We start from the raw sequence: 119,202 nt of genomic DNA on the forward strand, positions 1-119,202 counted from the left end.
GTCTTGAACTCCTGGCCTCAAGCAATCCTCCCGCCTCAGCCTCCCAAAGTGCTAAGATCACATGCATGGGCCACGGTGACCAGCCTGCCATTACCTTTGACGCACGGACAAGAGGTAGCCTCCCATGAGTAGCAGTAGCCACGATAATAGCAATCATTTCTCTTTGCACCCGATTCATTTAAGCACTGTCTGCTTATTTTTGATATTATTGTCCCTGTTTTACATTTGCAGAAACCGAGGCTTAACAAGGTTAAAGTCACCTGCCGGTAGCATGTGGTAGATTTGGCATTTGGACTCAGGGCTGCAGAAAATAAATAACCAGGTTGCCATGGGGTAAGTGCACTGCAGGAGAAGCTGCTTACAGGTGAGGTATCAATGTCCTGTGACTGCAATTATCACATTACCACAAACTGAGGTGCTTAAAACGACAGCAATGTGTTCTCTGTTCTAGAGTCTAAAAGCTTGAAATCAAAATGTCATCAGGACCACCTTCCCCTGGAGGATCTAAGGAGGGTCCTTTCTTGCTTCTTTCTGCTTCTGATGGCTCCAGGCATCCTGGGACAGGGGGCTGCATCACTCTGCACATGGCCTTTTTTTTTTTTTTTTTTTTTTTTTGAGACAAGCTCTCACTCTGTTGCCCAGGCTGGAGTGCAGTGGCGTGAACATAGCTCACTACAGCCACAACCTCCTGAGCTTAGGTGATCCTCAGCCTTCTAAGTAGCCAGGACTACAGGCACACACAACCATAGATGGCTAATTTTTTTGTATTTTTGGTAAAGAGGGGGTTTCACTACATTGCCCAGTCTGGTCGAAAATTCCTGGGCTCAAATGATTCACCCTCCTCAGCCTCCCAACGTGCTGGGATTACGGTGTGAGCCACGGTGCCCGGTCACCACATGGCGCCTTCTCTCCCGTGTGTCTGTAGCTTAAAGCTCCTTCTGTGTTTTTCTTAGGCAGACACCTGTCATTGGGTTTAGAACCCACCCTAAATCCAGGATGATCTCATCTCGAGATTCTTAACTTGATGACATCTGCAAAGACCGTATTTTCTTTCTTTTCTTTTTTTTTTTTTTTTGAGACAGAGTCTCGCTCTGTTGCCAGGCTGGAATGCAGTGGCACAGTCTCGGCTCACTGCAACCTTCGCCTCCCAGGTTCAAGCTATTCTCCTGCCTCAGCCTCCCGAGTAGCTGGGATTACAGGTGCGCGCCACAATGTCCGGCTAATTTTTTTGTATTTTTAGTAGAGACAGGGTTTCACCATGTTAACCAGGATGGTCTTGATCTCCTGACCTCGTGATCCACCCGCCTCGGCCTCCCAAAGTGCTGGGATTACAGGCGTCAGACACTGCGCCTGACCTGGCAAAGACCCTATTTCCAAATCAGATCAGCTTCACAAGTGCTGGGAGTTACGTCATTATCAAGTCACTACAGCTGTGGTGGGGAACAGGATTAGGCAATCTGCTGCCCACCCTCCCCCCCTCCATGCACTGAGAAAGGTGAGGACGATTGGCTCAACCCTGGAGAGAAGGTGAAGGAGGCACCGAGATGATGGGGACAGAGAGAGCTACCATACTCCACTCTCTGCTGGAAACCCTGTTGACAAAGGAGGAAGCAGCCCAGGGAAGCTCCCGCAGGTCCCAGCTCAGAACCAAACAACTACGCCTGACTCTGTGGGCCCAGAGCAGATCACTGCCAGCCGGCCCCTGCAGGCTCTCTGGCCTGGGCTCCCTGGCACGTGGGATCCCTTGGCCCCATCTGGAGGAAGCCCCACCGAGCCAGAGCCAGGGGAAGAGCTGCTGGCTGGACCCCAGGCCCAAGGCAGACACCACCCAGGCCCTTCTTTCGGTTCTGCAAACGCCACTGGCTCTGCTGGCTCTGAGAACAAAGAGTCCAGCCTCCGTGCACATGACTATGCGGTGCCCTCAGCCCCCGCATGGGTCAGAGTTTTCCGTGTGCAGCCTCCTCGTCCTTCTTCTGCTGAATGCCTGGAATTCCACAGGAATTTCCACAGAGGCCCACCCTGCTCCGAGCCCCCTAGTGAAGGAAACAAAGGCCAGCTCTGAGGCCCGGGGCTCGGAGGGCTGTGCTGGCGGCCACTCCAGAGATTTGCTGTTTTAGATAGAAAAGGATGGCCTGGGATCCTGCACCCCAGGGACCCTCTTGGAGGCCCTACTTTGGGGCCTGGGAAAGGAGGTCTCTCCAGCCCCCTCACCCCTGCATACACATAAGTGCATCCCCCAACACACATGCACACAGGAACCAGAGACATGCCTGGCCACACAGGCACACATCACACTGGAGGCAAGATGGGTAGACATGTTCCCAGGGGTGCACCCATCCACATGGACCTGGGGCAGCCCAGGGCCACCTGAACAGGGAAGTGGCACAGCCTGAGTATTGCCTTGGAGTAAGCTAGCCAGGGCTCCAAACTCAGCTCTGCAACCTCAGGCAAGTTACTCAACCTCTCTGTGCCCCCCTCACATCATTTGCAAATAGTAATGTCAGAGGGGTTTGAACCAGAGCAACTCCATCTTGAATAGGGGCTGGGTAAAATGACGCTGAAACCTACTGGGCTGCATTCCCAGACTGTTAGGCATTCTAAGTCACAGGATGAGATAGGAGGTCAGCACAAGATACAGATCTAAAGACCTTGCTGATAAAACAGGTTGCAGTAAAGAAGCCGGCTAAATCCCACCAAAACCAAGATGGCGACGAGGGTGAGCTCTGGTCTTCCTCACTGCTACACTCCCACCAGCGCCATGACAGTTTACAAATGCCATGGCAACGTCAGGAAGTTACCCTATATGGTCTAAAAAGGGGAGGCATGAATAATCCACCCCTCGTTCAGCATATAGTCAAGAAATAACCTTAAAAATGGGCAACCAGCAACCCTTGCATGGGGCTTCTCTGTCTGTGGAGTGGCCATTCTTTATTCCTTTTCTTTCCTAATAAACTTGCTTTCACTTTACAGACTTGCCCTGAATTCTTTCTTGCCCGAGACCCAGGAACCCTCCCTTGGAGTCTGGATCAGGACCCCTTTCTGGTAACAGTACGACCCACCTGAAAGGGTTGTAGTGAGGATTAACTGAATTGATGCATGGATAGCATCCAAACCCTGGAACACAGGAAGTGCTACGTATGTGTTTGCTGTGATTAGCGGCACCACACACACAGACATGTGTAAGGCCACTTAGCAATACACAGACACATGCAGAGGGACATGCGGAACCTCAACAACTCACACACAAATAGACACACAGACGTGGGACATAAGGAGCATTTCTGAGCCACGCTCCCAGTACCTACGTGCACAGACACAGGCACTTATACGCACATGCACACAGATGAGACCATCTTTGCAAAAATTATAACAGTGAGAAAATTGTGACAGTGAAGGGGATCTGATCTAACCGACCCCCATCTTGCCTTTCACCCCCAAACTGCTCCTCATCATTCCTGGGCTTGGGCCACACTAACTCTGGGGAACATTTAGTTTATAGTTTAAGTGATAACTTTTGTTTTTAGTCCATAGTTTAATGATAATGATTCCCTTCCTCCAAACACAACCGCCTTTGTGAAGCTAACAAAAGGCCACCAGGTTACGAAGCTAAGGAATAAGAGAAAGCTAAATTCTGCTAAGGTGTAGACATACATGATTACCAGCCATTATTCCAGAGGCCACAAGATTTGTAACTTTCCCTATTGCCCCTGCAGATAACATCACTATTGTAGAATCTAAGGTCAGCCTTTTGAAACGTCTTCTCAGGTTTTTGCATTTCTGACAATCCACTGAGGACTCGGTGCACATGAGGACCGTTTTCCACAACCCTATGATTGCATCCCCTGCCAATCAGCAGCACCCATTCCCTGGCCAGTCAAACCATCCTTGAAAAACCCTAGCCTCTGAATTTTCAGGGAGACTGACTTGAGTCATAAAACTCCAGTCTCAGTCAGGCACAGTGGCTCATGCCTGTAATCCTAGCAATTTGGGAGGCCAAGGTGGTGGATCACTTGAGGTCAGGAGTTCAGGACCAGCCTGGCCAACATGATGAAACCCCATCTCTACTAAAAATGCCAAAATTAGCCAGTCATGGTGGTGGGCGCCTATAATCCCAGCTACAGCTACTTGGGTGGCTGAGACAGGAGAATCGCTTGAACCTGGGAAGCAGAGGTTGCAGAGAGCTGAGATCACGCCATTGCACTCCAGCCTGGGTGTCACAGTGAGACACCATCTCAAAATAATAAAATAAAATAAAACTCCAGTCTCCCAGTCAGCCAGCTCTGTGTGAATTAAACTCTTTCTCCCTTGCAAATTCCCATCATGATAAATTGGCTCTATTTGGGCAGTGAGCAAAATGAATCCATTAGGTGGTTGCACAGATACACAAATGCATATTCAGAGCCTAAAGACAGATGCACCCACAGTGATCTGTCGCAAACACTTGCATAGACACACATGCATGCACGCATGCAGATACCAAGCAACGCTGGGGCAATGTCTGCAACCAGCGCTCCAGCCAGAGCCAACCCCTGCAGTGGTTCATGATGGTTCCCGTGCTTCCTCTCCCTCTCCCCTCCCTTACGCCCTCCACCCTGGCTCACCTTTGTCCAGGACACACCTGGGAGTGGCCATGGGGACAAGAAGACTTCCATGTCCCTCAACAGGCTCCTTTGTCACCTCTCGGGTTATAATACACCGGCTCACACACAGGCCAGTTTCTGTCTGCCTGACTGCAGATACCCCCAAAGCACCCACTTCAAGGAGGAAATGAAACCTGGGCTCCAGTAGCCTCTGACCCCATATCTGTCTCTCTGACCAAGGGGAAGAAAAATGCCCAAACTGCAACAGCTCCCACCTGTCTCCCCTCCTCTGGGCCAGCGTCCCCAGAGGGACCCTTTCTGTCATCAGCGCCTCAACCCAGACCACGTGGATTAAAAGCTTTCTTCTATGGGACATACGGAGCATGTCTGAGCCACGCTCCCAGTGCCTTTTTGACTCCTCCCAGACCTGTGTCGCAGGCGGCAGGGTTCCACACCCACACGGGCACATGGGGCCAGACTTGGGCTCTGGGTAGCACAAAGACACGGGGCATTTACAGGGGAGGTGGCTGGAGGGTTTGGAAGACACTCGGGCCATCACAGGCTGGGTTCTTTTTCCTCCCCAAGGCTCAGTCTGCTCATCTGTAAAAGGGGGTGAGAAGAACTGCCATCTGCATTGGGCATGAACATTGTGTGGGGCTACCCAGGCTCTGAGCTCCATCCCAAGCATGGAGAAATTTCCCTCCTTAGAAGGCTTGCAATTCTCCAGCCTCCTTGGAGCCAGGCTGAGGCAATCAGGTGTGCCTGCTCCAGATGGAATGGGTGCTAGTGAAGCAGCGTCGTTGTCTGACGTAAATACGCGAGATTTGTTGTCTCACAGCCAATGGAAAACTAGGACGCGGACACACCAGAGTGAGGTTAAGAGCAGAGGTTTAGCAGGCGAAAGAAAGAGCTCTCTGCGCAGACACAAGTCCCAGAGAAAATGGGTTGCTGCTTCCGCAGTGGAATGCAGGAGGTTTTATAGATGAGCTTGAGAAGGCGGAGTCTGATTTACATAGGGCACGAAGATTGGTCGAACCAGGTGTGCTATTTGCATAGTACGTGAAGAACTGGTTAGGACTAGGTGTGCCGTTTGCATAGTGCAAGAAGAAGCTGGCTGTCCCACCCTAATCTTTTATTATGCAGATGAGCTCTCTACCTGGCCAACGCCTATGTTGCCTGTTCCTTTACTGTACACACAGGGACGAAGAAAAGGGAAGATAGAGCCCCCGTTTTGAACGTACCTGGTCTTCAGGTAGCCCTTCCCTATTGGCACAGCTGCCGGCACTCACCTGTGCAAGCTTCCAGCTTGCTCAACTGTGTCTGCAGCTCGATTTTCCAGCCTGCTCTTTGTTAGAAAAGAAATTATTTGGGGGCTACTTTTTATTAAAAGGGAAATTCCACCAAGGACTCTGTTGCCCTTACTATCTGCCTAAATATATATTTTTTCTTTTTTTTTCTTTTGAGATGGAGTCTAGCTTTGTTGCCCAGACTGGAGTGCAGTAGCACAATTTTAGCTCAGTGCAGCCTCCGCCTCCCGGGTTCCAGTGATTCTCCTGCCTCAGCCTCCCGGGTAGCTGGGATTATGGGCACGCACCACCAGTGTGCTCATGTGTAAAAGTGAGCCCAGCTAATCTTTGTATTTTTAGTAGAGATGGGGGTTTCACCATGTTGGCCGGGCTGGTCTCGAACTCCTGATCTCAGGTGATTCACCCACCTCGTGCTATGATTATAGGCGTGGGCCACCGCGCCTGGTCTGCCTAAATAATTTCTATCTCCTGTATCACTAGCACCACAGAGAAGTGGAGAAGGGGCCTCGCAGTAGGTGGTAGGAACACCCACCTCTTGGGGCCAGTGTGGCTGCCATAGGTCCAGGACTGCAGCCTGGGAACAGAGCCCCAGTAGAGTGGTCCAGTTCCGGGCATTCATTGGCGGCTCACTCTCTATCCCATCTTCAGCGCTGGGGCAGAGCTACTCAGTCCTCTTTCTGTAAATTCTTCTTCTTACATCAGCCAAGTCTGTTTCTGCTGCTGGCAGCTGGGGACCAGGGCTCATCTATGGCCTCGTAAAACTGCCGTGAGGAGCAAATGAAACAATCCACCAAAGACTCAGCACAGTGCCTGCCCACGAGGGGCACTCAGCACGTGGACAAACCTGCTATTCACAACATAGGCCGCACGCAACGGCTCATGCCTGTAATCCCAGCACTTTGGGAGGCAGAGGCAGGCAGATCACGAGGTCAGGAGTTCAAGACCAGCCTGACCAAAATGATGAAACGCAGTCTCTACTAAAAATACAAAAATTAGCCGGGCTTGGTGATGCGTGCCTGTAGTCCCAGCTACTCAGGAGGCTGAGGCAGGAGAATCACTTGAACCCGGGAGGTGGAGGTTGCAGTGAGCTGAGATTGCGCCACTGCACTCCAGCCTTGGCCAACACGGCGAGACTCTGTCTCAAAAAAAAAAAATATATTCTGTATTTTCACTAACCTGCAATTACAATTTAGCATCTAACTGTAATTCCTACTTTTTTTTTTTTTTTGAGTCAGTGTCTCACTCTGTCGCCCAGGTTGGAGTGCAATGGCGCAATCTCTGGCTTAATACAACCGCCGCCTCCCAAGTTCAAGCAATTCTCCTGCCTCAGCCTCCCGAGTAGCTGGGATTACAGGCGCCCGCCACCACGCCCGGCTATTTTTGTGTTTTTAGTAGAGACAGGGTTTCACCATATTGGCCGGGCTGGTCTCAAACTCCTGACCTCGTGATCCGCCCTCCTGGGCCTCCCAAAGTGCTGGGATTACAGGCTTGAGCCACCACGCCCGGCCTCTAACTGTAATTCCTAATGGAGCAATTCTCGTGTTAGTATTAGCAAGATTCCAACAGGAATCACAGGTATTTTTAATCCCACAATCTCATTTTAGGTATACATACCCGGCTACCTTTGTAACCTGTGTATTTTTTTTTTTTTTTTTTTTTTTTGCATTGAAAAACTATTCTGGATAGTAAACTTTAGTTATTTAAATGCACAACAAAGCTGGGCGCGGTGGCTCACATTGTAATCGCAGCACTTTGGGAGGCCAAGGTGGGCGGATCACGAGGTCAGGAGATGGAGACCATCCTGGCCAACATGGTGAAACCCCATCTCTACTAAAAATACAAAAATTAGCTGGGCATAGGGGTGGGAGACTGAGCCAGGAGAATGGCTTGAACCCGGGAGGCGGAGGTTGCAGTGAGCCAAGATCGTGCCACTGCACTCCAGCCTGGTGACAGAGCAAGACTCTATCTCAAAATAGAAAAAAAAAAAAAAAAAAAAAAAAAAGATCATAACAAAGTGTTCAAGGAAATGGGTACTGACGTCAACAACTTATTGTGAAATACATCCAAAAAGTAAGATGTGTAGAGTGATGGATGGATAGATCGGTGAATGATTAGGTAGAGAGAGGGATGGATGGATGGATGGATGGATGGATGGATGGATGGATGGATAGATGGATGAATAAACAAATGGGTAGAGTTTAGAGGGATGGTTAGAGGGAGACAGGAATGGATGCATAGATGGTCAGAGGTAGGGATAGATGGATGAATAAATGGATGGGTAAATGGATGAATGGGTAGATGGATGAATGTTTAGAGGGAGAGAAGGATGGATGGGTAAATGGTTAGAGGGAGGGATGGATGGATAGATGATTAGAGGGAGGGATGGATGGATGGATAAATTGATGGATGGATGGGTGGTTAGAGGGAGGGAGGGATAGATGGGGCATGGATAGATGGGTAGATGGATGAATGATTAGAGGGAGGGAAGGATAAATGGGTGAGTGGTGGATGCATGGGTAGATGGATGGATGGATGGATGTTTAGAAGGAGTGAGGGATGGATGGGTGGGTGAGATGCATGCATGGATGGATGAATGGATGGATGGATGGGTGGTTAGAGGGAGGGAGGGATAGATGGGGCATAGACAGATGGGTAGATGGATGAATGATTAGAGGGAGGGAAGGATAAATGGGTGAGTGGTGGATGCATGGGTAGATGGATGGATGGATGGATGTTTAGAAGGAGTGAGGGATGGATGGGTGGGTGAGATGCATGCATGGATGGATGAATGGATGGACAAATAGGACAAAATATTATCTGGGTGATGTGTACATAGGTATTCACCATGCAGTTCTTTCAACTTTTCTTTATATTTGGACATTTTCACAACAAAACTTTGGAAGAAAGATTTAAAAAAGAAAAAAGAATGAAACAGAGAGAAAAGGACATTCAAAGTCTAGGCAAAGAAAAAAGATTCATCTTTAAAATAATCTTTATAGGCCACGTGTGGTGGCTCATGCCTGTAATCCCAGCACTTTGGGAGGCAGAGGAGGGTGGATTACTTGAGATCAGGAGTTCAAGACCTGCCTGGCCAACGTGGTGAAACCCCATCTCTACTAAAAACACAAAAATTAGCCGGAGCCTCTGCCTCCTGGCCTCAAGAGATCCTCCCCTCTCAGCCCCCCAAGTAGCTGGGAGTACAGGCGAGAGCCACCATGCCTGGTTAATTTTTGTATTTTTTGCAGAGATGTGGTTTCACCATGTTGCCCAGGCTGGTCTTGAACTCCTGAGCTCAAGTGATCCACCCGCCTTAGCCTCCCAAAGTACTGAGATTATAGGCGTAAGCCGCCGCACCCGGCAAATAATGTGTCGATGTAGATAACCTTGTATGTTGACTGTCCTCTCACTAGAAAGGGAGGTCCACTCTGCCAGGGATGGGTCCTTATTAGGCACTCATGGCTGGATCCGCAGGGCTGAGCACAGCATCCAGCACGTAGTAGCTGCTCAACATATGTGGGTGGCGTGATCGAGTGCGTAAGTCAGTGAATGGACAAACGAATGAAGGGGTTCTCGCCCTGATACTCGTTCTGCAGCCTGGGAAACTGAAGCTCAGAGACGAAGTGACTTCACTGAGGTCACATGGACAGTGGGCGGCAGAGCTGGAGCTACCTACGCGATTGGGATTACAAAATATTTCACAAGTGCCAAGAAGTGCATGTGACGCAGGGCTCCAGAAAGCTTCCTCTTCGATTTGCCGCAGTCCCTGCAGCAAAGAGGCAGCCCAAGGCTCTGCAGATCACTGCCTCTTCATCAGAGGTGCAGCCACCCTTGTGCAGGCCCCGGCTCGAGGTCTTCCCACTCAATGCTGGTATGGGGGTGATGATCATCCATCTGGCAGGTCACAAGGACAACCCTCGGGATGGGAAATCTGATCCTAACTGCTGAGTCACAGCTAAACGGCAGAATGACGTCATCTGTAACCATGGCATGCATTCCAAACTCAGCCCCAGCTTGTCTTCTCCTCAAGTCCGAGTGAGACACTCTCAATCTACACCACCCCTCCTCATGTTCGGCTGTTTTCAAGCCCACACACTGGCAAAGACGCTGCCAGGAAGGAAGGAAGCCAAGTCCAGGGAGAGGAGAGAGCTGGTTTGCTGTGGGTGGCCAGGAACAAGGTCCCGGGTGTGGAGGAGACAGAGCACAGTCATGATACCAGGCCGGGAGCAGTGGTTGACTCCCGTAATCTCAGCATTTGGGGAGGTTGAGGCAGGAGGATCGCTTGAGCCCAGGAGTTCAAGACCAGCCTGGCAAACATAAGGAAACCCATCTCCATTTAAAAAAAAATTAGCCACGCTTTGTGGAGCATACCTGTAGTACCTGCCACATGGGAGGCTGCGGCAGGAGGGTCGCTTGAGCCCAGGAGGTCGAGGCTGCTGTGAGCTGTGATTATGCCATTGCACTCCAGCCTGGGTGACGGAGAGGGACCCTGTCTCAGAGAAAGAAAGAAAAAGAAAGGGGACGGGGGGAAGGGTAAAGGCCCCATACTGGCATGTACAGCCTCCTGCCCAACCGCCATTTCCAGGAGCCCCTTTCAGAGAGTAAAGAGAGCTGGAACAAGGGCACAATGCTGTGGAAGGACAGACAGACAGATGGACAGACTGCGTGGAGGGCAGAAGGGCCCGCAGCCTCCAGAGGAACACGATAAGCAGGAGAAAGCAGGCCATGCACAAGTGATGTGGGTGCCAGAAGCAAGCTAGCAGATAGAGGAATTCCAATAACCGCACAGCGCTCAAGTGAGATTAACAACACCCTGACTTCTCAGCAGGCCAGCATGGCCCCCTAGAGGCCAAGGGCAGAATTTTATTTCTCTCTCTCTATTGTCTATTTTTGAGACAGAATCTCGCTTTGTCGCCCAGGATGGACTGCAGTGATATGATCTTGGCTCACTGCAACCTCCATCTCCAGGGTTCAAGTGATTCCCCTGCCTCAGCCTCCCAGGTAGCTGTAATTATAGGTATGAGCCATCACGGCCAGTTAATTTTTGTAGTTTTAGTAGAGACGGGGTTTTACCATGTTGGCCAGGCTGGTCTCTAACTCCTGGCCTCAAGGGATTACAGGCATGAGCCACTGCGCTGAGCCTGTTGAGGCAAAGCGCAACCCCAGATCTTCCTAGCCAATGGACCCCTCGCTTCTGAAACAGTTCCGGTGGTCAAGTTCTGGGCATGGCCTGGACTTCTTGGTTTTGTGGGGAGGAATCACTAGTTCTGGGTGTTGATAGACACCAAAGCTTTTCCGACTGTGCATGTCCAGGATACCTGACTTGCTGCGTTGGCTCAGTTTTATCTGCCAGGTAACATGACCTTCTGTTATCAACAGAGTAGGTCCAGTTTGGGCTGGTCTTGCAGTTATGTTTTCTCAAGGAACAGTTTGGGCTCACCCTGTCTTTCTAATCAGCTGAAACTGGAGCATCCCTCAGCCTCAGTTTCCCCAATATCCTGAACTCTGCTCCCTTCATCGTGCACAAAGGCCAGATTTCCTGTGAAACCATGTGGTGCAGGGTTAGGAAGAGACAGCCCTGGCCGGGCACAGTGGATCATACCTGTAACCCCTGCACTTTGGGAGGCTGAAGCAGGCAGAGCACCTGAGGTCAGGAGTTTGAGACCAGCCTGGCCAACATAGTGAAAGTCCTTCTCTACCAAAAATACCAAAAAAATTAGCCAGGTATGGTGGCCCATGTCTGCAATCCCAGCTGCTCTGGAGGCTGAGGCAGGAGAATCTCTTGAATCTAGGAGGCGGAGGCTGCAGTGAGCCAAGATCCCAGCACTGCACTCCAGCCTGGGCGATATAGGGAGACTCTGTCTCAAAAAAAAAAAAAAAAAAAAAAAAAAGACAAAGAAAAAAGAAAGAGACAGTCCTTCCATGCCCCCTGCCTGGGCAAATGACACCTCCACCCACATAGGCTCAAAGCTGGGGAGCAAGATATCCTCCTTACCACTGCCCTCTCCCACCCCCCACCTTTCCCAAACCCTCACAGGGCACAACACAGAGTACTCTGCACCCCAATATCCACTCTCCCCTTCTTCCAAAGCAATAGGACTTCCAAAACATAACTGGGCATAGCCACCCAGAAATAAGACCACATTTCCCAGCCTCCCTTGTATATAGGTGTGGCCAAGGGGTTAAATTCTGGCCAATAGGATGTGCGAAAAAGTGACCTGCGCAGCTCCCTGGATGTGTCATTAAGGGAAAGGGCAGGTCTACCTCCATCATTCCCTTCCCTTCTCCTTTCCCCTTCCTGGTAGTTGGCGTGCAGGAGAGGGTGATCATCTGATTTGGACAATAAGAGCAAAGACAATCGTTTAGGGATAATGGAGCAATAAGGTAGGAGGAGCCTGGGTCCCTGATGCCTTGGAAGAGCCAAACCAGAGCTGGGACACTTACTTACACCAAGACTGACTCAATGTTAAAGGGAAACAGAGGCCAGGTGTGGTGGCTCATGCCTGTAATCCCAGCACTTTGGGAGGCCTAGGAGGGCAGATCACTTGAGGCCAGGATTTCGAGACCAGCCTGGCCAACATGGTGAAACCCCGTCTCTACAAAAAATACAAAAATTAGCCAGGCGTGGTGGCGGGTGCCTGCAGTCTCAGCTCCTCAGGAGGCTGAGGCAGGAGAATCATTTGAGCCGAGGAGACTGAGGCTGCAGTGAGCTGTGATTGTGCCGCTGCACTCCAGCCTGGGCAATAGAGCAAGAATTTGTGTCAAAAAAAAATAAAGAAAGAAAGAAAAGAAAAGAAAGAAACAATCCTTTCATGTTTAAACCAGTTATTTTAAGTCTTCAAAATGGCAGCTGAACCAATATCCCAACTAATAAAGTCACCAAGTTCTGTGCATTTTGCCTCGTGCTGGTCACCTAAATTCATCTACTTCTTTTCTCCTTCTTTTTTTTTTTTTTTTTTTTGAGACAGAATTTCGCTCTTGTTGCCCAGGCTGGAGTGCAATGGCATGATCAGCTCACTGCAAACTCCGCCTCCTGGGTTCAAGCGCAATTCTCCTGACTCAGCCTCCGAAGTAGCTGGGATTACAGGCCTGTACCACCACACCTGGTTAATTTTGTATTTTTAGTAGAGACGGGGTTTCTCCATGTTGATCAGATTGGTCTCAAACTCCTGACCTCAGGTGATCCACCCGCCTCGGCCTCCCAAAGTGCTGGGATTACAGGTGTGAGCCACTGTGCCTGGCCATCTACTTCTTTTCATCTCCACTGACCCCAACCCAGGGAAAGACATGGTCCCCTCCATCCCTTCCCTCACTTCCTGAGCTGCAGCCTCACCAGCTTTCTGTCAAATGTATCAGGCTCACTCGGGCAGCAGAGCCTTCACACATGCTACTGCCTGCTTCTTCCTCTCTTCATCTAGTCACCTCCTATTTTTCCTTCAGATCTCAGCGTGACCACCAGCTCCTCTTCAAGAACAGCCTTCAGTGACTACCCTGATAGGGCAGAGCCCCTGTTATGAAATCCCAGAGCACCATGAACCTCCCCTGCATAATATGTATCATAGTTAGGATTTAAAATCCCCTGAGGGCAACTAGGAATCCACTCCCCAAATCACAGACACACAAGGTTTTTTATTGCGGCACTACTAGTGACAGCAAAACACCAGAAACTCAAACATCCACCAAGAAGGAACTGGTTGAATAATCTATGGCACAGCCACACAAAAGAGTACTATGCAGCAATATAAAGAAATGAGGCTAGGCGTGGTGGCTCACACCTGTAATCCCAGCACTTTGGGAGGCCGAGGCAGGCAGATCACGAGGTCAGGAGATCCAGACCATCCTGGCTAACACAGTAAAACCCTATCTGTACTATACAAAAAATTAGCCAGACGTGGTGGCACACACCTGTAGTCCCAGCTACTCAGGAGGCCGAGGCAGGAGACTCCTTTGAACACGGGAGGTGGAGCTTGCAATGAGCAGAGATCGTGCCATTGCACTCCGGCCTGGGCGACAACGGCAGAGACTCCGTCTCACAAAAAAGAAAGGAAGAAAGGAAGGAAGGAAGGAAGGAAGGAAGGAAGGAAGGAAGGAAGGAAGGAAGGAAGGAAGGAAGGAAGGAAGGAAGGAAGGGCGAGCCAGGCATGGTGATTCGCGCCTGTAATCCTAACACCTTGGGAGGCTGAGGCAGGCAGATAGATCACCTGAGGTCAGGAGTTCCAGACTAGCCTGGCCATCACAGCAAAACTCTGTCTCTACTAAAAATACAAAAATTAGCTGGGCGTGGATGCCTGTAATCCCAGCTGCTCAAGAGGCTGAAGCAGGAGAATTGCTTAAACCCAGGAGGCAGAGGTTGCTGTGAGCCAAGATCACGCCATTGCACTCAAGCCTGGGCAACACAGTGAGACTCCGTCTCAAAAAAAAAAAAAAAAGTTTCCTTATCCTACAATGCAGTGGTCTCCAGGATATATGGTTGAGCAAAAAATAAATAACTGGTCAGGTGTGTTGACTCACACCTGTAATCCCAGAACTTTGGGAGGCCGAAGCAGGTGGATCACCCGAGGTCAGGAGTTTGAGACCAGCCTGACCAACATGACAAAACCGCATCACTACTAAAAATACAAAAATTAGCTGAGCATGGTGGCGGGCGCCTGTAATTCCAGCTACACAGGAGGCTGAGGCAGGAGAATTACTTGAACCCTGGAGGCAGAGGTTGCAGTGAGCCGAGGTTGCAGCACTGCACTCTAGCCTGAGTGACAGAGTGAGACTCTGTCTCAAAAAAAATTTTAAATAAAATAAATAAATAAATAAATAAATAACAGTATCCAAGGATCAGAACTATGAATGCAAAGCATGCTACCTACCTTCTGAATATGCCTGTGGTTTGTATATGTTTGTTCATATTTTCTTTTTTTTTTTTTGAGACAGAGTCTCACTCTGTCGCCCAGGCTGGAGTGCAGTGGCATGATCTCAGCTCACTGCAAGCTCTGCCTCCCAGGTTCACGGCATTCTCCTGCCTCAGCCTCCCGAGTAGCTGGGACTACAGGCGCCCGCCACCATGCTGGGCTAATTTTTTGTATTTTTGGTAGAGACGGGGTTTCACTGAGTTAGCCAGGGTGGTCTCGATCTCCTGTTCTTGTTATCTGCCCGCCTGGGCCTCCCAAAGTGCTGGGATTGCAGGCCTGAGCCACCGTGCCTGGCCTGTTCATATTTTCAAAGAAAAACAACGAAATAATAAAGCCAACATGGGCATTTAGGGGCTAAGAGGAGGGAGACTGGTGATGGGGGGTGGAAGCCCAGCTTCTCTGAGTGTGTCATGTTTTACAGTTTCTATTTGGTAAATGTAAATATTTTACAAAATTACAAAGTCAAATCAAAGACTAAAAGACCAATCCCTTAAAATAAAAAAAATTAAAAGTAAAAAACCAGGAGTATATGCCAACTTGGCATAACCACACTAAGAAGCATTATTGGAAGTAACTTTTTTTCCCTTTTCTATTTTTTCAGACAGAGTCTCACTCTGTCACCCAGGCTGGAGTGCAGTGGCACAATCTTGGCTCACTGCAATCTCTGCCTGCTGTGTTCAAGCAATTCTCATGCCTCAGCCTCCCGACATAGCTGGGATCACGGGCATGCATCGCCACGCCCGGCAAATTTTTTTGTAATTTTAGTAGGGACAGGGTTTCACCATGTTGGCCAGGCTGGTCTCGAACTCCTGACCTCAGGTGATCTGCCCGCCTTGGCCTCCCAAAGTGCTGGGATTGCAGGTGTGAGCCACGGCATCCAGCCTCTTCTTCTTTTTTTTTTTTTAACTTTTACTTGAAGTTCAGGGGTACAAGTACAGGTTTGTTACATAGGTGGACCTGTGTCATGGGGGTTTGTTGCACAGATTATTTCACCACACAAGTATTAAGCCTAGTACCCAGTAGTTATTTTTCCTGATCCTCTCCCTCCTCCTACCCTCCACCCTCCAAAAGGCCCCAGTGTGTGTTGTTCTCCTCTATGTGTCCATGTGTTCTGTCATTGAGCTCCCAGGAAGTGACTTTAAAATAGCATTTTGAGGCTGTGCACGGTGGCTCATACCTGTAATCCCAGCACTTTGGGAAGCCAAAGCGGGCAGATCATGAGGTCATGAGTTTGAGACCAGCCTGGCCAATACGGTGAAACCCTGTCTCTACTAAAAATACAAAAATTAGCCAGGTGTGGTGGCGCATGCCTGTAATCCCAGCTACTCGGGAGGCTGAGGCAGAAGAATTGCTTGAATCCGGGAGGTGGAGGTTGCAGTGAGCAGAGATCGCACCACTGCACTCCAACCTGGGCGACAGAGCAAGACTCTGTCTCAAAAAACAAAAATAGCATTTTGAGCCAGGCACAGTGGCTCATGCCTATAATCCCAGCACTTTGTGAGGCCAGGAGTTTGAGACCAGCCTGGCCAACATGGTGAAACCTCATCTCTATCTACTACTAATAAAAATAAGCTGGGAGTGGTGGCACACAAATGTAATCCTAGCTACCCAGGAGGCTGACGCAGGAGAACTGCTTGAACCCAGGAGGCAGAGTTTGCAGTGAGCCGAGATTGTGCCACTGCACTGCAGCCTGAGTAACAGAGCGAAACTCTGTCTTAAAAAAAAAAAAAAAAAAAAAAAGCACTTCGATTGTATTATATCAGATATTATATATCTCTAGTGGGTTTTACCCTAAGGACAAAAGAACCACCATGAAAGAGAACCACAGTGAAATCCTCACCTGTACTCAGTTATCTTATAGGTAGTGATTATATTAGCATTGTGACATTGAAGCTGTCAGGTGTTTGCCATCTCTTGCTTCCGCTCTCACTATATGATCTCTGCACATGCCTGCTCCCTCTTTGCTGTCCACCATGAGTGGACACAGCCCAAGGCTCTCACCAAATCCAGCTGCCCAATCTTGAACTATTTTTTTTCCTTTTTTTTTTTTTTTTTTTTTTTTTGAGACGGAGTCTTGCTCTGTGCCCCAGGCTGGAGTGCAGCGGCACGATCTTGGCTCACTGCAACTTCTGCCTCCTGGGTTCAAGCAATTCTCCTGCCTCAGCGTCCTAGGTAGCTGGGATTGCAGGCGCCCACCACCACACTCAGCTAATTTTTTGTGTTTTTAATAGAGATGGGGTCTCACTATGTTGGCCAGGCTGGTTTCGAACTCCTGACCTCAAATGATCCACCTGCCTCGGCCTCCCAGAGGCGCTAGGATTACAGACATGAGCCACCACTCCTGGTCCCAATCTTGAAGTTTTAAGCCCCTTTTCTTTGTAAATTTTAAAAAAGAAATGATTATCTTTGTAATACAGGATAAAGAAAATAAGAAATTGGGGGAGCACGGTGGTTCACACCTGTAATCTCAGAACTTTGGGAGGCCAAGGTGGGTGGATCGTTTGAGCTCACGAGTCTGAGATCTTGTTAAACTGGAGGAACCTTGTCTCTATAAAGAAAATACAAAAACTAGCCAGGTTTGGTGGTGCATACCTATAGTCCCAGTTACTTAGGAGGCTGAGGTCTAAGGATGGCTTGAGCCCAGGAGATAGAGGTTGCAGTGAGCCAAGATTATGCCACTGCACTCCAGCCTGGGTGATACAACCAGATCTTGACTCAAAAGGAAAGAAAGAAAGATAAAGAAAGAAAGACAGAAAGACAGAAAGAAGGAAGAAGGAAGGAAGGAAGGAAGGAAGGAAGGAAGGAAGGAAGGAAGGAAAGAAGGAAAGAAGGAAAGAAAGGGAAATTGTGTTAATGCTGATAGAAACCCAGATTTTCTATGTTAGAAAAAAAGAGATATATGCCAGGCATGGTGGCTCACACCTGTAATTCCAGCACTTTGGGAGGCCAAGGTAGGCGGATCACCTGATGTTAGGAGTCTGAGACCAGCCTGGCCAATTTGGTGAAACCTCATCTCTACTAAAAAATACAAAAATTAGCTGAGCGTGGTGGTGTGCACCTGTAGCCTCAGCTACTCAGGAGGCTGAGACAAGAGAATCGCTTGAACCTGGGAGACAGAGGTTGCAGTGAGCTGAAATCATGCCACTGCACTCCAGCGTGGGTAACAGAGCAAAACTCTGTCTCAAAAAAAAAAAAAAAAAAAAAAAAAAAAAAAAAGGCCAGGCACAGTGGCTCACGTCTATAATCCCAACGCTTTGGGAGGCTGAGATGGGCGGATCACAAGGTCAGGAGTTCAAGACCAGCCTGACCAACATGGTGAAACCCCGTCTCTACTGAAATTACCAAAATTAGCTGGGCGTGGTGGTGCACGCCTGAAATCCCAGCTACTTAGGAGGCTGAGGCAGGAGAATCACTTAAACCCAGGAAGCGGAGGTTGCAGTGAGCCGAGATCATGCCACTGCACTCCAGCCTGGGCAACCAAGCGAGACTCAGTTTCGGAAGGAAGGAAGGAAGGGAGGAAGGGAGGGAGGGGAGGGGAGGGGAGGGGAGGGGAGGGGGGAGAAGGGGAGGGGAGGGAAGGGAGAAAGAAGAAAAAAGAAAAGGAAAGAAAACAAAACAAACTCTCAGAGACTACTGAGGTCCCATCAAAGGTAAAGGACATCATGCAAAGACGTTCCTGTACTGACTATGATTCTGAGTGCTTTACAAGTTTTTATTTATTTATTTATTTTATTTTTTGAGATAGCGTCTCATTCTGTTTCCTAGGCTGGAGTGCAGTGGCATGATCTCGGCTCACTGCAACCTCTGCCCCCCAGGTTCAAGTAATTCTCCTACCTCAACCTCTGAGTAGCCGGGATTACAGGTGCGCCACCACACCCAGCTAATTTTTGTATTTTTCATAGAGATAGGGTTTCACCATGTTGCCCAGGCTGGTCTTGAACTCCTGGCCTCAAGTGATCCATCCACCTCAGCCTCCCAAACTCCTGGGATTACAGGCATGAGTCATTGCACCTGGCCCTTTACAAGTATTAACTCACCCCTAGGAACATTATGCTTAACCTCATTTAATCCTCGTAATGTGCCTTCTAGGAGGGCGCGTGATTATGCTTCTTTTATACATGAGGAAACGGAGTTACAGGGAGATTACTAAAAAAACTGCCCAGGACCATGAAGCTGGTGGGTGGCTGAGCCAGTATTTACATTCGGGAAGTGTGACCCTAGAGTCCAAGGCCTTAACCATTTTCTGAGTTAACGTAGGTGATTTCACATTAAAGTAGAAAAGGAAAACAAAGGAGGCCAACTTTAGTAGCTCATGCTGGACATCCTAGTGCTTTGGGAGGCCAAGGTAGGAGGATCACTTGAGGACAGGAGCTTGTGACCAGCCTGGGCCACATAGCAAGATCCTGTCTCTATGGAAAAAAAAAAAAAATTTAACCTAGTCAGGTGTAGTGGGGCACACCTGTAGTCCCAGCTATTTGGGAGGCTGATGCGGGGAGGATTGCTTGAGCCCGCAAAGCTGAGGCTGCCGTGACCTGTGATCTCACTACTGCACTCTAGCCCGGGCAACAGAGTAAGACGCTGTCTCAAAAAAGATTTACAAATAAAAATTTAAAAGAAAAGGAAAATAAGCTGTGCACAGTGGCTTCATGCCTATAATCCCAGCACTTTGGGAGGCTGAGTTGGGCGGATTGCACGAGCTCAGGAGTTCGAGACCAGCCTGGGCAACATGGCGAAACCCCATCTCTACTAAAAATACAAAGATTATCCAGATGTGGTATGTGGTGGTGCACGCCTGTAGTCCTAGGCACTCGAGGGGCTGAGGCACTAGAATCGCTTGAACCTGCAAAGCGGAGGCCTTAGTGAGTCAAGATGGCCCCACTTTACTCCAGCCTGGGCAACAGAGTGAGATTCTGTCTCCAAAAAGAAAAAGAAAAAGAAAAAGAAAAGAAAAGAAAGGAAAGGTCCAGAGACTTGACAGAAACTGGGGAATGGGGGATGGTAAAGCGGTGGGGTTCAGAACCATGGACAGCACCCTCCCCTCCCCCCCCTCCCCCCCCCCGCCTCCCCCAACCCCGCCCCCATCTTACCCACTTGGTAGAACACAGTGCCTATAATCAAGGCTTTCAGAGGCTGACACCAATGGGATCAGAGGCCAGCTGGGATGTGCTCGGCCCCATATCTTTTTTTTTCCCCCCCCCCGAGACGGAATCTGGCTCTGTCGCCCAGGCTGGAATGCAGTGGTGCGATCTTGGTTCACTGCAACCTCCACCGGGTTCAAAGAATTCACCTGCCTCAGCCTCCCGAGTAGTTGGGATTACAGGCGCCCGCCACCACACCTGGCTAATTTTTGTGTTTTTAGTGGAGACGGGGTTTCACCATGCTGGCCAGGCTGGTCTGGAACTCCTGACCTCGGGTGATCCGCCCACCTCAGCCTCCCAAAGTGCTGGGATTACAGGCGTGAGCCACCACGCCCAGCCTCGGTCCCATATCTTGGTTAGTTGCTGACCAAGCTTCCATGACACCCAGCCTCTCTGCCAGTCACATCTCACCTCCTCCTGACCTGCCTGGGGCCACCTAGGCTCTCTTCCTCAAGGCCACCCCTTAATAATAGGGATCACCATTTAATTCCTGAAAATGCTCAGCCAGGTGAGAATGAGTATTCCCACTTCCCAGATGGGGAAACTGAGGCTCAGAGATGTATCCAACTGCCGAGTTTGTGCACCTGCGAAGCGGTTGCTTCTGGTACTGGGCCCTTGTGGCTCCCCATTGCCTCCCTCTTGTTGGCTCATGCTCCCCAGGAGGGTGAGCATGGTGTGCTGGTGGCCCTTGCTGAGAAGTGAGTCACCCTCATTTTGTGTGTGTGTCATCCCCACAGCTGCAGCTGGGAGCTGGGAGGAGGCATCTGAGCCGATAAATTAGGGGTAAGATGGCTGCTTCTCCCAGCGAGAAAGGACCCAGCTCTCACAGCACCTGACAATTCTACCTCCGGAAGATTCCTGGAACCTGTCCCTATTCCCTCCTCCCTGAAGCCCTAGGCCATCATCAGCTCTTGCCCACACTGTAAGGAGCCTCCTCCCCAGTCTTCCTGCCTCCTCCCTTGCCTCCCCAAATCTGCTTCCTGCAAGAGAGATGCAGACAGATTCCAGATACACTTTGAAAGTGGAATTGACAGGGCTTGTGACGAAATGGACAAATGAGTATATTTAGCTGCCACCAACAACAGTGTGACTCCCTTCTCTAACCAGGCCTAATTTTGTTTCTTTCAAGATAGTTACCCAATAAGGCGGGATCCTCAGGCTCACCACAGTCCCAGGCTGGAGGCCTTTCTGCTGGAGGCCATGTCAGGGGCAGCAAATCAATGATTATGAGTGAGGATTCCGTACTTTCTCTAACAATTAACGGGCTGGGAAATACAAAGGAGGGAATCATTATAGACCAAAGGGGCTCTAAGAGATGTAGCAACCAAATGTGACATTTGGACTTTGTCTCTTGCTTTGACCCAATGAACCGTAAAAATATATTTAGGAAACAACGGAGAGGAGATGGCATTTTTAGACAATATTGGTGAGTCATATCAAATGATACAATGCTGGAGACCTGAAATAGAATGATTCAGCAAGGGGCAGGTGAGGAAGTGGGTGAGGTAGAGCTGAAAAAAGGTTGTCCAGAGAAGGTTATACATTTCTCAAAAGACACACTTCAGGTCAGGCTCAGTGGCTCATGCCTGTAATCCCAGCACTGTGGGAGGCCAATGTGGGAGGATCACATATTCATTATAGTAGTTCATGCCTGTAATCCCAATCCTTTGGGAGGCTGAGGCAGGATTATCTCTTGACGCCAAGTTCAAGAACATCCTGGGCAACATAGTCTCTACAAAAAATAAAAATTAAAAAAATTAATTAACAAAAAGAAAAGATCACTCTGAAACCGTGTGCGGTGGTGTACACCCGTCGTCCTATCTACTTGGGAGGCTGAGGCAGGAGGATCACTGGAGCCCAGGAGTTTGAGGCTGCAGTGAGCCGTGATCTCACCACTGCAATCCAGCCTGGGCAACAGAGTAAGACTCTGTCACTAAAAGAAAAGAAAGAAAAATAAAATAAGATACACGTCCCATGATCACAGTAAATAGAATATGTCTGGAAACTGGGCCAGCCAGCAGCTCACCGGTGCGAGAATATGGGGGTGGTCCACCCCAGGGTGGTGTCACTTGTTGATTATTGTTTTTTTGTTTTTTTATGGAGTGCAGCAGAGTGTGGTCTTGGCTCACTGCAACCTTCACTTCCTGTGTTCAAGTGATTCTCCTGCCTCAGCCTCTCAAGTGGCCAGGATTACAGGCACCTGCCACCACGCCCAGCTAATTTTTGTATTTTTAGTAGAGACAGGGTTTCACCATGTTGGCCAGGCTGGTCTGGAACTCCTGACCTCAGGTGATCCGCCTGCCTCAGCCTCCCAAAGTGCTGGGATTACAGGCATGAGCCACCGGGCCAGGCCAAGAGTGAAGGTTTTAGAGCCAACCTGCTTGGTTCAAACCCTGCAGTGCGACCTGTGGCAACTCACGTTCCCACTGCGTGCCTCAGTTTCCCCATCTGTTAAATGGAGGGATAACAATCTCCGCCTGACAGGGTTGTGGTGAGGGTTCCAGGACTTGAAACTTAGAACAGGGCCCAGCATGTCAAAAGCACTAAAGAAATGTCAGTTCTGATTCTTGCTATTAGGAAATATTGGGGTGTTTTTACGATTTTTTTTTAAACTTTGTGTTCATCTGAACAGATTCAGACCCCCTCCCTTTCTGGGGGAAGATACAGGGAACCTGGGGGGCTCGCTTATTTATAACAGATTTATTTAGTTATAATTCACATAGAATTCACCCATGTAAAGCGTACACAGCAGTGGTTTTTAGTGTATCTGTGGAGTAGTGTAAACTGCGATTTTATTTTATTATTGAGACAAGGTTTCCCTTTGTCACCCAGGCTGGAGTGCAGTGGAGTGATGATAGCTCATTGCAACCTCGATCTCCTTGGCTCAAGTTAGCCTCTGGCCTCGGCCTCCCACATAGCTGGGGCTACAGGCATGTGCCACCACACCCAGCTAATTTCTGTGGGGTTTTTGTTTTTGTTTTTGTATTTTTTGTAGGGACAAAGTCTCACTGTGTTGCTCAAGCTGGTTTCGAACTCCCGAGCTCAAGCAATCCTCCCGCCTTGGCCTCCCCGGCATGAGCCACCGTGCCTGGCCCATCACTGCAATTTTAGAACATTACCCAAAGTAGGGTATGGCTTCAATGTGGGTAGGTGGGTGGTGATTCTGATCTCTCTCTCTCTCTCTCTTTTTGTTTGCCTCGACCTCTTGGGCTAAAGCAATCCTCCAGTCTCAGCGTCTCCAAGAGCTGGCACTAAAGGGACCACCATAGCTGGATAATTTTCTTATTATTTTTTGGTAGAGACAGGGTCTGGCTATGTTGCCCAGGCTGGTTCCAAACTCCTGACCTCAAGATATCCTCCTGCCTTAGCCTCCCAAAGGGCTAGGATTACAGGGGTGAGCCACTGCACGCAGCCCCCTCAGCCTTCTTATGATTTCTCTTATGGCCAAAAGTATGGGCCATGGGGGCACCATCTGCCCACTGCTCCCTTGGGGTAGGACCAGCAGGCAGTTCCCACAATATTCTTTAACGCACCCGTGGGCTGCCAGCTGGCCCGGCTTCCAGGTGCATTTAGTTACTGCAACCACGTGAGGAATGTCTTTAGAGAAAGGTGCCCACAGACCTCAGTGTGGCTTTCTCTAGATCAATGATAACCTGCCACAGTTTAATTTCCTTCTTTTCTGTCCCAAGGGAGAGAAAAATGATTACAGCCTACATGGCCAGTGTTAAAGTCGCTGGAAGGCCCATCGAGGGCCACTGAGTGATTGGCAAGTCATTGACTGCCCTGGAATAGAGGGCAGCAGAAGAGAGGAATCAAGAATGGCTCTGGGGTCGGCTGGACACTGTGATTCACACCTGTAATACTAGCACTTTGGGAGGCCAAGTCGGGTGGATCAGTTGAGGTCAGGAGTTCGAGACCAGCCTGGCCAACGTGGTAAAACCCCGTCTCTACTAATAATATAAAAATAGCCAGGTGTAGTGGCCACGCCTGTAGCCCCAGCTACTCAGGATGCAGGAGGCTGAGGTGGGCGGATCTCTGGAGCCCAGGAGGCGGGGGTTTCAGTCAGCAGAGATCTCACCACTGCACTCCAGCCTGGTCAACAAAGACTCCGTCTCAAAAAAAAAAAACAAAAACAAAAAAACAAAAAACACCGGGCACGGTGGCTCATGCCTGTAATCCCAGCACTTTGGGAGGCCGAGGCAGGTGGATCATGATGTCAAGAGATCAAGACCTTCCTGGCCAACATGGTGAAACCCCGTCTCTACTAAAAATACAAAAGTTAGCTGGGCATGGTAGCGCACACCTGTGGTCCCAGCTACTCGGGAGGCTCAGGCAGGAGAATCGCTTGAGCCTGGGAGGCAGAGGTTGCAGTGAGCTGAGATGGCGCCACTATACTCCAGCCTCATGACAGAGCAAGACTCTGCCTCAAAAAAAAAAAAAAGAAAAAGAAAAAATTGAGAACGGCCCTGGGGTGTCTGGCTCAGCAGCCAGTGGCTGACAGTGCCATTTACCGAAGGGGGCAGGTAGGAAAGGGGCAAGTGAATCCACAACCCCAATTTTCACAGAGTTGCTGTGAGGCTCAAATGAGATCTCATAGGCCTTTGGGGTCAGATGGAGCTGGGTTCAAATCCTGCCTCCCGCCTTCTGAGCCATGTGGTCCTAAGCGAGTCACTCTGAGTCTGGGTCTCCCGGTCTGTGAAATGGACCATGAATCCTGCCTCCGACAGTTGCGGTGTGAGGGGCGGAAGGGTCCAGGGCTGCGGTGCCCCCAGCATAAGACCTGGCACATGGTAGGTGGTCCATGCCTGGCGCACAGTAGGAGGTCCATGGCCTTAAGGGAGATGAGTATTCGTATCTCACACTGGCCGCAGATCCTGCTCACACCCTTCGGGGAAATTCCAGCTCAAAGAGTACCTGTCTTGGGGCTACAAGAGGCAGAGACCATGGAAAGACCCCGAGAGACAGGGAACTGCCCGTTAGGGGTTTTCCAGGCTGCGGGGAGAAGAGTCTGATGGGCGAGGGGAGGTGAACACACCAACCCCTGCTTGAAACCCTCCATGCCTCCCCACCCAGGGTCACACTCGCCAATGTCACTCACCTTCCAGGCCTGGCCCACATCTTCCAACCCCATCTCCTCGCCCTCCCAGCCACCCTAGCCCTCTATGTTCCACCTCAAGCCTTTGCACTGGCCCTCCCTCCTCCAGGAATGTTCTTTCTCTCTTTTTTTCTTTTATTTATTTATTTATTTTGAGATGGAGTCTTGCTCTGTCATCCAGGTTGAAGTACAGTGGCGCAATCTTAGCTCACGACAACCTCCACTTCCCAGGTTCAAGTGATTCTCCTGCCTCAGCCGCCCGAGTAGCTGGGACTACAGGTGCAAGGCACCACGCCTAGCTAATTTTTGTATTTTTAGTAGAGACGGGGTTTCACTATGTTGGCCAGGATGGTCTCTAACTCCTGACCTCAGGTGATCTGCTCGCCTCAGCCTCCCAAAGTGCTGGGAAAACAAGCGTGAGCCACCACACCTGGCCTTTTTTTTTTTTTTTTTTGTCCTTTTAATGAGATGGGATTTCACTCTGTTGCCCAGGATGGAGTGCACAATTAGAGCTCACTGTAGCCTTGACCTCTTGGGCTCAAGAGATCCTCCCACCTCAGCCTCCCAAGGACTGGTAGTGCTGGGACTGTGTGCTGGGACTACAGGCACACACTGTCATGCTTGGCTCGTATTTTCTTTTTTTTTTTTTTTTTGTAGGGATAGGGTGTGGGGGGGTCTCCCTATGTTGCCCAGGCTGGTCTCAAACTCCTGGCCTCAAGTAATACTCATGCCTCAGCCTCCTAAAGTGCTGGGTTTACAGGTGTGAGCCTCTTGCTCTGGGCCCCAGAAATGCTCTTTCCATGAGTGGCTTCTTGGTGCACTTTAGGCTCTACGTCCTCAGGGAGTCCTACCCTGGCCCTTTCGCTATTGAAGTCCCAGCCCCACACACCAGTTGTCCCTCTCTGAAACTACATTACACAATGTATTAATTAACTTACACGTTCCTATGCTGACGGCCTCCCCCGCCAGGTCAGTGCCATGGGGGCTGGAATCTCACTCTGTCGCCCAGGCTGGAGTGCAGGCACCATCTCTGCTCGCTGCAACCTCCGCCTCCCAGGTTCAAGCAATTCTCCTGCCTTAGCCTCCCGAGTAGCTCAGATTACAAGCGCCTGCCACCACACCTGGCTAATTTTTGTATTTTTAGTAGAGATGGGGGTTTCACCATATTGGCCAGGCTGGTCTCGAACTCCTGAACTCAAGTGATCTGCCTGCCTTGGCCTCCCAAAGTGCTGGGATTACAGGTGTGAGCCACCGCGGTGGGGAAGGGGGTTTAGAATCTTGTCTTGTGCATGGCCCCATCTGTAGGCCTTTTCTTGTGCTTCCCCAGGGGCTGAGCCTGGGCTGGGGCTGCCTGGCAAGAATCCTCCAGGAGTCCCAGGTCCCCAAGGAGGTCTTGGGAGGGCACCCAGGCTCTGAGCCCCCAAAGATGGTCACTCCACAGCTCCAGGGCAGGGCAGGGCTCAAACCTCTCCTCTTAAAGACTTCCCTGGGCCTATTTCCTGCCTGTTTCCGGGAGGCAGAATGGTCTTCGTTCCTGGAATATGTTTTCATGTCATCACCTCCAGTGTCCCCAAGCCCATGGCTCTGCCCATGGCTTCACTGACTGCTGGCCGCTGGATAGGACTTGGAGGCTCTTCCGACCCTGTTCCTGGGATGGTCTGCAGCTGGCCTCAGCCTGATCCCCTGCTCTTCTCTGCACAGCCACTCCACCACTCGTTCTGTTGGCTCTTTGCTACCAATCCTCCTGTATCTATCAGCACCCCTTCATCTCTGCCTCAGTCCAAGGAATCAACCTTTCTCACTTAGGGACTCCAGGGGCCTCCACCCTGCTCTCCTGGCCTTGCTGTACTATTTTCTATACAGCAATCTCAGCCAGCTCTTTCACATTTAATGTGGGACTGGCTACAGTGGCTCACGCCCGTAATCCCAGCACTCTGGAAGGCCGAGACAGGGGTATCGCTTGAGTCCAAGAGTTTGAGACTAGCCTGGACAACATAGCAATACCCCACCTCAACTAAAAATAAAAAAGGGGCCAGGCACAGTGGCTCACACCTCCCAGCACTTTGGGAGGCCCAGGTGAGCAGGTCATTTGAAGTCAGGAGTTCCAGACCAGCCTGGCCAACATGGTAAAACCCCATCTCTACTAAAAACACAAAAATTAGCCAGGCTTGGTGGCCCGCACCTGTAATCCCAGCTACTTGGGAGGCTGAGGCAACAGAATCGCTTGAACCCAGAAGGCAGAGGCTGCAGTGAGCTGAGTTCTCGCCACTGCACTCCAGCCTGGGTGTCAGAATGAGACTCTGTCTTAAAATAAAATAGAGAGAGAGGATGGGTAGAAGGCCACATCACTGGAGAGGGGCCGACTCCCCACACCTACTAAACATGAACCTGCATTTATTGAGCACCAATTACAGGCATCACCCTGTGTTAGAGACAGATATGGTCCTTGCCTTCAGAGTCAAAGTTTGGGGCTGGGGGGCACCTTCCTTGTTTGTTTCCTGTCTGCCTGCCTACATCCATTCATTTGTTTCCTTTCAATAAGCATTTACCAAACAGCCATGATGGCTCACGCCTGTAACCCCAGCACTCTAGGACGCTGAGACGGGCGGATCACTCGAGGTCAGGAGTTTGAGACTAGCCTGGCCAACACGGTGAAACTCCGTCTCTACTAAAACTACAAAACTTAGCTGGATGTGGTGGCGTGAGAGTGCAATCCCAGCTACTCAAGAGGCTGAGGCAGGAGAATCGCTTGAATCCGGGAAGTGGAGGTTGCAGTGAGCTATGATTGTACCACTGCACTCCAGCTTGGGTGACAGGGTGAGACCTCGTCTCAAAAGATGAATAAATAAATAAAAGCCTTCACTGAGAATCCACAGTCCCTGGGTTACAGAGCTGCCACAGATTAGCAGACTTTTCCCCAGCCCTCAGGGGTCTCACAGCCTGTTGGGGTCCACAGGTGAGATCTGGGCTGGGCTGTGGGAACACACAGCGGGATTGTGGGGCTGGTTTTCCCGGGCAGACTCTTGACTGGTGAGAAGGAGTCTGCAAGGAGGGGGCAGGAAATCCCAGGCCTTGGGAGCAGCTTGTGCAAAGGCTGGCAGCCCAAAGGAGACACAAGGAGCAGGGGACTGCGTGGCTGGCATGGAGTGAGGAGGCAGGAGGAAGAAGACAGGGCACAAGGGCAGTTGGAAATGCTGCGGAAGCCTCAGTGGCCCCACGGATCTCAGAGGGAACCAGGGACCTGGAGCTGCTGTCCTGGTCCTGCCCAGCCTCCCAGCCAGGACAGGCCAGGGCCTGCCTGAGACAGCTCACCAGGCTCCAGCCCTTCCCTCAGGGGCCAGAGCAGAAGGGACAAGGCTTGGCAGGGCGCCCCGAGCAGGGCGGGCCATTCTTCCTGAGTCAAGAATTGCCCTCCCGGGGAGGCCTTGCCTCTGCTTGGAAGGGGGTTCTCATTTCGTCCCATGCTCCTCCCCGCCAGAGTTCTAAGCAGGCGCTCAGTCTGCCGACGCACCAAGCCCATGCTACAGATGGAGAAACAGGCTCAGCGGAGTTGAGCTCAGAGCCAGATGCGGCAGAGCCAGGCTTGAACCCAGAGCCTGTGTGGCTCAGAGCCCAGAAAAATGTTCCCTGGAGAGCTCGTCCCAGGCGGGGCAGTCTGGTTCTAGAGCAAAGATCTCTCCCTGAGCCTTGCAGGACCTGGCAGGCTCGTCGGGGCTCAGGAAGATCACAGAAGCATCAACATCAGCTCCCTTGCTTTTTCCCTTTCTTTTTGTTGTTGTTGTTGCCATTGTTGAGACAGGGTCTTGCTCTGTCACCCGGCTGGAGAGCAGTGGTGTGGTCTCAGCTCACTGCAGCCCTGATCTCCCAGGCTCAGGTCATCCTCCCACCTCAGCCTCCCGAACAGCTGGGACTACAGGCGCTCAACCACGCCCAGCTAATTTTTTGATTTTTTTTGTAGAGATGGGGGTCTCGCTATGTTGCCCAGGCTAGTCTCAAACTCCTGACCTCAAGGAATCCTCCTGCCTTAGCCCCAAAGTCCTGGGATTATAGGCGTGAGCCACACACCTGACCTATGTCAGTATTTTAGTATAAAATGCAAATTATTTAGTATCAACCATCAACAAGAGCTTGCCTACCATTTGGAAGTGCCAAATTCCAGGGTTTGACATTCCTTCAAGCTAGTAGTTTTGATTTTTAACTTTTTTGAGACAGGGTCTCTTACTCTGTCACCCGGGCTGGAGTCCAGCGGCACAATGATGGCTCACTGCAGCCTCAGCTTCCCAGGCTTAAGTGATCCTCCTGCTTCAGCCTCCCAAGCAGCTGGGACCATGCCCTGCTAATTTTTAAATTTTTTTGTAGAGACGGGGGTCTCACCGTGTTTCCTGGACTGGTCTCGAACTCTTGGCCTCAAGCATTCCTCCCACCTTGGCCTCCCAAAGTGCTGAGATCACAGGCATGAGCCACCACACCTGGCCCTCAAGCTAGTCATTTTTATAATCCACCTGTTTACAAATGCTGTGTGTGAACCTGAACCGTTTTTTGGAAATGGCCCTACATCACAGGGTTGTGGTGAGGATCAGATGTTGGAGTAAACTCCAGCTTCTGTTATTCTAGCTCGGCAGTACCAAGTCTTTATATGTTTCCAATTATTTGTTAAAATCTGAAATCTATGTGTGCCGATGGGGAGTAAGTTTCAAGATATATTTTCAAGCGAGAAACGGAAGGAACAGAACAGCATGTATGGAACATGGCCATCTGTGTTTTTAAAATGGGAATATATATATATATATATATGTATTCTATATATGCCTGTGTTTGGGCAGATCTCTGGAAGGATGCACAGAGGAAATGGATTGTGCACCCCCCTACCCCCACACCCACCCCTTCCTCTCCTTCGCTCTTCTCCCTGGAATGTATGCAGCATACGGTGCATTTTCCTCTTTCTTTATTGTCTGTCTCCTCCAGGAAAATGGACGTTCCGTCGGGGCCGGGGGGGTTTGGGGTGTGTTTGCTGCTGACTCCAGCACCTAAACTTGCGCAGCCCAACCCAGCAACCCCAGCCGCGTGTGGTGACCAAGCGCTGGAAACATGGCTGGTCTGAATTGAGAAGGACATGAGAGTAAAACACATGTGAGTTTGTTTTTGGTTTTTGTTTTGTTTTGTTTTTTGAGACGGAGTCTCACTCTGTTGCCCAGGCTGCAGTGCAGTGGCACGATCTCAGCTCACTGCAACCTCTGCCTCCCAGGTTCAAGCGATTCTTCTGCCTCAGCCTCCCAAGTACCTGGGATTACAGACGTGCATGTGCCACCACACCTGGCTAATTTCTGTAGTTTTAGTAGAGATGGGGTTTTGCCATGTTGGCTAGGCTGGTCTTGAACTCCTGGCCTTGTGATCCGCCCACCTCAGCCCTCCAAAGTGCTGGGATTACAGGCGAGCCACTGTGCCCAGCCTATATCTGTATCTATATACTTACACATGAATACATAGTGTGTGTGTGTGTGTGTGTGTGTGTGTGTATATATATATATACATATATATATATATATATATATATAGAGAGAGAGAGAGAGAGAGAGAGAAAGTCTAAATACCATATCTGTAAATGTGACCTTATTTGAAAATAGGGGGCCATGCATGGTGGCTCATGTCTATAATCCCAGCACTCTGGGAGGCTGAGGTGGGAGGATCACTTGAGTCCAGGAGGAGTTAAAACAAGCCTGGGCAACACAGTGAGATCCATCTCTACAAAAATAAAATAAAATTAACCATGCATGGTGGCATGCACCTGTACTCCTAGCAACTTGGGAGACTGAGGTGGGAGGATCACTTGAGCCCAGGAGTTGGAGGCCACAGTGAGCTATGATGGTTCCATGGTGAGAGAGAGAGAGAGAAAGAAGTTATGTAAAAAAATAAAAATAAAAAGATTCCAGTCCAGTCAGGCACAGTGGCTCATGCCTGTAATCACAGCACTTTGGGAGGCCAAGGCAGGGGGATCACCTGAGGTCAGGAGTTTGAGACCAGTCTGCCCAACATGGTGAAACCCCATCTCTACTAAAATATAAAAATTAGCCAGGCATGGTGAAGCATAGCTGTAATCCCAGCTACTCGGGAGGCTGAGGCAGGAGAATCACTTGAGCCCGGGAGGCAGAGGTTGCAGTGAGCCGAGATCGTGCCACTGCACTCCAGCCTGGGTGACAGAGTGAGAGTCTGTCTCCAAAAAAAAAAAAAAAAAAGGTTCCCTTCCCAGGGCTAGCTCACTGTCCATCCACCTCCACACCTGTGAGCTTCTCTGGTTCCAGCACTAGGCTGTATCCATCTGGCGCCTGGCATCTTCTCAGAGAGGCCCTACCTACCTCTGTCCTGCAAGGGCCCCCTCACCTCTTACCTTACTCTTTCCTTTTCTCCATAACATGTACACCTGTTTCTGCATTTATCATCTGTCTTCCCTCGGGAGAATGTAAACCCCACAAAGGCTGGGTTTTGCCTGCCTGGCTCATGGCTATCTCCCCAGCACCTAGCACAGCACTTAGAACATAGTAGTTGCTCAGCTAAAACCGACAGAAAAGGCTGGGTGCGGTGGCTCACGCCTGTAATTCCCACACTTTGGGAGGCCGAGGTGGGAGGATTGCTTGAGCCTGGAGGTCAAGAACAGTGTGGGCAACATAGCAAAACCCTGTCTCTACAAAAAACATACAAAAGTTACATAGGCGTGGTGGCACGCACCTGTGGTCTTAGTTACTCGGGAGGCTGAGGCAGGAAGATTGCTTGAGCCAGGAGGTGGAGGTTGCAATAAGCCAAGATCGCATCACTGCACTCCAGTCTGGGAGACAAAGTGAGACCCTGTCTTTAAAAAAAAAAAGATTGACAGAAAGGATGAATAACTGAGTGAGCGAATAAATGAATGATCCAGTAAGTGGATGATGAGCAGACGCCACTGTTCAGTGAGTTTGGGGGAGGGTACAGCAGAAGGAATCACAGGGCAGACTGGAGGCAGGGAGCACCCTCGGCGGGGCATGCTGTTCCCCCTCCCTCGGTCCTCTCCTTATCACATGGACCCCAAAGACCCCAGAGATGAAGGCCAGAACCAGCCCAGGCCCCGCTCAGACATGACAACCCAGATGGACTTTTCCAGGGGATGCAGAAACCTATGGGATGGCCCCATCTCCTGACTGAGGCTCTGCTGTTCCCACGAGGAAGAGGACCCTGAGGTGCCCGGGCTACGATCACTCAGCTGGTTCATCTCACTTCAGTCACTCACCTGCCACTGTCCCCGTTTTTCCATCTCCCGCACCATCTCTTCAGTTACTGCCTTCATACTTTGCTTTAACTTATTTGTTCTTTCCCAAACACATTGATTTAAAAAGCAGTGGGGGCAGGGTGCAGTGGTTCACACCTGTAATCTCAGCACTTTGGGAGGCTGAGGCAGACAGATCACCTGGGGTCAGGAGTTCGAGACCAGCCTGGCCAACATGGCGAAACCCCATCTCTACTAAAATTACAAAAAGTATCTGGACATGGTGGCAGGGACCTTTATTCTCTGCTACTTAAAAGGCTTAGGCAGGAGAATCAATTGAACCCAGGAGGCGGAGGTTGCAGTGAGCTGAGATCGCGCCACTGCATTCCAGCCTGGGCAACAAAGTGAGACTCTGTCTCAAAAAAAAAAAAAAAGCAATGAGGGCTGGACACCGTAGCTCATGCCTGTAATCCCAGCACTTTGGGAGGCTGAGGCGGGCAGATCGCTGAGCCCAGGAGTTCGAAACCAGCCTGGGTAACATAGAGCGATTCCCTCTCTGCAGAAAAAAATAATAGGCTGGGTGCGGTTAGCTCATGCCTGTAATCCCAGCACCTTGGGAAGCTGAAGAGGATGGATCACTGAGGTCAGGAGTTCGAGACCAGGGTGACCAACATGCAGAAACCCTGTTTCTACTAAAAATACCAAAAAAATTAGCCAGCGGTGGCGGCGGGCATCTGTAAACCCAGCTACTTCGGAGGCTGAGGCAGGAGAATCGCTTGAATCCGGGAGGCAGAGGTTGCAGTGAGCCAAGATTGCACCATTGCACTCCAGCCTGGGCGACAAGAGCAAGACTCTATCTCAAAAAAGAAAAAAAGAAAGAAAGAAAGAAAAAGAAAATAATAATAATAAAATTAGCCCAGTGTGGAGGCACACGTGTAGTCCCAACTACTTGGGAGGCTGAGATGGTAGGATTGCTTGAGCCTGGATGGCAGAGGATGCAGTGAGCCAAGATCACGCCACTGCACTCCAGTCTGGATGACAGAGTGAGATCCTGTCTCAAACAAAAACAAAACAAAAAGCTGAGTGGGGTCACACACACCTGTGGTCCTAGCTACTCAGGAGGCTGAAGTGGGAGGATCCGGGGAGGTCAAGACTGCAGTAAGAAGTGATTGTGCCACTGGACTCCAGCCTGAGTGAAAAAACTCCAGACCCTGCCTCAAAAACAAAGAAAATAAGAAATAAAAAGCAATGAGTATGTCATTACCATATACAGAAACACAATACCCACATCATACACAGAAGGTAACTGAAACATACACACACAGAAACCCACACATTGTTCAATTCTAGCTGCAGAGTGTCAACTGCCTGGGATTCTGAGTCTGAGGCCTGCGCTCTCTCGAGGACGTAAGGGGGCTGAGCTAGCCTTACAGAGATGCTCAGGCCACACTAGCAGCAAGGGAGGCCTTGCCCCTAGAATGGGAGCTGCTACGGGTTTCCGAGCTGGGTGATGCCCTCTCTGCCTTCCACCTAACCTCACCCTGCAGACCTCACCAGTGGTTCACATCTCACCCTTCATGAAAAATCCCCTCCGGCCACGCAGTTTTCATTTTGTTCTCAGGCCTGTATCCGTTATAGAGATGCCCCGGGAGCAGAGGCCCGCCCACCCGAGCAGGGAGTCCCAGCTGTAGAGTCTCCCTTGAGGCTGAGGCCTCTCCATCCCCCTGAGCAACATCCTTCCTTGTCCCAGCCCTTATAGCAGATGGGGGAGTAGGGAGAGGGCCAGGCTGGCACAGGGCACACCAGCTGGACCCCAGCAAGCCCAGGGAGCTGGGGTGAGCTCATCCCAAGTCCTTAATCATCTTCCTGGCTAATGAACATCTGAGAATCTCCATCCCATTCTATAAGGACGAAACCCCGGGGATGTGAGGCCAGATGTCACCACGGAGGGAGGTAGAGGAAATGGGCTTGGGGGAAGGGCGCGATACTTCCTGCCTCCTCTTTGTCGGGGAGAGAAAGGTGGGACTGCAGCAAGCAGTTAGGGTCTTGGTTAAGTGCAGGATCCTGTAGCCTATCTCATGGGCTCCAATGCAGGCTTGGAGCCCACTACCTTGTGACTTTCAGCAAGTGACTTCCCCATTGCTGCTCAAAGTGCATTCCTGAATCATCACCACCACTCGGGAACTTTTGAAAAATGCAGGATTTCGGGCTCAGATCTACTGGGTCAGAAGTTGGATATTTTATTTTATTTTATTTTATTTATTTTATTTTGAGACCGGGCTCAGCTCACTCTGTCACCCAAGCTGGAGTGCAGTGGTGTGATCACAGCTCACTGCAGCCTCAACCTCCCAGGCTCAAGCAATCCTCCTACTTCAGCCTCCCCAGTACCTGGGATTACAGGCACGCAATGCCACGGCCAGCTAGCTTTTCTTTTTTAGAGATGAGGGTCTCACTACATTTCCAAGGCTGTTCTCAAACTCCTGGGCTCAAGCCATCCCCCTGCCTTGGCATTCCCCAAAGTGCTGAGATTACAGGTGTGAGCCACCGCACCCGGCCTCATCTCCATTTTTCAGATGAAAAAACTGAGCCACAGAAATGTTCGGCTGTTTTTCCAAAACCACCCAGCAGGAAAGGCTGGAATCTGGCAATCTGACTCTCAGCTTCTATGCCATGCTGAATCTCCCTCACCATTTTCCCCCCTAGAATCTTTCCCCTCTAAGTGTCCCTGCCTCCTCTGTCATTGTGTTGCCAGTCCTGGCCCTGGGTCACCTCCCAGGTCCTCACTGCCTTCATACTTTGCTTTAACTTATTTGTTCTTTCCCAAACACATTGATTTAAAAAGCAGTGGGGGCAGGGTGCATTGGCAGAGACTAATGAGGTCTCTGCCAACTTGAGGCAGGGACCACAGAAGCTGCTGGAACTGGCTTTGTAGGAAGAACCTATTTCCTTCCACTCTGGGCTCTCAGGTGTAGCTGATGGGGCAGCAGCTGGGCAGACATGGGTGCGGAGCTGTCCTGAGACGCCTGGCGCTGGACTGTGGGGCAGCTGGCTGAAGCTGGGCTCTCCTCTGCCTTTCTGTCCTACCTTCCTGCACGACTCCCAGCTCACCTCCTGGGCCTGGCTTCCTGGCTAGGCTGCCGCTGGACCAGCCCTGGAGTTCTGCAGTCTGATCATTCATTCATTCAGCAGCCATGTATTCAGCGCACACTGTGTGTCAGGCACTGTTCTGTAGACACAGCAGTGACTGCAATATACCTAGTACTGGGAGAGAAGACCAAACGTTCATCACACGTTGTCAAAAATATACAGTTTCACAATGGGCAGGCTGGGCATGGTGGCTCATGCCTCTAATCCCAGCATTTTGAGAGGCCGGGGCAGGAGGATCACCCAGGAGTTTGAGACCAGCTTAGGCAACAAAGAGAGACCCCCATCTCTACAAATAATTAAAAACCTAGCCGGGCATGGTGGCACGCGCCTGCAGTCTCAGCTACCTGGGAGGCTGAGGTAGGAGGATCACTTGAGCCCAGGAGTTCAAGGTTACAGTTAGCTATGAGTGCACCACTGTGCTCCAGTCTGGGCGACAGAGCAAGACCTTGTCTCTAAAAAAGAAAAAAAAAAAAATTGCTTTGTCAAATCTGCCCACATTCATAGATATAGGCTGAGTGGGAGGATGGTTTGAGCCCAGGAAGGAGTTGGATGGAGGCTGTAGTGAGCTGTGATTGCACCACTGCACTCCAGCCTGAGTGACAGACCGAGACCCCGTCTCAAAAGCAAAAGCAAAAACCCCAAGGCAGCTCCTCTTGGCTAGGCGATCAGGAAGGGCCCTCCTGAGGAAGGGGCATTTAAGCTGAGATCGGGAAGATGAAGTAGAAGAGTTCCAGCTGCAGGGAACCACATAGGCAAAGGCCTGGCGGTGGAAAAGCCTTGGTGCACCGGGCGCAGGGAAGAAAACCCAGCCAGGCTGAGTGGAGGGAGTGACGGCCTGGCTACCTTGGCCTCGTGAGCCCAACCCTCCATGCTCTTCCAGAGCCTTCTGCTTGAGAATGGGAAAGAAGTTTCCAGTAAATAAGGCCCCCGCTCCCAGAAGGAGGTCCCACCTCGACCTTACCCCCTCCTATCTTCTCAAGTCCTCTGGGACACAGAGGCCTTGAAGGACCCACCATCACCCCTTCTGTGGGTCCCGGGGCTGGGGTGTCCTCTCGTTGATGGCCTTTTTGGGGTGGATGAGTGGAGATTACTCCAGTAACTGGCGCCCCTGTCTTCCCAGGCAGACAGGCCTGGCCTCAAACCCCCTCTTCATCAGGAGCAGGCTGTGGGACTTCAGCTCTTTGGAGCCTCGGGTTCCTTATCTGTAAAATGGGAGGATTCTTTCTTCCAGAGTCATCTTAATAAAATGTGTTGGGCTGTTTATACAGGGCAGGCATTTGGTGGGGGCCAAACCACCGGGTTATCATGCTAAAAATAACCATGATTATAGATGGCCGAGGGGTGCAAATGCCTCACAGTCCCATTCCGCAGAGGAATGAGAGCTTCGTCAGGGCCTGGACCTTGTCTAGCTCGTGGCTACTCCCACGACGACTGGCGTGGCAGGCACGTGGTCAGTGTTCCGCCATCGACTGACTGGGCGGATGAATGATAGATACATGAATTCGCGAACGAATTCCCAGCTTCCTCTGGAAGCAAGGTCATTCACCCATTCACCTCAGCGGTCGCGCCTCTCCCCTGCCCCGGATTCCCCACCCCTCTTAGCTCTCGGGGAGTATGCAGCACTCTTCGGTGCGGCGTGCCTCAGTTTCCTCTGCTGTAAGCGGGTGGACCAGGGCAGCCTGCGGGGGTCAGGATGAGGCTGGCGGAGGAAGGGCGCCTGTAGAGGGGCCCCGTACCCACGGGCGCCCAATCCGCGCTCTCCAGGGCCGAGCTCGCCCCCCGCCCCCGCCCCCGCCCCCGCCCCCGCCCCGCCTCCAGCCCCGGCCCGCCTCCAGCCCCGCCCCGCCCGCCGCGCGCAGCCCCCGCCCCACCGCCCGTCGGCCCCGATCGCACGTGACTCCGCCCCGGCCTGCCCCGCCCTGCCGTCCCAGCGCGGGCTCCCATTGGCCTCTCTGGGAGGCTCCGCCCCCAGCCGGGGAGGTGCCGGGCCCCGCCCGCCGCAGCGCGGGGCTCCTGCGTCCGGAGTGCGCGGCTGCCGGACCGGGCGGGCGGGCGGAGCCGGGCCCGCGGGGCTGCTGCGGGGCGATCGGGCCGGGCCGCGGCCGCGCCATGGTAAGCCGGGCGGGGCAGGCCGCGCGCTCGGGCCGGGCGGGGGCGCGGGGACCCGGGAGCGGGAAGGGGGCGGCCAGGATGGGGAGGGGCGCGCGCGACGGCGGGGCCGGGCCGGGGTCTGCGGGCGGGGGAGGGGCGGCCCGGCGGGCGCGGCTCGGGGGAGGGTCCGTTCCAGGGGCCGCGCCCGCGGGCCGGGGTTCTTTGTCAGAGGCGCTGCGGCGAGATCGGGACAAAGGAGGCGGCGGGGGGCGGAGGCCGCTTTGCGGGGATCGCGGTCCGCTCGCCCCCGCCAGTGCAGCCCCCGCCCGTCCGCAGCTACGCGCCCGCCCGCCTTCCCCCGGCACTTCGGGGTTCTTCAAAATTCTGGGAGCTCCGGGAAGGGCTCCGGGGGATAGGGGTCCAGGTGACGTCCGGCGCCCGTCTCGCGGTTAGGGAAACTGAGGCCGGGCCGCAGCGTTGGGCACCCTATGCCGTGGGCAGTGGCTGCGCGGCGTGGGCATGCCTGGGTCCCGTGGTCCCCGTCCCACACCCCGCCGCCGTCGGGCCGACTCGAGCTACCTCCCCAGCTGCCGTCCCCCGTCCAGCTGTCGCCCCCTGGGCCGAGCCCCCTCCTCCCTGGAGCCTCGCTTTGCTCCTCCATAGAGTGGGGGAGACGCCGGCGGCGCCGGGCTGGGCGGAACGGGAGGGTGCCTGGAGCGCGCCTGGCACCGCGCCTGCCTAGCCGCCCGCGCTCAGCACTTGGGAGCCGCCGGGGCGCTGTCACCCCTAAGTCCCCAGCACCCAGCCCAGGTCGCCCAGCCCGCCCCAGCGAGGACCACATTGGGGTTCACCTGTCCCCGGCCCCTCAGGCATGCGGGAGAGGAGGTAGGGAGAAGGTGGCATTTTAGAGTCAGGGTCGAAATGCGGGATTTGGGATGCAGGTTGCCTGGGTTTGAATCCCTGCGCGTCTACTTTTGAGCTGTGTGACCTTGGACAATGGACTGAACTTCTCTGAGCCACCGATTTCTGTATCTGCCAAGAGGGAACAGTAATAGCTCAACTGCCCGGTTGTCTTGAGGCAGAAAGGAGACGTCTGTGTGAGCTGTTTATCTCAGTGTCTGGCACATATAATTGCCACCAACTTTCTCCGGCATCTACCAGCAAAGTTGTTTGGCCAAACAGGCCAACCCTGGGCCAGCCTGTGAAAATGTGATTCACAGGGTGGGGGCATGAGCCTCTGGCCTGGGCCGAGGAAGACCCCGACTGACCTTGGGGCAGTCCCGGATCAGAGCTCTGCCGGCTCCCGCTTCCTCTTTTGCCACTGGGGAACCTAGGGGGTTCTGGAGCGAGTTTCCTCTTCTGAGGATGGGGGTGTCATGGGTCGGGGTGGAGGATGAGATGACACTGGCCAGAGAGCTGGACACAGCCCCATCAGTGTCAGTCCTACTGGCATCCGGCTGTTCTCCGTCCTGGCTTCTGGGGAGCCGGGGCCTTGTGTGATGCGTCCTTGTGTCCCACTGGCTGCCCAGGGCCCAGGGCAGAGCGGACGTCCCACCTTGTCCTGGCTGTGTCCAGCAGTGCCCTCTTCTCCCTACAACCCTGTTTTCCCAGTCAGAACCTGGGGCAGGAAATGTTTCTGGTTTGTGAACTGGGGTTCGCTGAAGAGTTTGTTGGCACCCTTGGCAGGTGGCTTTATGGGGGCAGTGTTGAAAGCTCTGTGGGGATGGCTGGCCCCTGTAAGCAGGGCAGCCCTCCTGGCATCTCTCGAGGAGCCTCAGGAGGTGGCGGCTGCCAGGCGGGGGTGTTTTGCTGGTGGTGAGCCCGGTAATGCTCGTGATGTGCCCAGTTGAGTTAGAAGGAGGCAGCGTGTCCCTGGGGAAGGGGTGTTTGTGGCACTGGGCCTAGGCCACGCTCTGTGCCCTCCTGGTCCTGGCGGTGGGCTTGGGGGTCCCTCGGGCTCAGTATTCTCCCTTTGTCCCTCCTGTAGCACACAGGAAGGTGTAGCTGGTGACATGCAAACCTAGGTGACCTCATGGCCCTTTTGTTTTCACTTTTCTTACCACTTCTTATCCTCCTCATGACCTGGTAGATGAGGTCAGGGACTTGTACACACTTTGCACATTGAGAAACTGAGGCCAAGAGGAGCAGCTTGCTTGGCTGGGAGGAAGCAGGCCACAAAAGTGAGTGCTGGGCTGGGAGGATGGAGGGGACTTCAGCCTGCTCTGCTGCAGGCTGTGGGCCCCCCGGGCCTAGAGCAAGTGGAGTGGCCTCTGGAGTGGGATCAGGCTCAGACAAGTCAGGGCCCTGGGAGGGAGAGCAGGACAGGAGGATACCCCTCCCCTCACTGGCAGCTGGGGCAGGGACTGTCCATTTGAATGGCTCTGACGGAGTGGGGTTCACCCCTGGCTCTGCCCCATGCTCCTCGGGTCCCAGTTACTGATCTCTGTGGGCCTTGGCAAACCAGGTAGGACAGTGTCAGTAACACCTGCAAGCTTGGGCGGCTGTGGGGAGTGGCTGAGGGCGGTGCGGGCCCCCGCTCACATGGCATGGCTCAGGCTTGTCTTGCTGTTATTATTCCATGGGACGCATGTGGGCTCTGTCAGAAGACAGAGCGTGTCCCGTGCTGCAGTTGAACCCCGTTGGGGTTGTTTGAGGGTGCTGGGGCAGGGGGTTCTGGAGAGCCTGGGCCTTGGAGCTTGCTTTTATGGTGGGTGTGTGGGATCTGAGAGTCAAGACCCCCTTGGCAGAGGATGGCAGGACTGAAGGCACATGGAGCAGGAGGGTGTGTGTTTGGGGGATCCAGATGGCCTTGGGCTTCAAATCCCAAGCAGAGGGGACACTCCAGCCTGCCCCGAGATCGAAGGCCCAGGCTGTGCTCTGGCCCCTAGCCCCTGGCCCCTCTGCACTTGGAAGATGCCCCCTTGGCTCTGCCGGGCTCCCCTCTGGGCTCCCATCCTGCCTTCTGGCTTTTTGCTTCACCTCCCTACATGTACCTCAGTTTCCTCACCTGCCAGATGGAGATGCTAGGGTGAGCAGAGGTGGCCACAACCTTGCTGGATCAGATGCTGGTGGGAATGATGGTTGCTGGGTGGGCCAGGATTCCCATGTGCCAGCCTGGGCATCCCCCCAACCCAAGCTGTGGCCCGTCTCTGTCCCCTGCATCCTGTGGGCTTTACTGGATCAGGGCGAGGGGTTACCCAGCTTGCAAGACACAGCTTTGCTCAGAGCGGCTAGAAAGGAAGAGCAGACAGGTGGGGTCCATCCAGGCACAGGGCTTATGGAGACCTGCTGCCCTCCGCGCTTTGAGTTTCCCTGGGCTCTGCTTCTTGGCCACCCCCTTCCCTCCCTGCCTGCCAGCAAGCGTGGAGCCAGCTGCCCCTCCATAGGCTCAGGCCTGCCAGAATCCACTGGCACTCACCGCTCTACCCCCACACTTGGCCTACGGCCCTCTCCCACTCAGTCTGCGGCTTTTCTGAGTCTGTTGGGACAGAACACGGGGACCTGTGCTCAGGGTCCTGGGAGTGCCGGGGTGTCAGGGACCCCCCACCTATGATCCCTGTGAGAACAGGGTCTCCTCTAACTCATCACTATCTGCAGGGTGGGAACACGCAACAGACATTTACTGAGCACCTACTGTGTACCCGTGCAGGGCAGGGTACAGCTGTGGGCGGGACAGACGGTGCCCTCCTTGGACAGCCTTGGAGTCCAGTGCAGGGAGTGACACAGCAGCCAGGGGACAGCCCTGAGCCTAGCGAAGGGCAGCTAGCAAGGAGAGCAAATGAAGTAGGGCAAGGCTGTAGTGGTGGGGCGTGGGAGGAGGGGCGTCTGGGGCCAGTGGTATGGGAGGGCAGCCTACAACAGGCGCCTTCTGAGAAAGTCCCGAATAGGAAGGTGCCAGCCATGGGGCAGTCAGGGCAGAGCTGGGAGCATGGGCTCACAGTGGAGGGTGTGTGGACACCTAGGGAGGCAGGGAGCTTAGATTCTCTTGTGCTGGGGAGAGTTCTGAGTGGGGATAACGCCATCTCATTTTTGCAAAGATAGTTTCTCAGGAAACATTTGCTGAGTGAATGAAGGAACAGATATGCACTTGGGAGGGCCGGACCACAGGCCAGTTGTGACTGTGGCTCGGTCACTAGGCTCTGTGCTCATGGTGGGGGCAGAGCCCCACATTTGGCCCTGTCCATGCCTCCTGGCCTGGGGTCAGGGCGGCAGATAGGGTTTTGAGGTCACCACTCCTCTTAGAGAATCCCTTTGAGCTAGGGCTGCCTGTTCCTCAGTTTCCTCATTAGTCCTGGGGCCACTGAACTCACATGCCTCCTGGCCTGCCCACCTGGCTTTGCCCTGCCTACCCCAGGTCATGGTGCCATTGTTTGATTTTCTACTTCCTGTCCCTGAACCACCCCCACCCCCAAACACACACACTTCCCCTTCCGAGTTGATACTGACTTGCCTTCCTGTCCAGAAGCCCCAGGGGAGGGCAGGCGCCCCAGCAGGCCCTGTGGACCAGAGGTGCAGGGGAGAGGGAAGCGGGAGGTGGGAGGCACAGGGCAGGTTGGTGTTCTCCCTGCAGGGAGAGAACACAGAGGTTGGTTGGGACAAGTGTAGAGAGGCTCACCCAGCCATGGTGGGCAGGCTGTCTGCGGGGTCAGAGGGGTCCCCTGTCCAGTCTGGAGGCGTGAGAGAACAGCTGAGTGGGGTTGTGGGACCGGACGGTGGCAGGGGAGAGGCCAGAGTGGTCTGTGCATGCAGGGGACAGAGCAGGGCCACCGGGGAGCTCATGGCCTGCTAGAGGGGGAGGTGGGCGCTAATCAGGTGACCATGCTTCAGAAGCCAGGGCTACACGCCAAGGCCACTGCTCCGGAGGGAAGGAGCCCGACCTGGACTTCCGGGTTGGGAAGGCTTCCCTGCCAGAGCTGATGTTAACCGGGTCAGGGTTTCTTTCTCCAGCCAAGCCATCTGTGTGGTGGGGGCTGCCCCGTGCACTGTAGGTGCCAGCAGCATCCATGGTCTCCCTACTAGATGCCAGGATTGCCACCTGCCCCCAGTTGTGACAACCAGAATTGGTGCCAGACATGGCCAGATGTCCCCAGGGTGGGGGCAGAGTGGCCCCCAGTTGAGAACCACTGAACAAGGGTAAGCCGCCAGAACATTCTGGGCGGGGGCAACAGCCTGGGCCAGGGCCTGGTGGGAGGGTTCGTGGGGGGTCAGCGTGGCTGGTGAGCAGGGCATACTGGGGATGTGTAGTGTTCGGTCCTGCAGGTCATTGTGAGGACTTGGAAGGTGTCCTGGCTGCAGTGGCCCCTGAGGGTAGACAGGGAGATCCTTAGCGCCTGCAGCAGCCTGGCTCCTGGAGTCAGGGGGAAGGCAGTGGAATGGAGGGAGGGCGCCTCCTCTGCCTAGGGCCTCTGCAGAAGCTGCCCGTTTCCCGGGGCCTGGTCCCTGGACAGATGCTGGGGGCGTTGACTTAACTGCCTTTGACCTTCAGGCAAACCTCGCTTCTGGGGAACCTCCTGGTTGGGTAAGAATCATTTCTACTTAAGGCTGCTGTTCCTCAAGGACGCAGCAGGTTTGACCCTGTTTGGAGGGAAAATCTTCCAGTGCCGTCTGCCTGCGCTGATGTCAATCTTATCCAAAGGGAACAAAAAGAAGCCAGACGTCTCATTCTGAGTGCCGACCGCACGCCCAGTCCTGTGCGGAACTCGTCCCCGGCCTGTCCTCATCCTCCCTGACCCTGGGCGCAGTAAGCGTTTGCTCTGTTTGTGGCGAGTGAGGCAGGAGAGGGAAGAAAGTGCGGGCCAGAGAACCTGCCAGCATCAGCACTGCAGGGCAGCAGAGGCAAAGCCCTGGCCTCAGCAGTCTCACTGGCTGTGCCTTGGGTGTCACCTAGAGGGCTGACAGGGCGCCTGGAGCCGGGGACTCTTAGACCTTATGTGCATTCCACAGCCACACTGTCCTCAGCCACTCAGCAGGACCACCCACGGGTGAACTCCGTGGCTTGGCCAGGTGGAGATGGTGGTCCCAGCCCTCCAGCTTCTGGCATCATTCCTTCAATATGCGGAGCATAGGCTTGGCCTGGCCTGGGAGGGGCCTCGTCCCCGCCCCCCACCCAAATCAGCTGGTGCCCCGACTCCTGGCACTTGCGGGGGGACACTCTCTGCCTTCAGAGCCTTAGCCCTCACTGTGCTCCCTGCCAGGAACATTCTTCCCCATCAGCACCACCTCCCTGCCTCTCACCTGCCCACCCAAGTTACCATCTTGGCATCTGGTCACTGTGTTCCTGACAATGGCACCCTGCATTGCAAGTGACGGGCATTTGGGGTACTAACCAGTTGCAGACTGGCTCCCGCACTAGATGCTAAGCACCATCAGGGAGGGAGCCTCTGTCCCACCCTCCCTGCCTCCCTGAAACTCTCCCAAGTGCCTGTCTTCATCTCCCAGGACACTCTACCCTGTTGCTTGCTTGGTTGGCCTCCGTCCAAACCACACAAGGGACTCTGCCGCCCAGCTTCTTTCTCAGATGGTGTGCCGCATTCCAGGGGTCTTCCCAGGCCAGCTGCAGTGTCTGGTGACAAAGGCTGTTGTCCACTATATCCTCTCACAGGTGTCCCCAAAGGACCTGCCTGTTCCGTATACGATGCCTGTTTGGGAGAGGGACTGATGTCATTTCTTTCTTTTTTTTTTTTTTTGGAGATACTCTTGCTCTTGTCGCCCAGGCTGGAGGGCTAGAGTGTAGTGGCGTGATCTTGGCTCACTGCAACCTCTGCCTCCCAGCTTCAAGCAATTCTCATGCCTCAGCCTCCCAAGTAACTGGGATTACAGGCATGTGCCACCATGCCCAGCTAATTTTTGTATTTTAGTAGATACGCGGTTTCACTATGTTGGCCAGGCTGGTCTTAAACTCCTGGACTCAAGTGATCTGCCCGCCTCAGCCTCCTAAAGTGCTGGAATTACAGGCATGAGCCACTGCGCCTGGCCATTTCTCTGCTTTCAAACCCCCATCTCTAGCCATTAGGAGGCCCTGGCTCCCCTCAGTCCCTGAGTGGTCACGAACACTGAGTGGGGGGCTGGGCTTCCCAAAGACGTACCTTCAGCAGAAGAACCTGAACCGTGCCTGGCCCTCTGGCATTCTTTGCCGCAGCTGTCACTGTCACAGTGTTCTGCAGCCAGCGAGGGTGACTCGCCTGCCTGGTACAGCAGCACTCTTGGGGTTTCAAAGGTCATGAGCAGGAGCTGGGTGAGGACGGGCAAGCAGACACCTTCGAACACCAGCCAATATGCTTTTTGGCAGGGTGAGGGTGGGACGGGCAGGTCTGAGAACAATTAAAAATAGACCATGTGTTAGTGCCAACCGCAGCTCGTCAACCTGCTTTGTCTTTCAGGACTCCCGTGTCCAGCCTGAGTTCCAGCCTCACTGAGTGGCCACCCCCAAAGTGCTTCCATCCGAGGAAGCCCCCAGCACTGACCATGTCTATTATGGACCACAGCCCCACCACGGGCGTGGTCACAGTCATCGTCATCCTCATTGCCATTGCGGCCCTGGGGGCCTTGATCCTGGGCTGCTGGTGCTACCTGCGGCTGCAGCGCATCAGCCAGTCAGAGGACGAGGAGAGCATCGTGGGGGATGGGGAGACCAAGGAACCCTTCCTGCTGGTGCAGTATTCAGCCAAGGGACCGTGCGTGGAGAGAAAGGCCAAGCTGATGACTCCCAACGGCCCGGAAGTCCACGGCTGAGCCAGGATGCGAGGCTCCTGGTCCTGTTTGCAGCCGGCCGAGAGGCGCTGGGAGGGGCAAAACCACATGGACGCGCTGCTGTCTGAAAGGAAAGGCTGACACTTGCTGGCATGGCCTCTGCGGGCTTCGTCATCGCATGCACTGATGCCCGGGGACCTGGCTGTCCTGGGCTTCGCCTCGGCCTCCAGGTGAGGCTGCCCATTGCAGGCACTGGGCAGGCCTGACCTTGCTGGGTCTCATGGCCCTGTAGCGCTTTTGTTACTTGAATGTCTAGCTGAGCCTGTTTTTGATGGAGCTACTACTGTAATGCGTGAACTAACAAACCTGTGAACTGTAAATAGGCCCCTGGAAGCACGTGCTTAAGCCCTTTTGCTGATTTTTAAAAATATCATCTAGCGCACACGGGACTGGTTTGATTCTGGCTGTACTAATGACAAGCTGAGTCAAGACCCGGGAGGGTCATAGGCTTGTAAAGGCCCACGCTGCACTCGGCAAGGGTCTCTCATGTGTGTCTGTCTGTGTGTATATCAAGGAAATGAGATGCCAGTTTGGGGTCTCGTGGCTGACCAGTTGGGGTGCTTGGGTGATCTCTGCTTGGTTAGTCATGGGTGGAAGAAGAACCACAACCCCCCACACCCCTCTGTTCTTTCTCCAGATAGACTCACTTGTTAAATAGCAGTTTTGTTGAGTGGAGTTACTGCAGGGAAGCTACTGGACCTGCCTGGGAGCCAGTGAAGGGCGAGTCAGGGCACGTGTCCCAGAGGCTGCCAGCGTCCTTGTCCTTGTAGCAGAGCAGTTTCTTGCCGCTTTGGTCTTCAGCATGCCGAGTCCGCCACCCCGAGTGCAGGCTTCGCTGAAATTGCTCTGGTCCTCGTAGAACCTGTGGTGGCTACTTTTGGTCTGAAACCCAGCTGGCCCAGCCAAGAGAAAAGGTTGTATGTTTTGTATTGGTATTTCCTATTTTCTGCACTGGAGGGGAGGGGACTGTTGAGGTTCTTTTTTCTTTTTTTCCTCTTACCTTTTTACACCACTTGGCTTCCTTTCCTCTCTGATGACTGCCTGCCTGTGGGGTCCTGGCTTCACTTTCCTCAGCGGGTCTCCAGTCCCCCTGACCCAGCTCTGAAGGCACTTAGGACCCAGGGAACATTTCTTGCGTGCACATTCCCACAAGAGCCACCAGACTGCTTCCTGCCAGCCTGTGCTTGCGGCAGGGAGCCGGGGCAGGACAGAGGTGAACTTTAAGTTCAGGACTTGTCTGTCCCACAGGTGGCTCTTGGGTGAGCTAGCATCTCCACAGCCTGTCTTCAAGGCCTCCCTTGTGTACACTTCAGTGAGTGAGCTCACTTCGATTTTTAATCCCACCACCATAAGCACATACTAATTTTATTTATGATTCAAACATGACTCGTGCCGGCCAACCCTGTAATAGATGGAAGGTCAGCCCAGGCTTAACCACAGAGCACTGGCCCTTAATGCCTGAGCTCAGAGCTCTGGCCTCCTGCTCAGACTGAAGGCACCTCCTCTGGCCTCACCTAAGCCTCTTCTAAAATACGTGTTGAATGAATCCATGTTCTGGAACCCCGAGGGCGGGAGAAGTAGGGAGGACTTTGTTTAAGCAGCATACACCTAAATTGGGGGTTTAAACATTTAAGTAGGAGCTTGGGGTGGGAAGAGGGACGGCTGGCTGGGCCATCTGAGCAGAAGGTAGTAATGAAACACCTCAGCTGGGCTCTTGAGAGCCCTTAGGAAGCAGGAGAGGCAACACCTCTGGCTACTCGGGTGTGGCCAAGTTCAGAGGAGGTGGTGGTGGGGCAGGCGTGATGTCAGCAGAAGTCCTGCAGGCTGGGTGGGCAGGACGTGTGGTGGGGGCCACTGAAACTAGGTCTAGGAGGGAGAACAGAAGTTCCAAAGGTGCCGACTGGAAGATGGGGGAAAAGGTTTGCTTTGGTGAGTGAGAAAAGGCTGGGTGTGTGATCCATCCCCTCACGTTTCAGAACTTCCAGGCTTTCTACCTCGACTCTCACCGCAGCCAGCACATACACCTAGGCTGTTTTTCTTTCCTCCACACCCAAGGGACACAGGAGCAGCTAGGATCTGCATTTTCAGGTTCCGAGCCTGACCCCTGTAACTGACCGGTGCTCGATTGTCAGACTTGGCCTATGGTTTTGACCTTGCCAGTGAAGTTTCAGTTTTGAAGTGATTAAATGTCACTTTCTCATCAGTTTCACTTCTGGAGGTTTTCTGATCCCACTCCCTGGTGGCAGGGATGTACCTGGGAGTTTGAATCAGGCCCATCTGAGCGTGGTAGCCGTGTTGGGTGAAGGTCAGGGGCTCAGTGAGGCACTGGGGGGGTTTTCAGGGGAAAATGAAAATGGCTGTACAACCAGTGAACCACATCACAGCCCTCACTGTTCTTATTTTTCAATAGCTTTTTTTTTAGCATAGACACCAGAGCCACATTCAAATGGCTTAGTAGGTTATGACCTCTCTTTGAATTGTTTCTGAATGCCCAACTGTTGCATTCAAGTTTTCTGACTAATCAAGAAATTAAGCGTTCATCCTTCGTATCACTGCAGAAGCAACAGTGGGGGGACAGGGAGGGAACTCTTGACACTGAGCCACTAAAATATGGACTAATTTTTTGGACAAATCTTCAAACGGACTGTGCTACTGTTTTTGTTTCAAAGCTACCAAGTTTGTGCAATAAGTGGAAGGGATGTCATCTCTCTTCAATAAATGCTAAATGACATTCAAGTTGATTTTCTAGACCACTGAGAAAATCTTTATTTACAATAAATTTCAATAAAATTTGCATAAATATATTCCCAATGTACAATTTTCACCTCTGATTTCATCACGTCATTTAAAAAGTTAGTCTGTCCTGTTCTCGTTATTCCTTTCAGACACCAGTGTGGCACTGACGTTGGCAGGTGGAGGGGAACTGCCAGGGAGCTGGGGGGTGCCTGAGGGCTCCGGCTGCTTGGGGCGGACCTCTTTCCGGGCCGCCAGGCTTTCAGCTCCATCCCTGCCTTCCAGTTTCCTCTCCATGGTTGCCACCAGGATCTTGAGCCATGTGTTCTCGGTGAGGAGGTTTTCCGAGGCATCGGCCAGCTCCTGTAGCTTGCGGGCCAGCTCCTGCAGCTCGCGTGTCTTCTGCTCGTAGAGGGCCTGCAGCTGCTCACTGTGGGCGCGGAGCAGGCTATGCTGCTCCTCCAGGGCCCGCTGCTGCCGCCGCAGCCGGTGCTCATCTCTGCGGGCGCTGGAGAGCTGGGACTCTACCTGCACTTGTGCTCGTTGGAGGCTGCTTATTTCTGCTCTCAGTTTCTGGATCTCTCTCTCCAAGTGGGAGATGTGCCCCCGCTGTAAGACTGCCTCGCTCTGAAGACACTCCTTGGTAGGAGAGTTAGCCATGTTCTGGGGGCTGGAAGCAGGGTCTGAGTGATGCAAAATGAACTTCAACAGGTTTGGAAGGGTGATGGGGAGGTCTTCAGGGTATTTCACACTTAGGTCCTTTCTGGAGAGAAAGGGAAAGGAAGCAAAGATGGGAGTCATACCAACACAATTAGTCCAAAAGCAGACTGTACCTGAGGCCAGGCCATCTACTTCTCACCAAGAAAAGACAATCTATGGATTTTACTTACTGAAAGTGAGGAAAATGTTGCCTGGGCGAGAAATTCTCTACAAAGCTGAGGCTGTCCCATATGCTCGTTCTGCAATTAAGATGGCTTATCTGTTCCTGAAGCCAGAGCTCAGCTTCACCCACACCTTCCAAGAAAGACAAGAGCTCCTAGGCCCAGGCCTAAAGCCAGTGATGCAGGACCCCAGGAGTGTGTGGGCATGGGGCCTCTGTGTGCTCGGAGATGCCCAGCGGCTGTGTCAGGAAGAGCGTCCAGGGGAGGCAGGATTGTCCCACCTATGTCCCTCTTGTGCCCACTGACAGTGCCCGGAGAAATAGGAAGAACTTCAAAGATACTCTGTCTGTTTCTTCAGCAAGCATTTATTACACATTATCTAAGGCAGGGGTTCTCAACTGGGGGTGATTGTACCCCCACTCCCCAGGTACATCTGGCTCATACCTGGCAACCTGATACCTGGCAAACAGCCCAACCAAGGGACTATGAATTCAGGCTGCCCGGCCCTGAGAGCACAGAACAAGGAAGGAAGGTGACACAGGAAGGGGTTTTTCATACAGCTTTGTTCCAGGTCCTGATCTAGAGATCTAGAAAATTCCTCTTCAGAACTTGTCATTTAATCGTCTGATGATGTTTCTCTCACATATCTATTTACCTGTGCCTGTACAGTCTTGCTGCAATTGATCAAAACTACCAGCTTTATGCACTTAGGTATGAGGTGGGCTGGCAGCAGCTGGGTTTGCTCCCTCAGGTATTAACAGAATGGAAGTCAACAGCAGGGACTCCAGAGCCTGGCTGCCCAGGGCCACTGCACCTGGCCGTAAATTGTTTTATAATTTTGGGGTAAGCATTCAACTATCCCCTCCTTTAAAGCTTAGTTTTCTTAACATACAAGCTTTCTTCAAGTGGGGCATCCCAGCCATTCAAATGACAAAGCTGGGTGTGGTGCTGTGTGCCTGTAATCCCAGTGCTTTGGGAGGCTGAGGTGGGAGGATCACTTGAGGCCAGGAGTTTGAGACCAGCCTGGACAATATAGTAAGGCCTCATCTGTATAAACAAATAAAAAAATCAGCCAGGCAAGGTGGCACACGCCTGTAGATCCAGCTACTTGGGAGCCTGAGGTGGTGGGATCACTTGAGCCCAGGAGTTCAAGGCTGCAGTGAGCCATAATCACACCACTGCACTCCAGCCTGGGCAACAGAGTCAGACCTTGTCTCAAAAACAGAAAATAAACGCCACAACAACTGAAAACACATCGTGGCCCTGTCAAGTGGGCCCATGGAAAAATAACAGATGCTGGACCTGCCCTCACGTTCTGCGGCACAAGCCTGGTCTTATAAGGCAGAGTAAAGGTGAATTACTCCCCAGAAAAAGCTGCCAAGTTCCCTCAGGATATCTACCTCCAGGCATATACAGGACATGACATCTGTGAGCACGCTCTCTGCTAACTAAGAGGTCTTGGTGCACTCTCCATGAATGTCCCTAATGGGCATGCTAAAATGCTGCCACACTTTGGGAAAGTAGAGGGACACAGAATGTCAACAGTCTACCGCCAGGAAAGCAGTCATGTGAAAGTTTGGTGGGAAGAAGTCCCCATGTCTATGCAACTCTCCTCTAACCCTGAGGGAGTGGCAGGGTACACCTCTAAAAAAGTGTTGATTCTTCCCCTGGGACACATCAGAGTCTCTTGGTGGACAGGGGCACCCATCTCCCCTTCATCATCTGGCCCAGGGCCAGGTCAGAGCACCTATATTTTGAAATGTCACACAGAGTCTGATGCAAGTGCTGGCTGGAGGAGCACCTGCTTGGTGGAGCAAGTGGCTCCGAGATGCCTCTGCACAGGAAGGCTATGTCTCCCTCAAGGCCCCACCCCTTCCTCTTCCTCCCGAGGACAGCTCTTGCATTTTTTTCCTTCATGATTTTTATAAATCAAGACATGCTCTTTGTAGACAATTTGCAAGAGATGTAAAAACATATAAGCAAATCATTTGCAGTCACACTCCTCTGAAGTCATCAATGTTAGCACCTCAACACTTTCCCCTCTGTGAACATCTCCATCCAGCATTAGTTTCTATTTTATCACAGTAAACATACAATTTCATGTTCTTTTCACTAAAAATAGCATAAGCAGGTGGACAGTGAAAAAGGTCTTATTACATGTTATCAAACAGCCTTTTTCATTTCCTTTTTTGCAAGCTGTCAGCTCACGCTGTTTGCCCATTTACCTTCTGGCTAAACCAAACACTCGCTTGGGACCAGCTCATGATGAGCATACTTTACTTCTACCATTTCTTTTTAGGAAATGAGAAAAATTCCATTCCAAAGCCATAAAGCTTTGGTTTACCAACCTCCTTACGTTAAAAGAGAAGTGGACGGCCTTCTTATGTTCGAGATTTAGAAACGACAAGGGTGAGGGCTGCAGCAAGTACCCAGCCTGGGGCCGGAGAAATGCGCTCATCTGCACGTTTCCCACAGCAGGCAGCCTAAGAACGAAGGTCACTCAGCCCAGACGCAGGTCTCCAGATGATGCCCCGCCCTGCCACCTGTTCCGCCTATGTCTCTCTACACAGATGCATTTCTGCCAGTTGCTGAGAACTTCTTCATTAAAAGGCATGTGCTGGGTGCTAAGATTTTAATATTTTTTCAAACTATGCTTGGAATTCAAAAATTATACGTCATTAAACTACATGCTCAACTCCTGTCCCACACAGATGAAACTGTTAGTGTTAATATCCATGATTCCTGGACTATGTGGTAATTTAAACACTTCTTAGAAAGAAAAAGCCTCATCACAACTCAGTCGGCAGTAGAAAGGGTGAGTCACATTCTGTTTTTAGTGCATGACAAGACCCTACTACCACAGAAGTATTCCAGCAAAAATTCTTTGAGATACAAAGCAAAAACCAAGGGAATGATTCAATAGATACGAAGGAAACACTCTCCTAGAGAAACATGACAAGATGAATCGCAAAAGGGAGGCAGGAAATTAAAACAGCAAACGTCATACATGTGAGCCAGGGAACTCCCTAAATGATGCTACAGACACTTTCCCTGGGGAGAAGATATTGTCAAAGCCATGTGAGTGGGTCCCCAAAAGGACTAAACTTTCTAAAAACCAAAGGGAACCTATAAAAAGGGAGCAAACATCCAGTGTATTAGGCTCTAAAGGACCAAGAGTTAATTTCTTTTTCCACTAAAGCATCTGCATCTACGTTCACTAACTGGAAGTCCGCTCCCCCTTGTTCATGTCCTGCTTGCTGGGGCTTTCGGGGTAGTTGCTGTTAAGAACTGTGCCTGGAATACTGATTAGGCAAGCGTGAAAAAATCAAGCGACAACCCCATGGCAGACGTTCACAGCAGTCTGCATGCACGGGAGAAAGCCCCTTTGCAGGGCTCCTGGAATCCGAGGCAAGGATGTGTCACGGGTAAGAAAGCCACCCTATCCTCTGTACGAGAGGGATGAGGAGCTGCTGGGAGGCCAACTGAGAGACAAGCATGTGGAAGGCTTGGGGCAGGCAGAGCTCCACAGATTCTCTGCTGTTTTACCCCACACAAACATGGGGCCTTTTCCTGTCAGTCTCTGCGTCCTCCATATGTTCACATAGGCCATGAAAAGCTAAGAATTCTCACAGCCACATTCAAGCTTGGTAAGAGATAGGCTGTGAGAAGAACCACCTTTAAAAGATCCATACCACACATAACATCCTGACACTACAACCCTTTTACTCTATGCCCCTAAGGACAGTTTTTTTTTTTTTGGAGACGGAGCCTTGTTCTGTCACCCAGGCTGGAGTGCAGTGGTGTGATCTTGGCTCACTGCAACCTCTGCATCCCAGGTTCAAGAGATTCTCGTGCCTCAGCCTCAGCCTCAGAGTAGCTGGGATTATAAGCGTATGTCACCATGCCTGGCTAATTTTTGTATTTTTTGTAGTGACGGGTTTCACCAGGTTGGCCAGGCTGGTCTCAACTTCTTGAGCTCAAGCAATCTGCCTGCCTCAACCTCCCAAAGTGCTGGGATTACAGGTGTGAGCCACCGCGCCTGGTTCCCAAGGGAACATTTTTTGAACATAATGAATGATTTACATCTTAAACCCATTTCAATTTCAGACCTCCACAAAAGAATCCCAACTGCCCACTAGTGAAAAAAATTCGGCATTACCTGTTGCAGGGAAAAAACAAGACAGTAGGAAGACGATCAACCATAAATTCCCAAGGAAGGTCATTCTGAGACACGTCAATCCTGGCAAAGGGGAAGAAGGGAAATGGCAGAAGATCAGCACAAGAAACGCCAACTTGAAAGAACCTTCTCAGATAACTTCAAGAACCTGGTGCATTTTTTACACCCCACATTGGGGTAAGCCCTTTCTCGATGAGTACACTACCAGGTGTGAGCCGGGCGCTGGTACTCCCAAGACATGCACCATTCCGCTATGTGGACGCTTTCCACTGAGTGGCAATGCAGTGTCCTGAAAGTAAAAATGAACTTGCAGAAAATGCCACACTGACACCTAGGGAGTCGTTCACTCCTCACCTGACAGGATCTAGCCAAGTATTTTAATCCCTGAATAGCTCTGGGAAAAGAAAGGAAATAACTGAGCAAAATACATCAGGCCTCTCTGAAGATGGAAAATTATACCCTCTTTATGTTGTAAATCTGGATAGAGGCCAAAAACAGCCTATCTTCTTAGCAGATGTGACATTAATTTTCTAACACAGAAAGTGACATATGTACTAACTCACCCAGCCTGTGCTCAATCACTGTGGGAGCTAATTGCAACTGCTCTAGAGGCCTGCCCCGGGCAGCTGGCACAGAGCTGGGCACACAGCTGGGCGCCCACACTCAGGCCAAGCAGACATGGGGCCACAACAGCATCCTTGATGGAAGGGGCTGCATCCTCCTTGTGGAGGGGCTACTCAGCTACTATTCATGAACAGTGCACACAAAAGATGAACATGTTTTCAATCATTACTTTGACAGAAGTTTTTAGAAAGCATAACTGGGGGGAGTGAGGGTGGGGTAAGTGCCATGTATTTGTCCAAAACGATGAAATTTCCTTTTTCAAAAATGGCACAACCAGGCTGGGCACAGTGGCTCACACCTGTAAACCCAGTACTTTGGGGGGCCGAGGTGGGTGGATTGTTTGAGCCCAGGAGTTGGACACCAGCCTGGGCAACATGGCGAAACTCTGTCTCTACAAAACATTGGCCGGGTATCCTGGCACATGCCTGCAGTTCAGCTACTTGGGAAGGTGGGAGAATCACCTGAACCTGGGAGGCTGGGGCTGCAGTGAGCCGTGATTGCACCACTGCACTCCGGCCTAGGCAACAGAGTGAGACCCTGTCTCAAAAAAACAACAACAAAAGGCATAACCAAATGAAAACCATTTACCAAAAGTTTACTAACAAAATAGCACTCCTGCCTCACCTGTGCCAGCCTACCTAAAACATTAGTGTTCCTTTCTAAACAAGTGGTATAGAACACCATATTCCATAATTAAATGCTTTTTCTCACCTGATTTTTACTTCGAAGAAAGCACAAACTATAAAATTAAAACATTGTAAAAATCCACTCAGAATTCCACTGGGCTAATCAGGCCCCCCTTTCTTATGCAGGCTTGGTCTATATGCCTACTTTTTAAAATTTTTTCTGAGACAGAGTCTTGCTCTGTCGCCCAGGCTGGAATGCAGTGGTGTGATCTTGGCTCACTGCAGCCTCCGCCTGGTGGATTCAAGTGATTCTCCTGCCTCAGCCTCCTGAGTAGCTGGGACTACAGGCATGTGCTGCCACACCTGGCTAATTTTTGTATTTTTAGTAGAGACAGGGTTTCACTATGTTGGCCAGGCTGGTCTCAAACTCCTGACCTCATGTGATCCGCCCACCTCGGCCTCCCAACGTGCTGGGATTAGAGGCATGAGCCACCGTGCCCGGCCTATATGCTTACATATTTTTAACAACAGTTGTCATATATTGCATATTCTGTTCTTTTCCATTAATTGTGTGTATGAAAAGCATTGTTAAAGGATAAAAACTCCATTAAATGCCCAGCCATAATTTACTTAAACATTCGTCTCCTGGTGGATATAAACAATGCTATAATGATGAGCTCATGCTTCTTTGGAATTCCTATTCCATTACTTCTCCAAAGGAAAATTAACTGGGTCAAAAATGTGTTAACTGTTTTTGTTGATTTCTTGCAAATGTTGCCAAATGCTTTCCAAAAGAGTTATGACAATGTACTCATTCCATTAGATACATTTGACTGCAGTTTCCATTTTATTTTATCAACACAAGATTCTGTCACTTAAAACCACTGATTACTTTAATATGTTAAATGACACTTTGTTACTATTTTAATTTACATTCATTAGATTATAATTTCCCCACTTGTTTACTTACTCTCTCCTCTTAAAAGAAAAACCTGTTCACGTCCTTTGTTCACAATGGAATCTGTCTCAGCCGTTTCCTAAACCATTTTAATTTCGGGGGAGGCTGGAGTATGAATGCCTGATTCAATCCTGGCCCCTCATTTGCAGGTTGAAACTCTGGGCAACTTGTCTAATCTTTCCAAGCCTCAGTTTCCTCCTCCATACAAATAGCATTTTCTTTTTTTAACCAGAGTGCCTTCACTAAGCGTCACGAGGACTCAGTCAGGTAATAATGTATATCGAAAACTCTCCCAGCACAGTAACTCAGATCTGGCTCTGATTATTACTCACAGTGCATGTAACAGGTGACACAGAGACACTGCAAAAATTTTTAATGGTCCCCCTTTTCGTCTGCCTTCCCTGTTTTCTTTCACTGCACGTATTTCTAGTGGAATCTGACCATTTTTCTTTCTTTATTTTTCCAACTGCTTCCACTTTCGAAACTTTCCATCACTCAGAGGAACCAGCAAATCCTATTTTTTGTTTTGATTTTTCATATTTAACTCTTACCTATCTGTAGGGTTTTGGTGGAGGCGGGGGGTTAAATTTGAACAGTTTTCCCCACCCAAAACTGCTTACTACCCCATCTAAAAACTCTGTATTTGAGCCTTCTTTTTCCAAAAAATATTTTTAAAAATTTTACTTTTTCAAAAGCCCACATACAGTACCCATGGAATCACAATACTATGATGTGGATATCTACCGACCTTTCCTTTTAATTTCACAAATGAGGTAAACCAGGGCTAGTGGAGAGATCTGCTTGGGATCCCAGGACCCACTGTCATTGCCTGGGGCAACTGTCCCATGGAATTCCAAGGAGCCATCCTGGCAACCAGGTCAGTGCTCTCCCCACAGAACTGCACTCAGCCACCTACGAATCTAGTCAGGGCTAAACATCAACATCATGGAAGGAACACTCTGAATTCATGAGGAAAAGTCTGGTTTCAAAGAGGCTTTGCTCATGGCTTCAACCTGACAATTAAATCCAGCCAAGTCCTACCAAAGGTTAATGGAAAATGGGCAGACCCTCGCACACCATATGGCTAAGCTGCAAAGAAGAGTGAAAATGGGCATACAGCCCAAAGCACTGCAGAAAAGGCCTGCTTACCTTGCCACAGTGAATGTGTCCATGGGCAGGTTCCGAGCTAGCTGGATGAAGACGTGATTGAGGGATGGACAGAAGCCACACCACGGAGCGTAATAGAGCAGGAGAACATCCTGTGGGAAGGGGAAGACAGCTGTTACTTGCACCGGGAAATGGGCTCTTCTTCATTTCTTTCCTTATTGCTTAGAATCCAGCAAGCACTCGATAAATGCTACCTATGCAAATATTACAGTGAAAATTTTCATCTTTAGGTCTTTCCAATTCGGTGCTTTCTGAAGCACTTTTTTGAAATTTAAAAACCACATGTAATTCATTCACGGTCCACAATCGGACCATCACGTGGTTACTCTTCTGTACATCAAAAACAGCTGCTTACCCCAACAACTGCAGTCTGGAAATTATTTTAAGAGGGACAGATGGCTTAACTTTTGCCTCTCATGACTCCATACCTGTTTCTGAAGGACTACTTCCCAAAAGGTATCAGTTGTCACTTCAGTGATTAAATGCTGAGACGGGAACTGGGCAGAGTCACTTCCAATGAGATGCCTTTTCAAGGGACTATAGAGAACGCTGAAGTTTTGAATAAAAGACTCTAAAAATAAAGAGAAAATGAGATCAACTCTTCTCTAGATACAAGAAGAATAGCTGGCCTACTTTTAAACTCCACATTTTAAAAACTCGAATGACTTCACAGGCTCACATTTTTAACATTTCACCTATCAGCAAAACCCCAAACAAAGCTGCCCGGGTGGCATCAGGTTTAGCTCTGGTAGTATTAACTCAGCAGACAGTAATGCAGATATCAAAACATTATGCAGTGTTAGATGCTCTAATAATCATAGATCATTCTTTTTTTAAAAGGACTGGTCCACAAATAGACACCAAGTGAGACTGTATAAATCGTCAAGAAGCCACAATCTTTTCAAGAAATTTCACCCTATAATACTAAAACCTTTAGGCTTAACTACAAAAGTAGCAATTGCACAAGCTACAGTAATGTGGAATGTGTTTAAATGTTCATTAGTTTGAGGACAAGGAGCTATAGTTTTTTGTTTCCTTTATTAAGGTTAAGTTTCTTTTTTTAAAGGTTAAGAAAAAATTATATGTAGTGGAAAAATACATAAAATCCATAATAATAAAAAACCTGGCTTGAACCAACAGTTTTACCACAAATTCTGCCATCTTCAGAGTCCTTTGCTTCATCTGAAACAACAGTAATTTGAATTTCACTTTCTTTTTTTTTTTTTTTTTAACAGACAGGGTCTCACTGTGTCACCCAGGCTGGAGTGCAGTGCTGCAATCACAGCTCACTGTAGCCTTGAACTCCTGGGCTCAAGTGATCCTCCTACCTCGGTCTCCAGAGTAGCTGGGACTACAGGCTTACACTATTGCACTCAGCTAAAGTTTCAGTTCTTTTTCTTTCTTCTAACTCCCTCCATTTTGAGGTGCAAGGGGCAATGCAGTGTGCAGAATGGAGGAGGAAGTGAAGAATGTCATGTGAATACGAAAGAGAATTCACGATCAGCATCTGAATAACACTTAGCTGGCTATGTTTTTGAAACATGAAACCAAGAATTATTTCCTACTCTGAATAAAGCCTAAATTCTGAAACTGCCCTAGAGACAGCTGACTTATGAATTAACTCTCTAAACCAACAATGACACACAGTAGGTGTTTTTTACAAGCTCCCTAAAAATTCTGTCACCAACTACAGGACAAAGAACAGCTAGGCTAAACATTTCAGAGAAGATACAGAAGATGGAAAGAAATCTAAAGAAGGCTTCTTTCAATTACCCTTAAATTAAAAGTGAACACATTATGAGGTCATTAAACACTTGAGCATTACTGAACGGAATTCAGGAAAATCTAATGCAGACTACCTCAAAAATACATGCTTGTGGGAGCACTGACCCCATTTCTCTGGAGTCTGTTTCCCATTTTTAAAAAAATGCTTGTTTCATTTTAAGAAAGCTCAACACATCAAAATGACTTTAGAAAACATGAACTGGGAGTAATCTGTAATATCAACAGATTATCCCCTCCAAAAAGTGACTGGTCACAAGGTTCTTTTAAACACTGAAGAACTCTTGGATTTATAATATGCAATTGATATAGAAAAATCAGTACTTACATAAAGCCTTTTCACAAATGTGTCTAATGTAAGAAACAAGCTTCACCAGGATTTGAAAGAGCATGGCTAAAAGGCCTCATATGTAGAAGCTCTGAGTCTACTGTTGATTTCATACTTTGTAAAACTTGAAATGAAAGGTTTCCTTCCCTACCAAATTCCTCCTTTCTCCATTCGGCATACACTGACCCTCCCTCACGTTTCCAATGAGGCTGAACTAACGTGGCTTTTGAATTCTCACTTCATTGTGTGTAGTCAGGGGCGTCAGCAAAGCCCTGGGGAACAGGCCAGTGTGGGTCAGCCCAATGTTGCTGCCAAGCCCCGGGGGCAAGCCCTGGATGCTTTCTCATCATGGAGTCTTACTCCTCAAAAAGTGGAGTTTGCTGGTTTGCAACTGACACTTATTTGCACTTTACACTTGTTACAATCTAGGTACCCCAGGTCCCAACAATATTACTCAGTACATTATGAAACAGCAGCAGAACAAATTAGGTCTGGTGGCCTTGATCCTTAGACATTTAAGCCTGTAAGACAAAAAGGGAGGCAAGACGGCTCTACTTCCTTCTTCACTGCTTCTCTTTAAGCTCCTTCAGAACAAAGCTGCTGTCAAGGCTCCCTTTCATCAGCCCCTAGGACATCCTACCGGAATGGCTCTCCACCTCCCTGCCGGTTCTACTCCCCAAGTCCCCACTGCCTGAAGCTGGTTCTACCCTAGACATGTGACAGAAATCGCCAATTTAGAAAGTGGGACTCTTACCCCTACCATGGGCTAAATGACAAACTTATCCAAAATTTAGAGTGAGGAAGTTTCTGCTCCATTTAACAGACAAAATTACCTTCTTTGAAAATTACGACTGATGGTGGTCTAAAGACTTAAAATGAGCTACGAAGCTGACATTACCCCACAACTAAATGTAATGAGAGCCATCAATAAAATGTATCAATATGAAGCCAAGCAAAATGTACAATGCTTGGGGAAATAAACTGCCTACAGTACCTAGGGTGAGCTTCATCAGCGCTTGCTTTGGATCCAAGATGTAGTGAGACTCTTCTTTCACGTCAACAATTGCTGCAAATTCTTTCACCTGAGTGGAGCTCGGAGCACCCAGTCTCTCTGCGTATAACCAAAACAAATTTGAATCCAAAAGGTAGATGTTGAGAGTCTTGTTGGTTCTGCAGCTCAGGCCTGTGAAGTTTGTGCTAGTCATGTCCACTCCTGGAAAGAGATACCTGTTCTCCTCAATGTGAGGAATGGAGCTTGGGGCATCGACCTCACATTTCTTCTCAAGGGAAGAAAATGCAACGGTAGGGGCTTCAAAGACACCTTGTTCAGAATCGATGAAGCCTGCCACACCCCTGCTTATGGTCCTGCAACATGCAGTGTAGTAGCTGAAGGGGCTATAGGAAGTTAAAAAATTGCTGCATTCTATGCTGTCTGATGCCACGTGATAAAAGGTCTGCTCCTTGAGGTAGAAAGAATCCAGAGCTGCTGCCATTTCAAAAAAGCTGCACTGTGGCATGCTGACCGAGCTCGGCTTCACGCCCCCGGCAGTCTGGTTGACACAGAGTTCACAGACGTTGTGGGTCCTGGAGAAGGAGTGCCACTGGGGCAGCACCACAGTGTTGCAGCAGGGGGATGCTGTGATCAGCGGCGGGTCTGGCAGCTGTGCCGGGGATTCCAGGGCCAGGGACTCCAGCACTGGAGCGTCTACCCGCCGCAGGTGCTGAAGGAGACGCTCCACCACCTGGTCCCCATGACAGTTGTTGTACTCCAAGGCCACTTCGGTGATCTGAAATACAGGGCAGAGTTGGTGAGGGGCCTGGGGATGACTGAGGGACTAGAAACCCCTTAGCCACGTTTCACTTTCTGCAATCTGTTATCCATGGTCACCTCTGGTTCAAAAATATTAAATGGAAAATTCCAGAAATAAACAAGTCGTAAGTTTTAAACTACACGTCGCTCTGAGTAGTGTGATGAAATTTTTGTCATTACAAAAATTGCGAGCCATCCCTTTGTCTAGCGTGTCAGTGCTGTGGATGCTACTAGCCTGTTACTTAGTAGCCAACTCAGTTATCAGATCAACTGGCTCAGCATCACAGTGCTTGTCTTCAAGTAACCCTTTATTTATTACAAGGGCCCCAAAGTGCAAGGGTAGTGATGCTGGCAATTCAGATATGCCAAAGAGAAGCCAAAAATGCTTCCTTTAAGTGAAATGGCAAAAGTCTCAATAAGAAAAAAAAAAACAAACGGTAAGGTTGCTAAGATCTTCGGTAAGAACGAATCTTCTACCCATGAAATTGTGAAGAAAAATGAAATTTGCGTGTAGTATATACAGGGTTCAGTACCATCTGTGGTTTCAGGCATTCATTGGGGGTCTTGGAACATATCACCAAGAATCCGCAGGGGGGTAGATGAGAGTGCAGGGGAAGATGGTTACTGTATTTTTAAAAATACAACCCCAGGCATGACACTCCTGGGCCAAATTATATGCTGCCCATGAGATAAAACCTCCATACAATCTGGCCCTTTTGGCTTTCCAGTCTCACCCTGCCCTCTTCAGAACAGACCAGGCCCTCCCACAATGCCACGCTGTTACAGAGGCCTGGCTGGGGACACTGCCTCCTCCATCTGTTCCTAAGGCCCAGCACCAGGGCAGCTGCTTCAGGGAAGCTAGTCCTACTCTCACTCCAGGAAGAGCTAGTTTCTGTACCTCCAATGTCCCTGAGGCCCCTTCTATAGTCTCACAAGCCTCTGCTGAGACAGACCTCTTCCCCACAAGCTTATGGAACCTCACGGGCAGAAGCCACATTGGATTTATCCTGCCATCCCCGGGGCCCAGTACAGGGCCAGGCACATAACAAACGCTCAGTAAACCCCTGATGAATGAGTGGCAGCTCAGGGTAATGCACACAATCCCCTTTCTTGGTGAGATTTGCCACTTTACCGTCAGGCCAGTATTGGCAATTTGGATTTACATTTTATTCTAAGATTCTTCTATTTCCAAAAAGAATATTTCATTACCCACCTCCCATTATGGTTTCCTGAGAAAGACAAGTAAGTTACAATCCAAAGGCATTTATTCTCTAAAACAGAAGAGTGTGTCAACTTGAATCAAATCTCACCACAGTTAGTTACAGGGTGCTGTCACTCAGGATTTTGTTTCACTGTGTGTGTGTAAAACAATTTAATGAGTGTAATTTCCAATTTAAAAAAACAAGTTTCATAAAAATAAAAATGTTTTATAACATGTAATATTTATAGTTAATTCAAAACATATATATTTGTACAGAAGAATAAATTGTTCAATAGTTCTTGGCATAAAAAAAGTCACTTTATAACCCACCAGAAAACTACTGGGTAAAGAAAAGAAGTCACTTTAGATGACAGGCCAGTGCTTGAAATTTTATTTCCCCTGCACAAAAACATCTCAGTGGTTTTTGGATGAGGCTCTGACAGCATGCAGTACTAACAAGGTCAAGCCTATATAATCCATGAAGAGCCCAGATGCCCTCTGGCCCCATCCTGGTACTGCTTTATTTGTAGTAATAGACAACTAGTCCCACCCACTCCCCCAAAAACCTCTATAAGACTTCAAGATTTACTGTAATCTTTTACAGAACTCCAAGTAGGAGATCATTAATTATACTGTAGAGAAGAAAATTCCTTGAAAAGTCTTTCTTCATTTCTTTTATCTCCAGTATCTCATAAACAAAGCAGCCACATAAAGAATATTTTTAATTGAAGAAAGTATTCGGTCTACAGCAATGCTTTTTTTTTCTTTTTTTGAGATGGAGTTTCACTCTTGTCGCCCAAGCTGGAGTGCAATGGCATGATCTCAGCTCACTGCAACCTCCGCCTTCTGGGTTCAAGCAATTCTCCTGCCTTAGCCTCCCAAGTAGCTGGGATTACAGGCATGTATTGCCACGCCCAGCTAATTCTTTCTATTTTTATTTCGCCTGGCTAATTTTTTTGTATTTTTAGGAGAGACGGGATTTCACCATGTTGGCTAGGCTGGTCTTGAACTCCTCATCTCAGGTGATCCACCTGCCTCGGCCTCCCAGGGCTTGTAATCCTGCTGGGATTATAAGCGTGAGCCACCACACCCAACCAGCAATGCTTTTTTTGAGACGGAGTTTTGCTCTTGTTGCACAGGCTACAGGGCAGTGGCACGATCTTGACTCACTGCAACCTCTACCTCCCAGATTCAAGCGAGTCTCCTGCCTCAGCCTCCCAAGTAGCTGAGACTACAGGCGCACACCACCATGTCCGGCTAATTTTTGTATTTTCAGTAGAGACGAGGGTTCACTATGCTGGCCAGGCTGGTCTTGAACTCCTGGTATCAGGTGATGTGATCTGCCCGCCTCAGCCTTCCAAAGTGCTGGGATTATAGGCGTGAGCCACCGTGCCTGGCCAGCAATGCTCCTACAGAGTTAGGCGTTATCATTTTTCTCCTATGAAGGGGTATTTATGTTTCGATTCCTTTTTACATAACAGGCAGTTTTGAAAACACAACTCAAGTTATGTCACATTATGTGTATCACTTGATGTCATTTAATTTCATGTGAATAATTAAGGCAATCCTGGCAAATAACTTTAACTGTTCACAGAGTAGATGGTTCCTTCTATTTTCTTTAATCAGGAAAATCTGTGAGTCTGAACATGATAACCGCGCCTTTGCTTACAAGATTCAGACGATGTGAATGCCTCAAATAAATGCTTTTAAAATAGAAAACAAGTTACGAAGACTCTTTGCTGGCTGAGGTAAGCATTTCCTTTGATTAACGAGTTGTGTAATACACACTGCAATGTCTTATAACTTCTCTAGAACTCTCTAGAGACACCGGGGTGTCAGTGGCCTTACATTGGTGTCAGGATCTGTGCTTTTGCGTGTGTACACACAGGCATGTGTCTGGGTATGCATGCAGGTGTGCATGTGTGCAGAAGCAGCTACCCAGTATGGGCTTGGTACAGCCATATGGTCACTCCTGACTGGCATCCTACACGCACCACAGCACAATTATCTAGAATGTTGGTGCTTGGTATGCCGCAACTTTATTCCACTCACTCTAAGATGACCTCTCTCTTCTCAACAATGGAAGCATCCTCAACTTTCTGCCCAATATAAGGCCTAAGGTGGTAATGGAAAAATAAAGCCACCTAACTCTTTCACGGTCAACAAGCTAATGAATTTTTACAGCTCATCTTGCGTAAGTACAGCGTTCATCCTTCCCACCTTACCTGAATGCCCAAAGGCTTCTTCATCTCTGGTCACTGTGTCACAATTTCCCGGATCATAGACCCTACTTTCCATCCTCCACCTCTACCACCCAAGTTCAAGTTCTTACTGCTTTGCAGTTTTCTGGAACCCTGCTGCCAGAAAAACTTTCATAATGATAATGCACAGCTCTGGCTACATCTCTTCACTGTCAGTAAGACTTGTATGGGCCGAGGGCAGTGGCTCATGCCTGTAATCCCAACACTTTAGGAGGCCAAGGAAGGCCGATCGCTTGAGCCCAGGGCTTTTGAAACCTGCCTGGGTAACATGGTGAAACTCCATCTCTACAAAAAAATACAAAAATTAGCCAGGCGTAGAGGCGTGCACCTGTAGTCCCAGCTACTTGGGAGGCTGAGGTGGGAGGATCACTTGAGCTCAGGAGGCAGTGAGCTGAGATCGTGCCACTGTACTCCAACCTGGGCAACAAAGGCAGACCCTAACTCAAAAAAAAAAAGAGAAGACAAAGACTTGGATGACTAGGATTAATCTTGAAATCCTCAGAGAAGTCTGCAAGGCCCTCTCCTCCAAAAGCTTTTTTAAGATCTCTCCCCAGTTAGCCCTTCCTGCAGACCACAAACTCCAGCCTCCTTCCTAACACCCAAACCTGCGGCAACTCCCATCCCTCATGCCTCTGCTCAGGGTCCTCCTTCCCATAAGTTCTTCTCAACCCATGAAGATCCTGGCTGCCCCTACAAGACTGTCTAGAATACTTCACCCATCCAAAGCCTCTGCTAACCCCTCCCCTGTCCAGGACCCCGCTTTCTGAGATGGCACCCTCCCTCCTTCGGTTCCTCCTGACCCTGGGCCTGATCATCCTCTACTTTGAATTACAGGCAGGCTTTCACTCCCTGTGCTGGACAAGCCTCTAAGACCACAGGACAAGATGGTGTTGCATCCATCCTTTCTCCCCTGGACCTTCCCATCGCAGTGCTCAGTAAACATTTGCCAAACTGACCTGAAACAAAAAGGGAAATGTGCTGGACAGGCACTTTGCTTGTCTAGTAGTTCATAATACGGTGAGATGCCGCCTGGTGTTCGGTTATCTCACCCACATGCTGAGGTTAAGGGAATACGCTTACCTCACAGAGACAATGGGAGCCCCAAAGAAAGGAGTCACAGGCAAAACCATGATAAAAAGGAGGCCTGTTGGTAGGTAGAGGATTTGCGGACTGCTGGAGGGGACACTCATTCAGAAACAACAGGCGAGAAAGAAAGAGTCTTCCCACCAGGTGCCTAAATCCAACCACAACCCTCTGGGTAGACAACCCCGCCAGGACCACTACACACCCAAACCAGACAGGAAAGAACTCTCCAAATCCACAACCACAGCCACACCACCTTGATTGAAAACCTTCCTTTCCTACAACAAGCTTTAAGGCTATTAATATTAGATACAGTAAAGGCCTAGTCATTTGAAATGGTGTCTCAGTTCACAAAAGATCCATGTAGTGAAAATTTTCTAAAGAAATAGTTTTATTACTTTGAGTCCTCCCTAATTAGAGGGGAAGAAACAAAGCTATTTCATTTCTTTCTTCTTTCTTCCTCTAAGCCAAAGAGCAGCATTCATTCAGAATACTCCCCGGGGGAATCCTAACTTGAACAAAAAGACTCCAGCACAGCAAAGGGAGGGATCCAGCTGGGCGAGAAGTCCTGCCTCCCTGTCCCTCCAGGCAGGGGGCCAGGCCAGCACTGAGGGCCTCAGGGACAGGCAGCATCTGCTTAGCTGGCCAGTGGTACGCTGGCTGTCTGAAATTGGTTTTGGCCAATTAAGGGATCCTTCAGGGAGAGAAAAAATAAAACCCTCAGTAAATGCAATTTTGCCACCCCAGGCTCGCTCTGCATACTATGCCTGCTGTCTCTAAGTGCCTCCAAATGCTCCATGTAGAAAATAAACTCACACCCAGAGAGGGCGCACCAGATGAAGCCGAAGACAGGCAGGAACAGCAGGCTCCAATGGCGCTGCCTCTGAAAACCACTCTGGCTTCTGCACGACAAGGAAGGTTCAGAGAAACAAGGTGTCCCAACATCACTACTGCTGCTTGCTCTCCTCTGCTGTCCTAAGGATGGCCAGGGCTGGCAGTCTGGCCAAACCCCCAAGACAATGGCATCTCCTAGGCCTCACTAAGCTCGGCCTGTGTTCCTACCACTCCCTGTTTCACCTCCCAAACCAGAGGCTCAACAGCAGTCACATCAGAAGAGGGCATTTGGTACTTCTCTAGAGGGGCACAGTATGGCTTCCCTGCCTCTTCTCACTCACTCCAGACGCTAACAGCTGTCAATAAACATGGCCACAGAGGCTGCGGCAATCCCTGTCCTAGACATGGGCTCTCTCCTGCCCATATGGAGGGGCAAAGAGCAATGCTCAGAGCCATAGCTGCCAGAGTAAACGACTGAGTGCGAGATGAGAGGGGCCAGGTAGATGAGGCTTCCCGACTCCTCATGAGGTGCTTTTCCATCACAGCTCTTACCTCGTCTATTAAAGGATGACTTTCGGCCAGGGGATTAAAAGGTATGAACAGAAACAGCGCTGGTCCTTTCTTCAGCTCGTTATTCAGCAAGAGACTCTTGCCTCCGTGTGGCTGCAGCCACCGAAAGAGCGTCTCCTGGTTTTCTAAGGCCCACTTACAGATGTTCTCAGCTGTGTAGTTCAGGACCTCCCTAGGGAAGACCTGTGAAGGACAAAGGCACAGAAGAAAAAGGAGAGCTCAGTGAGGTAGGGCAAGCTCAAGGCACATCAGTGCTGTCCCAACCCCACCACTGCAGGTGAGAAAACCCAGGCTCGGAGTGGGGCCTGGCCCCGCTGTGCAGCCAACACCTGCTTCTCCAGAGACAGCATTTCCTCACGAGTGGTTGAAAAAACAAAAGTGGTTGCAGGAGGTGACTTCCATATTGTGTGATTCATCTTTCTGTCTTGAGACAGACCCACCTATCAACAAATAATTCTCCCTGCCAGCTGGTGGCAGTAACAACCTCTATCACCCTGTCCAAGGACAGGTATTAAACGTCACTGGGTATTTATAAAAGGACCAAGACATATTTAAGGGAACAGAAATTATGGAGTCAAGGATCACTTCGATTTTGGCCTTGGTCCTTCAAATGCTGCCCCCCAAGGGCAGAATGGAGTCTCTGTGCGGCACAGGCTGTCTGTGCTGTTCACTTGTATCCTCTGGGACTAGACCAACACCAGGCACAGAGCAGGAACTCAACACATGTCTTCATCAATCAAAAATGACCTAAACTTGCACAAGGCCACGGATCATATTTTATGTGCACAAATAAATGAAAGAGACACTTAGATTTTTTGCTTTGTTTTGCTATAAACAACCAATGTATGTGAACATAAAATTAGTTTTGAAATTCTAACAATATAAATCACTGGCTTCAAACAGAACTACCAAAGGGGTGCTTCAGAGGGTTTTACAAAATGAAATATTTAAAACTCCTCAAAATGAAGATTTAAATTGACTCATAACGAAGATAACCACTGTTTGTGTTTTTAAAAATAATGGTATCCCAGTATTCTTGCATTTGATAAAAGGAATGCTACTGCTACACAAACCAACCAACCTTAAACACTACCAAATCGAAGCAGTAAACCTGATATATTTTTCCATCTCATAGTCCTCCCTTTTTTCCCCCATCTACTTTTAATTTCTATCTCAGTGCCCTTTACTATAAATAAATATATGGAGGCTGTGTAACATGCTAAAAATGAAGGATGTAGGAAAATGACAGATAGCAAAAGCAGATGATGTCAAAGCAGCTTAGGCAGAGGCACAAGGAGCGTAGGTGGGCAGCAGAGAAACAACTACAGCAGTGATTGTCAAGGTGGAACAGTGGGAGTTTGAAAAAACATACTCAAACTACACTCAAACATTTCTATTTGGAAAACACAAAAATACATTTGACTTTTGGAATATAAACTGCAAGAAGTAAAGCACAACATCTGGGCTACGAAGATATGCAGAAGCCAGGGCGACTGGCAAGCAAGGGGGCACCCCTGGAGTGGGCCCAACAGTCCCTCCGAAGGCACAAGACTCAGACATTGTGCCAAGGGGGGCACAGGTTTTAAAGGCTGGGTACGCTGGGTGCAGGGAAATTGATCTGTATATGACCTGTAAGTTACTGACAATGATGCGAGAGAGACAGACTACTTCAGGAAAGTCAGCTCAGTGATGTGACTGAGGAAGCAGCAATAGAGTAGAAGCACAGGACTGAGCAGGACACAGGTCAATGCTCAGAAGCAGCTGAGTTCAGGCTGTTCCACAGAAAGCAAATGAAATTGGGGAACAAAGGCGACAATGGAAAACTGAGGCTCTCTGGGATGAGAAGCCATCAACTTCTCACTGTGACTTGACAAGAACTTCAAAAACCCATTACATCAGCTAAGGAGAAAAGCATGTCACATTACTACTCATCATAAAAGAAACAGATAAACAGAGAACATCACTTAGTGGAAGCCTAGCTTCTGAAAACACAGACTCAGAGTAACAATTCTCCAAGAGAGTAACTCTGTAATTTTATCCAGGAAGAAAAACTTTCAAGTCTGTACCAAAATCTAAGAATACAAATAAAGAATTTCTGCACATTAATTTCAAGAGCCCTCTAATGCATGGGTTCTTAATCTGGGGCCTGGGCTCTAGGGTGGGGCTGGAAGAACTCTCCATTCATATATAAAATCATGTGCGCTTTTCTAGAGAGTGTCCATAGATTTTATCCAATTCTCAAAGGAGTCCGTGACCTAAACAAGGTTAAGAACCACTACGCTAATATAAACGTGATTTCAAAATACTTACAAGTGATGTGTTGAAATGTCTATGTAAATACACACTTCCAGAGTGTACTAAGGATACCAGTTTCGCAAGATGTTTATTTGTGATAACCCCAAATCGTACTGTTCCTAGGTAATCTGAAACAGAAAATTTTCCTTTATTAAAGAAAAGGCCTGTGCCTTAAAACAACCACAAAACCCAACGATCAAGTCTTGAAGCACAAACCCCAGGAGCAAAGCTCCTTCTGGTAACCTAGCCTAGAGAGGGAAGGAAGAGGAGTTGAGGAACCTCTCCCCCTGAAACCGACCTCAGCCTCTCAGATGTCAAGCCTGCTCCTGAGAGGATGTCTCTAACGCCTCTGACAATCACTTGTGTTGAGGAGTCCCCTGTGTCCACCTATGATGGTCTGACTTGTCCCCCTTGATCACAGGCTGAGGCACACTATGTTCTCTGTCTGGACACTTCTTGGGGCCGGTTCCTTCTTATTACTCATCTCAGCTCCTACTTTCTCTGAGAAGCCTTCCCTGACCACCCCACCTAACACCTAATATACAGGGGACAGAGTTTACAAAGGGAAACTGGGCTCCCGACCCATTCAGGTACTGTCTTTACCGTTACCCTATTTTTGATAGCACTTATTAACATTTGCATAATCTCATTCATTTATTTAGATTTCCTTTGGTCCAATGTCCTCTCTCTTTTTTTGAGATGGAGTCTCGCTCTGTGGCCCAGGTTGGAGTGCAGTGGTGCGATCTCGGCTCACTGCAACCACTTTCTCGTGGGCTCAAGCAATTCTCCTGCCTCAGCCTCCCGAGTAGCTGCAATTACAGGTGTGCACCACCACACTCAGCTAATTTTTGTATTTTTAGTAGAGACAGGGTTTCACCATGTTGGCCAGGCTGGTCTTGAACTCCTGACCGCAAGTGATCTGCCCGCCTCTGCCTCCCAAAGTGCCAGAATTACAGGTGTGAGCCACCACGCTCGGCCCAATTTCCTCTTCTGACGGTAATTTCTGTGAAATTAGAGATTTTGTTTCATGCTAGATGTATCCCAGGACCTACAGAAGTGCCAGGATGTATAGTTAAGAGATCAAAAAATATTTATTAAATGAACAAATCTAGCATATATAAAGTCTTATACACATCAACAAGAAAAGAAAAATTGTTAAAATGGGCAAACCACAGAAAAGGAAATGTGCATACATGGCTAAAAATTACTGGAAATAAACTCAACCTCACTATCCTGAAAGAAAGCAAATTAAAACAAAAGACTATTTTTGACCCTCAAATTGCCCAGAATTTAAGACATAGGAAACATCAGGTATTGATGAACAGCAGAGAAATGAGTATTTGATGTGATGCTGGTGGAAAATGGCAAAACGGCACAGCCACTCAGGAGAGCAGCTGCTGTACTGACTAGAAGAAGAATGGACACAGCTGAGATTTCCACTGCTGAGCATCCACATGTGTGTTGGAGCCACACGCAAGGACATTCACCAAGAAACACTCTGCAAATGTTAAAAACAATGAGGCAGGACTATACAGCAGAAACAGAAGCTGAAAAAGTTACAGTAGAACTTTGATGTTAACCAAAAAAAAAAAAAAAAAAAAAGGAAAAAAAGAACTCACACTTATAAATTAGTATTTTTTTTATATATATATATATATATAAAAATTTCCCCTCCTACGGGCACATATGTTGAGAAATGTACAAAGAATCTAAAAGGATAATAAAAGTGGTCTGATACTGGAGAACAAACATCAACAGGGACCTTATCCTTATGTGTGAAGCTTTCTTTTTTTTTCATGGAGTATAATATTTGTGTGATTATAAAGTATTTAGTGTTAAAGGAGGGTGAATAAGATACTGCAGAAAAAGGTACAATCTTTCCTATCCCCTATTGCTTTATTAGCACATGCTAAATAAAACATCAGTTAAACTTTAGGCCAGGTGCAGTGGCTCATGCCCTTAATCCTAGCACTTTGGGAGGCTGAGGTGGGTGGACTGCCTGAGCTCAGAAGTTTAAGACCAGCCTGGCCAACACAGTGAAACCCTGTTTCTACTAAAAATATAAAAATTAGCTGGGTGTGTTGTGGTGGGCACCTGTAATCCTAGCTACTTGGGAGGCTGAGGCATGAGAATCATGTGAACCCAGGAGGCAGAGGTTGCTGTGAGCTGAGATCCCAAGATCGTGCCACTGCACTCCAGCCTGGGCGACAGAGTAAGACTCTGTCTCCAAAATAAATAAATAAGTAAACTTTAAAAAAAAAATCAGTTAAACATCAAATGTTACCAAATTATATACAGGTAGCTAGGATATAAAAATATTGAGGTGCTAAACCCATAAAGTTTCTAGTTTTATCCCACGACCCCCACCTTTCAGTGGTGTGGTTCTCTCTCCCTCAGGTAAGGAGTGGCTGACAAAGATGAGGTGGGAGTGAATATGTTTCTACTGCCAGAGTCAATAATTTTTCATACAAACCTGATGAGTTTAAAATGGCACAAAACAAAAGAAATACAGGACAAATAAGCCAGAAATTAAACAGACTGATTACTTATGGGGTGGCTGGGGAAAAGGGGGAATGGGAACGGGAAAGCAGGGCTGAGGAGGCCTGGCACTGAGTAGGTCTTTTTGTATCTGACTCCTAGGGCCACAGTGATGTATCACACACCCTTCACACACTCCAAAATTAAACCATTAGTTAAAACCAAGCAAGATGTGGCAAACCCAAAGTGGAATACAGCATGTACAAATAACCCTAACTATTGCAAATGGGTAACACCATGGCGAATGGGATAGGATGAAAAAACTAACCTAAGTAACTGGAAAACAGTATCTTGACTGGATGCTGTAAAACTAAAGGCAAAAAGAATTGTACATAAATGCTGTAAATCTGGTAGTAAATGTGTTTCTTAAGGAGGTATAAGTCAGCAATTCTGAAACTACGAACTTATTTACTTATTTGTAGTAAATACATTATAGATAATTATAGCCAGGACTCTCACTGTCACAGTAAGAAGTTATATATTAATAAGAGAAGGCTAAAATAAACTCTGTAATGTTAAATTGAAATCAGAATGAATATAAACGTATGGTTTTTGATACATACACACACACACACAGAGGGAGAGAGAGGATGGATAGAGAAATACAGATATATGCATATGTGTGGATATAATACACTTCCTAGTTCCATCTACTGAGAAGACCTAGAATTGTAATGACATCCTGACACCAAAGAGCATACCTAGCATGTAGATCTTGGTTTCTAAATGCCATTCTCCAGTAAAAGAAACCAGGGCCCTTAGAGAAGAGGTTGATTCCAGAGCTGGGGTAAAGAAAGTACAAGATAAGCCTGAAATACCTTGTATCAGAACTAAAGAAGTGGGCCGGGCATGGTGGCTCACACCTGTAATCCCAGCACTTTGGGAGGTCAAGGCGGGTGAATCACCTGAGGTCACGAGCTCGAGACCAGCCTGGCCAACATAGTGAAACCCCATCTCTACTAAACATACAAAAATTAGCCTGGCATGGTGGCACACGCCTGTAATTCCAGCTATCTGCGAGGCTGAGGCAGCAGAACCGCTTGAACCCAGAAGGTGCAGGTTGCAGTGAGCCGAGATTTCGCCATTGCACTCCAGCCTGGGCGACAAGAGTGAAACTCTGTCTCAAAAAAAATAAATAAATGAAGTAAAGAAGTGCTCATAAAAGGATGGGGGTTTGTCCAAAGGACCCAGGAGCCAAGCGGAAGCCCTCCTAGTAGCCAAAGCTGGAACAATTTGAGCAACAAAATAAACAATGACAGTACACAGAATAAGATAAATACCCATGACTCCATAATAATATTAATGAGAACAGTCAGCTCTTCTTTATGGGAGAATTCCACTAATAATGAAAAATGAATGAAGGAAACAGAAAATAACCATTTGAACACCAGAGTAATTATTGCAGGCAAGATCCACCGATGGCGGCTAAAATTCTTGAGCAAAACTTTGAGGATATATTAATATAGTAACAAACGATCTTCCCCCAAGGTTATTTATTTACTAATTACAAAGAAAGAGATAGTAACTTTTCAGTAGAGAAACACAGCAGACACTACTTTAACCAAATGATCACAGTTAATGTGACCAGTAGGAGACACACTGACATCCTATGGACCCCCCGATAAGAAGTGCTGAGAAGGACCTATTTCTATGGTATTGTTGTCAAAAGACATGACCTATTCCAATAACAAGAAAACAGACAAAATTGAGTGATTTTCTACAAAATGCCTGAGAAGTATTCTTCAGAAGTGTCAAGGTTATAAAGGACAAGGAAAGACAGAGGATTTGTCATAGGCTGAAGGAAACAGAAAAAACCAACTCGTTGAGATATGGGATCCCAGACTGGATCCTGAAACAAAAACAGGCACTAGTGGAAACACTCAGACAATTCAAATGAGGTCTGCAATTTAGTGAATAGGACTGTACCAATGTTAATTTCTTTTTCTTTTCTTTTTCTTTCTTTCTTTCTTTTTTTTTTGAGAGACATCTTCTTGCTCTGTCACCCAGGCTGGAGTGCAGTGGTGCATCTTGGCTCACTGCAACCTTAAGTGATTCGACTGCCTCAGCCTCCCGAGTAGCTGGGATTACAGCCAAGCACCCCCACGTCTGGCTAATTTTTCTGTATTTTTAGTAGATAAGGGTTTCACCATGTTGGCCAGGATGGTCTCGAACTCCTGACCTCAAGTGGTCCACCTGGCCTCAGCCTCCTAAAGTGCTGGGATTACAGGTGTGAGCCACCACGCCCAACACTAATATTAATTTCTTATTTTGTACAAAACCTCCTAACAATTGGTTATGTAAGATGTTAACAATGGGGGAAACTGGCTAAAGGCAGGTAATTATGGAACTCCCTGTTCTATTTTTGCATCTTTTCTCTAAGTATAGAATTAGTTAAAGATTTTTAAGAACTTTGTTTAAAGGGCATGGCATATAAGTCCAGATCCCAAAGCTGTCAGAAGAAACAGACCAAAGAGAGGATGTGAATTAGCAGGACCAAAACACCACTCTCTCAGAGGCAACTGATCTTGGCGGACAGTCACAGTTAAAAGAAGAGAAGGAAACGCAGCCAGTAAGGAAATTCATTTGATAGCCTGCCAAAGTCACCATCACCATTTATTAGAGCAGAGGAACAAGAAGTGACAGCCTGACCCCAAAGTTAAAAGGGGCCATTCAAAAACCTGTTTAACTGCATTAATAAGAATGGACAGTCTGCCCACACAGAACAAATTCTAACATGCTCAAACATATTACAATTTCAAAACTGCATTTTTCACACATAGAGAAATTTACAAAAATCACACTTCTATTTAAGTTCTAGCATATGGTGGAAAACTTGCTGGAAGAAGCAGCTTAAATTTGCAGTCTCACGTGAACAAAGAATACTTAGATTAGCAGAGGAAGTTTATAGCGTAAAGATGACACAAAAAAACCGCATGTCACATCTCCTTATCCAGAGTGTTCTCTGATAAGCGGAGCTCCAGGGCTTTCTACCATAGAGGTCTTAATCATTTATAGAATGAATTCTTTTGTCCTAAAAGTCATGAAGTTTCAATATTTTAATTAAGAACCTGGAATCTGTTGGACAATTAAAAATAAACTAAGACTCATACTCTCCCCTCCTCTACCCAAAAAGGTCTAACAACTGCAGTATCCCATTCAATTAAAAAAAAAAAATTCTCCATTAGCCTGGTAATTGGCCAGTTCAAGATCTTTGTTAACCACACAGCGACAACTGGTGTCAATGATCACTGCAAGATGTAATGAGATCTTGAAGAAACATCTGGGTAAAAGAATTAGTTACTAAGCAGTTTCCACAGCTGCTCAAGCAGGTGGCTAAGAAGGTCAAGGTGACCATAGCATGTCTCTTGGCACCACTAACTTCTCAGGGAGGGAGGGTGCTCCTTTGCTGCTTGCTACAGAGGGTGCTGAGCCCTGGGCCCCGTGATCATCAGCTACAAGGCCGTGCACACAGGCACCATCTAGACTCATCACAGCACATCTCCCATGGGCATGGGCTGGGGAACCAGCACTATTACGTTGATGCTAATACTGTTTGCTGTGCTTTGAGTAGAAATGGTCTTGTGCTTTGACCCATCAAATCTTGCCTACTTTTGGCAGGCAGGCAGGTTTACTCCTGGTCATCTCTTGTGAGTGGGATTCTTCTCTGCCCCTAACAGAATGCTCCCCTCTTACTTCCTACACCCTCCCCAGGTATAGCTTTGGCTGCCCTTCTTGTGCCTCCCATGCACCGCTGTCACCATTCACCTCATGGCAGCTACTAAGGGTGCCCTAAAAGACCTGAAACTCCATCTGGTTTCCACTCACATTCATCTGGCTCACTCTCCTCTAGTTTGGATAGAAGCTTTTTGGTTTTGGACAATGTTTTAATACACAACTACAGCTGACCCTTGAACAACATGGGTTTGAACCGCATGGGTCCACTTACATGCAGATTTTTTTTTAATCAAACACAGATCCAAAATACAGTATTTGCAGAATTTAAAACCCACCTATATGGAGAGCCACTTTTCATACATGCAGGTTCTGAAGGGCCAACTGTGGGACTCGAGTATGCAAATTCTGGTATATTTGGGGATCTTAGAACTAATCCCCAATCTATAACAAGGGACAACTGTATTTTAGTTTAGTATCATATGACTTAAATTTCATTTTAAATATTAAAATGTCAGTTTAGGGCTGGACATGGTAGCTCATGCCTGTAATCCCAGCACTTTGGGAGGCCTAGGTGGGTGGATCAACTGAGGTCAGGAGTTCGAGACCAGCCTGGCCAACCTGGTGAAATCCCATCTCTACTCAAAATTAGCCAGGCTTAGTGGCAGGCACCTGTAGTCCCAGCTATTCGGAAGGCTGAGGCAGGAGAATCACTTTAATGTAGGAGGTGGAAAAAAAAAAATTCATCATTTTTATACTGATTATATGTTGAAATAATTTGGATACACTGGGTTAAATATTAATTTCACCTGTTTCTTTGATTTGCCTCCCCCCCCCGATCTTTTTTTTTTTTTTTTTTTTAAAGGATAGTCTCATTTTGTCACCTAGCCTGGAGTAAAGTGGCCCGATCTTGGCTCACTGCAACCTCTGCCTCCCAGGTTCAAGCGATTCTCCTGCCTCAGCCTCCTGAGTAGCTGAGATTGCAGGTGTGCGCCACCATGCCCAGCTAATTTCTGTATTGTTAGTAAAGACAGAGTTTCACTATGTTGGCCAGGCTGGTCTCGAATTCCTGACCTCAAGTGATCTGCCTACCTCAGCCTCCCAAAGTGCTGGGATTACAGACCTGAGCCACTGCACCCAGACTCACCTATTTCTTTTTAATTTTTAGTGAAGCTACTAGAAAATTTTAAATTAGGCTGGGAATGGTAGCTCACATCTATAATCTCAACAGTTTTGAGAGGCTGAGGCAGGTGGATCACTTGAGGCCAGAAGTCCAAGACCAGCCTGGGCGAGAGAGTGAGACCCTAGCTCTAAAACAATTTGTAAAAATTAGCTGAGCGTGATGATGTCAGCCTATAGTCCTAGCTACTCAGGAGGCTGATGCAGGAGGACTGCTTGAGCCCAGGAGGTCGAGGCTGCAGTGAGCTTTAATTGCACCACTGCACTCCAGCCTGGACAACAATGTGAGACCCTGTCTCAAAAAACAAAACTAAAAAAAGAAAATTTTAAATTAGCTATGTGGTTCATATTGTATTTCCACTGGATTATGCCAGAGTGGTAATGATGAAAAAGCAAGATTCATGTATCTCAGGAAGAAAATTAGGCTGAGATGATAAATCCAGCAGCCAGCAAGTCTTAGTAATTGGCACTTATCTGGTAAGATCACATGAGACAATGTTTCTTGAATTTTTTTCATGAAAATCCCTCCAACAGCAAATAATTATCTTTAAGAACGTGTCCCCTTTTCTTCAAAAAGGAAAAAGTGGGGCTCTAGACCTATGACTCTAGCCCGAGCTTCTGAAGTTAATTCTCTCTCAGAGGCCTACAGTAAATAGCACTTGGTGTACTACAAAGTACCCAAGGATACACTGAAAGAACAGACAGAAACTACAGATCTGAACAATGTGGAATTCCTTACATTAGGGAATGTCATCTGCTATCACGGAGACTTCTGTGTGAGCTCACCTCTAAGGCATCATGTACCAAAATGGAATATCAGGTCAAGAAAAATGCTCATAAAGGTAACTGCTAACAAACCAACATATACTTCAAAACAAAATACCACTGGATTAAGTCACATGGCATTTAATCAGCATGGCTAAGAAGTCATTTACTCCATGGGGAAATTCTTCTCATTTCTTTAAACTGGAAAACAGTGATATCCCAAAAGACAAACCTGTATCATGCTACCTTCCATCTGTTGGGAAACAACTCTCATTTTAGTCTGTTAATTTTAACTTCTACTTTCCCACTCTTCTTTCCAAAGTCAGAATAAGGAGAACAATAGGATTATTTTAAAAGGGATTAAAATAACCCCTCTAATTTTAATCTTTACAGAGTGATTCACTTTTCAAGTTCTTCATAACCATTTACTAGACAGTGATGTCATACATTTCCAATAAAGTGTCCATTAAAACGAAAAAACCTTCGAAGAAATGTAACATTACAGAAATGCTTCTTTTCAATGTATAAACTATCATTATTTGGATTTTCCCCCTAGAAATGAGACAGTGAAATGTACATAGTTTCAAAATTCTTAATATAAAGCACAAAGCAATCATCTAGAAAAAAAAAAATCTGGCATTTGGACATCACAGACACACTGTGGTGTTTGCCAAGATATTACTAAACTAACACGTAACTTATAAGCTGTGATTCTTTTTTTCTTCCCTCTTTTTTTTTTTTGAGATGGAGTCTCGTACTGTCCCCCAGGCTGGAGTACAATGGCGTGATCTCGGCTCACTGCAACCTCTGCCTCCCAGGTTCAAGTAATTCTCCTGCTTCAGCCTCCCGAGTAGCTGAGATTACAGGTGTCCACCACCACGCCCAGCTAATTTTTTGTATTTTTAGTAGAGATGAGATTTCACTGTATTGGTCAGGCTGGTCTCGAACCCCTGACCTTGTGATCTGCCCGCTTCAGCCTCCCAAAGTGCTGGGATTACAGGAGTGAGCCACGGCGCCCGAGAGCTGTGATTCTTTTTGTGTGTGAGCTAGGCAGGAAGGAAAGAGAAATGTAGTTCCAAATACATGATTTTAGGAGGGAATAAACTATAGTACTAAATACGCATTGTTACATATACTTAACGTGACAGTAAAATAAACACCCTCACATCAGCTGTTCTCATTTAGTAAGTCTAAAGAACCATATTAAAATGATCAATTCAGGCTGGGCACAGTGGCTCACACCACCACGGTGAAACCCCGACTCTACCGAAAGTACAAACATTAGACAGACGTGGTGGCGCATGCCTGTAATCCCAGCTACTCGGGAGGCTGAGGCAGGAGAATCGCTTGAACCCGGGAGGCGGAGATTGCAGTGAACCATGATCACACCACTGCACTTTAGACTCAGTGACAGAGCGAGACTCCATCTCAAAAGAAAAAATAAAATAAAATAAAAAATAAAATGATCAACTGAAAAACTTCCCTTATATGCACTTCAATAAAAATTTTTTTTTTTTGGTAGCCCTCAGGGGAAGGAAGGACTCTGCAAACTAAATATATCCACTGAGAAACCTCCTCCACCCCATTTCAGGCTGTTCTTAAGGTCTAACACAGGAGTCAGCTAGATGAGGTCTCTGTCACATGTTCTCTTTTTCCCCTCCAAACAATGCTTTAAAAATGTAAAAAACATCCTTAGCTCCCAGGCCTACAAAAATAGGCCAAGGGCCATTGCTTTTTCAAGATGACGTGTCCCTTACAGATAACTAGGGCAAAGCTCCCTTATTTTACAGATGGGAAACCTGAAACCTGAAGGCCAGTGAGAAAAGGCCGCTGGGCCATGATTACACCAGGATACTTGCTATTAAAATGACTACAGGGCCAGGCGCAGTGGCTCATGCCTGTAATCCCAGCACTTTGGGAGGCCAAGGTGGGTGGATTGCTTGAGCCCAGGAATTCAAGAGCAGCCAAGGCAACATGGCAAAACCTCATCTCTACAAAAATTAGCTGAGTGTGATGGCGTGAGCCTGCTGGAAGATCATCTGAGCCTGGGAAGTTGGAAGCTGTAATGAGTCATGACTGTGCCACTGCACTCTAGCTTGGGCAACAGAGTGAGACCCTGTCAAATAAATAAACATTAAATAAAATAAAACGACTTCAGGACTCATTGGCCCCTGCCTATCTATGCTTATTGTTAGGAAGACACCACTAAAGCCCAGGGAAAACTAGAAACCAAGACAGGCTGCTAAGCAGAAGACACAGCCTATTTGTCTATTAGTGCAACAGGAGCTCCAAGAAAGAAGCTGGAGTAATGAGAATCACAGGACGTCCAGTGTGCCGGACGTCACGCTAGGTAGTCAAGAGTTATCAATCCACAGAACTTCCCCTAGGCCTTGAAAACTTAGGAAGGCAGACGTTAGCCAGGGAAACACATGACATTTAAAGCAGTATCACAGGCAAAGCCGAGAAGGAATCACCATATCATACCACCTGCTGCACCTCAGTAAAGCAGAGTAGCTGCAGAGAAAACAGAGTAAGGGTGGAGTAAGTGAGCTCTGCACCAGGGTTCTCATCTCAGCTCCTGTATTTACCGGCATGTGACGGTACCGGCTTCCTGTTGCTGCTGTAAAACATAACGGCAGACACAAATGTATTTTAAAGTTCTGGATGTCAAAAGTCCAAAATGAGTCTCACTGGGCTAAAATCAACCCTGGCCTTTTAGCAAGTCATGTTCCTTTGGGAGGCTCTAGGAGAGAATCCATTTCCTTGACTTTTCCAGCTCCAGAGGTCACCCACATCCCTTGGTTTGTGGCCCTTTCCTCCTTCAAAGCCAGTGACAACTGGACTGTCGGTCTCACATTACACTCTGCTATTTTGCCTCCAATTTTCATTCTTAAGAATCCTTCTGATTACACTGAGCCCACCCCAGTAACACAGGATAACCTCAGGGCCAGCTGATGAGCAATCTAATTCTCTTTGCTACCTTAATTCCTCCTTGCCATGTATCTAACCTATTCACAGGTTCTAGTAAGTGAGAAGTGGAGCTTTTTAAGGAGCCCTTATGAGCCCTGCCTACTACACTAACCCTGAGCAAGTTAACAACCTCCTCGAAGCTTCAGTTTCCTCATCTGTGAAAGTGGAATAATAAACAGTTCCTACTTCAAAGGGTGACAGTGAAGACTGTCATTCAGGTAAAGTGACTGGCTATGGAAGTGCTCAGTCAAGTATCAGCTTATCTGGTTCAACTGTATATAAAAGGTGGCCAAGGACAGACTAGAACTGGGCCTGTCTGCATGGAGTTGTGTGACTATAAGTTTCTGACTTTATTATGTGATCCCTAAGATTCTTTTCTAAGATTGTAATGCTTCTGGTTCTTTATCTAGGAGTCTTATCAACTTCCAAATATGAAAAAAACAAACTTGGAGAAATAGGATCAACACCCACACCCATACTCTTTTAAAAGAGGACAAGTTTAAAAGGGTAGAAAATATCACTAAATAATTAGAAAGTTAAGGTGCAATTTTTCAAATACCTGGGATCGAGGAATCAAAATCTCTCTAAATGAACACGAAATTTGGCTCTGAGCTTCCTGAAGCCAAAGTACAAGTGAACACACCTGTTGCTTTCCCCAGCCCCATCAATCTTCCACTCTGCATGTAGTTTCTTCCACCCTTACCTGCAGGCTGACCCTCCCACCCCCAAGCACCCATCTCCACTGAGTCATCTTCCCATCTCCACTGAGTAAGGAAGGCTGTCACAGACCCATCACCAAATTCTCATTGTGAGCAACCCTACTTCTTGGCCACACTGGCTGGTGGCTCCTGCTGATGGCAGGAAATGATGTGCATTCATCATTACAGCTATATCACACACCAGATCCTCAAATGGTTGTTGAATTATTTAATAAGAAATCATACTTCTGATTCTAACCTCAAGTGCTGGAAGGACCTTTTTTGGCCTTAGTTCTTATTTACAAGACTTAAGAAATAAGTCATGGAGGGGCACAGTGGCTCACGCCTTTAACCACAGCACTTTTTGAGGCTGAGGTGGCTGGACTGCTTCAGCCCAGGAGTTCAAGATCAGCCAGAGCAACATGATGAAACCACGTCTCTACAAAAAAATAGAAAAATTTGGCCAGGCGGGGTGGACGCCGCCTGTAATGCCAGCACTTTGGGAGGCTGAGGTGGTCAGATCACCTGAGGTCAGGAGTTCGAAACCAGCCTGACCAACATGGAGAAACCCCATTTCTACTAAAAAAAAAAAAAAAAAAAAAAAAAAAAAAAAATTAATTGGGCATGGTGGCACATGCCTGTAAATCCCAGCTACTCGGGAGGCAGGAGAATCACTTGAACCCAGGAGGCGGAGGTTGCAGTAAGCCAAGATCGTGCCATTGCACTCTAGCCTGGGCAACAAGAGTGAAACTCTGTCTTGGGGGGGAAAAATTGCCAGGCGTGGTGGTGCATGCCTATAGTCCCAGCTCCCTGGGGGGCTGAGGTGGGAGGATCACCTGAGCCTGGGGAGGTTGAGGCTGCAGTGAGCCATGACTGGCACTCCAGCCTGGGCAACAGAGCAAGACTCTGTCTCAAAAAAAAAAAGAAAAGAAAAGAAAAGAAATCATAACGGAAATAAAAGCATCTCCCATAAAATACACAAGGATTCCTTTGCTAAAATAATGGCAACTGACTTAAAAAGTCAGGTTTTTTGTTGTTGTTATTTGTTTGTTTTTGTTTTTTTGACAGAGTTTTGCTCTTGTTGCCCAGGCTGGAGTGCAATGGCATGACTTCAGCTCACCACAACCTCCGCCTCCCATGTTCAAGCGATTCTCCTGTCTCAGCCTCCCGAGCAGCTAGGATTACAGGCATGTGCCACCATGCCCAGATATTTTTGTATTTTTAATAAAGACCAGGTTTCTCCATGTTGGCCAGGTTGGTCTCAAACTCCTGACCTCAGGTGATCCACCTGCCTTGGCCTCCCAAAGTGCTGGGATTACAGGCACGAGCCACAGCGCCTGGCCCAAAGTACGAAATTTTTAATATATTTATTCTAATCTGATTTAGTCAGTACCCAGAAGGGTCTCAATGCAGGTAGATAGTTAGAAAAAGATACCCCCCATGAGTGGGTATAGTGACAACAAATGAAATTACCCAAGAAAACAAAACGATCCTAGAACCCATTCCACTTGCTGAGAACTGTTAGACTCAATGTCTGGTCCAAAGAGTTAGGCCCAAAAACCTGAGAAAATAAAGCAATCTCCAAGCCAGGCCTGCTTGTCAGTCCCTTGTTTTTCCAATGCCTTTTAAAATGTCACATACAGAGTAAGAAAACCCTAGCCTTCAGATCTCTCTTTTTTTTTTTGAGACAGGGTCTCACTTTTGTCACCCGGGCGGGCCAGAAAGCAGTGGCATGATCTCAGCTCACTGCAGCCCTGACCTCCTAGGTTCAAGCATCCTCCCACCTCAGCCCCTACGTACCTGCAACTACAGGCTACTTTTTGTATTTTTTGTAGCGATGGGGTTTCATCACACTGTGAAAGGCTGGTCTCAAACTCCTGAGCTCAAGGGATCCACCTGCCTCAGTCTCACAAAGTGCTAGGATTACAGGTGTGAGCCACCATGCCCTGCCAAGATCTCTTGATGCTGTATAAAATCTCACAATCTGACAGAACAGTGCTCCAGAAAAGCTTTCTTCATGTATAAGGTCTTGGAGGAAGGCACTTTTTATGTGTACTGACTCAGTTCCACAAGCAAATCTCAGCAGCATCAGACGCCACCTGGTGGACTAAAGGGACACTACACTGGAATCAAAGTTCTTCCTCCATTTAATACATTTCCTCTAAAACACTATTTCACAGAGGGAGTTCCTCAGAAAACTAATGCTGTAAGATTTCCTCATCAACTGAGTTTAGGAATTCCCAAAGGTGAAAGAAAGGAGTGGAAACAGTATCTTTAGTTAACAGTTTAGTGTGGCCGGGCGCAGTGGCTCACGCCTGTAATCCCAGCTCTTTGGGAGGATTGCCTGAGCTCAGGAGATTGAGACCAGCCTGGGCAACACAGTGAAACCCCATGTCTACTAAAATACAAAAAGATTAGCCAGGCATAGTAGCGTGTGCCTGTAGTTCCAGCTACTCGGGAAGCTGAGGCAGGACAATTGCTTGAACCCGGGAGGCGGAGGTTGCAGTGAGCAGAGAACGTGCGTCTCAAAAACAAAACGAAACAAAAAAATTTAGTGCATTTCCAAGATGACATTTAGGTACCATGTGAATTCAATTTGATCTCTGCCAAAAAAAAAAAAAATTGTTTTAACTTGCTGATGTGGTGGTGCATACCTGTAGTTCTAGCTACTCAGAAGGCTGAGGCAGAAGGATTGCTTGAGCCCAGGAGTTCAACGTTACAGAGACCACCACTGCATTCCAGCCTGGGCAACAAAGTGAGACCCTGTCTTGGCAAAAAAAAAAAAAAAAAAAAAAAAGAACCAGGCAGGGAAATTCCTACACTATGGTCTATGGAGCCTGAAGGGCCGGGCACAAGAAGTGGAGAAAGTGGTGAGAAGGGATCCAAAGTGATGTTTAAAATCCCGTAGCTAAAATCTTTCTCACGTGTCCTTTACCAGTCATTCATTCACCCTCTTAACTACAACTATGCTCAGGCAGGGTGTGGAGTTATAGGAGCAATAAAACAAAACTCTGCCATCAAGGTCCTCGGTAAATATTATCTGAACAAATTAGATCCTATTCTGGTGGGAGAGAGATTCAGTCCATTGGACAGGGAGAAAACCATGTGTTACAAACAGAAGCAGGTAGGAGGTGCACTGGAAAGGGGAAGAGACAGACTCTGCCTGATGGTCAGTCAATGACATCATTTCTTGTGTGGATGTTTTTACTAGAATAGGTAAAATACTTATCTGAGGTGCTTTCAGCCAGATGGCTTCGTTTCTAATTATGGTATAAAGACTATTATTTAACTTACACACAAAGTATTTCTTTACTTAATTACTTTACTCACACACAAAGTATTTCACATGATTTGACCTTATAAAATAAAGATTTATATATTTACCTCTAACCCTCCCCAAATTTACAGATAAACAAACTCAAACACAGAAAAGTTAAATATTTTGTTCCAAGTTTACAGACCCCACCAGGAGCAGACAAAGCGTAAGGACCAGGCACTCCTGGCTCCCAGCCCACTGTTTTTCTCCCTAAACTGCACTGCAAGCCCTTTTGTAGATCGGATGAAAAACAGGGTCAGAATTTGCTGCAAATCTTCTCTTTTAAAAAAGCCACTGAATTATAGTAGAATATGACAACATTTTACCAGAACACATTTTTACAGCAAATAATGAAATAATCATCAGATTTTTAAAAATCAAGCAAGCAACTTCAGAATATGACCCCTCTACCAAATTTTCTTTTGGCAATAAAGTAGCCTCTCTGCCAAGATCAAATGTAAACATGTTCCAAGAGGAACAGCCTTTGCAGTCCTGGAAGAATAAAGAAGTATAAGACAGCTGATTTCCTCCAGGCTTTTCAAACATACACAAAGATTGCCAGCCCACAATTAATCATCTAGCACCGTGAAACGATTAAACATTAATGAGAGATATGTAAAACCTACTATAAAAAATTAAAAGGAAGTTTTGAATAAATGAATAATCATGCTGTGAACCTAGAAAGGAAAGCTAAATGTTATGAACATGTCAATTATCTTCAAGTCAATTTATATATTTAACATAATTTCAACAAAATTCCAGCCAAAGGCAAGGATGGACATAAAAGAATATTCCACAAAACACAAGAACTAGAAGAAGTCCAGACTTGACCAAGTAATAGCAATTTACAAAGCAAGAACTTAGATTAAGTTTACTCAGACAAAAACAGGTATCTAGACCAAAATAAATCACAGAAATAGACCCAAATGCATGGAAAAATATGTTCTGTAGTAAAGCAGAAATCATCAAGGTTAGAGAGAAAGGAAACATCATTTTATAAATGAGAGGGGGAAAAAAATCAACTGTGCTCTATATTTTAAGCCAAAGTAAAGCCAGGCAGCATAAAGTGCTAAATAATTTTTAAATTTAAAAAAGAAGAAAATAAACTAATATAGTCATCAGATTTTCAGGAAAAAAGAAAAAAGGAAAACTAACCAGAAGGCTGGGCGCAGTGGCTCATGCCTGTAATCCCAGCACTTTGAGAAGCTGAGGTGGGTGGATCACTTGAGGTCATGAGTTTGAGATCAGCCTGGCCAACATGGCAAAAAACTGTCTCAACTAAAAATACAAAAATTAGGTGGGATGGTGGTGGGTGCCTGTAGTCCTAGCTACTTAGGAGGCTGAGGCATCAGAATCCCTTGAACCTGAGCCGAGGTTGCAGTGAGCTGAGATCACGCCACTGCACTCCAGCCTGGGCAAAAGAGAGAGACTCCAACTCAAAAAAAAAAAAAAAAGAAAAGAAAAGAAAAAAAAAAAGGCTAACACAATAATGGACAGAAATATGTGCAAGAGTTCCTGTCCACAGCACCTAACAGCTGGGCCAAGGTAAAGTGACAGATGAGCACTAAGGCCGAGCCTCTGAGAAAAAAGGAAACAGTTAAAACAGCAAGAGATGGCAGTTACTGTTACAGTGCTGAGGTGGGAAGTGAATTTCCTTTCTTTTACTGTGTAAAAATAGCAAATGTTAGACAAGTTTTGTTAAGTGGGGGGTAAAGGACCACAGAACCTGATCTTACAACCCAAGCCTCGCATGCTGGGGGGCAGGAATAAGCTCTCCTCACAGCACACCCTACAGCCCTGTGATGCTTCAGACGTGGTACACTCACAAATTATTTATGCACTGATGACCAGCTATCTTCAAAAAACAAATGCAGAACTTGCAAGTGGCCTGGCTATTTCTAAGACAATTAAAAAAAAAATCATTAAGGCAGGGCAAAGGCATGTGCATTGTATAAATGCTTGTGGCCTGCTGAACCAAGGTATCTGCTTTCTACTACAACGGTCTAAACACTTCTTCAGTTCAGCTCTCTATAACTAAATGTTAGATGTGTCAAATGTTTCTCCAGCCTTGATCTGTATATACAATCTAAACACGACATTGACCTAGAATTTAATTTGAAACTGTATCTTTTTTTTTTTGAGACGGAGTCTTGCTCTGTCGCCCGGGCTGGAGTGCAGTGGCCGGATCTCAGCTCACTGCAAGCTCCGCCTCCCGGGTTCACGCCATTCTCCTGCCTCAGCCTCCGGAGTAGCTGGGACTACAGGCACCCGCCACCTCGCCCGGCTAGTTTTTTTTTGTATTTTTAGTAGAGACGGGGTTTCACTGTGTTAGCCAGGATGGTCTCGATCTCCTGACCTCGTGATCCGCCCGTCTCGGCCTCCCTAAGTGCTGGGATTACAGGCTTGAGCCACCGCGCCCGGCCTGTATCTTTTTTTTTTTTAAGTGTGCATGTGTGTTTCTCCTACCTCCTACTGCACATCCGCTGTTAATAATAAGGAAAATACCATTTGACTTCAGGGTAGAAGAAAGGGAGAAAAACCCCAGATGCCCAAGACAAGATTTACTTTAGGGAATCCTTCATAGTGCACATATTACAGAAAATAATCATTTCCAAATGTGTGAATTTAGCTACAAAAAAATGGGGTGAAAAGGATTAATCAGAATTCATCTCGGCTCCTGCAAACTTGCATATGCAACAGAATTTTACAAGATCCAACTAGAATCACAGGATAGGGAAGAGACGTAGAGAAGGTAAATCAGACCACATTTATTATGAAAACAACTTGCATATAAATTTGTCAATTTTTTTTTTTTGAGATGGAGTCTCGCTCTTGTTGCCCAGGCTGGAGTGCAATGGCACGATCTTGGCTCGCCACAACCTCTGACTCCTGGATTCAAGTGATTCTTCTGCCTCATCCTCCCAAGTAGCTGAGATTACAGGCATGTACCACCACACCTGGTTAATTTTGTATTTTTAGTAGAGACAGGGTTTCTCCATGTTGGTTAGGCTGGTCTCGAACTCCTAACCTCAGGTGATCCGCCCATCTCGGCCTCCCAAAGTACTGGGATTACAGGCGTGAGCCACCGTGCCCGGCCAGGTATAAATTTGTCAAAATTAGTGATTTGACCAAGGAGGTTCATTTTGTACCTTTGAGTAATTTTTAATCATTTATCTCTTTCAACCTTATTTTATTTATCACTATTTACCCTTCTTTTGCTTAAAGAAAGGAGAAAAAAGCTACTATCTCGTATTAAAAGGGTATTCCTAAAAGAAACACCATTTTAGAAACCTCTGAATGAAAAAATAATTTAAAATGAGTAATGTATTTCTAATACGGCATAGCAGCACATAATATAACCCAATCAAATAACAAAACATGCTTCTACGACCTTGAAATGGCCTCTTCAGCTCACAAACTTGAATGCTACCATCACTTTAGTGACTGACTCTAGGTTACCCTTTTATATAATCTTCATTAAGGTCTGTCTTCTTCTGTGAAGGGCTTTATTTAATTTTCCATGAAGAGCTTTGAATGCATGCTTCTTAAGCTTATTTAAGTTGGCAGTATTTTGTTTTCAAAGTTCAAACTTTTATTTGCTAAGTCTTCTTAGTCACTTGAAACTGTGCAGCTCAAAGTCTTTCAATTAGACAGACATACTTGTATGACAGCTTGATTTTCTCCCCCTATGTCTCCCAGACAATGTGAATATAGTAGATTCTCTGTGCTTTTAAATAAAACCTTCAAGATATATATTTAAATGGCCAGTCATATAATTGTTTCATATATACTGTTTTAATATTCCAAAAATAAAAATAATAAAAGAATAATTACATATTTTTGGTTGATCTCCTGGGGGAAGATGATAGGGCCATTAATGTGATCACTTGCTTGGCAAAGACTGACTGAGCCCCTGCTTTAAGCCAGGCTATACAGAAAGAACTCTAACATGAGGAACATGGTCCCTACCCTCAGAAATCTTATAGTCTAGGGAATAAGACATTAAATAAATCATCTTGTAACCACACATGTAAATGCAATCTGTGTTAAGTGCTACAAAAGAAACAACAGGGTACCCAAGTTAGACTGGGGTAGAGGTTTCAGTTATTTAATTGTGGAAGTGATATTTGAGCTGGGCCCTGACAGGTGGAGAACTGGGACCTAGGGGTGGAGGCACATTCCAGGAAGAAGGACTAGCATGTGCAAAGGCCACAGTCCGAGGAAGGAGAAGTGAGTGGATACCAGTTACATGTCCACTGGTCTGGTCTAGGTGTGGGTGAAGGGGCACAGACTAGAGTGGTAACAAAGGGGATGGAGACAAGCGAGCAGATGAGAATGGATCTGACACAGAACTGACAGGCTGTAGAGTTAGGACTGAGAGAGAGCATAGAACAACATAAAATAATTGGGAGAATATGACCTTTCACTTAAAAACCAGGACACCAAACAATATACAATTCAACTAAGTCCAAAGAAAAATACAGATATAAGAAGCTGGCAGTATCCCATGCTGTAAAGTGACATGAGTTTTATACCTGGAAAAATACTTCTCAAAAGAAATGCATTGCTAAATTACAACCTATCTAACTGACAGACAAAATAACCACTAAAAATGCTGACAAAAACCTTTAACTATACATACAGAAAGAGATTACGATATAACAAATTTTAAAGTACAAAATATATAATTACAGATACAACGTGAAGTTCTCTCTCTCTCTCTCTCCCTCTCTCTATATATATATATATTTTTTTTTTAGGGTTTTTTTTTTTTAGTTTTTTTTTTTTTTTTGAGACAGAGTCTTGCTCTGTCACTCAGGCTGGAGTGCAATGGTGTGATCTTGGCTCACTGCAACCTCCGCCTCCCGGGTTCAAGGGATTCTCCTGCCTCAGCCTCCTAAGTAGCTGGGACTACAGGCGTGTGCCACCACGCCGGGCTAATTTTTGTATTTTTAGTAGAGACAGAGTTTTGTCATGTTGGCCAGGCTGTTCTCGAACCCCTGACCTCAGGTGATCTGCCCGCCTTGGCCTTCCAAAGTGCTGGGATTACAGGTGTGAGCCACTGCACTCAGCATATAGAAATATAAATATAAATAAACAAATATATATACATATATATATTTTTTTTTTTTTTTTTGAGACAGGATATTACTCTGTTCCCCAGGTTGCAGTGCAGTGGCACGATCTCGGCTCACTGCAACCTCTGCCTCCTGGGTTGAAGCGATTCTCCCACCTCAGCCTCCTGAGTAGCTGGGATTACAGGTGTGCACCACCACACCTGCCTAATTTTTGTATTCTTTGTAGAGATGTGGTTTTGTCATGTTGGCCAGGCTGGTCTCAATCTCCTGGACTCAAGCAATCCACCTGCCTCAGCCTCCCAAAGTGCTGGGACTACAGGCATAAGCCACTGCGCCCAGCCTCAAGCTATATTATTAGAAAGCTAAACATTTGAGAGACTATATGTGAAATAGAACAGTATTTCCTGTTTGCTAATGATGGAACATTAAACAATGTAATTATTAAAAATACAGTGACGGCCAAGCGCAGCGGCTCATGCCTGTAATCCCAGCACTTTGGGAACCAAGGCAGGTGGATCACCTGAGGTCAGGAGTCCGAGACCAGCCTGGCCAACATGGTAAAACCCCATATCTACTGAAAATACAAAAATTAGCCAGGCATGGTGGCAGGTGCCTATAGTTCCAGCTACTCAGGAGTCTGAGGCAGGAGAATCACTTGAACCCAGGACACAGATTCCAGTGAGCCAAGATCATGCCACTGCACTCCAGCCTGGGCGACAGAGTAACACTCCATCTAAAAATAAATAAAATAAATAAAAATACATTGAGAAAAGGAATCAAGCAAAGTAGAATATATATTAATAATAATACATGGAAAAGATGTAAATATCAATTCTACTGAAGTACCAATGTCTTAATATGAATCATTTTTTACCTTTCTTTAATGAATGTAATGCTGAGGTGAAGAAGGTCAAATAACCAGGAGGCTGGGGTGAGCCGCTGAACTCAAAGTACCCGAGTACTCCAGGCTGCAGGAAAAAGAGCAGAATTAGGTAAGTGAGGCACTGTCAACCACAGTGTAATGGAGGATATTTTAAAGCAAGAAAGACATATTATAATTTGACAATTAATGCATCTTGTTGCATTTCCTTTTTTCAAAAAGCCTAAGCACATGAGAAAAATTTCAGGTTGGGGTTGAACATCCCCTCCATTTAAACAACAAACAGGGTAAGGGATGGAGTTGCAGCAGCTTTGACAGGATTGCACAGTGGTCATTCAGGGGCCTTCAAAGCTGAAACTTCCTTCTGTCCCCACGAGTAGGTCTTTCCACACCCTGTTGACAGTACAATTCTCCCAGACTCAAAACTTCATCAGTAAGTTATGTCCTCAATCGCTTTTAACAACTCCAGACAAGCAGTGGCAATAATTTTCTTTTAACCTTTCTTAAGTTTCTTCTTGAATTGCTTTCTCTCATTGACTCCAAACACACCTTCACACTTTGCTGGAAATCAGGGTTAATCTTCACCTGTAATCAAGCCCTTTCAATGGGAAACAAACCATAGAACCGCCCCCCTCAAAACCCAGCATTCCACAGTGGCAACTCTCCTTTCCCTCAGGTCTGCAGAGGACCTACCTCCGGCCCTCTGGGCTCCTCCACCCTACATACTCATTTCCACCTGCTCATTCCATTCCTCTAAGCTGGGCACAGAACTCCCCTTCATTCTGCCAAACCAATTAACTGTCCCCTACCAGATACGTTCTGCCTTCCTGTTTACAATCACTTCTTCCTTCTTTGAAGGCCCTATGGCACTCATTCAGTCAGGTTTTGTTCTGTAATAATCGTATCTGCCTTAAAAGTCAAACTGTGAGATTCCTGAGGAAAGAGTGCTGGACTTAGAGTCAGAAGACCTAAGCTCAAGACTGAGATCTAGTGGCTGAAAGAACAGCCTCAGGAGAACCCTTCAATATGAACCCTCAGTTGCCTGATGTGGAAATAGGAACAATTCTTCACAGGGTTAGGCAAAGAGCAAGCCTGATGAACCGTAAAGCACTGGACAAATGAAAAGAATCCTTTTAAGCCCAAAAGCACTTGGCACCACACTCTATATTAGTAAGTCATTGCAGAAGCGAACTTGATCACTGAAACAAAATTGCATCCAAAACAGGGTAGAAATTTAATCTGCTGGTAAAATTTAAAATCAGTATGCTATATAAAAGAGGAAACTTCTGGCCGGGCGCGGTGGCTCATGCCCATAATCCCAGCACTCTGGGAGGCCGAGGCAACACCTGAGGTTGAGAGTTCGAGACCAGCCTGACCAACATGGAAAAACCCTGTCTCTATTACAAATACAAAATTAGCTGGGCGTGGTGGCACATGCCTGTAATCCCAGCTACTAGGGAGGCCGAGGCAGGAAAATCTCTTGAACCTGGGAGGTGGAGGTTGCGGCGGTGAGCTGAGATCGTACCATTGCACTCCAGCCTGGGCAGCAAGAGTGAAACTTTGTCTCAAAAAAGAAAAAAAAAAAAAGAGGAAACTTCTGATCTGTAGTGGAATATACTATCTTTCCAATCTAAACCACTTGCTTGTTCTAAGATTCCACTGTAAATGAATCAACTGGTTTTCATTCTGATACAAACTTAACATCTAGGCTGGGTGCAGTGGCTCACACTTGTAATCCCAGCACTTTGGGAGACCTAGGCGGGAGGATCATTTGAGGTCAGGAGTTCGAGACCAGCCTGGTCAACATGGTGAAACCCCGTCTCTATTAAAAAATACAAAAATTAGCCAGGTGTGGTGGTACGTGCCTGTAGTCGCAAATACTCAGGAAGCTGAGGCAAGAGAATCTCTTGAACCATGGGGGCGGAGGTTGCAGTGAGCTAAGATCATGCCCCTGCACTCCGGCCGGTGGGGGACAGAGCAAGACTCCATCTCAAAAAAAAAAAAAAAAGAAAAGAAAAAAAAAAAAGAAACAGAGTCTCACTCTGTTGCCCAGGCTCACACCTGTAATCCCAGAACTTTGGGAGGCTGAGGCGGGAGGATCACTTGTCGTCAGTTCAAGACCAGCCTGGCCCTCATGGTGGAACCCCATCTCTATTGAAAATACAAAAATTAGCCAGGCGTGGTGGTGCATGCCTGTAATCCCAGCTACTCGAGAGGCTGAGGCACCAGAATTGCTTGAACCAGGGAGGTGGAGGTTGCAGTGAGCCAAGATCGTGCCACTGCATTCTGGCCTGGGCAACAGAGAAAGACTCTGTCTCAAACAAACAAACACAAAACTATGAACTAAGAGAAACAGTGCGCAACATTCAGAGTAGAATTTTACAAACAATATGACAATGTCGGGTACCAGCATTCTACAATTCTGTCAAAATGCTCAAGTTTTCTGTCATCTGGCAATTTTACTTAACTCTCTTCTTCCCCCTAAAAGATTCCTGAGCCTTTCCCCATCCCATTTAAATTTAAAACAATTTTGTTACCAAGCTGTTAGGAATAAATGAATGAATGTATGCTAAATAAGTGTTCGTAAATGGATACAGAAATTTTGATTCTTAAAATATTTTGCCTGCAGATAGAAGAGTTTGAAATAATAATACTGTTAGCAATTGGTGAGTAAATTATACGATACAAGTCAAACGAATCTGTCAAGTGCTTTAAAAAATAAAAAAGAGGCCAGCAGCGCTGGCTCATGCCTGTAATCCCTTCAGATCACTTGAGGCCAGGAGTTTGAGGCCACCCTGGTCAGCCTGGTGAAACCCCGCTCTACTAAAAATACAAAAATTAGCCGAGCATCATAGTGGGTGCCTGTAGTTGCAGCTACCTGGGAGGCTGAGGCAGGAGAATTGCTTGAACCTGGGAGGTGGAGGTTGCAGTGAGCAGAGATCACACCACTGCACTCCAGACTATGGAACAGAGTGAGACTCTGTCTCAAAAAACCAAATAAATAAATAAGAAAGCAACCACTTATTGATGTAGAAGCTACCAATACCTAACACAATGATGTCCAAACAATACTGAAATTAGAGGAGCTAGAAAATTAGTCACTGAAACTTAAATTACCATTGCTCAGTCCTATTCCCTTTCCAATCAATTTAATATCCACTGAAATAAAAATGACACTGGCCAGGTGTGGTGGCTTATGTCTGTAATCCCAGGACTTTTGGGGGCTGAGATGGGAGGATCACCTGACCTAAGGAGTTCAAGACCAGCCTGGGCAACATGGCAAGATCTCATCTCTACAAAGTAAAAATAAAAATGACACTGGTTCTGTCAGAATATGTTGTTCACAGTAATCGACTTCATTTTCCTCTCTGTATTTAAATTGGCAGGAAGAACATTCGAGGAAGAGGGATTCCACAATTGGAGTAACTGAAGTAAGCAGAGTTTCTTTTTTCCTTTTTTGAGACAGTCTTTTTCTGTCGCCAAGGCTGGAGTGCAGTGGCGCGATCTCGGCTCACTGCAATCTCTGCCTCCCGGGTTAAAGCAATTCTCCTGCCTCAGTATCCCAAGTAGCTGGGATTACAGGCGCCCGTCACCATGTCCGGCTAATTTTTTGTATTTTTAGTAGAGACGGGGTTTCACCATGTTGGCCAGGCTGGTCGTGAACTCTGATCTCATGATCTGCCCGCCTCGGCCTCCCAAATTGCTGGGATTACAGGCGTGAGCCAGGGGGCCCGGCAGAATTTCTTAACATGGTTTGCAAGGAAATGACATAGAGCTCTTAATCTCCCTTTATGGGATCTCCTGGCAAGGTCATTTCAGTTTTTTAGCTACATTCATCATTTATAAGGTAAATATTGTAGTGCTTACCTGGATAGAAAATTCTAGACCCTATCCTGCCTCAATATTGTGACTATCATACACAGAATAATCCCAGTTCTGCAGAATAAATGTGAATGACCCAATTAATAACAGGAAAGGGCAAAACTCTGCTGCTTAAGAGCCATGGCATCATCCTTTATCTATATTTATTCTTTTAAGTATTCATTTAAAAAAAAAAAAAGCTACAGCCAAATTAAGGAGCCAATATCTTTAAAGTGTTCTATCATGAAAGAAAAAAGGTTCAAAAAATGACATTAAATAGCTAAATGTTTGAAGTTGTAAGCCCTAGGTAGACACTGAAGTTTCAATTCAGGAACCTTAAGTATTTCTTTGAGGAAGGAACATGATAGACAATAATTTGGGGAGCCACAAGGCTGGGCTATCATCCAGTCTCCACATAGGTAAACCACAGCCTCCCTGTACCTTAGCTTCTTAATCTGTTCGAAGGATCTACAATTTCCATCTACCTCACACGGCTGTTTGGAACATTAGAAATAAGCACTTGAAAACGAAAGAGCACTTGACAATGCATAGTTTATGCATTACTTCTTTGCTAATAACAACTAAAGTATTTCAGGGTTTACAAAGTTAAGAATTTTTACTATTCACCCTTTCATGTCTTTCTACGATGTTGAAGTAAATTAAAGGCAAAACTGTTGTCCTAGAAATTGTTTCTGGGCTCAGAGTCTTGTCTTTGTTTTATTTTGAGATGGGGTCTCACTCTGTCACCCAGGCTGGAGTGCAGTGGTACCATTATAGCTCATTGTAACCCCAAACTCCTGGGCTCAAGCAATTCTCCAGCCTCAGCCTCCCAAGTAGCTGGGACTACAGGCATGTGCCACCATGTCTGGCTAATTTTTAACATTTTGTTAGAGAGACAGGGTCTTATTTTGTTGCCCAGGCTGGTCTTGAATTCCTGTTTTCAAGCAATCCTCCCACCTTGGCCTCCCAAAGTGCTGGCATTACAGGCCTGAGGCACCTCACCGGGCCTCTTAGAGTCATATTTTACGAACATAAAACCGTGGTTGATGATTAGCAATCTGATATTGGTAGGTTTGAGATATCTAAGCCAAATAAAATATTTTCCATTGGTTAAAAACTTCCACTCTTCGGCCGGGTGCGGTGACTCACGCCTGTAATCCCAGCACTTTGGGAGGCTGAGGCAGGCGGAACACGAGGTCAGGAGATCGAGACCATCCTAGCTAACACGATGAAACTCCATCTCTACTAAAAATACAAAAAATTAGCCAGGCATGGTGGCACATGCCTGTAGTCCCAGGTAGTCAGGAGGCTGAGGCAGGAGAATCGCTTGAACCTGGGAGGTAGAGTGAGCCGAGATCACGCCACTACACTCCAGCCTGGACAAGAGAGAGACTCCATCTCAAAAAAAAAAAAAAAAATTCCACTCTAAGTAATTCAGTATCAAATCATCTGAATAGGCCTTTGAAACAATTCAACTGTAGGACTTCTAAAAAAATAAATAAATAAAGATACAATTAGAACATTCCTTTTTCTAACAATAGAATAAGCATATATGAATAGAGTTCCATATACATACAACAAAAGTTTACGTCAGCCGGGCACAGTGGCTTACACCTGCAATCCTAGCATTTTGGGAGGCTGAGGTGGGTGGACCGCTTGAGGCTAGGAGTTCAAGACCAGCCTGGTCAAATGGTGAAACCCCGTCTCTATTAAAAATACAAAAACAGCTGGGCGCGGTGGCACATGCCTGTAATCCCAGCTACTCAGGAGGCTGAGGCACGAGAATCACTTGAACCCAGGAAGTGGAGGTTGCAGTGAGATGAGATTGTGCCACCACACTGGGAGACAGAGCAAGACTCTGTCTCAAAAAAAAGTTTATGTCAGTAGAGAATATTATTTATTTCAGAACATCGTTGCTTCCCAAATAATGAATGCTAATTGTATTATTTTCTAATGGTCCAAAATGCTCACAAATGTCTGGATTAGAGACAAATTTATAACTAATCAATATTTTTTTCCTTCCTTAAAATCCAGATCCTACACAAGAAATTTTTTTTTTAAACAAGCAGGAAATTGTCACACACACTCCTACAAGATGTTACAAACACATCTAACAGACATTAAGTCAAGCAAGAAAACACAATCCTTCATTATGTCAAACCTTAGAAGTGCCATGAAAACATTAATTATTTTGACCCAATTTTGATATACTTAAATTTAAACACACTTGATACTGAAATCCATATTGATAAAAAATATAAACTGAGATAAGGCTCTTGACCAAAACAAGTATCTTTCTTAGTAAGATGTCTTTAAATTAGCAAGCTCCTTCACATATTTAAACTGTATAGGGTTTTTTGTTTGTTTTTTGGAAAAAATAAGGAATTTGAGTAAAAAGTTGAGTATCAGAGATAGCTCTAGTGATGACAATCTAACTCACCCCTAGCTATAATTCCCCCCCGATAACTTTCCAGCATTCTCTAGTCAAGGCACTGTTTAGTTTTCATCTTCTCTCTACTGTCACCATTATAAGCAGATAAACTTTTAATTATTAAATTAAGGCCTTCTGAGAGCCACATGAAAAAAGATGTGTTTTCTTCCTCTTAAGGCCTTAATTGGGAAAACTCAATTATTCAGAGCAGTAGCTCTTAACTGGGGGAATTTTGCCTCCTAAGGGGTATTTGGCAAGGTCTGCAGATATTTTTGGTTGTCACAACTCAGGGGAGAAAAGGGTGCTACCAACATGCAGTGGGTGGAGGCCAGGGATACTGCTAAATATCCTGCCAAGAACAGGACAGGCCCTCAAACCACAGAATTATCTGACCTCCAATGTCAACTGTGCCAAGGTTGAGAAACCCAAACTTAGCAGAATATTCAAAAGCTGATTGTGCTCTACTCCAGGGACTCCAAAAATTCCTTAACTTTCCTAATCATTCAACCGTCAAAACCACAACAGTGGCTTCATTTCCGGATGGAGAATTCTGTGTCTATATTATAGGCAATATGTGTGAAACTGACACATTTTCTAGGCTGTGCTATTTGGTATATTTTGCAAGACAAATGGTTTCACAAGTGTCATGCTGGGCTTCACTAGTGAGTTATTTCACAATTAATCAAGTACTATCTATCTCTTGCTAATGAGACAATCTCATCTCAGTGAGAAGCCCAGCAAAAGATGACACTAACCTGATAAAAGCCACAGCTTTTGGGAGGAAGTCATTTTAAAGGCTGACAGAAGTGATCGAGGGACCCCATCTTGGTAGCACTCTTGTGGTTCCCATTTTAAAGGCAGTCCAGCTTAATCACTGTTGTACATCACTCTAATTCAGTGGGCTGCCAAAAAACTTTAATGTAATGTTTTAAATGTCACCAGCAGTAATATAATCAGATTAGTGAGTCTAACATGAACTCCAAATCAATACTTGGAGCATAGTCTTTTAAAGTACTGCTGGGCTGGGCACGGTGGCTGATGCCTGTAATCCCAGCACTTTGTGAGGCTGAAGCAGAAGGATCGCTTGAGCCAAGATGGCACCACCGCACTCCAGCCTAGGTGACAGAGTGAAACCCTATCTCAAAAAAATAAAATAATCCAGCCTGGCCAACAGAGTGAAACCCCATCTCTACTAAAAATACAAAAAATTAGCCAGGTATGATGGTGCATGCCTGTAATCCCAGCTACTTAGGAGACTGAGGCAGAAGAATCACTTGAACCCAAGAGATGGAGGTTTCAGTGAGCCAAGATCACGCCACTGCACTCCAGCCTGGGTAACAGAGTGAGACCATGTCAAAAATAAATAAATAAATAAATAAATAAATAAATAAATAAATAAATAAGAGTACTGCTAAAAGCAGGTCTGTCTGACTCCTGATTCTTCACCATTTTGCTGTGCCATCTCGAGTCGCTCTGGCTGTAACCCACTGCAGATCCATGTCAAAACCCACTTATCACAACTTTACTATTAGAAGGAATCTCAAGGACACCCTGGCCCAGGCCCCTGATGCCCAGGAAGTAAGTAACCCGCCCGAAGTCACAGATCCAGTGAGTGTGCCAAAGGGATCAGGCCCCAGTACCCTGTCTCTTAATATAGCCCTCACCCACCAGCCTGCCCAGGGAAAATGAGAGGCAGGCCTTTGAGGTGCACAGACATCCATCTGCTATCTATGTAATTAAGGAATATTTATTCTGATGCATAGCTAAGAACTGTAAGCAGAATAACTAGATATTCATACTGCTGCTTGGGGAATCTCTGCTAACATTTTACACATATGTAGAGTTTCTAACACGATTGAAAAAAGCTATACTGATGTTCTGGTAAAAAAATTTGTATCCAATCCACACAGAATATAAATAGTGCGAACAGTAAAATTCAACTAGCCACAATTCTAAACTGTCGGGAAGGTCTGGATTTACATGGTTTTTTATCTCTATCAGATATTTATGGTCTTGATTTTGTCGTACCTAAGTATCATTTTACTTGTACTCAAGTATGATTTTATACTTGCTCCAGTGAATTTTTTGCAGAACTACTTTTACAACTTTTGAGGTTACATATTTTAATAATCCCAATACTGGCCTCACAATAAGAAGTCATTCTTAACCAGCATTAAAGATCCTATAGGGCTGGGCATGGTGGCTCATATCTGTAATCCCAACACTTTGGGAGGCCAACATGGGAGGATCACTTGAGGCCCAGAGTTCAAGACCAGCCTGGCCAACACGGCAAAACCCTCTTTAGTAAAAATACAAAAATTAGCTGGGCGTGGTGGCACATGCCTGTAATCCCAACTACTTGGGTGGCTGAGGCACAAGAAGCACTTGAACCCGGGAGGGGAGGCTGCAGTGAGCTGATATCACACTCCAGCCTGGGTGTCAGAGCAAGACTCTGTCTCAAAAAAAAAAAAAAAAACTATAAAAATAATTTACCAAGGGTTGAAGTTGGCAATGGAGAAGCAGGAAAGAAGCTACATTAGTAAAGTTAGAAAACTTTCTGTAAATAAGACCTTGAAATAGTTATATACTTCATAACATGGAAGGAAACATATTTCCAGTTTTCAAAAAAAACAAACTACAACTAACAAGAAAAACCAGGTATCTCATAGTACAATGCTATGAGAAGTGTCAAATAATATTCTTAGAAATTTGCAGCTGCACAGAAATTGTAAGTTAATTCTCATCTAAGTTAATTGTGAGGCAAGATGAAAATCTGTTGAAAATTCCCTAACAAAAAAACAAAGATTTTGCTAGTACTCTATTCTCTTAAAACTCTCTTGGACAAACCATCCTTACAGTCAGTATCTCAGAAAGCATTTAACTGGGGCTGATGCATCACATGACCTTTGACTTGCTGCAATTCAGGAGGTTTTTTTTAAAACCCCTTTAATACAAACAATCCAATACAACCCAGTGAAAGGCCTTGAGTATGGAGGAGGAGATATGAAAGACAAGTACCTCGTAGTTTGAGAGAAAATCTAGTAATTCTGATTGAGATGGGATGTAGAGAAGTGGTTTCATCACCCGGCGGACAAACTTCTCAATGTAAACAGCACTCATGGGGCCTTTGTATTCGATTGGTCCAAAACTAGTGCCAAAAAATAAAAATAAAAATAAAAATAATAAAAATAATACACCATGCATTAAGCCTGTAATGTAGAACTAAAATCATCACCACCACAAAATGAAAATGTCTTGCTTTGGGATCCAACCAAGTCACAGATCAGTAGCCTGCTTTGCTCAGGAGGTGACCAGAGAATTAAGAATAAGCATTTTAGGTGAGGAGAGGCGGAAGCAGCCCCTATCCTTCTATGATCTTGAATTCAACTGCAAACTGAATTGCCAAACAAAAAAATTTATTCTTGTCTCTGAAAAAAAAATTAATTCCCACAATATTTCTTTTAAAAACAAAACAGAAAGACAACCCTGGAAATTGACCTCATGCTAAGGGATTCCAGGATTTAACTATACAATTCAATGTAGGCGGGCAGATTTTCCTTCTACTAGTCACTGTAAGGTAAGGGACAGGTTGAACAGTTGGCCCTTGCCCTACTAAAAAGAAAAAGGCGGACAAAGGATCACTGAATGAACCTTAAACTTATTTGAAGCTTTATTACAACAACAACAAATTATGTGAAGGTCTGAAGTCAGTGACCAGTATAAATGATCTGTCTTCCTTTCCCCTCCAATTGTGCCTGGGAACACACACAATTTGATTCAGTGCCACTAAGTAATACCACCACCATTCAGTTATCCTTCTAAGCTAATCAGAATTCTCATGTGCCTCTCTTCAATCTCACGCAATACAGACACTGCCCATATATAATTGGATGGTAGGTGGCAAGGGTGGGGGGTTATGGTGAAATTCAACAACTGCATAATCATTCTTATCTCTAAACAGAAATTGACATTAAGCTTACTGTTAACAGTAACAATAGAGCCCAGTGAAGATTTTATAAAGGCTGTGATTATAATACTAGAATACATGGTTACAGAAATTCACATAGACACACACACACACAGACACACACAAACACACACACACACACAGTGATGAGATAAACACAATTCTTCAATGTGCACTGCAGAATGATGTCAAAGGAATATTAGCATGAAAAAAAGTGAAAACAGCATTCTCTACATGTACAGCTGTGAGACAGTTAAGAATTCGACCAAATCAAGACTTACTACAAATTAGTTCAGTCTAAAAATTACCACCACCACCAACCCCATCAACCACCAATAATTTTTAATTTAAAGGAAGAAATCAAAAAAGCATCTAACTTATTCCAGAAAAAGGAGCTACCAATCTGGAAACCTCAACTACTCAGGCCAAGAGGCTTTGCTGAGTTTTCCTGGTGTGATATTACAAGGGTCCTAGTGACTTATAAAACCCAACAACACTAAGACAGGGGTGTGGAGGCAGGCATTTCAAGGTGCATGCCACCTCAAATTCCTCATCTGTAAAATAAGAAGGTTGGACATATTCCTAAAGTTCCTTCAAGGTCCCTTCAATCTTTCTGCAAAAGCTAAGTAAACAAATATACATACATATTTGACAATACTGTATACCCACATATCCGAAAATGACATTTGTACTTGATTCCATGGAACTCTTCTGATTTTAATGTCACATCACATTAAGTCCACCTCTGAGCAGCCTGAAAGGACTATACCCCCCAACTAGGCTTCCATGCCCTTTTTCAAAGCCAAAAAGAAATGCAAGGACTTCAGCAGGGCAAGCTCATCATCCCATTACAGAGCACAGAGTTAAGTACCACCTTATACTTACCTTTAAAACAAAAAGAGTAACTCTGAGAAAGTATTCCTGTATCCGAAAAAGCCTGTACTTGAACCTTCCACGTAAAGGCAGAACCTCTAAGTTACTGGCCAAAAAGTGGGGAAGAAATCTGAAAATCATCTTAGTGGTCCCTAAGCAAACACTGGCTTGTTACTACAAATATTAAAACACAAACTTCTAATATCCAGAGGAAAACGTGGGGGTAGAGATGGAGTAAGAAAGTGTGTTTTTGCCCAAATACTATCTAATAGTTCCTGGGAGTCAATACTGTGTGCCAGACAACAGCTTATGTTACAGACACAGAAATGGGATGGAATGTGACAGAGAACCCACAAATCGTTGTTTGTTGATGTCTGCTATAAATCCCCAGTGATTATGGCCCAAGAAGTTTAGAAGGAAAAAGCAAAGCTCTCTATTAATCAAATCTCCTTTACCCATTTTACCTTCAACAAACTTCAAGCCAATCACCCTGAACAAAGTCCAAAGTCCAAAGTCCTATCAAGTCAGATTTTTAGACATTACTTATCATTCACAGCAGGGTCTGGGCTGTACTCTAGTACAGCCCAGGTTGAGACCAGCCTGGCCAACATGGTAAAACCCTGTCTCTACTAAAAATACAAAAATGAGCCAGGCATGGTGGCAGGCGCCTGTAATCCCAGCTACTTGGGAGGCTGAGACAGGAAAACTGCTTGAACCCGGAGGCAGAGGCTGCAGTGAGCCGAGATTGCACCACTGCACTCCAGCCTGGGCAACAAAAGCTAAACTCTGTCTCAAAAAAAAATTAAATAAGATAAAATAAAACTCTTTCCATTTTTCAGCCCTCTTCGTGACTTCAGAATTATGGACATGGGACTGTGTACCTGTAGTAATTTTCTTCCCAATAGAAAAGATGGTAAGATACACTCTGGACTCTGCTATGCCTCCAGGTGAAAGGATAAGACATTTGGTGGATTTACAAAACACTCTTACAATATCTGAAATACATTGGAGTAATCGGTACTTTGAAAAACAATGCTGTGAAATGTGTAATGACATGAAAAGATGCTCAAAAAAGTGAGAAAAGCAGTTTAGGAAATAGTATTACTGCCTGATCCCAGGTTTAGCTTTAAAAAGGGGGGTGGATTATCCAGATCTTTTATTTTTGCTTATCTGTATTATCTAAATTTTCTGTAGTGAGTATCTAATATTTTAATATAGAAAAGATGCAAAATTCATTTATAAACTGGCAAACCAAACTGGAATGAGAAACCTATTTAAAAAGTTCTTACCTCCGATGATATAGATATATTACAGGAAAATAAAAGAAGTGTTTCTGTTTTCTGCATTTCCCCTGGTTCCACCAACAGTTAATTGCCACAAACACCACCTGCAGAGCCAAAAAAGGGTTTCAAATGACTGTGAATAACAACTGAAAAGTTACCAAGATTTAAAAGATGAAATTAAAAATGGAACTATTCCTCTCTCACTGAAACAGAAAGTACGAAAAAAAACTGTTTTGAGTTTTCAAAGGTCATCATTTATCACTAAAATAAAAAAGAAAGACATACTCTTATCTATGATGTCCAGCCAGGATTTGGACCATGTTTACCAATCTTACCATGCAGTACAGTTCAAAAGATTTTTGTGTGTTTCCAAAAATAAACCCACTTTTTTCCCTACTGAGTACATGGAAGAGTAAGCTCTCAATTTGGAAGAAGCTGAAATCTTTTTTAAAAAAAAGCAGCAGCAGTCGCTGGATTGCACTATAACCCCCACCACCTGTCACTATGTGATTGTAAACAAACTGCTTCACCCCTTACGCCTGCGGTCCTGCTTCAGAAAAACAGGGCTAACAGCATCGGCTTGCAAGTGGTTGAGAATTAGCACAGGGCCTGGCGCACCAGAGTATCATTATTATTATACTAATGCTATCACTCAGAAGGACATACTGCTTAGGTTGACAGTAAGGTAGCCAATTCACACCTATTAATAAAACACAATAGATTTCCCTCTTGTGCCCAACATGGGCAACATGAACTCTGTTCTCTAAATTTGGAAGGCTCCACAGTTTCTAAGAAAAACCAACTGAGAGTTCCAAATGAACTTCTGGAACTCGGCTGCCTACACACGTTACTTCAGATCACTGGTTCTGAGCAGGAGAGTCTCAGAAATCTGTGGGATGCTTTTTGCTTGCTGCAATGACTGGGGGAAGCTACAGTGCATATGTAGGGCAGGGACATTGGTAGATGTCCCGCTACACTCAAACCTGCTTTGTACACAGAAGAATCATCCATAGCATTCCAAAGGAGTTCAAAATGCCTGCCAAACACTGATGTTGGGGAAAAACTGTTATTATCCAAGCCCAGAACCTAGCTCCATTTTACATGTGAATCTAAAGCATGTTTTTTGTGTTCACTGGATTTTTCAGGAAAGCAACTTCTATGTAAACTGAGAGCAGAAAGGGCTTGTGTGGTTCAGGATTTTACCAAGATTGTTCACCATTTAGGATAATCAACTACTAAGAGCACTGTCCCTATGGCAGGTAAGTCACCAACATATCACCTTTATCAGTCTACATTTGTAACTATCCCACTCATAGCGGTTCTACATAAAGGTATATGGACCCGTTCTGACTGTGCACTTATATACTAAAATATATATAATTTAGTTACAAATTACTTTTTCCCCCCCAACTTTATGTTCCAGTCAGTGCATTAGATTATTTTGAAATTACATGTATAGGAAAAATTTATCATCTATGAATTCCTTTTCAGGAAGAAAAGGGGACATCAAAAAATACTTATTTTCTAAAGTGCAACTGGGGTCCACTGGGCTGAAAACCACTGCCATAACAGGTGACTTATTTGCCTATATATCTTTTTTACCTAGCCCAAAGGTGGCATTCCTTATCTGTTGAATATAGTTCTGGTCCCAACATTAAAAAGGTCGGCCTTGTTACAATGTAGTCATATCATACACAAATTTTCTTACCTGAAATACCTAACTAGCAGCCGAGCGTGGTGGCTTAAGCCTGTAATCCCAGCACTCTGGGAGGCCAACGCGGGTGGATCACAAGGTCAGGAGATGGAGACCTCCTGGCTAACACAGTGAAACCCCGTCTCTACTAAAAATACAAAAAATTAGCTGGGTATGGTGGCGGGTGCCTGTAGTCCCAGCTACTCAGGAGGCTGAGTAGGGAGAATGGTGTGAACTACTCGGGAGGCAGAGCTTGCAGTGAGCTGAGATTGCGCCACTGCACTCCAGTGACAGAGCGACACTCCGTCTCAAAAATAATAATAATAAAATATAATATAAATAAATAAATAAACCTAACGAGCAAATATCAAATGGATATGCAAGAATTAGGATTTTTAGTCCCTCTACCTTTTTTAATGCTTAAACCAAACAGTATGGCACCCCAGGATGAGCACTGGCCTGTGTTATGAGATTCAGAATCTGCTCCCACACTTGCCTCGGACTATAGTCACCACATTTGGAAATCCTTTTGGTTGCTTTACAGAAGGCTCTGTAACTTAGAAAGGAATCCCAGAGTTCACCTTGGCAAAGTCTGCCCATTGGGCAAGGTGTCTCTGTGGGGACATCCTGCCCTACATACAAGACTGAAAGTCATTGGATTCTTAAGCTGAATGTGAGCATTACCTGGTCTGAAAGCCGACTTGCTGCTTGCTGAATTTCTGCCCTGGCAGCGATGGACTGTCCACACCAAGGGGCATAGAAGAACAGCAGTACCACCTCTGAGTCCCGGCGAATGTACTCTGCATAGTCCAGCTGTCCCTGGAAGAGGTCAAGCACTGGAGACCTCGGGGAGAAAAAGCTGACAGGTGGCTTTGCTGGTATTATCACATCTTTTGCTCGACTAAAAAAGAGCAAACACAGAAAAGATTGCTTAGTTTATCTTCTTCTAAAAATAGCTCTGTGGAAATAGAACGAAGCTTAAAAGAAAAATCCTCTTTTGAATAAGAAAATGGAGTCCCAAAATCACTGCCCTAGAAAGGCAACATCTGGCTGAGCAAATGCAAGACATGAATAATATGTTGGAAACAATTCCTGAGATTCTGTCCCCTAGGTATAGGCTGGAAGGGCAGTGGAGAGCAGAGGAGGATGTCTTTGAATAATCCATATGCCTGCCCCCCACACCTCAAAGACTTCATCCTCCTTTTTCTGCAGCCTGGCTCTCCAAAGAAGCCACTTATCTCCAAGGGTTTAGAACCACCAGCATGCGAGCTCAGAATTACGGTGAGGGAGCATGTACACTACCACTAATGATTTCCATGTGAGATGCTCACAGTCAACTCAACTTTGAGAAAGCATTAAGCTTATTGCTGGAGTTGGCTTGTACTTATCCAGGGCATTCAGCTAACAGTAACAATTAAACAATAATATACATTCTTCCAGATATATATCATAATCCTAAGACTAATGAAGATGAGTAACAAAGCAACAACCTATTTAACTGGAAAATGGGCTTTTTGAACACTTGAGTTTCCCACAAGAAAGAGATCAGGAGGAAAAAGAAAATAACACTGGACAAACAAGTGGTCAGAAGTAACTTTCCTCATCAAGACCTAAAGGTCTAGGCCCAGGCTGCATTCCACTAAGTAGAAGGGCCCTAGTAAACAACCTGAGCTGTCCACGTAGCTGCACTCACATACCATAAAACGATTATAGCAGGTTTGCTAAGAAACAACGGAGACCCAATTATGCACTATCTAAACGAGATAAACAGAGAATATAAACATGGAAACCTAAAAAACGATTAGATTAACCCCAAAGAAAGTAAAGGAGGCCAGGCGCGGTTGACTCACACCTGTAATCCCAGCACTTTGGGAGGCTGAGGTAGGCAGATCTCCTGAGGTCAGGAGTTCAAGACCAGCCTGGCCATGGTGAAACCCCATCTCTACTCAAAATAAAAAAGTAGCTGGATGTGGTGATAGGCGCCTGTAATCGCTTGAACCCAGGAGGCAGAGGTTGCAGAGAGCCGAGGTTGCACCATTGCACTCTAGCCTAGGTGACAGGAGCAAAACTCCATTTAAAAAAAAAAAGAAAGGAAGGAACAAGAAAAGAAGCCAGAAGGTACAAATGGAAAACGAGGAGCACAAAGGTACACTTAAACCCAACTACATCAACAATTACATTACATATAAAAGGAGGGGCCAGGTGCGGTGGCTCACGCCTGTAATCACAGCACTTTGGGAAGCCAAGCTGGGCAGATCACGAGGTCAGAAGATGGAGACCATCCTAGCTAACACGGTGAAGCCCGGTCTCTACTAAAAAAATACAGAAAATTAGCTGGGCGTGGTGGCTGGGGCCTGTAGTCCCAGCTACTTGGAAGGCTGAGGCAGGAGAATCGTGTACGTTGCAGTAAACTGAGATCACACCACTGCACTCAGCCTGGGCAACAGAGCAAGACTATGCCTCTCAAAAAAAAAAAAAAAAAAAAGGAAGCAACCTAATTGGGAGGAACAGACTGCCAGACAGGATAAAGCAAGACCCAATTATGCACTATCTAAACAAGATATAGTTTAAATATAAAGATGTAGGATAAAGGCATAAGGATAAGAAAAGAAAAACTATGTAAACAGTAAGCATAAGAAAGCTGGCATGACTCATGAGGTAAAATGATAAACTGGGGTATATTCTTACCCCAGTTTACTTAATTGTTACTCCACAATAAAAACGAAAAACAAAACCTACTCATATATGTTATAACTGGGATGAGTCTCAAAATGATTATGCTGAGTGAAAAAGGTGCTAAAGAGTACATGCACTATGACTGCATTTATATGAAATTCCAGAACAGGCAGAAGTATTCAACAGAGCAAGTCACCTATTTATTCACTCAAACTAATATTTTAACTTTCAATCAGAGAGCTTTCAGTCTACACAGAATGCCTTCATAACCCGAAAAACTCAATCACTTACACAATTATTCAAAAATTCTTTACTGAGCAGCTGTGACTATGCTTTGGGAATAAGTACTGAGGCTGCAGCAGCTAGCACTGTGTGTTGTCGAGGAGATCACTTTCTAGGGGAGGAAGACAAGAAAAACATCAAATGTGTAAAAAATAAAAATATACAACATGCTCGCTGCTATGTGAAAAATTTAACAAAGTGATATACAGAAGGACACGGCAACTACTCTGATGGCATGGTGGTTTGGGAGGTGCTATAATTTAAGCTCTGAGACCTGAATGACAAGAAGATAGCCATGTAAGAGGTGGGGAGGGCACTACAGGAAAAAAAAAAAAGGGACATGTTTTCAAGAGATCCAAAATTCTACTCTTTGGAGAAATTATTTTTCTACCATTCAAACTGCATATGGTCAAGCGTGGTGGCTCAGGCCTGTAATCCCAGCACTTTGGGAGGCCGAGGCGGGTGGATCACATGAGGTCAGGAGTTTGAGACCAGCCTGACCAACACAGTGAAACCCCACTTCTACTAAAAATACAAAATTAGCCGGGCATGGTGGTGCACACCTGTAATCCCAGCCACTTGGGAGGCCGAGGCAGAAGAATCGCTTGAACACGGGAGGCAGAGGTTGCTGTAAGCCAAGATCACTCCATTGCACTCCAGACTGGGAAACAAGAGCAAAACTCCATCTCAAAAGAAAAAAGAAAAAAAAACAAAAACAAAAACGCAATGTAAGCATCAGATAACGCAATCTGAGGAAAAATGTAGGTCTGACAGCAGAAGAAAGGATAAAGAGCAACTCAGTAATTTCGCTCTGCATATTCAGAAGCATTCCCAAATGGGCCAGAGAAAGTACAAGGCCAATCAAAAATCAAATATTAGCCAGGGAGAAGAAACACTGGCCTCAACTCCATCAGAAACATTGGTGAGTTTCTATTTAACTCATCAATCTGCTTCACGTTTTAGAAAACTATACCTAGAGCAAAGATTTCCTGCAGCGATGAGGGTTATGTCTCGTGTACAAAAAACTCAAGAGTTGGTTGCAAATAAGGCAGCCTGTTGTTGCTGAGCCAGTGGCATGTGCCTATAGTCCCAGCTACTACTATACTCTGGAGGCTGAGGCAGGAGAAATACTTGAGCCCCGCAGTCTGAGGCTGTAGCATGCCATAATTGCACCTATGAATAGCCACTGCACTCCAGCCTGGGCAACATAAAAAAAAAAAAAAAAAGCCTGTTGAAACCCCAATTTTCATATGAAATTCATACCTTACACCACTTCCTTGCAAAGACCATTTGAGGCAGCTTTGAAATTACAAAATGGAATAAAGCAAAATAAATACATGTATACATACATACGTATCTACACACAATTTTTTTTGCCTCTAAATCAAGGTAAAAGAAAGGTGAGCAGGATGAAGAGACAGAGGTAAGTAAAGATTAGATGCCCAGAAATGCACAATTATTCACTGTGGCTCAACCTCAAATCAACCTTTTCCATATTATCTGGTTTGAACTCAGCCGAGCCACAGACATTGAAGAGAGCAGTCATTTATTTCAAGCCTGGAGCTGTTCGTAAAAATTAAAAAAAAAAAAAAAAAATTCCTAGGCCAGGAGCGGTGGCTCACGCCTGTAATCCCAGCACTTTGGGAGGCTGAGGTAGGAGGATCACCTGAGGTCAGGAGTTCAAGACCAGCCTGGTCAACATGGTGAAACCTAATCTCTACTAAAAATACAAAAATTAGCTGGGTGTGGTGGTGCACACCTGTAATCCCAGCTACTCAGGAGGCTGAGGCAGGAGAATCACTTGATCCCAGGAGGTGGAGGTTGCGGTGAGCTGAGATTTTAAAAAATCCTATTCTCCCTTAAGCCTTATTAAAGGAAAGATCTTAAAAGTGAAAGAGGAAAAGGGAGGTAGAAATGTTAGCCAGTTGTACATCAATAAATAGTATCATCACATCATTCAAAGATGACCCTAAAAAAATTAATCTGAGTCTATTCAAAGACGGTCAAATTTGCCAGTGACACTTAAAGAAGATGAAGCAGCAGCCATTTACTGGTTCACGCTCCTTGCCTGAAGCAAGAAAGGATTTCATTTTGCCTACTCTAGTAACTGGATTTACTCTCTTCCTTCTGAATCTCAAAGGACTTCCATATCAATTAAGTCATGCTGTCTCAGAACAAACATTAACCATTATTTCCATACTTTAACAAACCGATGTAAATAAACTCCACACCCCTGGAGTGGGGAACCTCTCTTCCTAATTTGAACCTAAATGTCACCTCGCAACACTCTACCTTCTAAAATACTTTGTACATTGTCCTTGTGGGAGACAATAATAAAGTACAAGGTTAAGAATCTAGGTCCTGACAATAAATGATTCAAATTCCAGCTCAGTCACTTAACATGTGGGTGTGATTTGGGGCAGGTTCTGAAACATCACAAAGGCTGGACTCCTTCATCTGTGCATTGGGAAAGAAAACAGTATATTCGAACTTTAATGGGTTCTGTGAGATTTAAATGACACCCATACTAGGCTCTCAATTATGTATTAAATGAATAAATGCATTCATGGAAACAGTGGTTCCCAAGCAGGCAGTTCTGCTCCCAGGGGACATCTAACAATGTCAGAAGCCATTGTGGGTTGTTACATCTTGTGGGGTGTGCTACTGGTATCTAGTGGGTAGAGGCCAGGGATGCTGCTAAACATCCTACAGTGCACAGGGCAGCACCCACAACACAGAACTATCTGACCCAAAATATCAACAGTGCCAAGACTGAGAAACCCTGCTGACAGTACAGTACCTGGCCCATGGAAAATGCTCACTGAGAGTTATTATAATTTATCTTTCCACTAAAATCCCCAATCTTTTGACACCTCTTTGACAACCAGCCGCATATCGTGCTAAATAAACTAAAAAATGTTCCAACGTGAAATCACAGATTATGATCATAGCAGCAATACAGATCACACAAATTGGGATCCCAAAAGACCCACTGTTGATTTGGGAGACCAGAAGTACACCTGAAATATAAAGTTAATTTTGTATGTGTGTACATTCCTGAAAAGACACACATGAGCTTTCATTTACCTACTCCCTACACCCCAGCCTACTGTCAGGTCTTTTTATCAATTCCAGGGAAACACCAAGCTTGTCCAGCCTCAGAACCTCCACATTTGCTGTTCGCTCTACCTTGGACACGCTCCCCCCAGATCTTCCCAGCGCTGGTCCCTTCTCCTTTTTGTATAAGCTTCAAATGTCACTTCCTTAGGCAGTCTTTCCTCACCGCCATCGTTTCTATGCCCTACATAGCACTGAAGCTTTAAAAAATTATGTTTACTTGCTCACTGTCCCATCCACTCAAGGGAGCGAAGAGTTCGCCTGGACAAGTGTCCGGCACATAGTAGGTGCAGATAAATAATCGTTAGATCAAGCTGGGTGCGGGGGCTCTAGGCTGTAAATCTCAGCATTTTGGGAGGCCAAGGCGGGTGGATCACGTGACGTTAGGAGTTCGAGACCAGCCTGGCCAACATGGTGAAACCCCGTCTCTACTAAAAACACAAAAATTAGCTAGGCATGGTGGCGCGAGCCTGTGATCCGAGCTACTCGGGAGGCTGAGGCAGGAGAATCCCTTGAACCCGGGAGGCGGAGGTTGCAGTGAGCCGAGATCGCACCACTGCACTCCTGCCTGGGCGACAGAGCGTGACTCTGTCTCAAAATAATGATCGTTAGATCAATGACAGCGGGAATTCCAAAAGCGGTCTGGAACTCTCAGACGGTTGTGGATCACTTACACCGGAAGCTTAAGGGGAATGAAATCGGTGAGAAATGAGGGTCCTACAGCCTGGGCCGAAGTGACAGGTCTACCCCTAGAGACTCCCACAGGTGAGGAGCACCCCTGACCCTCCTCCCTCGTCACTGAAGCGGGACGATGGGGCGCGGGGCTGCACCCGGAAGCCTCGCCATAATGTCCGCGGGCGGGCCGGGGCAAGGGGAAGGTGGGAGGCCGTGGCTGCAGGCTCCAGGAGGGGCCGGCAGTCCCGGGCAAGGTCAGGCCCGACTTCCCCGGCGGAGGCCGCTGCGACCCGGCCCTGCAGGCTCCAGGCGGCAGAGCAGGGGGAGCGCCGCACCGGGGCCCCGGGGTCCGGGCCGCCTCACCTGCAGGTGAACTTGAGGGTGAGGAGCAGCGCGCAGCCAAGCGCCACGGCCCCGCAGAGCAGCTCGGGCCGCTGGCGCGCCATGAGGGAGGCGCCACGCAGCCCGCGACGGAGTCGCCCCGCCGAGGACGCTGTGGCCGGGGCCGGGCTCGGGCTGAGGCAGTCGGAGCCCGCGGGGCCGCCGCCACCCCCTCCCTCGTCCTCGGCGTCCTCGCTGCTGCTGCTGCCGCCGCCGCGGCCTCCGCATTCCGACATTACATGCTCCCCGTCGCCGGCTTTATACCGCCGCCGCCGCCTCGGGCCCGAAGGCCCGTCCCGGCCCGTCGCTCCCCAATCCCGCAGCTCGCCGCACCCGCTAACCCGGACACTCCACGTCAGCCGCGCCGCCGCCTCAGGGTCCGCCCCAGCTCACACCCCAGAGCACACGGCTCCTCCCACCGCTCACGGAGTCCGAGCGGGCGCCGACACCGCCCAAATCTCCGCCCCCAACGAGCCACGCCCTACACATACGTAAATGCGCGGAAGCCTGCCCCGCCCGCAGCCCCGCCTTCGTCTCACCGGCCGCGACCCCGCTCGCGAGTCTGCGCAGGCGCCGTCGCGGGACGTGGAGAAACTGCTGCCTTGGGATCAGGCCCGCGGGGGACATTTGGAACGTTGACACCACTGTAGTCTCGTCTCGCCGCGCTGGGTTTTAGGAGCCGTAACGACGGCAGCAATCGTGTCCATACTCACTACAGGCCCCGAAGCACGTAGGTGCCGTTTTTTATCCCCACTTAACTGAAGGAAAAAAAAAAAAAACACGGCCGAGCGCAGTGGCTCAAGCCTGTAATCGCAGCACTTTGGGAAGCCAAGGCGGGCAGATTACATGGGACCAGGAGTTCGAGACCAGCCTGGCGAACATGGTGAACCCTCGTCTCTGCTAAAAATACAAAACTGTTAGCCGGGCTTGGTGGCGGGCGCCTGTAATCCCAGCTGCTGAGGCAGAGAATTGCTCGAACCCGGGAGGCGGAGGTTGGCAGTGAGCGGAGATCGCGCCATTGCACTCCCGCCTGGGCGAGAGAGAGAGAGACTCTGCCTCAAAAAGTAAAAAAATTAAAAAAAGACTTGTCCTCCAATGTCAGTAACTACAAACTAGACAAACTTTCGAGGGCATTAAGACAATATGGTGTTATGCCACAGACAGAAGGCACAGCAAACAGCCAGTAGTTGAGACGCCACCGCTGCCACAGGTCAGCTATGTGACCCAGGTGCAAATCTCATCACTTCCTGTCTGGTTCTGCTTCTGTGGATGTAGAATGGGGCAATCAATGACTGTCTTGCTCGGTTGGCCAGACGTTTAATGTGTCAACCACCCAGGCCCAACATGTTGGGAGTTCATGTACACCAACCATTTTCCTACTTGTTTTCTGTATCTCCTTTTTTTTTGGTGGTTTTTTGATACAGGGTCTGGTGTCACCCAGGCTGGAGTGCAATGGCGCAATCATAGCTCACTGCGGGCTTGACAACCCCAGCTCAAGCAATCCACCCCCCTCAGACTCCCAAGTAGTAGGCAACACAGATGTGTGCCGCTACGCCCAGCTATATTTTTTTTTTTTTTTTTTTTTTAACTTTTTGTAGAGACAAGGTCTCTCCATGTTGCCTAGGCTGGTCTTGAACTCCTGGGCTCAAGCGATCCTCCCACCTCGGCCTCTCAAAGCGTTAGGATTATGTAAAAGCATGAGCCACTTCACCCACCTGTCGCATCTTTTTGTTCCTTCTTTACTGCCTTATTTTGCAGAAAGTAGCTATTTTCTAGTATAACATTAATTACTTTAATTATTTTTAACTTATCTCTCATCCCCTTTGTTATTACCCTTATTATCTATGTTACAAACCCAACCATACAGTGTTAATCTTGTTTTAAAAAGCTAAGAGAAAAAATATAGAGTTTTTTTAACCTTCTAATTTGCCATTTATACTTCTGTTGATTCCTTTGTGTAGATTAGAATTACACAATTTATGGCTAAAGAAAATAAATATGGTCAAAAGTCACCAGTGTCCTCATTCACTGTAGGTTGCTGGAACAGAATTTACCCTACACTTCCGTAAGACATCTGACATTTGCACAGGGCTTTGTAAGGTCCAAAGTACTTTTGTTGTCTGTGGTTTGTCTCACGAAACCCACAGTCCTTTGTGAGCAAATGCAAGGCAGTGTCTTACTGGCCGGAAAACCACCCTGGATTAATAAAAGATGCCTCCTTTCCTCTTCACTTTCTGAGCAACTGGGGCGCTGCTCTGGCAGCAGAACATTCTTTTTTATTTTTTGTAGAGATGGGATCTCACTGTGTTGCCCAGGCTGGTCTTGAACTCCTGGCCTCCAGTGATCCTCCTGCTCTGGACTCCCAGAGTTCTGGGATCTCAAGTCTGAACCACTGCAGCTGGCCCAGAACGTTCTTCCGAAACAATTATAAATTTGTTTCAAAATACACGAGGCCTTTGGGGTCAGGCTGTACTGCTTTTCAAAGGTTAGGTTAGCCCTAACTTGTCCACACCGACTTGTATCTGAGCTTTTCCTAGCCACCTTTTTTTTTTTTTAATTAATTTATTTATTTTTCTGAGATGGAGTCTCACTCTATCGACCAGGCTAGAGTGCAGTGGCACCGTGTCGGCTTACTGCAACCTCCGTCTCCTGGGTTCAAGCAATTCTCCTGCCTCAGCGTCCCGAGTAGCTGGAATTACAGGTACCCACCACCACGCCTGGGTAATTTTTATATTTTTAGTAGAGACAGGGTTTCACCATGTTGGCCAGGCTGGTCTCAAACTCCTGACCTCAAGTGATCCACCCGCCTTGGCCTCCCAAAGTGCTGGGATTACAGGCATGAGCCACCGCTCCCAGCCTCTTGGCTACTTTTTATACCAAGATCAAGTTGCTGGGGGTTTGAGGAAGGAATGGGGCAGAGGAATATACGTGTCATGTGCTGTAACAGTGGTCCCAGAAAATTATGATACTGTTTTTATTGTACCTTTTCTTTTCTTTGACAAAGTCTTGCTCTGTCAACCAGGCTGGAGTGCAGTGGCACCATCTTGCTTCACTACAACCTCCACCTCCTGGGTTCAAACAATTCTCATGCCTCTGCCTCCCAAGTAGTTGGGATTACAGGCGTGTGCCACCATGTCTGGCTAATTTTTGTATGTTTTGTAGTGATGGGGTTTTGCCATGGTGGCCAGGCTGGTGAACTCCTGACCTCAAGTGATCTGCCTGCCTTGGCCTCCCAAAGTGCTGAGATTAAAGGCGTGTGCCACCAGGCCCAGCCCACTGTACCTTTTCTATGTTTGGGTAAATTTAGATACGCAAATACCACTGTGTTACAGTTGTCTAAGATATTTAGTATAGGAACATGCTGTACTGGTTTGTAGCCTAGAGCATATAGTATCTAGCAATAGCCTAGGCATGTCGTAGGCCATATTGTCTAGGTTTGTGTGCGTGTACTCTATGGATATTGACACACCACTGATATCCCCTAACAATATGTTTCTCAGAACATGTCCCTGTGATGCATGGCCATGTATTTCCTCCATATTAATCCTTCCTTGCAGCCAGAGAGAACTAACGCTTATTAATTTTGATTTTGTTTTTTTCAAGACAGTCTCGCTGTGTCGCCCAGGCTGGAGTGCAGTGGTGCAACCTCAGCTCACTGCAACCTCTGCCTCCCAGGTTCAAAAGATTCTCCTGCCTCCGTCTCCCGAGTAGCTGGGACTACAGGCATATATCACCATGCCCAGCTAATTTTTGTATTTTTTTTTTTTTTGTCTTGAGACGGAGTTTCACTCTTGTTGCCCAGGCTGGAGTGCAATGGCACGATCTCGACTCACTGCAACCTCTGCTTCCTGGGTTCAAGCGATTCTCCTGCCTCAGCCTCCCGAGTAGGTGAGATTACAGGCACATGCCACCACTAATTTTGTATTTTTAGTAGAGATGGGGTTTCTCCATGTTAGTCAGGCTGGTCTCAAACTCCTGACCTCAGGTGATCTGCCCACCTCAGCCTCCCAAAGTGCTGGGATTACAAACATGAGCCACCACACCTGGCCTAATTTTTGTATTTTTAGTAGAGACGGGGTTTCACCATGTTGGCAGTGCTTATTAATTTTGAAAGCTTCCAAGCCTTTACTTGGAATGCCTAACAACACAAGACAGCAGATTATGCAGAAGAAAAGGGCAGGCCCTTGGCCTGGGTACTCTGGACAATGGGTTTGTGTTCTTGGAGACTTTGTATCATCACCACAGAATGGGTTTTCTAGAAATGGGCATTCATCCCTTGCATCAAATAAAGCAGTGCCTATTCTCATCTCCCTAGGCCAACTAAAGTGTTTGAGGCATCAGGCATGATGGTTCTCACCTGTAATCCCAGCACTTTGGGAGGCCAAGGAGAGAGGATTGCTTAAGCCTAGGAGCTGGAGATCAGCCTGGGCAACATAGTGAGACGCCAACTCTACAAAAAATAAAATACAGAAAACATTAGCTGGGCACAGTGGCGCATGCCTGTAGTCCTAGCTACTCGGGGGGCTGAGGCAGGAGATCACTTGCGTCCAGAAGGTTGAGGCTACAGTGATACAGTGAGCTAAGGTTGTGCCACCGCACTCCAGCCTAGGGACAGAGCAAGACTGTCTCGAAAAAAACCAAAAGAGTATTTGAAACCTGCCCTAACTGCCCTCCTTCAGTTTCCCAATTGGTGCAGGTCCCTGGAGCTAAATCAAAACAAAGGTTGGGGGCTCTGTGCAAACAGTCCTCACAGGATAGGAAGCTCCAGGAAGGGTGAGTGATGGAGAGGGGTGGGCACCTCTGGGCAGCGGCCCCCCTGTCCAGGATGCCTCAGTCACAGGGTGGGAGCACTATGCAGAGAAGGGGTCCCTGAGGGTAGGAAAGATTCACCTGCAGCCTCCACACCTTCAGGGCAGATGGGATAGCTCACTACAGCCAAACAAAACTGAGGTCACAACTCTTGCACAGCACTGTTGATATTCGCAATAGCCAAAAAGCAGAAACAACCCAAATGTCCATCAACTGACGAATGGATTTTTTAAAAATGTGGTCCATCGAAATAGTGGAGTATTACGTGGCTATAAAAAGTTATGACGTACCACTGGACACGGTGGCTCATGCCTGTAATCCCAGCACTTCGGGAGGCCGAGGCTGGTGGATCACCTGAGGTCAGGAGTTCAAGACCAACCTGACCAACATGGTGAAACCCCCATCTCCACAAAAACTACAAAAAAAATTAGCTGGGTGTGGTTGTGTATGCCTGTAATCCCAGCTACTCAGGAGGCTGAGGCAGGAGAATTGCTTGAACCCAGGAGATAGAGGTTGCAGTGAGCCAAGATTGCGCCATTGCACTTCAGCCTGGGTGACTAGCGAAACTCCATCTCAAAAAAAAAAGTAGGCCGGGCGCGGTGGCTCAAGCCTGTAATCCCAGCACTTTGGGAGGCCGAGACGGGTGGATCACGAGGTCAGGAGATCGAGACCATCCTGGCTAACACGGTGAAACCCCGTCTCTACTAAAAAATACAAAAAACTAGCCGGGCGAGGTGGCGGGCGCCTGTAGTCCCAGCTACTTGGGAGGCTGAGGCAGGAGAATGGCGTAAACCCGGGAGGCGGAGCTTGCAGTGAGCTGAGATCTGGCCACTGCACTCCAGCCTGGGCGACAGAGCGAGACTCCGTCTCAAAAAAAAAAAAAAAAAAAAAAAAAAGTAATGAAGTACTGATACATGCCACGACACAGGTGAGCCTTGGAGAATTATGCTAAAGAAAGAAGCCAGTCGTAAAAGGCCACATATTATATGATTCCATTTATACGAAATGTCTAGAACAAGAGAATCCCTGGAGACAGAAGGCAGGTTAGCTTGAGAGGCAGGATGAGTGTGTAGATTCTGGGAGTGATGGCTAAGGCGTGTGAATTTTATTTAGGTAATGAAAATATTCTAAAATTGATTGTGGTGGTTATAGCACAACATTGCGAATATGCTAAACACCGCTGAATCATATGCTTACAAATGGTAGTTTGTCAACTGAATTGTATCTCAATCATTTTTTAAACATTAAATTAAAAAATGAGATAACATGCCTAAGTTGACACACTAGTTATTACTTTCCTCTACTAATAAAATGGGATTGGAGTTTGCTTGTTCACTTTTTTTCCCCTTTCTTTTTATCCCCCACTGTGCACCACGTTCTTCTCCAAAGCTGCTGCAGTAAACCCCGCACTTGTAGGATGGGGTGTGATCTCACCAGAGTAATTAACATTGACTTCCTAATGCTGAGACCAAGGCTGTGTGGCAGGCAGGGTTCTTAGCTGCAAACCAGAGCATGAAACTGGCTGAGTTAGCAGAAATGGAATTTACCAAAAAGATGGTTCAGAGCTTAGAGACTTGCTGAGAAGGTGGAAAGCTGAAGCACAGAAAATGTAGGGGGAGTTTGGGGAAAAAAATCTGAACACTCAGGATCGTCAAAGGTTGTTTTTAGCCTAGATTCCAAAGGGTAAAGCAACTGGCTTTTTAGTCATTAAACAGGCTGGGTGCGGTGACTCACACCTGTAATCCTAGCACTTTGGGAGACTGAGGTGGGGAATCACTTGAGACCAGGAATTCGAGACCTATCTAGTGAAGCCCCCATCTCTACCACAAATACAAAAATTAGCCAGGCATGGTGGTGTATGCTTGTGATCCCGGCTACTCGGGAAACTGAGGTAGGGGAATCACTTGAGACCAGGAATTCGAGACCTACCTGATGAAGCCCCCATCTCTACCACAAATACAAAAATTAGCCAGGCATGGTGGTGTATGCTTGTGATCCCGGCTACTCGGGAAACTGAGGTAGGGGAATCACTTGAGACCAGGAATTCGAGACCTACCTGATGAAGCCCCCATCTCTACCACAAATACAAAAATTAGCCAGGCATGGTGGTGTGTGCCCATAATCCCGGCTACTCAGGAGACTGAGGTGGGAGGATCACTTGAGCCTGGTAGGTGAAGGTTGCAGTGAGCTGAGATCGTGACACTGCACTCCAGCCTGGGCTACAGAGTGAGACACTGTCTGATCTCAGTAACCTCCACCTCTCAGGTTCAAGCGATTCTCCTGCCTCAGCCTCCCAAATAACTGGGATTACAGGCACCCGTCGCCACACCTGGCGACTTTTTGTATTTTTAGTAGAGACGGGGTTTCACCATGTTGACCAAGGTATTCTTGAACTCCTGACCTCAAGTGATCCTCCCTTCTCGGCCTCCCAAAATGCTGGGATTACAGGTGTGAGCCATTGTGCCTGGCCCAGAGACAACTTTTTATTATCTATTCCCCCTGGAAAAAGAGGACATAAGGAGTTTGGGAGAAAGTACATGGAAGGAAAAAATGTAACAACCATCAGCAGACTTAGGGAAACTCAGCAGAGTAACACACCATTTCATTATACAGAAAACATCACCCTAACACACGATTATTTTTTAGTTAAGATGCAATCCTGAGGCCGGGCGCGGTGGCTCAACGTAGTACCAGCTACTCGGGAGGCAGGAGAATGGCATGAACCCAGGAGTCGGAGCTTGCAGTGAGCCGAGATCGCGCCATTGCCGCTCCAGCTTGGGCGACAGAGTGAGACTCGGTCTGGTAAAAAAACAAAAACAAAAAAACAGCACTACTGGGCCAGGCCCGGTGGCTCATGCCTGTAATCCCAGGACTTTGGGAGGCCGAGCCGGGTAGATCACAAGGTCAGGAGATCGAGACCATCCTGGCTAACGTGGGGAAACCCTGTCTCTACTAAAAATACAAAAAATTAGCCGGGCGAGGTGGCGGGCGCCTGTAGTCCCAGTTACTAAGGAGGCTGAGTCAGGAGAATGGTGTGAACTTGGGAGGCGGAGCTTGCAGTGAGCTGAGATTAGGCCACTGCACTCCAGCCTGGGCGACAGAGCAAGACTCTGTCTAAAAAATAAAAAATAATAATAAAATTTTAAAAAAGATGCACTCCTGATGCCTCTTGTTCAGTGACTGGCCTCCACTGCCCCCTGACACATGGAGGGAACCAGAGACTCTCCTAGTATTTTTGAAGAGTCACAGATGGCATCCATGTCACTCTACTTCTCTAACTCCTTGCAGCCATGCCCTCCTCTCCATTGGTCGGCTCACACAGAAAAAAGACCCTTTTCTATTTCCCCGCATCCCACACATTCAACGTTCCCATGAGGAAGTGACTTTGCTTAAGGGTTTAAAGGCTTGCTACATCACAGCCCAGTAGATCCTGTCTTTAAAGTCTCTGAGCCCTGTCAAAGGTGTTATGCCAAATAGCCATCTTGGT

The 119,202-nt window shown here is 47.3% G+C and overlaps 2 protein-coding genes across 4 annotated transcripts; one reads left to right on the forward strand and one right to left on the reverse strand.

Moving 5' to 3' along the window:
- The first annotated feature begins 37,399 nt into the window (after positions 1-37,399).
- On the forward strand, positions 37,400-48,045 carry SNN (stannin). Its single transcript, XM_007985945.3, has 2 exons — positions 37,400-37,513; positions 44,872-48,045. Exon 2 carries the CDS (start codon positions 44,957-44,959, stop codon positions 45,221-45,223), a length of 267 nt encoding a protein of 88 aa, XP_007984136.1. The 5' UTR covers positions 37,400-37,513; positions 44,872-44,956; the 3' UTR covers positions 45,224-48,045.
- TXNDC11 (thioredoxin domain containing 11) lies at positions 47,979-111,271 on the reverse strand. 3 transcript variants are annotated; one of them, XM_037989847.2, is made up of 13 exons: positions 110,889-111,263; positions 104,460-104,676; positions 102,089-102,186; positions 98,978-99,107; positions 89,662-89,755; positions 71,811-71,891; positions 68,587-68,699; positions 66,259-66,459; positions 59,512-60,304; positions 56,836-56,978; positions 56,390-56,499; positions 53,015-53,095; positions 47,979-48,737 (listed from the first exon to the last, which is right to left on the reverse strand). In XM_037989847.2, the coding sequence occupies exons 1-13, from the start codon at positions 111,140-111,142 to the stop codon at positions 48,095-48,097; spliced, it is 2,958 nt and encodes a 985-aa protein (XP_037845775.1). In that variant the 5' UTR covers positions 111,143-111,263; the 3' UTR covers positions 47,979-48,094. The 3 variants fall into 3 exon arrangements, with proteins under 3 accessions (XP_037845775.1, XP_007984128.1, XP_037845774.1); XM_007985937.3 differs by lacking the exon at positions 71,811-71,891 and having other exon boundaries at positions 110,889-111,271; XM_037989846.2 differs by lacking the exons at positions 71,811-71,891; positions 98,978-99,107 and having other exon boundaries at positions 110,889-111,270.
- Positions 111,272-119,202: the final 7,931 nt, after the last annotated feature.

This window comes from Chlorocebus sabaeus, chromosome 5 (assembly GCF_047675955.1).
Source record: "Chlorocebus sabaeus isolate Y175 chromosome 5, mChlSab1.0.hap1, whole genome shotgun sequence".
Classification (NCBI taxonomy): Eukaryota; Metazoa; Chordata; class Mammalia; order Primates; family Cercopithecidae; genus Chlorocebus; species Chlorocebus sabaeus.

Bases quoted from the DNA above. Each gene is read 5' to 3' on its own strand.
- SNN (XM_007985945.3), top strand. From the start codon at position 44,957: ATGTCTATTATGGACCACAGCCCCACCACGGGCGTGGTCACAGTCATC.
- TXNDC11 (XM_037989847.2), bottom strand. From the start codon at position 111,142: ATGTCGGAATGCGGAGGCCGCGGCGGCGGCAGCAGCAGCAGCGAGGAC. The intron at 99,108-102,088 runs GTAAGAACTTTT...TTTTGGCACTAG, and splicing joins ATATATCTATATCATCGGAG to TTTTGGACCAATCGAATACA. The intron at 56,500-56,835 runs GTATGGAGTCAT...CCCTTCCCACAG, and splicing joins AAGTAGTCCTTCAGAAACAG to GATGTTCTCCTGCTCTATTA.